The 144,179-nt window shown below is 46.7% G+C and overlaps 2 protein-coding genes and 1 pseudogene across 2 annotated transcripts in view; 2 read left to right on the top strand and 1 right to left on the bottom strand.

The window, feature by feature from the left end:
- Positions 1 to 29,187: 29,187 nt before the first annotated feature.
- On the top strand, positions 29,188 to 66,840 carry LOC102811027 (annotated as a pseudogene).
- Positions 66,841 to 67,053: 213 nt separating this feature from the next.
- AFAP1L2 (actin filament associated protein 1-like 2) lies at positions 67,054 to 117,341 on the top strand. The gene is made up of 19 exons (XM_006831489.1): positions 67,054 to 67,063; positions 68,712 to 68,840; positions 78,379 to 78,453; positions 79,690 to 79,784; positions 87,809 to 87,893; positions 93,697 to 93,902; positions 95,455 to 95,634; positions 104,180 to 104,269; positions 105,408 to 105,492; positions 106,343 to 106,447; positions 108,294 to 108,505; positions 110,227 to 110,372; positions 110,948 to 111,059; positions 111,857 to 112,096; positions 112,190 to 112,337; positions 112,546 to 112,701; positions 115,269 to 115,462; positions 115,560 to 115,682; positions 117,315 to 117,341. Exons 1-19 carry the CDS (start codon positions 67,054 to 67,056, stop codon positions 117,339 to 117,341), a joined length of 2,418 nt encoding a protein of 805 aa, XP_006831552.1.
- Positions 117,342 to 122,583: 5,242 nt separating this feature from the next.
- VWA2 (von Willebrand factor A domain containing 2) overlaps positions 122,584 to 144,179 on the bottom strand; it is a 40,212-nt gene continuing 18,616 nt past the window's right edge. Inside the window, exons 5-13 of the mRNA XM_006831488.1 lie at positions 138,189 to 138,383; positions 137,066 to 137,199; positions 136,388 to 136,524; positions 134,248 to 134,299; positions 128,955 to 129,062; positions 126,508 to 127,080; positions 124,906 to 125,457; positions 124,143 to 124,268; positions 122,584 to 122,684 (exon numbers count right to left, since the gene is read on the bottom strand). Of these exons, the coding sequence (XP_006831551.1) occupies positions 122,584 to 122,684; positions 124,143 to 124,268; positions 124,906 to 125,457; positions 126,508 to 127,080; positions 128,955 to 129,062; positions 134,248 to 134,299; positions 136,388 to 136,524; positions 137,066 to 137,199; positions 138,189 to 138,383 (1,978 nt within the window). The remainder of the gene's footprint in view (positions 122,685 to 124,142; positions 124,269 to 124,905; positions 125,458 to 126,507; positions 127,081 to 128,954; positions 129,063 to 134,247; positions 134,300 to 136,387; positions 136,525 to 137,065; positions 137,200 to 138,188; positions 138,384 to 144,179) is intronic.

Genomic DNA, 144,179 nt, shown 5'->3' with positions numbered 1-144,179 from the left:
ATGAACGTAAAACTAATGTTCTCCCATGTAAACTATCACATAATTCACAACAAAACATTAAAAAAAAAAAGGGGGGGGGGTTCAGGGTAGGTTCAGCTGTACTGAATTCCTAACTTGGGTTCCCGTGGATGTTGGGAGGCAGAAGCCCCTTGTCATAGGAGGCCTGAAGACAGTGTAGCTGGCTTTGGTAGCTGGTTATGACTCTTGAGGAAACAGTTCATTCCGCTAGCTGTAGAGTTGGAAACCATCTAAGCCCAAAGTGGTCAGAGAGATGTTGGAAAACACCTCTGGTAGGTGGAGCCCCAGGGTAGTGCAGATGCTTAAAGGGCTCTGCTACTGAGTGGAAAGGCTGGCAGTTCAAACCCACCCAGAGGTGCCTCTGAAGACTGGAAGCAGTTCTACTGTGACCCAAACCGAGTCACCCTAAGTTGGCATTGAGTCAGCATCATCGACCAAGTAAGAGGGGTGTGGGGAGTATCTGTCTCAGGTCCCCGACTCCTCCTCCCCTCTGTGCAGTCCTAAGCGTATCCAGCTGGTGGGGCTACTGTGAAGAGGGAGAAGTCAAAGGTAATCCTCTCACAGACTTGCAGGTGTGACTAGGACATAAAGAGACTATTGCAAGAAAGACTATCGCATAACATGACAAGTTTGGTTTCCCAGTGGAAAGCAAAGTACAGAAAGGTATACTAACATGACATTGTTGGCTATTCAGTGCGTAATAGCATTATGATCAAGTGTGCAGTCTTGTGAGAATGACCCAAATGTGACACAGAGACATGCTCACTTGGAAAAATGGGGGCAATAGACTCTCTTCCTTTATGACACAGGACTTCCACCACCTTTCAGTTTGTAAAATACACAAAATCTGTGAAGTGCAATAATTAGAGGTGTGTTGTTGTTAAGTGTGGTCAAGTCGGTTCTGACTCATAGCAACCCTGTATAGGGTTTCCAAGGAGAAGTTGGTGAGTTTGTACTGCCAACCTTGTTGTTCAAACCAACCTTGCAGTCCAGTGCTTTATCCCACAGAGCCACACCAGGACTCCAAATGAGAGGTATACCTGTATAGGTTTCTGTTCCAGCTGGAAAAGAAGAGTATCAGAGTTGTCATGTGGCTGGAAGTGAAATTACTCTCTGTAAATGGTGCCTTTTTTTTTTTTTTTTTTTTTTTACCTTTTCTCTTGAAAATGACCACTATTGATTGTGAGAATGGTTTGGATTCAGGAGGAAACAGATGGCTAGCAGAGATCCTGATGGAGTCTTGGGTAAGGCGCCATGATGCCACTACTGACTTTATTTGCACCATTTCTGACACAAGTACAATTGGCAGAAGAGGAATTTTGTGGCTGAGAACGTTCATCCAGGAAAGAGCAGAAGTAATCTCCAGATGAGGCTGAGAACAGAAAGACTTCACTTCCTTCCAGGCAAGCCAGCCCTGTCCACGAGATGCTTTGATCTCCCTTGAGGGTTACACTTGGATGCCTGAGCCCGTCTTTCTAGGATCTTCTGTCTGTAGGTTTCTCAGACTTCACTACATCTGTAGACTCTCTTCCTTGAGTGCAGACACCTTGTTAGTGTGGGGGGAGCAAGGAAGAGTGAGGACCTCTATTACTACTCATGAGACCCATTCTCAGCCATACTGGGCTCCTTGGAGCTTCCCACATTGGGCTTTCACACCTATTCTGTTTGCTTGGAATGTACTCCCACCTCTCTTCAGGGGCTGCCTGGCAAAGCTCTACCTAAGTTTGGTTCAGCCGTGGAACCTTAACCACCACCTACTTGAAACCTCCTTAACCCCTGGCCCTGGTTACTATGTCTGTGTTATCGTTGACAGAAAATCTATACCTCAATAGACTTTAAGATGCTCAAAGATTCAAACACATTCTTCTTCTTTGGTTTTGCATCACCGAATTCAAGGTGTGGGCCGCTGCGTGCTGAAGAAAGAGGGATTGAATAATTGAGAAATGGTTACTGTTGTGAAAACATGGAGCCAACCACCCCTTCCACAGCACTGAACTTCTCACCTGGGTTCCAGAATTCATTGCATAGGGCACACCATTCCACCAAAAGCCTCAGCCTGAAGGCACTTGTCTCAACTGGGTTAGCATACTTTCGTCTTGTTAAGTGCTGTCAAGTCAATTCCGGCCCATAGCGACCTTGTATGGGGTTTCCGAGGAGCATTGGTGAGCTTGAACTACCAACTTTGCAGTTCAAACCCACTTAGCAGTCCAGTGCATTAACCCACAGTGCCACACCAAGGCTGCCCCCAATTAGTGCCTGGAGGCACTCCCCTCTGGAAGCAAGCCTCCTGCCGGAAATCATCCCGTTTCCTTTGCTCTGGGGGCTGGGAAGCCAGCTGCGCTGTCTCACGTTCTGGCTCTTGATTCTGCTGCTGCTGTGTGATTGCTACTTCCCTGGTGTCCCAGTTCCCTGGGTCAAGAGGTTCGGTGTGTAGGGATCTTGGGGTGCAAAGGAGGCGCTCCATTCCTGGCTCTTTTTGTTGCTAGTGAGATCCCCTATTCTTGCTTTGGAGATGGTGCATTTTACATCCACATTTGAGTTCCAAGTTTTTAGAATCACCAGCTAACAACCACGCACAATCGCATCGTATCATCCTATCATTCTCTTCTCCCACCTTCTCTTACCCAGACCCATGTGGAAAGTCATCGTTTGGTGGGAGTTACAAAGACTATAGGGATCAGAGCCATATGAAGTAATTCAATGCACTGCTCTCAGATTTTCTTAGATTTGGGTCACATCAAAGTTAAGGTTTTCCCCAGGGATACCTGGGACATAGTTAAATGGGCATGGGGTCTGAACAAGAAGCCTCCAACTCTGAAGAGATGCTCCAGCTCATTTGTCATCCAGAGACATGCCAACCAGCCAGTGCCCCATGGCCTGGCCAGAGTGAGGAAGACCCATGCTGCCAAGTGTTTGTAGGGAGGCTGGAATCGACAGAGGACTGAGGGCTAGCCCAGAAAGCTTAGTGAGTCACCAGACTTTCTTCATCACACTGACTACATACTTACCCAATGAATTGTACCCAATTCCCAAAGAATTGTTTGCACAGGTCCATGATGCATTATTTGTGATGGAGAGGTAGAAGCAGTCTAGACGTCAACTAGGAAAATGTCCAGGTCAACTGTCAGGTCACATCCTAGGGCATCGCTTAGCAGCAGAAGCAGTAGATTAGGTGCCCATCCAAAACACAGATGGATCTGTAAAACATCCTGCTGACCAAAAGGTAGGAAGCACATGAGGCTATTTAAACTATTGCATTTATATCCATTAAACATTCAGAGTCCTGGAGCCCTGATGTGGCACTCTGGGTTAATGTGCTGGCCTGCAAAGTCCGTTTGCACTGCAAGGTCGGTGGTTCAGGCTCACCAGAGCCTGAAACCCTATACAGGGTCTCTATGGGTCGGAACCAACTTGACTGATTTTAAGAACAACGACAAGAATTCAGGAAGCATTGGAGGCAGTTTCACTTAATGGAATAAAACAACTAAAAGAAACAAGAATGTTGACGCAGTGTGGAGAACGTGATGGGGGCCGCTAATCATTAGGTCTAGAAACTGGGAAGGCATTGGCTTCGCTGTGTGTATTTTCACCAAAAGTAAAGTATTAACATTTTTAAATGTTAAGGTACACATTAAGCAGGAACACATACATCTTTGTGGAGGGAGCACAGAGTAGAGGAGTGCAAGTGGTTTGCTTGTAGCCTGTTGTTAGAATTCTAAGAGCAAACCTGTTGCTATGGAGCTGACTCCAACCCATGGTGTGTTGGAGTAGAACTGCCCTCCATTGAGTTTTCAGTGGCCAGTTGTTCAGAAGCAGATCACCAGAACTTTCTTCCAAGTTGACTTTGGGTGGATTCGAAACTCTAATCTTTCAGTTAGCAGCTGAGCACCTTACACAGGGCCTCAGTTGTTCATACCAGAATCCTATACAACATTCTAGTACCAAGCAGAATTTGGTGTAGTGGGACAGCATGGGAAGCTCAGGCTGAGTACTGTGGGAAAGTGGGGAGAAGGAGTCCAGGGTTCTTCTCCATTGTCAACTGGGTCTTTCTCATGGTGAATGCCTCTTTCTTCTAGCTGTTCGTCATGGGACCATCCCTTTTACTGGCAATGCCCACTTTCTGCCCACTTCCGTAAACTGTCTCCTCAACTCCTGGCCCCACTGGTTGTTGCTAACTCAAGTGGTACCTCAACTCAGGTCTTCATTGTGATGTTTTCAAGTTCAAGCACCAGCGCTTCTAGTTCAAAGGATCTGACTGGAATTAACTTGCTGATGATATTCCCTCTACATGGGGGGATATTCATGTAGTTACATAGCAGACACTTCTTGAGCTTTACTCTGTGCCAGGCATTGTCTTGGTGCTGAGGTAAAGCTAAAGCCAGGTTGATGAGACCCTCTGTCTTTCTGGGATTTACTTCCTAGTGGAGGAAAGCAGATAATGACTAAGCAAGCATAGCCTCAAACCAAATAATTTCCAATAGTGGTAAGATGAGAAAAACCATGAGAGCAGTGGGCGGGGGTGAGGGTGGGGGCAGGCTGACAGTAGTCAGATAGTCAGGGAGGGTCTCGCAGAGGTTGGTGACATCTGGGTTAAGATTTAATTGAAGAGGAAGAGCCAGCCACGTGAGAACCAAGGGGAGAGGCTTCCAGGCAGAGGGAACAGGCGGTGCAAAGTTCTGAGGCCATCACACTAGGATGTTGTGTGTGTGGAGGGGTGAAGCCTAGACATCAAGTGGGGGGACCTGCTGTGGGAGAACTGGTTCATACCAGATAGCTCAGATCTTATTCTGGGAGCATTTCATAAGCTTGAAATTAAGCTTCCCAGCCACCCAGTCCAATGGTCACTGCCTCTCACAAATGAATAAGGCACCACCAGATGGGATATCATAGGTTCTAAACAGTTCTTTTTCAACCCAGAAGATTCCAAGCTTGACATCCAAGAATAGCCTCCTCCAGACTTTTCTGAAAAGGTAGAGGCATGGCAGACCTGTTGCCATTTTCCACATTTTGCTGAAGGTGGCAGGGCAAGAGCTTGGCACTTAAGAGTCAAGAGACGGCACTGGGCAAACTCATTGGTGGCAGATCTGAGATTCCCAAACCCTGGCCCCATGTTATTCCCACCAGCAAATCTGGGGAAGGAGAGCCGCTCTTTGAATTCTGAACCATTCAGTGTTTCCTAATTGCTTCTCCCTTGAAAAGGCATCAGATGCTTTTTTCTCCACTGTTCGGAGTATCCAAGGTGTGTGTATAGCTGTAGGGAAGGCACAACAGTGGAAAGTTGTGGGGTTTGGCTTGATGCAAAGGTGATTTCACATCTTACTTATCCAGCTGGGACACATGTGACCTTGAGAAATCCCTTCTTAGCCTTTCTTCATCTGAGAGGAGCTGATGCCTTTTCCTGGGGGGTTTGTAGGATTGAGTGAAGCCTTGTACTTAAAGGGTTTGGCTGCAGGCTCCACATATGAGCAGAGCCTGGCATACTAATCTATTGGTGGTGGTGGTGGTTGTGGGGCTGATGGTGAGACTTGATGCTGGGCTAAACGTGCCATGGATTCCCCATGTTTCTTTCTATTAACTAAAACCTTTGCTTCTGGAGCCCTGGTGTGGCACTAAGAGTTAATGCACTGGACTGAAAAGTTGGTTTGAACCTCAAGGTCTACGGTTCAAGCTCACCAGCCGCTCCTCGGAAACCCTATACAGCGTCGCTATGGGTCAGAACGGACTCAACAGCACTTAACAACAACAACCTTCTAGCAATGCTGCCACTTACACCACGTGTGAGAGCAGGAAATGCTGATCTGGTCGTAAGAGCTGTCTTCTGTGGACCTTCAGTACTAAGAGTTGTGCTTTGTATCCCACAAGCCTGGGTTTCCCTATGTATAATCATCACTGCTCTACTCATGTCCTAGGTTTGATGCGAAGATGAATGAAAAACTCTGTATAAAAATGCTTTGAAAACTACAAGGCACTAAGCAAATAGAAAATTAAAACCAGTTGCTGTCAAGTTGTTGTCAACTCATGGTAACACTGAGCTGTACTCAATAGAGCTGTACTCGGGAGGGTTTTCAATGGCTGGGTGTTGTTGTTGTTTTTGATCACCAGGCCTTTCTTCCAAGGTACCTCTGGGTGGACTTAAACCTCCAGCCTTTTAGTTAGCAGCCAACTCAAAAAGGGTGACGTCAGCTGTTCGCACGCCCTGTGGGACCCAGTTAGCTCTTCCCTGCCCTGGTGTCTCTGCTCTGGGTTCCTTGTGTCCCTATCTTGTCCCCATGGCTAGTTGTTGTTGTTGTTTTTTAATTTTTGATAGAATATATAAGAAAACATTTGCCTTGTTTAGCATGTTTTATGTGTGTAATTCGGTGCCATTCTGTTCACCTTCCCCATTATCCATTCCCAAAGTTTTCCATCACCCTTAACAGAAAAGTCTCCATTTCTCCCTTTCACTCACTCCTGCCAACCACAAATACACATCTGCGTATCTTGATTTCCCATGTAGTATGTGTTCTTGTGTATCTGAGTTACCTTACTCAACGTTTGCAAGATTCCTCCTTATGGTAGCATGTCTCAGAACTTTCTTTACGTGACGGAAAATGTTGTGTCTCATACTGACCCTGTAGAGGGTTTCCAAGGAGCAAATGGTGGGTTTGAACTGCCGACCTTGTGGTTAGCCGTCCAGTGCTGATCCTACAACGTCATGGCTGAATATGCATGTACACATTTTGTTTATTCGTCTGTTGTGGACACAGGTTGTTTTCAGCCATTGGCTGTTTTGAACAGAGTTGCCATGAATGTTGATATGCAAGTATCAATTTGTGTCCCTGCTTTCAGGTCTTTAGGGTGTCTGCCTAGAAGTGGAAGGAGCTCTGGTAGGTTACAAATTGGGCTGTGAACCTCAAGGTCAGCAGTTCGAAACTGCCAGCTGTTCCACGGGACAAAGATGAGGCTTTCTGCTCCTTTACAGATTTACAGCCTCGGAAACCCTGTACAGGGTCACTATGAGTTGGAACCGATTCCATGGCACATCACAACAACAACAAACCTGGAAGTGGAACTGCTGGGCCAACACTAAATTTATGTGTGGAATCCCTGTGTGCTGTGAATGGTTAACATGCTTGTCTGTTAACTGAGAGGCTGGCAGTTCACATCTACCCAGGGCACTGGCGGCCTACATCAGAAGAATTAGCCATTGTAAACTCTGTGGAGCACAGTTCTCCTCTGACACACACAGGTTGCCGTGAGTTGGATTAGACTCAGCCGCAACTGTGTGTTGTTGTTTGAGTGTTTGGAAGTCCCTGCTGACTGGGGGGCTCAGCACAACCCAGGCACTTGGGGAGGGCCCTGGCAGCACAGCACACAGGCAGCTGTGAGTTTGGACACTGGGCATCTTTCTCTGTGGGGTCAGCATGGCCTGGAGATGGTGGGGATTCTTTGAGGACATTCCCCGTCTCTCCCAGTGGGGAAGATAAGATATGTGAGGGTGTTCCACTTGGTTCTCACACAGCCACACGCCCATCAAACCCAACAGCTGTCTTTCGTTTGTTGGCAACGATCCTGGTGATGAATGTCTCGTCTCCGTCCAGCCTCGCAGCCATCCCTAAATGGAGGTTTTGGACAAGTGTGGGGGGAACAATAGCCCCTCTGAGAGAGCCCTCTGCAGACGCGCCAAATGGAGTTGCTTCATCAAATGGACCACAGACAAGATGCCATTGATTCCGTAGGGGAGGCCCCAAGCAGCCATGGTGAGATGCAAAGAGATGGGATGGATGGCTACTGAGAGAGGCCTGCGTAGTCGGAATGAATCACTCCATCTCTCAAAGACTGCCCTCCACACGTTTCCTTATGGGCCAGTGGTCCATTGTCCTAACATTCCTGGGTGAGGGTTTTGACTGTGGTGGTTCAGTGGTAGAATGTTCACCTTTGATGCATGAGAGACCCAGGTTCGATTCCCCGTCGTTGCACGCCCTCCTGTCTGTCAGTGTGTGGCCATGACATTGAACAGGTTTCATCAGAGCTTCCAGAAGAAAGGTTTGGAGATCTTCTTCCAAAAACCAGTCGGTGAAAACCCTGTGGGTCACAGTTGGTAGCTCCACAGCTGATCAGAGAGATGATGCGGGACTGGGAAGCTTTTGTTCCTTGTACATGGGGTTCCTTGTAGGATTGGGGACCTACTTGACACCAGCCAACAGGGACACAACCTTTCTTGAGCAGAGCATGTTGCTGTTTCCATACAGCAGTAACGAGGCCATGGGGTCCCTGCTTCATCCTCTGAGGTCAGCATGGAGAAGAGTATGGTGAGCTGGGGAGCCAGGAAGAGCCAGGGGAGGCTCTGGTCTCTGAGCTGAGGTGGATACTCTGCAAATCCTTATCCATAGATTTCTGGAACCCCAACCCTACCATGTTCTGCTGTGGTTCCCCCTCTGGTTGTGTCTCAAATTTTCTTTCTCATTTCTCTTTTTCAAATGGAATTATTTTAGAGCATTTAAAATTGCGTAAAAAACAAACAAAAACAGCTGCACATTTCAAATTGCTATGTCGCTTGGTAAGGAGTTCGGTGTAGTAATTCAGCATCTCTATTTTTTGTAGCAAAAGTCATACTGCGTATGATAAAATGTGCATATGTAGCAGAAATGTTTGTCAGGGAGTGTGAATTCTCTAGAATTCCACCCCCAGTGATAGTATCTGACAGGGACGTATTTATCCAGATATTTCCCTTCCTCTCTGCAGTAATTCTTTCCTCTCTTCAACCTTTCCTCCTTCCTTCTCTCCCTTCTGCCTACTTTCTTCCCTCTTCCCCTTCCCCAGTTTCTGCCCCTTCCCCCTTTCCTCTCCTATCCAAACCCCAGGGCACCAAGTTTGAAAAAGCAAAACTGTAGAGTTATAAGAAAGCCTCTTGCTTCTCTTCTCACTTCAGCGCCTGAGGAAAGCACTACTCTAATTGATTACAATGTATCCTTCGTGTAAACCACTGCCATCAAGTCGATTTTGACTCTCAGTGAGTGACCCCTCTGGGGTTGCAGAGACTGTAGATCTTTGTGGGAGCAAGCAGCCTCCTCTTTCTCTCTAGGAGTGACTGGCAGGATTGAACTGACCAGAAGACCAACAGTGCCCACTTGCTGTCGTTGAATCCATTCTAACCCGGATGGTCCCTGCATTACAGAGCAGGACTGCTCCACAGGGTTTTCGTGGCTGTCATCTTTAGGGAAGCGGACTCTCTTCCATGTTTCTGCTGGGTGGTTTTGAACCAGCAACTTTTAGGTGGTGGTGGTGGTTCTTAAGGGTCGTCAAGTCTATTCTGACTCATAGCGACCCTGTCTAGGGTTTCTGGGGCTATAAATTTTTGTGGGAGCAGAAAGTTTCATCTTTCTCCCATAGCAGCTGGGGAGCTTGAACTGCCAACCTTGTGGTTCACAGTCCAATGATTATCCTACAGAACCACCATAGTCCCACCTTTAGGCTAGCTTGTTGCTGTTGTTAGTTGTCGTCTAGCCGATTCTTCTCAAAAAGGGCTGATTCTGACAATTGCTCTGTATGGTCTTCAAAGCCATGACTTTTTAGAAGCAAATACACCTTTCTTCCAAAGTGCCTGTGGGTAGGTTCGAACTGACGACCTGTCAGCTAGTAGTCAAGCATTTGTACTATATAGCCAATTGCAAACCACTTGCACCAGTTAGGGACTAAGTAAGGATGAGTATGGTGCCAATGATTAATGTCCTCTTCATTCCTAACCTCTGAAGGGCTGACAGTTCAAATCTACCAGAGGCACCTTGTAAGAAAGACCTGGTGATTCTGAAAAATCAGCCATTAAAAACCCTATGGAAGTGACTGGCTTACAAGGTTTCAAGGGGGAGTTTAGTTTAATAGTGTGTGGGGGAAGAAAGAGTCCCCACTGAATAGTTTTCATCTTGTCTAGATGGGTCTGGTTAAACGAGATGGGGATAAAATTCTTATGATTCAGTAGTGAGTAATTGTTATCATGACTAATTGCGACTATCACAATGATAAAGGTAGAAGTTTTGTAACAAAAATGGGGGAGAAAAGCACAAGTGGAATGTGAGACCTTATCCAGAGAAGCAGCAACACCAGAGATGAAGGCATAAATGGGGACATGGAGAGAGGGAGCAGCTGGGGACTCTAGATTCATGGAAAGAGAGGAACTGAGAGCTGGCAGCCAGGAGGCAGGCTTGCAGAATGTGCCCTTTAATGGTGTAAATTATTATATATGCCTGAGTGTTTTAAAAAAAAAGAGCTAAAATGAATAGAGACAAATACTGTTATCTGATAGTACATGGAGGGGATTATAATCATTGTAATGAAACAAGGTGTATGATTTGTTGAATGTAAAACTGATGTCTGCCCTGAAAACTTTCACTCAATTCACAATAAAAACCTTAAAAACAAAACAAAACAAAAAACCCCATGGAACACATGGGGTCACCCTGAGTCAGAGTCAAGAGCAATTGACTTGGGTTTTTTGCTTTTGTTTTAAATCCACATATAAACAGCCATAGTGTCAAATATACCCCCTCCCCACCCATGGTTTGCATTCTCAAGTTAACAACTTATCTGTTGTGGAGGTCATTCCTCACGGAGCTCCTGTGTTCTTTGAGATGCTGTTGCTTGTCATTAGGTGCCTTGTGTCGAGTTGATTCTGATTCATAGTGATCCTGAGCCTGGGCACAACACAAGAAAATACCGCCCCATCCTGCCCCATGCTCACAATTGTTGTCACGTTTCAGCCCACCGTTGCAATTTCTGTGTCCATCGATTTCCTTGGGGGCCCCTGGGGGTCTTCCTCTTTTTTGCTGACCCTATTCTTTGCCAAGCATGATGGCCTTTTCCAAGGACTGGTCCCTCCTAACAGCATGTTTGAAGTAAGAGAGATGAAGTCTCACCCTCCTGGCTTCCAAGGAGTATTCTGACTACTTCTTCCTATACAGATTGGTTTGTTCCTTTGGCAGGTCACGATACTTTTCAGTATTGTTTGCCAACACCATAATTCCAATGCATCTATTCTTTTCTGGTCCAGTATTTCCTTCACATGGAGATTGTGCAATTGCTATTGTCATTGTGCACTTAACGTTTCCACCCATCTATTGCTATAATACGGTGCCAACATGAACTTCCTATGTGTAGACTTCAGCAAACACTTGGGACTTGGTGGTCATGGGACTAGGAGAGCATCATGTGACTGCCCTGCAAAGGTTCATTTGTAGGAATGTGGGGTAACTGTGTGTCGAACAAAAACTCTCAAATGGATTTTGCCTAGAAATGACAATAGAAAGTCAATCCAAGTTGCCTCCATATTTTAAAACTTCTGCAAAAGGAGAAAATGCTTCTCTCCCCTTCTCTCACTCCCCAAGGCCTTGTGTTTCATGGGATGACTTTCCCCAGAGTTTAGCTCTTCCACTGGGTGTTGGGTGACTTGTTGATTCATTTATTATTTTTTTTTATCATGGAGAAAATAGGATATTTAGACCAGGTGAGTGTGACATGGTGTGGACGAGCCCAGTTCTGCTGACTTGTCTCAAACATTGCCGTCCAGGAGGAGTTGGCTCTGTAATCCCTTTACTATCTTGCCTGAGGCCATGCCAGGGCCTGGTGCTTTGTCACAGTTGGTGGACTTGATGGTCCAGACTCCTCAGTGATCCCCAATGAGTGATGTGTCCTCGGTTCTTGTGGTGGCCAATATATACTTGAAAGCCTGTGGATCAAGCATCTTCCTCCATGAGTTTTTTTGGGAGAGGCTGTATACCAGAGTGTCTTGGGAAGCTGGAAAATGAGGATCATTTCTTCAAGCCCTTATCTTAGCTTTTTTTTTTTTTTTTTTTCGGGCACACAAATCAGTCTTAAATACAACCAGAGTTGAAGCAAGGATGATGAGACTGTGACTCACTTCAGACACATTTTCAGGAAAGATCAATTGCTAGAAAGGGACTTTATGTTGACAAAGAGTCATTGAAAACCAGGGAGCCCTTAATGAGATGGGTTGACACAAAGGTTGCCGCAATTCTGTCCATGTAGTGTTGCTCTAACAGATACATCACAAGTGGATGTCTTTAACAAATAGAAATGCATTCTCTCACAGTTTAGAAGACTAGCCATCTAAATTCAGTGGGCGGGCTCCAGGGGCAGGCATTCTTTCTCTCTCTGTCGGCTCCAATCTTCCCTTGGGTCTAGGAGTTTCTCAGCCCAGGGACTCCCGACGCACTCTCTCCTGGCTCCTGTTTCATGGTATGGTAATAGTACCCCCTCTCTGCTGAGTCTCCTTTTTTGTTTTGCTAGATAAAAGGTGATGGATGCCTGGGGAAACTCCCTTTACATTGGATCAGGGTGGAGACCAAAGCAAGAGTGTCACATCCCACACCATGCGCAGCAGAACCAAACACTGCCTGGTCCTGCGCTATCCTCACCACTGTTAAGTCTGAGCTCATTGTTGCTCAAACCGGACAGTTGTGCATAGGGTTGTGATGAGTCAGAACCTCCTCAACTGCACTTAACAGCATCCCACAAGGATCCTCTTACAATTGATTGGCTGATGACACATTACATAACTGCCAATGAAAACCATAGCTTGGCCAAGTTGACACACTTCTTTTCGGGGTAGATGGGGCACAATTCAATGCATGACAAATGGACTCACACATACCAACCATCATGAAGATGGTCCAACACCAGACCCCATTTTGTTCTGATATGTGTAAGGCCATTGTGCACCACCTGCTTGAAGACAGCTGGGACTAACAAGCAACTTTACTTCAGGATATGGCTCTGAGACACTCTGGATGGTGACATTTGAAGGAGAAATCAGACAACACTCCTTAATGGAGAGAGGTGGTTTCTCATGTAAAAGTTTGCAGTCCACCCTGTTGTTAAGTGCTGCTGAGTTGGTTCCAACTTGTAGAGGGTTCCAAGGAGTGGCTGGTGGGTTTGAACTACCGGCCTTGTAGTTAGTAGTCCAATGCTTTTCTTACAGTGCTATACCAGACATTCATTTATGCTCCAAATCTCTTGGCCTCTAGGAGTAGAATGAAGACACTAGTGACCCTTTTAGTATTTGTTGATGGAAAGCTGGTTAGCTTGCCCTGGAAAACGCTCTGATTTGGTTTGTGTTCCAGGCTTTTCTGGCAAGCACTCAGGAGTGTACAAGAGTGTTGACTGGGGAGATTTAATAGCATCGTTGGTGTAAGCTTCAGTAAAATGAGATGGTTTTGCACCTGATTGAAAATTCCCAGCTAGTGTGTCATGTCAATACAAAGCTATTTCTTCCTTAAAAACGTGTTTGGTATTGAAACAAGAAAGAATTATAAGTGGCTGTCTTGGGAATCCCATGAATAATGAAGAAGAACATTTCTTCATCTTCTTTGCAAGCAAAGCAAGTGAGCCATTGGCTTTTGGGAGGCTGGGAGATTGTGGTGGTGTGTACCCACTTTTGAAGCCCTTGACTTGGCTCTGTTCTTGCTGCGGCAGAATTCCTTGTCTGAGGGGCTTCCTGAAGTAAAGGGGCCCAGCGTGTGGGTGTCTTTCCTTACTAGATACATTCTGTTTCTTAGTTAATGACTGCCGAGAAAGCTGCAGGAAGCCCATGTGAACTCTTTAAAGGATCGCTCAGAATATGGCAGACTCTCAAAGTCCCTTTTAAAACCTTGGAATGGAGTTGTCCTCTGGTGGTTCTAGTAGGAGCCCTGGTTGCGCAGTGGAAGAAGCACTTTTCTGTTAACTGAAAGGTTGTCGATTTGAACCCACTAGCTGCTCTGGGGAAGGAATATGAGGCTGTCTAGTCTTGGAGTCCTAGTGTGGCACTGTGGGCTAATGTGTCAGACTGCAAAGCTTTTTGAACTGCAAGGTTGGTGGTTCAAGCTCACCAGCTGCTCCTTGGAAACCATATACAGGTTCGCTATGAGAGGAAGACCCCCAACAAAATGGATTGGCAAAGTGGCAGCATCGATGTACTTAAATCTGGCAGCAATACTGAGTTTGGCCCAGGATTGGGCAATGTTTCATTCTGCTGTGCATTGGGTTGCTATGAGTCCGTACCGACTCGATGGCACCTAAAAACAACAACAACAACAACAACAGGGTCGGAATCGACTCGACTGCACTTAACAACAACAACATTCTTGGGCTCCTGCTGTAGTGCAGTTGGATCAGCACTCGGCTGCAAGCCACAGGGTTGGCAGTTCAAACCCACCAGCTGCTCCTTGGAAACCCTCTACAGTGTCGTATGAGTGAGCGCACTTTTCCTAGCACTTAACGGCAACGTTCTGATTGACAGTCTCAGCAACCCTAGAGAGAGGTTCTACTCTGTCTTATAGGTTTCATTTTGGGGGGGATGGTGATTCAGGAAGGAGCCCTGGTTGCACAGTGGTTAAGTGCTCACTTACTAACTGGAGGAATGGTGGTTTCAGCTCATCAGTCCTAAGGGAGAATGATGCGACAGAGTTCTAACGGAGGGAGAGCCTTGGAATCCCGCAGGGGGCAGTTCTGTCCTGTAGGGTGTTAAGACTCAGGATGGACTCACTGGCAGTGGCGCTGTGTACTGCGGTAGAATTTTCGCCTTTCACGTGAGAGACTGGGTTAGAGTCCTGACCAATACATTTCAAGTGCAGCCACTGTCGCTGGAGGCTTGCATATTACTAAGATGAAAGGAAATCAGCCAATGAAAACCCTATCCCTGTGGCCCCTCTGTAACTGACCACAGGGATGATGCAGGCCTGGATGGTGCACAGGTTGCCTTGACTTGGGCATTAATGGGAACTAATAAGACCAGGGGACATGTCTTATCTGTGTATTATAACCTTGCCATGCATCTCATGCCTCCTACTGACGTTGGACTATGCCAGTCGATCCCTCTGGCCTTGGTGTGTTGAGCAGGCAGGTGAAGGGTCTGCTGCTGAACCAACCATCCCCCTCCCATCCCTCATGGCTGTCTGGGTGGTTACTTCCAGGGAGGCCTGGAGCTCCAATGGTTTCTCAGTCTCTGGCAGCTTCTGCCTGGGTGGCCTATGTTTCTCAGTTCTGAGTCTTCTCTATTACTATCCCTTGGATAGTGTTGAAGTTGTATGTGTGTTTTAATTGAGTGCCAATACTTCTGGATATAACACATCCAGCAAGTGAGTTATCAGGCTCTGAATTTACACTGTTGTTTCAGCCCATGTGGTTGTTTCAAAACACTTTTCCTTGTGGTTTTGAACTAAGTAATGGTTTTAATCCTTTTCCAAGGGGAGCAACAATTATATAGATACTAGAGTTCTGAGTAAGAGAAATCAAATACTCTATCCCAGGTTTTAAAAACCCCATTTATGGGATCCAGTGAGGACTGGTGATGTGCTGCTCAGATGCTGATGTAGCCTCTGGTACCTAAAGGTGGCATTTACTACGCTTCCCTTCTGGGTTGGAAAGGGCTTAAGTGGGCTACTATTTCCTATTTCTTGTACTGCACTCAGTCCCCACCCCACTCCCAAACCAGACCCTAACACAAGGCCTATTTCATAGTGTGTATTGGAGTCCTGGTGTGGCACTATAGGATAAGAAGTGGGCCGCAAGGATGGTTTGAACCACAAGGGCAGAGGTTCAAACTCACCCATCGCTCCTCAGAAACCCTATGCAGGGATGTTATGAGTTAGAACCGACTTGATGGCACTTAACAACAACAACAATGTGTAATATTGGAATACTGTGGCACTGTAGGGTAAGCACTGGACTGCTAACTGCAAGGTCAGCGGTTTGAGCCCACTAGTTACTCTGGAGGCAAAAGAGAAGGCTTTCTGTTGCCATAAAGATATATGGCTTCAGAAATTGTACACAGGATTGCTATGAGTTGGAACCGACTCATCGGCACTTAACAACAACAACATTAGTATGCACAACAGAACAAAAACACTGCCCGGTCCTGCTCCAACCTCACAGTTTGTTGCTATGTTTGAGCCCATTGCTGCTGCCACTGTGCCGATCCATCTTGTTGGGGCTCTTTATCTTTTCTCTGACCCTCTACTTTATCAATCATGCTATCTTTCTCCTGATAATATGTCCAAAGTATGAGAGATGAAGTCTGGCCATCCTGGCTTCCAAGGAACATTGTGTCTGTACTTTTTCCAACACAGATCTGTTTGTTCTTTTGGCAGCCCATGGTATTTTTAATGTTTTCTTCAAACACCATAACTCAAATGTATCAATTCTTCTATGGTCTTTCTTATTCACTGTATAGCTTTCGCATGTATATGAGGTTACTGAAAATACCATGACTTGGTTTAGGCGCACCTTAGTTCTCAAACTGACGTCATTGCTCTTCAACATTTTGAAGAGGTCTTATGCAGCAGATTTGCCTAATGCAATATGTCATTTGATTTCTTCACTGCTGCTTCCATGAGTGTTGATGGTTGATCTGAGCAAAGTGAAGTCTTTGACAACTTTTCTCCATTTATATGAACGTTGTTTATTGGTCCAGTGGTGAGGATTTTTGTTTTCTTTAGACTGAGGTGCAATCCATATTGAAGGCTGTGGTCTTTGATCTTCATCAGTAAATATTTTAAGTCCTCTTCTTTCTTCCAGGAAGCAATCATTTACACATTGCAGATTGTTAATGAGTTTTCTTCATATAATTCAACTTCTTGGATTATTTGCTCAGCTCATAGATTGATTAAGTATGGTGAAAGGATACAACCCTGGCACACATCTTTTTTAATTTGAAGCCATTTGGTGTTCCCATGTTCTGTTTGAACAACAGCCTTTGGGTCCATGTACAGATTCCTCAGGAGCACAATTAAGTGTTCCGGAATACTCACATTTCACAATGTTGTCCGTAGCTTGTCATGATCCACACAATCGAAAGCCTTTGTGTAGTCAATAAAGCACAGGTAAACGTCTTTCTGGTAGTCTCTGCTTTTAGCTAAGATCCATCCGATGTCATCAATGCTATCCCTCATCCCACATCTTCTGAATCTGGCTTGAGCCTCTGTCAGTTCTCGGTCAATGTATGGTTGACACCATTTTGTATTATCTTTAGCAAAATTTTACTGCATGTATGTTTGCAATCATAATGAACTCTAGTTATCCACTCACCACTAAATTATATAATCCTACCAGCATCTTCACCCACCTTCTCTTACCAAGACCCATCAGGGCAGAAATGTTTGGTGGAAGTTACAAAGACTATGGGTAGAAGTGTCATATGAAGTAATTCATTACAGTGTAACTTATATATACATAGGTGCGTGGCTATATGTATGTATACATGTGAGAGTGCTGTGGTTCTGTTAAGCACTGGACTGCTAACCAGGAGCCCACCAACCACTCTGCAGGAAATGAGACTTTCTGCTCGTATAAAGATTTACAGCACTGGTAACCCTGTACGGTGTAGCTGTCAGTCAGAAACAACTGAACAACACTTACCAACAGCAACATGTGTCTCGTTATTGTTCTTAAGTGCCGTTGAGTTGGTTCCAACCCATAGCGACCCTGTATGAGGTTTCCTAGCAGCAGTGAACTGCCAACTTTGCAGTTCACACCGACTTTTCAGTCCAACTCATGAACCCACAGTGCCACACCAGGAGCATTATTTAGAGTTGATGTTGTTAGGTACTGTTGAGTTGATTCTCATGGAGCTGCTGGCTGGGTCTGAACCTCCAGCCTTTTGGTTTGCAGCTGAGTGCATCACTGCTGTACCAGCAAAGCTTGTGTGTGTGTTTATTTCAGAAGCCGGAGTGTTTATGTGGCGGTCAATCAACATGACCCCACTTCCGGCAGATCTTACTGTCTCACCAACACAGTTTTGTGTGTGTGGTTCCTCACAGGGTTGCCTTTTTTTGTGGGGCAACGCACTATACAATTGGCCTTGTAATATTTTGTGATCCCAAATCCAATTCAAAATGCTTCTGTTGTTCCCAGTTAACCTTGTATGAGACAAAAACATGACATTAGAACATCAAAACCTCCTTCCTGAGCAGGTTGACAAACCACTATCTACTGGCTAACTCCAGCCTACTTTTTGTGTGCCATTCAAACTGGGAATGCTTTTTACATATGAACAATTGATGAGTGGAAACATAACTTTTAACCCCAATTACATGAAATGTCCCACACCCCAAGAGCGTCTTCTTCTCACTATTATACCTTTATTATACACACACAAATTGTACTCAAATCTGTCTTGGAAGAAGTACAGCCAGAATGCTCGTTAGAAGCCAGGATGGCGAGATTTCATCTCTGTTCCTTTGGACATATTATCCAGAGGGACCAGTTCCTGGAGAAGAACATCATGCTTGGTAAAGTAGCAGGTATACAAGAAAGAGGAAGACCCCTAATGAGATGGAGTACAGAGTGGATGGGGTTACAGAGAGGATGGGGTACAGAGAGGATGGAGTACAGAGTGGATGGGGTATAGAGTGGGTGGAGTATAGAGTGGATGGGGTATAGAGTGGATGGGGTATAGAGTGGATGGGGTATAGAGTGGATGGAGTATAGAGTAGATGGGGTACAGAGTGGATGGAGTATAGAGTGGATGGGGTATAGAGTGGATGGAGTACAGAGTGGATGGAGTACAGAGAGGTTGGGGTATAGAGTGGATGGAGTATAGAGTGGATGGGGTACAGAGAGGATGGGGTATAGAGTGGATAGAGTACAGAGAGGATGGACTACAGAGAGGATGGGGTATAGAGTGGCAGCAACAGGGTCCAAATAACAATAGGGAGGGTGGCACAGGAACAGACAGTGTATCCTTCCATTGTACATGTTGTTGGTGTTGTGAACTGCCTCCCAGTTGGTTCCAATCCACAGCATCCCTGTACAGGGTTTCCTAGGAGTGGCTGATGACCTTGAACCGCCAACCTTGCAGTTCAAACCAACACTGCAGCCCAGTGCATTAACCTGCAGTGCCACACCAGCACTCGGTTGTATATAGGGTTACTGCAAGTAACAACAGCTCGTTATAGTTTGGATTCCATCGACAAAACATTGCTTCCATTTGTGTTGTCTGGTGTGGCGCTGTAGGATCAGCACTGGCCTGTGAACCTCAATGTCGGTAGTTCAAACCCATCAGCACTTCCTCAGAAACCCTATACAGGGTTGCTGTGAGTTGGAACTGCCTTGATGGCACTTAACAAAACAACAATAACACGTAATAATAGCCTCAAGGTTATCTTCTAGATTTCCTTAAGAATAAGGACTGGCAAGCCCCCCAAAACAAAGCAAACCATTGCCATCAAGTTCTTACTGATTCCTAGTGACCCTGTAGAGTAGAACTGCCCCACAGGGTTTCCAGAGGTGTCATCTTGAAGGATGCAGACTGTCTGCACAGCTTTCTCCTAGCAATCCCGTGCCTGACCCACATCACCACCAGCACTCCTTGAGAGGATGAGGCTGTTTTTAAGTGCAGCGGAGTCAGTTCGGACACATAGCAACCCTGGATGTTTCAGAGGAGTGGCTGGTGGATTTGAACCACCAGCCTTGTGGTTAACAATCCAGTGCTCATCCCACAGTGCTGCCCCAGGACTCCAGTCCCTAAATACTGCCATGTTCAAGTGCATGAACTTAGACACTCAGGGAACCTGGACAAGATGCAGATGATGTGTGGCAAAGTGACAAACACCCTTCTCACCACAGCCACGAGGCCTAACCCACAAGGCTCACCCACCCGCTCCACTGTCACTGTGTCCCACAGGCCTCCTTCCCTGAAATCTGTCTAGGAAAGCGTTTCTTCAGGATGCAACCTCAGCCCTGGGCTCCTTCCAGCTCCTAGTTGGAAGTCTTTTTCCAAGAATAGAGAAGCTGAAACAGCTGCCTTATTTTTTCCCTGGAATCATCCAGCTGAAGGGTGAGTTCAGGACTCTGGCAACTTCTCTGTGGATGCTGAGCAGCTAAAGGCTGGGAACAAAACTAGAGCTAACAGTGCTGCCCCCCTTCCCCACCCCTCACTCCCACCCCCGCCCTGCCAGGGAACATGGCCTCACCTAAGTCAGGGCTTGAAGCATCTGCCTTCCTTCTGAGGCCAGACCAGAGGGAAGGGAATCTCGCTGAGAGCCAGGGTATGTGTGCCTGAGTCTCCATGAAGTCACCCCTGGGACGAGGGCACATCTGCAGCTCCTTAAATGAGACCACTGTCCTGATCTGCAGTCCTGTGCCTCAGGCATCGGATCTGTGCCAGAGATTCAGCCAGCTGTGATGTGTGTCATGGAGAAAATTTCCAGAAACACTTTTTCCCCTTTCTGCTTGAATGACCAAGTTTCAGAAAAATTCAATGATCATGTGCAGACGTTTTAGATCTCTCATTTTAACTGGGATGTTTGGGACCTCATTGCCTAAGAGATTCAAGGGGTGGCTGTGTTGGAAACAAAACCACACCATTGCCCTCTAATCAGTTCTGGCCAGCGTCAGTGTAGACCTGCTCCATGGAGTTTTCTTGGCTGCCGTCTTCATGGAAGCAGATCATGGCATCGTTAGGTGAGTCTGAACCACTGACTTTTTGGTTAGTAGCCGAGAGCAAACCATTTGTAACACCCAGGGACCTGTGGACATGTGAAATACCCCAATCAAATGTTCTCCTAAACAGAAAATGATAAAGTAACAGAGAAGGAACATGAGTGGATTTTGAGGGTGGAATTTGTGTAACCTGTTTAAGTTGTTATTGTGAATTTGTAAAATGAGTGATAGCTTACATGGGAGAACATTGGTTTTATGCTCACTGTTTCATTGCCATGATTACAATCGCCTCTGGGCATCATCATTCAACAATATTTGCTTCTATTCATTTGTTTTGTTTTGGTATGTACACAAAAATTCTCAGGACTGTATAATCATTTAAACAACCCAAGGGCACATTCTGAAATGCAAGCCTGCCTCCTGGCCTCCAGCACACAGTCTTTCTCTTTCCATGAGTCCAGAGTCCTCAGCTGCTCCCTCTCTCCATGTCTTCGTCTCTGCCTCCATCTCTGGTGTTGCTGCTTCTCTGACTAGGGTCCCACATTCCACTGTGCCCTCCTCCCTTGATGGTCTTAGGGTCCCCCCGTTTCTGGACTGTGAGATTAACTCCTCCCCCCTTTTTGTGCAGCCTGGTTTTGTGTAGTGGGACTGTGTTGTTATTCTGGCAGTGTCTAGGCTCTGTGAGATCGGGGTTCCTAGCTCTTCTATCCTCCACAACACTAGTGTAGTCTTGAGGACTGCAGTCCCAGTTCAGCATCTCATCTCTGTTGTAAGCTCTGGTTTGCTAATTCACCAGAGGAGAAGGGGCAGGATTAGCCTGCTGCTTGCTGGAGAGTGAGGGGCCTGAGGTGGTGGTAGCAGGTTCCTGTGGTGACACTTCCTCGAGAGGGTGGAGGGGCTCTGAGAGTGTGTGCTTGACCTTCCCAGCCCCTGTCCTCTCTACTGGCCCTTGAGCGTGTGCTCCAGTGGTTATCATCTGGGGGCAGCTTGGGGGTCAGGGAGATCTTGAAAGTTTTGAAAAGGGATTGGGTAGAGGGGGAGTAAGAGTTAATGAGACATTTGCAGTAGCATACATTTCTGTAATACAGGTTTTACACAATAATAATTGTGTCAATAAAAAAATATGTATTTTAGAGTCACAGAAAATTAAAGTACAGAACATTTTTGTATACTGTCTTCCTGCTCCCTCAATCCTCAGTTTCCCCCCATTATTAACATCTTACATTGTTGTTGTTGTCATTAAGTGCAGTTGAGTTGGTTCCTACCCATTGCAACCCTGTGTAGGATTTCCTAGGAGCAGCGTGTGAACTTGAATCACCAACTTGTGGTTCAAACTGACTTTGCATTAGTGTGGTACATTTGTTAGAGTCAATAAGCCAGTATTCATACAAAATTTATACATATTCATACATTGCTCACTAAAATCCATAGCCCTGTGGGTTCTGACAAATGTATGATGTCTTGTACCGACCATGACATGGTCATACACAGTAGATTCACTGCCCTCAAAATGCCCTGTACACCACCTCTCCTCTCCCTCAAATCTGTAATATTTATAAACAAAGAACAGCCCTAGTGGCACAATAGTTAAGTATTTCTAACCTAAAGGGTTTGTGGTTCGAACCCACCCAGCGTCTCCTCAGGAGAAAGCTCTGACAGTCTATTGTGTTGATAGCAGCCTAGATAACGCACTGGGGTGTTTCAGCTCTGTCACATGGGGTGGTTCTGAGTCAAAGTCAACTAGACAGTACCCAACAATAACATAAACAAGAAGATAAATGTGAGGGGGGGCTTCCAAAAGTCCATGGGGAACCCCATTATCTTTTTTTAATGTTTTATTATGAATTATGTGATAGTTTACATGGGAGAACATTAGTTTTACATTCATCCTATCGTATATCATTTCATTGCCATGATTACAATCCCCTCCATGCATCATCAACCAACCAAAGGGTATACCCTGCAAGCCTATCCCCCAGTCGTCAGCACACAGCCCCTCTCCCTCTCTGGATCTAAAGTCCCCAGCTGCTCCATCTCTCCACGTCATCGTCTCTGCCACCGTCTCTGGCGTCACTGCTTCTCTGGGTAGGGTCCCGCCCGCTCTCTGCTCTTCTCCCTTGATGGTCCCAGGGACCTCCACTCCTAGACTGAAAACTTAATTACTCCCCTCCGTCCTACAAAACATCTACCTTTACATTTCCAACCCTCACAAGCAGTCCTGATAACAATTATTCACTATTGTATCACAAGAGACCTATCCGCATCTCCTTTCATCAGCCCCACCCAGACAGATAGGATACTACTCAGGGGAGATTCTTTCTTCCTTCACGCCCTCTGGATCTAGGTTCCCTCTTGAAAGCTTGTAAGCCAGTCACTTCTTGCCTTTGTAGCTCCTCCATTTTGGGTCGCCAATGTCCCAGTTGCCCATCCCTGTCTATTCTGTGTATGGAGAGGTTGGGAATGATCCTTGCTGTAAAGATTTGGGGGAACCCCATTATCTTGAATTCCATTTTCTCACAAATATTTTGAAGCCCTCTCATTTTTAAATGTTTAGGGCATGTATTCAAATGAGTACCATTCAGTTGCTGAAAAAAAATGAGGCATATACATGTGCTTCCAAAAATGGACCACCCAGGGGCAGTTGTTGTTGTTGTTGTTGTGATGTGCCGTAGAGTCGGTTCCGACTCATAGTGACCCTGTACAGGGTTTCCGAGGCTGTAAATCTTGACAAGAGCAGAAAGCCTCATATTTCTCCCATGAAACCACTGGTAGTTCGAACTGTTGACCTTGAGGTTCGCAGCCCAATTTGTAACCACTACACTACCAGGGCTAGCAAGTGAAAATAGCTACATGTCCTATTTGTGCATAAAAGTTTTATCAGGACATTTCTCTATATCTTTTATAAAGACTATTATGCACAGGAAAAGCTATTAAAAATAGTTAGTTGCCAGGGAGAGGGGGCTGATGCTGAGACTGATGATTGCCTTTGTATACTGCTGCTTGATTTTAAGTAAAAGCAAAACTAAAAACATGTGTATGCATACATTTTCTGATGAACACATTTACTAATATAGGGAAAAATACAAGAAATAAGTAATTGAGAAGGTATTTGGCATCCTGAAAACTTCCGGAGCTGGTCACCCTTGGCTTGTTTTGGACATTGAGATACAGAGAAAAAAGAAACAGAAAATACTGGGTTATTTCACTCCTGGCAACCCTACTCCACCCACCCCACCCAGCTCTGTGCAGCTTTCCTTATCTGAACCATAAATTCTGGAACAAACAATGGTGAGTCAGTGTGTTTAGTGAAAGAGAACCAAGGGACCTGTTGGAAGAATGGTACCCAAAACTTCTGGGCTCTCCAGGGCAGCCTTGGAGGTGCTCAGTTGACTGTCCAGGGACTTACCAAGGCACCAGGCCACCTCTCTTTGCTGTGCTCGATAAAGCTTAAAACTTGGAACAAATTTGTCCAGGATTTTGCCCTTTCATGCAAGCGAAAGGGGAGGCAGCCTTTGCTGTTTCTGTCTCCACGGGATGTGATTCCCTAGTGATGTAAAAGCTGGGTCCCTGTGGGGACAGGTGCTCCATTTCACCAACTTCTCCTTGATGAACACAGTAGGATTCGCCCATATCACCTCCACATGGAGTCATCTCTTCTTCAGTAGGGTTGTTAGCTGTGAAATGGCCTTTTTCCCCTTCACTAAAAAAAAAAAAAAAAATCTTCCCTTTGCTCTTGTACTGTTTAAAAAAGAGAGAAAGAAACAAACATTAGGAATTTTCCACGGTCTAAATTTTGACCTTGGGAAATCATTTTCTCTGGCCTGAGGAGGGGCCTTGCCCTGCTGTTTGCTGTCTTCAGAGTCAAGATTTACAACTGCCCATGGCAGAAACTCTATTCCACGAGCTCCTTGTTCCCAGATGAACTGGATTTCTTCCTAAGACGATGGCCAAATCCCAGACCGTCTCCTCCCATTCCTTTCATCAGCACCAACCCTCCTGGCTTTCTACTCTGATAACTGAGCATACCAACAACAGTGTTTGAACTACTGCCGCTTTCCCAACAGCTGGTGGAGACAGATGCTGGGGAAGGAACTTAATTTAAGTGGCCCCCACCAACCAATGGTAGGAGTCCTGGTGTGGCGCTGTGGGCTAATGCGTCAGACTGTAAAGTTGTTTGAACTGCAAGATCGGTGGTTTCAGCTCACCAGTTGCTCCTTGGAAACCCTATACAGGGTCGCTATGGTTTGGAATCGATTGGATGGCACTTAACAACAACCACCAATGGTGGTGTCTACTTCATGGGCCTGTAGCAACCCCACAGACACCAGTTGGCCACAGTGAGGGTCTCACAGCATTCCTGCCAGCCCCATATACACCCGCTTCTCACTTACTGACATTATTAGATTCCAAAGACCAAGTGAAAATCGAAGTCATGAGAAAAATGAAGGGTGATCACGTAGGAGCAGAGTGGAGGATGATACCGTTAGCAGAACTGCCGGACTACATCATATAACTTCCAGACCACTGAGAGTCATGGATGGCCCAGCCAGGGTAACAATATGACCTTAACCACCCCAATCTTTAGTTAGTCATTACAGTCAGACGTGTGTCGTTAATGTGAAAAATAGTTGGATGATAATGTTTTGGTTTGTTTTTAACCATTGTCATCAATGAGAATTGTCAGGTAATGAGACAGTCAATAATGAAGAAGTCGGTGTGTGTATCGTAGTCCTGGGAAATGCAAAAACCACTTCAACATTGCCTTGCTCTGCTACCTAAGTCCCAATGGTAGAACGCTTTTTGGAGGAAGCAGGACTTTAACTTTGAAGGGTGGAGAAGATTTATGTAGAAAGGGAAAAAAGAAATTGCAGATGGAGAAAAATTATGCCAGCGAAGTTGAACGGTAGGAAGATAACCATAGTGTGGGTGCTTTGGGTGATCTTCCATGGTTGACAGAGAAGAGGCATAGGGCCCCTCCCCACCGTGCCACTCCCAGTGGGTTTGTTAACATGAAAACAAGTCTGTTATAAGCAGTCATACTGTGTGTGTTCTATGGGCTTGAAGTCTTGGCTCCTCCAGCATGTAGCTGTTGTGACCAGTAAGCACCTCCTCACTCAAGGTGAGTGCAGCGAATTCTACTGGTACGATTTAGCCAACCTGGGTGGTGCAAATGGCCAGTGTGGTCAGCTGTAAACCAAAACAGTGGAGATTCAAGTCTACCAGAGGTCACTCAGAATAAAGACTTGGGGATGTATTTTCAAGAAGTCTGCATAATTCTACTCTGACACACATGGATCCCCGTGAGGCAGAACCAATTCAATGGCAACTGGTTGTGGATCAATCAACAGAATCTTCTAGTAACTGTACTGCATAGTGTCTTGGGTCTAGGGTGCAGTTCTGAATAGTATAGGCTCTGAGTTTACCCAGATTCCTATTTCCTGTTTATGTGAGAGTGGAAATGCTAGGAAAATATTTCCTGCCACTCCACTTAACCTGAACACCTCTCATTTCAGCAAGGAAACATTTTTAGCATCTGTAAAAATAGCTGAAGTCTTGTGGTAGCTGTCACAAGGGCACTTTCTCTGAGTTCTAAGTGGAGTCATGTGTGTGATCTGATTGTTGGTACAGAAAGAAACATTGCTTGCACCATTTTCATAATCTTTGGTACGCTTGGACCTGGTGGTTCTACCATGGGATGAGTGCTTTCGAACACAGGGAGTTCATCTTCCAGCACTGTATTGGGCAATATTCTCTTTTAACCCATAGCATCTCCATTGACTAATTTTTGGAAGTAGATGCCAGACCTTTCTTCCTAGTCTGTCATAGTCTGGAAGCTCTGCTTAAACATGTCTACCACGGGCACAAGACTGCTGATATTTGAGATACCAGTGGTATCGTTTCCAGCATCATAGCAACACACAAACTGAAATACAAGTGTTGTGTAATCTGATTGCTGTTGTGTGCCGTCGAGTTGGTTCTGACTCCTAGGCACACTGTTTAGGGTTTCTGAGAGCGGTTGTTGGATTTGAACTGTCAACCTTGTAGTTACCAGTCCAGTGTTTATCCTACTGTGCCCCACCAAGACGCATAGCTTCCAGCACCATAAACCACCACAGTATGACAAACTTACGTACAGTGTTGTGATTTTTTAAGTGCTGTCGAATGATTCTGACTCACAGTGACCCTGAATAAGGTTCCCAAGGCTTTGTATCTTTGTGGGAGCAGAAATCCTCACTTTTTTCCCGCAGAACAGCTGGTGGGCTCAACCACCACTTGTGGTTCATAGTCTAGTGCTTACCCTACAGAGCCAGTGCGTTCCCTGTAATCTGATTGTTGTTGTTGTTGTTTAGTGCCATCGAGTCGATTCTGACTCATAGCGGCCCTTTATAGGGTTTCCAAGGAGCTTATGGTGGATTTGAACCACTGACATTGCAGTTCAAACCTACCTTATGGTCCAGTGCTTATCCTGCAGTGCTATACCAGGACTCCTGATCCGATTAGGGTAGTTTCACTATTACCTCCCCCTTGTGAGATGGGAGCTAGTTTAAGCTGATGTATCTGTACATGTATATTGCATGGCTCAACGACAAGGATGTAAGTGACCTATAGGCAGTGTTAGGAGTCTTGGTGTGAAACTAACTACAAGGTCAGTGGTTCAAGCACTGCAAGGACCTTGGAGGCCTGAGAGTAGCTGTATCTTAAATATCTGGAATAAGAATAAGACTTGAGACCAACCCCTCTGATTTTCTCTGAGTGGTGAGGAAACACTTGTCCAGAAGCCCTCCTTAGTGGAGTTAGAGTAGGATTGGATATCTCAACTCCCAGAGAGAAGTTCCGTCCACATCTGGGCAGAGACGGGGCAGAAAATATTCAAGCATTTCATTTTGCTGAGTATGATCATAGGTGTTGAATTAATGTTAAAAGGTCTCATGTGATAGAGACAAACTACTTACACATATTGCAGTATTTATTCTATATTTTAAATATTCCTGGTGTGGCATTGTAGGATAAACACTGGATCACAAGGGCAGCTGCTCCTTGGAAACCCTCTACAGGGTCGCTATGAGTTAGAACCGACATGATGGCAGTTGAACAACCTATTTTAAAGATAGTCCTGATGGTGCAGAAGTTCAGTGCTTACCTGCTAACTGAAAGGTTGGTGTGTTCAAACTCACAAGCCACTCCGTGGGAGTAAGATGTGGCAGCCTGCTTCTGTAAAAATCCCCCAAACAACACCAAAGCCATTGCCAGCCAATAGACCCAGACTCAGTGCATTGGGAACCTGCGCTGATCTGTGGTGTTGCTATGAATGAAAATCAACTCATCAGCTGCGGGGTTTTTATGATTTAAATGGGTTTGTTTAAAATATTTGGCAAAAGGGACAGGGATGACATAACAATGGCAAAGTATTTATAAATGATAACACTCACTACTGGGCTTATTTTACTATGTATCTTGTGTATTTGAAAATTTTCACAGTGAGTTTATAAAACATTCGCAGTGATTTTTCACACCAAACCACATGCTTTAGAGTGTCTAAACCAAAACCAAACCCAAACCCTAACCCTTTGTCACTGAGTCTCTTTTGACTCCTAACAACCCTACAGGAAAGAGGGGGACTGACTCAGGATCTCCAAGGCGGTCACCTGTATGGAAGCAGACTGCCGCCTCTTTCTCCCGCTGAGGATGGTGGGCTGCAACCACAGACCTTCCCATTTGTTGCTGACTTTTTTTTTTTTTTTAATGTTTTATTGTGAATTAGTTGTTGTTTTCCTTGGAGAACATTCGTTTTACAATCATCCTATCGTATATCGTTTCATTGTCATGGTTAAAATCCCCTCCATACATCATCAACCAACCAAAGGATACACTCTACAAGTCTGCTCCCCAGTGGTCAGCACTGCTGCTGAGTTTTAAACCAATGCACCACCAGGACTCCAGTGAACATGGCTTTGTTGTGGTTGGTGTTGGATGCCGTTGAGTTGATTCCAACTCATAGCGCCTCTGGGCACAACAGAATGAACCACTGCCCAGTTCTGCGCCATCTTCAGAGTTGTTAACATTTCCATTGCCACTTCCGCTGTGTCAGGCCATCTCATTTGGGGGGGAGGGGTCTTCCTCTTTTTAGCTGACCCTTCACTTTATCAAGCATGATGTCCTTCTCCAGGGACTGGAGAAAGCTAGTTGTGGTTAATTACTGCAAAGCATGCTTTAGCCCAACTGCAAGGGTGGGAAGAATAAGTAAGTCTTCTGTTTTTATTAAATTATGTGCATTCCCAGAATCATCAGCTGCTGCTGTTAATGTTGCAGAACATTACCCACAGAGACAGGGCAGAGAACAGTCCTTTCTTGCACCCCACCCCGCATCCGCCTCTGCCCCTTGCCAAGGAGCTGGGAGACCTTGAAATAAATAACCCTACATAAACTTGCAAGTTTGAGCGCCTTCATTCTACTTTCTGGCAATCACCAGTGACTTACTGGGGGTTGCATTCTAACCTGGCCTCTGGCCTTCTGTTATCAGCTGCTTGGAGGGCAGACCTCATTATTGGTCAGTTTCTTGCTGCTCTGCAAACAGCCCTTGTCACATTGAGCTCCTGCCCACAATCCCTTTAGCATTGTTCACAATGGGTCCACTAGTACCGCTGTGGAAGGGTGGGAGTGTGCAATGACAGACAGACTAGATCATGAAATCATTTTTCCCTCTTGCAGTTTGGGGATGGAAGGAAGCAGTACACCCCAAGATCTGCTCCATGTAACATGACCCCGGGAGACTTCAGGTTGGCCTGAAATGAGTGTAAGCCCTAGCGTGTCCATCTGTAAACAGCTGGCGAGACTCTGCTTTGCCACTGACAGATGGGCGTTTCCAGAAGGCTATTTGTCTTCTCGCCTTCTGTCAAGGAGGCCCCTGTTACAGAAAAGTTATGGGAAGTCACCCAAAGTTCTGTTTTCTTTTGGCTCAACCAGTAAGCGATGTGTGGGCTCTTACCGCCTACACATTCAAGGTCTGCCCATGGACAGCATGTGTCCCAGCCATCTTAACCAACTGTCTTGGCCTTGACCGTAAATGCTAAGATGGGAAATACTGGAGGAACCTTGACCGGTCACATGTGAGGAAGTCCTCCTCCAACTCAGTACCAGGAAAAAGCTTGTCTCTCCTCAAGAACTGGTGTGTTTCCTTTTATTGGATAAAATCATAGTCTGTCTCTCTTTCTTTAACTTCCTCTTTAAACTACCTTGAAAGGCAGAGCTCAAGTTCATCATCTTTGCATATTTAGCTTAGTTTGGGGTATCTTTTATTTTCTCATATGGTTTGTACTCAACTACTAACCTAGTAGTTAGCAGCACCACGGAAGAAAGACCTGGAAATCTTCTATAAAGATTAAAGCCAAGATAACCCTATAGAGCAGTTCTCTATTACACAGGGTTGCCATGAGTTGAAATCAACCCATCAGCAACGGGATTGGTTTGGTTTGATTTTCATCTTGCATTTTGACTTTGTGTCCATTTTCGGAAATCCTTTAGAAGAAGGGTAATTATTGTTGTTCAGTGCTGTCAAGTCTGTTCTGACCCATAGCCACCCTGCATAGGGTTTCCAAGGAGCGTCTGGTGAGCTTAAACCACCAACCTTGTGGTTCAAACGAACCTTGCATTAACCCACAGTACCACACCAGGACTCCTTAGAAGCAGGGCACAGGGTACAAATGAGAGGTCTGTTAAAGGCAGTTAGTCTTGCTTTCTTCCCCTTCTGTTGGTCATGGCTTTGCCCTGTGAGGGAGAGGACTCTGCCTCCCTGACGGAGTCCTTGTGTGAGGCTTCCTCTTGCCCAGGCCTGCCTCAACAGTGTATTTCATCCACGTGCAACTTTTCTGTTGCTGCTCCTGTTGTCATTGGCTGTTGTCACGCTGATTCTGGCTCTCACCAGAACTCAGGTCTTATAGTAGAACCACCCCATAGGTTTCCTTGGCTGTAATCTGTACTATGGAAACAGAGCACCAGACTGTCTTCCTTGGAGGGTCTGGATGGATTCAAGCCACTAACCTTTTGGTTAGCAGCCCAGCACAAAACCGTTGTACCACCAGGTTCTTTTATGCTAAGAGATGGCATATTGTTGCTGGGAACTGAGACCCCAGGTCTTCATGGTAACCAGTGAATCTACTCATTGGCTATCCCTGCCAGTAACAGTTATCTCTGCAATCACAGTGACAGGAGAGAGGTCATACATCTGCAAAATCAGGGGGGATGGTCCAGAAAGGATGCCTGCCCCTCAGACTGACCATGCTAACTGGCTTTGCATGGACTTTGCTGGAAAGGCGCTTGTGGAAGGTGTTGAGCCTTGAGGGGAACAGGGGCTAATTCACCAGCAGCTGCTGTTGAACTGGTTCATTCTGGTTCAACCCCTTGCTGAGAATTTACATTTCCACCCTAGATGTATGGACTAGGAATCTACAAGATTTTAACAAAGCCCCAGGTCATTCTTAACACATGTGTATCTGGGGATCTAGAAACATCACTTGGGGGTCTTGCTAAAATGCAGAATCTGATTCCATATACCTGGGGGTGGAGATGCAAAGTCTCAGGAAGGGTTCCACTGGAAGGTACTGGTTCTACATGAGATCCCTAGTTTTCCCTGAAAGTTTTACTGCTGGCACAGGGGCCTTCAGAAAAAAGCCTGTGGGTAAATGGAATTAAAGACAATGGAGAGGCCTCAGTACTTGCCTTGGGGTGGGCTAGCTGCTGACTTGGCGCCCTGCAGGATTCTCGTGGTTTCCCTGATAATCCAGGGGGTATTGTTTATGGGGTTCCCCGGACCACAGGCGGCGGAGCCATGTGTGCATCATCATGGATAAAAACTGGGAAGAGTTGCTGGAAGGAGAGTGGATGATAAAATTTTAGGCTCCATGGTGTCCTAGCTTGTCAAAATCTTCACCCAGGATGCGACAGTGTTGCTGAATTGCAGAGAAGATCTTGAAGTTAATGTTGCATAAGTAGACATCAAAGAGCAGCCCGGGCTGAGTGGACTCTTTGTAATAACTGTTCTTCCTACTATTTATCATTGTAAAGATGGTGAATTTAAGCATGACCAGGGCCCAAGGACTGAGAAGGACTTCATACACTTTATAAGTGAACAAGAGTGGAAGAGCATTGAGCCTTCTTCATCATGATTTGCTCCAAGTTCCACACTTTTTCAGCCATCTGTGTGGATTACAACTTGCCATAACTATTTTGTTGAAGACCTTGGGTTACCTGTAGGGATCATCTGCAGATTTTGTTTTAGCAACTCTGCTTTCAGGACTGACTTTAGGGCTATGTATGATATTTGTGGCAGATTGCCTTTGTCCTGCAAAAAGGCGCAGACCACAACCATACCCTTCAAAAAATTATGACCAGAATCTTCTCAACCTTTGAACAAAGTGGAGGAGGAACAAGAATCGGATGAAGAAGACATTTCAGAAGAGGAAGCTGAAAGTAAAGAAGGAACATTCTGTGGGTACTTCTCTGACCATGGAACAATCACAGTTTGTTTTTATACCTATTTTAATATTGTGATTTTTCACAAACACAGAAGATTGACCCTTTCTTTTGGTTTGGAGTGAATTGGAATCTTCTCGTACATTGTAGTGTTCAGTCTAGATTGCCATTAGACTGAGTAATCTTCAGAAAATAGAAGTAGTACCAGGTATGTTGTTGTTGTGAAGAGCCATCAAGTTGGTTCTGACCCATAGTGACCCTGTGTAGGGTTTCCAAGGAGCAGCTGGTGAGCTTGAACTGCCGACTTTGTAGTTCAAATGGCTTTGCAGTCTGGCGCATTAACCCACAGTACCACACCAGGTCTCCAGTACTAAGTATAAGCATTTGAAATATGATTTATGAACAGTATGGTGGTTTAAACAACAATTCTTTGAAAAATCTGGTGTCAAGCAGTAAAATTGGGTATGTTGGTTGGTTTAATAACTTGTTTTAATTAAGTCTGAGATGAGAATTTACATTTTCCAAGTCTTGCATTTTGAGTTAGTTAAGAAGTACTAACAAATTTAGTTTAGAGAAAAAGATTTCTCATTGGATACAATTTTTCTTTGTTTCACTGTGTGAAAACAAACAAACATATTTCCTATAAGTGGGAGTTTTGCCCATTGTCTCAAGAAATATATATTTCAGTGACAACTCTGTGGTCTTTTTATAGATATAGTTCCAAATGTCCTCATTTTTATGTTATGCAGCTAATAAAAACTACGTTAACTCTAATTACAGTTTTCTACATAAGTCAGGATATGGTTTAGGCAGCTTTTATAAGTATAGGATGTTATAGGGATTTTGATAAAGGGTGTTGATTACCTCCTTTTCCCTCTGTTGAGTCTCTTGTTAGTATTTTTCTTATTTGTCATGGTTTACTTTCTTAATTTCCAAAATTTAGATGAAAATTGTCTGGAAATTTTTCCATGCTTTTGTTATTGTTGTTGTTGTTGTTAGGTGCCATCAATTCGGTACCGACTCATAGTGACCCTTTGCACAACAGAAGGAAACACTGCCTGATCCTGGGCCAACCTCACAGTTGTTGCCACGCTTGAGCCCATCGATGCTGCCACTTGGCCAATCTATCTCACTGGGAGTCTTCCTCTTATTCTCTGACCCTCCACCTTACCCAACATGGTATCCTTCTCCAGCGACTGATCCCTCCTGACAATATGTCCAAAGTATGAGAGACAAAGTTTGGTCATTCTGGCCTCCAAGGATACTTTAGTAGAGTACTTTTTTGTATCTTAAACAAATAAAATTTACCGAGGGATCCTTAAAAACACACACCAAAAGACGATGGCATATTTCCATGAACTTTTGAAGCAACTTTCTATTGGCAATTGTTGTCTGTGAGGGTTTAAAAAGTCTGTGTTTCCATTTTATTAGTGACTTTAGAAATAAATGTAATTCTGGACCATCTGAATGGCTGGAAGCTGGGAGCCTGGTTTCTGTCTGGATTCTCGGAGTAGGCAGGAATGTGAGCTCACCTAAACCCCCTTGGCACAACTTGCTTTATGATGCTGCGGTGTAACCTAACTGAGGGCCAGGCGGGGATTGGGGACGTCACTAGGTTCTCTGACAAAGTGATCGCAGTGATTTCGTACCTCTATGAAGGTGTATGTGGAGAAAGGGGGCCATGGAAGGGAATTCCTTCCTATCAAAACATGATTCCAGGCTGTTGTGCTTAAGAAATACGTCTTGCTGGGGGTCCCTGCATAATGTTTAGGGCTCACCAGACAGTTGGAGTACTGGTGCGTCACTATAGGATAAACACGGAACTGTTAACTGCAAGATTGGCAGTTCAAACCAACCAGCTGCTCCCTGAAAATCCTATACAAGGATGGCTAAGAGTTGGAACCGACTCAAGCGTACTAACTAAACAGTAACTGTTGGCTGCCCACTCTGTCAGAGCTAAGAACATGAAATTGCAGCTGGGCTGGAACAGAGAGGGTTCCGGGTTGCTGATCTCCAGCTTTCTGTTTCATCACATGCGTCATGGCCAGCTAACTCTTCTACAATTCTGTTTTCTTTGTCACCCTTCTGCTCTAAGTCATCCGTAACTCTCCATTACCAACTGACTGGTGTCCTACACCTTTTCCTGGTGGCCAAGCCCTCTCCAGGCCTCATGGCTTACCATTGTTGAGGTCACATCTCCTTAACCAACCCCATTTTACCACCTGCCTGAACACCCTGTCTCCACTTCCTGAATCCAACCAAAGTCCAGCCCACATACCAATTCGCCTTCTCTGATCGATCACCCTTGCACACACGCCACTCTCCTCTCTTCATATGGGGTTAACCTGTTATTTCTTGGATTCTAGAAATAGCAAATTGGATGGGTTGAGCCCACCTTCTAAGCCTTGGTGGTGGTGGTGGTGTGTCGTGAGTTGGTTCCAACTCATAGCGACTATGTATAGGGTTTCCAAGGCTGTAAATTTTTCTGGTAGCAGAAAGCCATAGACACTTAAAAATCAGGATTTCACTCACAGAGCTTTGTCTTCTCCTAAAATGCCCTTCACAAGGAGCTCTGGTAGTTACGAATCCGGCTGCTAACCTCAAGGTCAGCAGTTTGAAACTACCAGTGGTTCCATGGGAGGAAGATGAGGCTTTCTGCTTCCATGAAGATTTACTGCCTCAGAAACCCTATGCAGGGTCGCTATGAGTCGGGACTCACTCCACGGCACATCGGGCTATGCACCTCATTAGCTGCATGGCTTTAATGTGGCTACAATGCCTGGGCATAGCAGGCCACTTGCTATATGACCATGCTGACCTTCCCGTGGCATGAATAGCAGCATGTGGGAGGACCAACACCTCCTGAGCAGGCCTTGGCTGACCCGCCTCCTTCAGGTGGACACTGGACACCAGGCCAAGGACTTGGGCTTTCTTTCAGCTCTGCCACTTGTTACCTCTGTAACCTTAGCAAAGTTGCTTAACTCTGGCTCCTCACCTTGAAACTGGGTTAATGAAATCTGACTGACAGCTGAAGCACTCGATGAAGTTGTGCTCATGCGCAGCCTGGTTAATGGTGATTGGATAAGAGCCATGAACGAACTTGAGAACAGAACATGGAGCAGGAGTCAGGACCAGAGACCAGGGCACTTCTCCTAGCTCCTCCCGCTTGCTGCTGGCAGAGGCTTGAGGCTGAGGAATGGAATTGAGCACGAGCAGCTCGCCTGATTCTGGGCCAGCGAACCCTGCCCTGTGGTGTGTGGCTTGCAGGCTGTGGATAGACGCAGTAGGAGAAGACCTTCCAAGAGGCACAGTGTAGAATTTCTGAGTTCTGTCTATATTCCAAGAGTTGTGACTCCCAGAAGCTCTAGCTATCCCAGTTTGCTCCTCGGTGTCCAGAACTGACTCCTACCTACTAAGTGGTTCCCAGTGCATGCAAGGCTCAGACCCAAATGTCACCAAGTGAGTGCCAGCTGGTGCCCATCATCGTGAGGGCTCCCTGCAGCTGTCCTGCCGCACCTGTCTGGCTCACACCTGTCTGGTCTGCACCTGTTGGGTTCGCTTCCTAGGAATTTTTGTCAAAGTTGTTTATAACCATGACAACATCGAGGACTCTGTTTGGCCAGAATGAATGTTTGCAAATGCAAAAGATTGAAAATACAAAAACAAACCTAAGAACCCATAGGGCTTTTCATGAGTCAAGTAAATTATGACCTCAATTCTTAAGTCAGATCTTTGGTTATGTAATTCAGTTTCTTGTGAGTGATTGTGCGCCTTGAAAACATTATGAACTAGCACAGCCCGGCTAGTTCATAAATGTGTCAGCATTATGTCCTCTCTTGCTGTCCTCCTAGTATGACATGCCGAAGCAAAGATGATCAATTATTTTAATCTAACAGGATATTTAAATTTGATTATTTAAACACCTAGAAATTAATTGAAATTTTGACGGTATGCTTTTTTGTGTTTCTCATATTATCCAGTTCAGAGGTTTTTGTTCTGACTGCTTTTAAATCTAATGAGATTTTTATAATCCAGTGGAAAATCAGGCCTTTTCCAACCAGGTTAATCTTTTGCAAGTCTGCTCCTCATACTGCCCCTTTGTTTTCTAACTCAGGCTGTGTCGGAATATTCTGTCCTACCTCTGTCTTAGGGTGGGTTCTGTAGAGACGCCAGGCCAGTGCAGCACGTATAAAGAGAGGAATGGCTCACATGGACACGGAGGCTGGCAAGTCCCCAGTCCATGGGCCAGATGTCAGACTGGAGACTTCGCCCAACTCTCCTAGCCGCAGGGCCTGATGGATCCAAGACCAGCAGGACTGTTGGCACACAGGCTGAGGAACCCCAAGAACCAGAGGTCAGATGATGACGAGCTGGATGCAGGACCCAGAGCAGGCGAGCAAGCTTTGCCAGAGCATTTTATGTATATTGGATGCAGGCCACAATCCTGAGGAAATTCCCTTTATAGTTGATTGGCTGAGTCCATCAGATCACGTCATGGGAGGTGGGGAGGAGGGGAGGATGATTACATCATTACATATGTGCCAAAATACATCATTAGATACTTGCCAAGCCTCTGAGAATCCTGGTCCAGTCAAGTTGCCATATCTCAGTCCACCTCTTGTCAACTTGGCACCTGCACTCATATCAGACAGTCAACAACTACAAAGTCATATTGTGCCTGTTGTTGACAAGTGCCGTCGAGTCAGTTCCAACCCAAAGTGACGAGTTTCCAAGGAGCAGCTGGTGAGCTTGAACTGCTGACCTGGCAGTTCAAAGTGACTTTGCAGTCTAGGGCGTTAACCTACAGCACCACACCAGGACTTCCATATTGTACCTTACATGGTACAACTCACATAGACAAAACCAAACACACACTGGCTCTATTTACATGTTCTGTTTTATGAGGAAGGGAAGAAAGCAAAAATAATTGCACTCACACATACACAGAGTAAAGGAAGACCTATTCCACAATGGCAGTCTTTGTCTCTGTGGCTAGTATATAGAATACCTTCTTAGAGCATTTATTCTGTTTTCCCTTTATACTCAGCAGGTCCCTAGGCTGATCCTGGTTCTTCCTGGTGCTTTGACCTAAGCCTTCATTCCTGAAAGGTCTGGGCCATTAGTGATCCTGTAGGAATTATAATGGACTTTAATCACAGGGCATGTCGTACTTAGAGAAGCCCTAAGGCGTTTCCTGTGTTCCAGACATACTCTCTTTTACCTCCATCTGCAACATCAGTCTGGTTTCTCCTGGTCAGTCACGCCAGCCAATACAGTAATTCCTTTTTTTGCCTATTGATCCAGAGGCATGAGAAACCCAAAATGACCCGGTGCCATTTTTTTTTTTTTTTTAAGGTTTTTTTTTGTGAATTGAGTAATAGTTTACATGGGAGAACATTGGTTTTGCACTCATCCTATTGTATTTCGTTTCATTGCAATGATTACAATCCCCTCCATGCATCATCATTTAACAGTATTTGCTTCTCTTCCCGGTTTTTTTTCTTTCCTGATGTACCTGAAAACAGGAATATATAATCATTTAAACAACTAAAGGATGCATTCCGGCCTCCAACACACAGTCTTTTTCTTTCCATGAGTCTAGAGTCCTCAGCTGCGCTGTCTCTCCATGCCATACCCTCAGCCTCCATCTCTGGTGTTGCTGCTTCTCTGGTTAGGGTCCCACGTTCCGCTCATGCTCTTCTCACTTTATGGTCCTAGGGTCCTCTGTTCCTGGAATGTAAGATTACCTACTCCTTTTATATTACAAAACTTCTACCTTTACAGTTGTGACAATCGCAGTTAGTCATGATAACAATTACTCACTATTGAATCAGAAGAATCCTATCCCTAGCTCCTTTCCCAGGTGACATTCTTAACTTCTAGTTCAATAGAATCCTTATTCTATCTCTAGGTGGGAGCATTTGTTTCTTTGGAACTAAGACTTCTGACCTGGTAGCACAGGGTTGTGGGGACAGGAAGCAAAAGTGTCATGAATGAGTCTTTAGGAGTGGTACCACCACCTCCACCCCTTGATTCCTGGAACCATGAATCCTGGGCTGTGGGAGAAGCAGCACCATATATTGGGCGCTGGTTTAGAGAATGCCCAGCCTCTTAGGGATCATTGCCCCAGCCCTGCAAGAGCCTGCCACTTAGTTGGCTCCATGGTTGTGTGTTTAGAAGGCCATCCCATCATTTTATCAGGTCAGCTCCTTCAGTATGTTGGGGAATGTGGTAATACCAGTGATTTCCCCTTGGTAGCCCCAGTCAGTCACACCAACCAATAGGATAACACCTTTCTTTGTCTGTTGCTTCAAAGGCATGAGGAACCCAAGGTGGCTGGGTGGCAATTTTAACTTCCAGTTCAGTGAAGTAAGCGTTGCTGTGGCATGAGCTCGTTGATCCAAGGTGATGTTGTGCGGGTACCATCACAGTGGCTAAGACATTCTGCGAGCCCACAGTTTTGGCAGAGGCCTTGCATGCGGGGAAGACAAATCCACAGCCAATGTAAAGGTCTATTCTATTAAGAGCAAAATGATGCCCTTTCATGATGGACCAGAGTTCCGTGTGGTCACCCTGCCACCAGGCTGCTGGTTGCTTGGCTCGAAGATTGGTCCCTATCAGGGACTGATCACTGGTCTCTGCTGCTGGCAGTTTGGGCATCCGGCAGTGAGTGTGATCTAGTCAGCGCGGGTGAGTGAAAGCCATGTGCCGAGCCCATGCATAGCTCCCATCCCTGTCACCGCTCAGAACTAGGGAAAGACAATGACTGGTTTCTACAGAACACATCTTCCTATCCCCTTGATTTTTAAAATCCTCCTCTGCCGAGGTCATCCTTTGGTGAGCATCCACATGAGACACAAATATTGTCACTTGCCCCATTCAGAGAGGTTTATCCTATTTCTTCCCCAAGCCTTCCTGTCAACAGTTTTTCTAATTATGGTCCTTCGAAGTCTCTGACCATCCAACCAAACCATGTCCATTGGAATAACTTTGGGACAGATGACTAGCCAGGAGGTTTTAGGGTTTTGAACAAAAGTGGTAAATGTTTTAATTCCCAACCAGGTAAAACACTCCTTTTGTTATAATGAAAATATACACACCGCAACGTTCTTCAGAACAGCTACTTCCACATATTCAATTCAGTGACACTGATTATATTTTTATGTAATCTACCACCACTGTTGCTGTCTTCTTCCAAAATATTCTAGCACCATTGATATTAGGGGTCTGGGGTGGCGCCATAGGATAAGCACTCGACCGCAAGGTTGGTGGTTCAAACTCATCAGCCACTCCTTGGAAATCCTATACAGGGTCGCTATGAGTCGGCACTTAACAACAACATTGATATAAACTTAATTCCCCGCCGAACAAAAACTCTTCCTTTCCCCCTCCCTCTCACTCTCACTTTAATAATCTTTGGTTTCTATGGTGGTGATGTGCCGTGAAGTTGATTCAGACTCACAGTGACCCTGTATATGGTTTCTGAGTCTGTAAATCTTTACAGGAGCAGAAAGCCTCATCTTTCTCCCACAGTAGAAAGTTTCGAACTGCTGACCTTAAGGTTAGCAGCTGGACTTGTAACCACTATTTCTTATAAGTGTGATCATACAGTATTTGTCCTTTTGTAACTTACTGTGCACAACATGATATTTTCAAGATTCATTTATGTTGTGGCTTGCACCAAGGCTTCATTCTCTTTATGACTGTGTAATACGGGGTTGCTGTGATCGGAACCAACTTGACGGCACTTTGCAATATCCCACTGTATGCATGTACCAGATGTTGGTGGACACTGGTTGTTTCTGCCTTTTGGCTGTTGTGAAAAGGGCTGCAGTGAACATTGGGGTGCAGGTTTCTGTCTACATTCATGCCTTCACTTCTACAGGTTATGTATCTAGAATTGAGATTGCTAGATCATATGGTCATTCTGGAGTCCTGGTTTGGCACTGTAGGATAAGCACTTGATCACAAGGTCTATTTGAATCACGAGGTCGATAATTCAAACTCACCAGCTGCTCTTGGAAACCCTATACAGTGTTGCTATGAGTCGGAACCGACTCAACGGCACTTAGCAACAACATGGTCCATTCTACGTTCAACTTTTTGAGGAAATACCAAAGTATTTTCCACAGTGGCTACACCATTTTCAATTCCTACTAAAAATGGATCAGAATTCCAGTTTCTCCACAAGCTTGCACACATTTGTTTTCCTTTCTTTGTCCTGATCATTGCTATTTTAATGGGGTGAGGTGATGTGTCCCTAATGAGTAATGGTGAGGAGCATCTTTTCATGTACTTCTTGGCCATTGGAATATCCCCTTTGGTGAACTATCTGTTCAAGTCCTTTGCCTATTTTTGTATTGGATCGCTTGCCTTTTTGCCAGTAAATTGTAGAAGTCTCTCTCTCTATATTTAAAATAGTAGACCCTATACACAGCCTCTCTATGGGTCAGAACCAACTCCATGGCACTTAACAACAACTATAATCATCTGTATGTTGTCTTTTCACTAAGTTGATCTAGTTCTCTGATGTAACTTCTTACCTTTAAAAAAAAAAGTCTTCCAACTTGCTCAAAACATCTCCTTGATTTTCAAAATCTCTGTGTTATTTGTTGGTGCTCAACTCTCGAAGGGTATTAGTGTCATATAGGACCCTTTTTGGTGTCCCTGGCAAAGATATATTGAAAGGAAAGAGTGAATGGGTTAGGACAGAAATCTCAAACAGGGACTCGTGATAGGATGTTTGGTTTGCCTTCTGAATTTCTGGTGGTTTTTTTTTTTTTTTTTGCCTTTTGCCCTAACCATGTTGGTACTCTTCTTTAAATTAAGAGTAAAAATGGACAAACACATTCTTAACAGTGTAGGAAGAGTTGTCTGCATTTCTTTGGTCATATCTACAGTAAGCCAACAGACTGCTTGATTGAAAGTTGTTTCTAATAGCCAGAGGAAAACTGATTAAAACATGATTTGCCAGCCAACACCATTCCTCTACCTTTCCATTAACAGACATAACTCTCCCCATGAGCCTCCCTGGAGAGACTCCAGTTGACTTGGATGGATACCATTTGTGGCATTGTCCATGGCTGCCCATCCCACCTCCTTCCTACTTTCTGTGTTTAGCACAAGTCGTGTTTCTGCGAGTGGCTCGCAAAATACAATGAACAGAATGGCATATTATAATTATTATTAACTCAGTTTATTAGAAGGCATTTTGTCTTTTACAAACCCAAAGTCATTTGAAACCCAATAATAAAGTTGATAACATTTTGAAATTTGGCCGCTTATGCCTAACACTGCATTCATGTAAAAAACAATCCCCAAACCGTTCTTCCCACAGCACTGACTATGCAACTGAGTGTGACCATTCATCGCAATGACCACACAGAACTCAGACACCATACTGATAGTCATCGGGCTTATTAGGGAAGTTGTTGTTGTTAAGTGCCATCGACTCAATTGTGATCCATAGCGACCTGGTATAGGGTTTCCAAAGAGCCGCTGGTGAGTTTGAATCACCAACTTTGCAGTTCAAACGAATTTGCAGTCTGACGCATTAGCCCACAGCGTCACACCAGGACTCCATTAGGGAAGTTAACAGGTTACGATTCAGGGTCAGAAATGTTCAGAGCACAGTTCTTCCAGTCAGGATGACCTCTCCTCATCTGTGCCCACAGGCAGGCTTCTCTTTGCTTGGTCAGTGTTACAAAGCTCTTTTAGGGCTGCTGATACATGCTTGTAGAGCACTCCATTCCACTGTAAGCCTCAGCCTGGAGGCACTTGGCTCTAGTTCTCTAAGCCAGCAAACCTAGTTCCCCTAATTAAGCACCTGGAATCTCCCAATTCTGCAAGCAACCCTCCTGCCCAAAGTCTCTGCTTTACTTGCTCCGTGGGCTTTTCTTGGTTCTGGTGCTGTGGGATCCTCTTTAACTCCTCCAGTTTCACAATTTTCTGTCCCTGGGTTGAGGTGGTTCAATGTGCAGAAATCTCAGGGTCCAAAGGACATACTGCACTCATGGGTCCTCTTCTTTGATGTTAGTGAGCTATCTCCCCTCCTGCAGCTGAGCTAGCTCAATTTATAACCATGCTGGAGTTTCAGGTTTTTACAATCACAGTGACCTCTGTTAGCACCCACAGCTGAATCATATCATCTGTCAGTATCTTCTCTTAACTTCTCTTACCCAGACCCAGCAGAAAAAGAGTCGTTTTGCGGCAGTTACAAAGACTAAGGCTCAAAGAGACATTAAATCATCCACCATATCACAATTAACAAAATAATCATTGTGCCAGATTTACTGGCAAACTTGACAAGGTTTTAAACCACTCAGTGCCACACACCAGAGACCTTCATTACAGTGATCTCTGCCCCTGCTGTAAGTTTCAGTGTGTTCCCTGAGCCTTTACTGATTTACTGGTTTTCTGTTCTCAGGATATGACCTGGTCACTGGCAACTTGGCTTAATAAGCAGGTCAAAGTGGACTATAGAGTCAGCAAAAATATCCCCTAATGTATGCCTTCCCTAATAGATGCCTTCCCTGCTAGATTCTGGAGGCCTGGTGTGGCACTGTACGATAAGCACTTGACCACAAGGACAGTTTGAATCACAAGGTCAAAGGTTCAAAGTCACCAGTCATTCCTCGGAAACTCTATACAGGGTTGCTATGAGTCAGAACCAACCCAGTGGCACTTAACAACAACAAACCACTAGGTACTATCTTCAAGTGACCATGGATTCCTTTTGTAATTTTATTTTAAGTTTTACTATTTGTTCTTGAAAAAAAGAGATTGCAAGGAACCCCATTAGAGCTGGAAATGGGAGGCGTCAGAGTGACTTGAATTCGGATCTGGACATACTTGCTGTGCAACCTTAAGCCAAGTGACTTAACTTCCCTGAGTCTGTTTCTTCATCTCTAAACATGGATGATCTTTGTAGGGTTTATTGTACGAGCTCAGTGAAATAACCTTTGTCAGATGGACTTAATTATTAATAAAAACAGTTTCCTTCGTTTGGGTTGTACTCTTTCTGTTTTACTGGTTTATTATTAATAGCATTTTGTGTTCTTTACTTTAACTGTAGTTTTGTCTTCATAGTTTAAATTTCAGTAGAAAATCACTCACGATATCTACCAATCCTTGTTGAATCTGGAGTTCCCTGAGTTTTTACTTTACACGTAGCTTCATTCAAAATAATGGTAAGACAAAAGAAAGTCTTCATTCTTGAAGTTTTCTGATTCAGTCCCACTTTTGCAGAAGCAACTCTCAAACCAAGTTGGGGCTCCACACTAGGATTGTTTTGGGGGTGTTGCTTGGGCTACTAAATGACCAATTTTGAGTGGAAGGGACAGAGATTTACAGAGCTCTGAGCTAGAAGAAAGGAACCCTAGTGGTGCAGTGGTTAAGCACTCAGCTGCTAACCAAAAGTCACTAACTTGAAACCACCAGCTGTTCTGTGGGAGAAAGAGGTGGCAGTTTTCTCCTGTAAAGATTTACAGCCGTGGGCACCTTATGGGGCCATTGTGTTCTGTCTTACATGGTCGCTATTAGTCTGATTTGATGATGACAGTGAGTTTGGTTTGGTTTGGGGGCTGGAAGAGGCAGGTTCATCACACCCAGTTCGCTAAGCTCCATGAATGCCTGAGCAGGTACAGGAGGGGAGGTACTGGGCATTTGGTCACTTCCAGGTGACTTGGATGGACACCACCAGTAGCTCAGTTCATGAGCAGCTCCAATGATCACACTGGTTTGGGGCTTGAGACAGAGCAGCTTTCACATCTAAGGAACTTGAGAAGGACTTATAAGGCAACCTATTGTTCATTGAAACTTTGCACATGCCCTCTAATGCTGAGGGCATGGACAGTGGACAACATGGCTGAAAGGAGAGAAGCCAATTGAAAAATAGTGTCTCAGATCTCAAAGAGATGAAGAACCATCCTCCATTTTTAGTAGAATCTCTTTGATGTGGGGGTGGGGGGTGCGCTGGGAAGGGTGGGTAAAATGAACACTGCTACGTTATGTGCATGCAAGCAGAATTGCAACATGACTTCTGATTTCATGGTTGCAGAGAATACATGCAAATTAGACACAGGAAAATGGAGATTGACTTGTCTTCCATATTGCTTTGTCTCACATGGCCCTGGCAGACCAGAGGTGCTCACTAGTCTTTAAATGAATGACTGGGAGTGCAAACAGTTTGTGCTCAAATACTAACCTAGAGGTTGATGGTTCAAACCCACCAAGTGGCAATTGGCTTCCATAAAGTTTACAGCCAAGAAAACCCTATGGAACAAGTTCTACTCTAACTGTGGAGACGCCTGTTTAGAATCCACTGAAAGGCAGCACATTTGGTTTATTTGGTTTGTATTTGCATGTATAGTCAGCACCCAGGAAAAAAATTGAACAATTATGAGGGTAGACGAGACTGCAGTGAGATTTGGGCTGGTATGTTGGTGGGCTGGAATGATGACCATGCCTTGAGGTGCTGTTAAAATCTGGGTTGACGGCCAAGAGTATGGGTGTGCCTGGGTGTTGATCAGAGACCTTGGTTATGCAAAGAAGCAGCTGAAGACGGTCTTGGAGTGTTTGAGGCTAGAAGAGACAAACTAGGAAAATGGAGGGGGCAGAGCTGGAAGATGACATGCTAAGGGGTTAGTTTGAGAAAGGCCAGGGACATCAAGGGAGGAATAAAGGGCCAAATGCAAACTTAGAATGTTCCCCCACCAAGGAAACCCATTAGAATAGTCTGAAATTGTAAATCAGCAGTCTCTATTAAAATTTTTGGCTGAAACATTAAGCAAAAGCAACGTGCCAGCTCAAAGATTTGTGATACCTTCGTATTGTTTATATAAATGAGCTTCAAAGGTTTAATTTAAAATATTTCTGTGATAAATATCAGGCGCCCATCCATGAAAACAAAATGTAGCCTGCACTCAGAGCCAACTCTTTGGGGTCGTCCAGGTCTTGGGTGTTTTCCTGAGGAAAGAACATTTCCTTCTTAGCAGCCCCCTCTCCCTTCCCACCTTGGAAAATGGGACCCCAACACATTTGAAAGTCTCATCCTTGCCTGCCCTTCTCTCTGCACCTGAGGAACTCTTTATTCAAGAATTTCCCTTGTTCTTTTCTTCTCTTAGTTCTCCAGGACACAAAACAACTTGAACTTAGATATCAAAAGCCTTGGGCAGGGAATTAGGGCATTTGGGTTTTCCACAACCTGGTAAGTTTGGCCAAGTCCTCATCTTTCTCTGAATATTGCTTTGTTTTAGTGAGAGGGATGTTTTTTTTCTTGCTGTTGAAAAAGCTCTGAGTCGATGACATGTCTTACGTGTGTGTGCTGCCCAATAGAATCATAATGCTAACCACATATACACGGGGACTTCAAAACCTTTCTAGAAAGATGGAATTAAAAGATAATGGAATTTTCCCACGAACGTTTAGTGTGCCCCCCCCATCACTTTAACTCACACTATGTTTTTAATAAATATATATTTCTTATTGTTGAGAATATACAACAGATACACCAGTTCAACAATTTCTCTGTGTACAACGTGGTGACATTGATTACGTTTTTCTTGTTGACCACTCTTACCCGCCTTTTCTGAGTTGTTCCTTCCGTGTTAACGTAAATTCACCGCCCCTTAACTTTCCTTTGAGTTGTTACTATGTATGAGTTTGATCTCATCTAGATGTTTCTTAAAAGAGGACAATACTCAAGGCAGACATTCTTTACTCATGAAATCACATTAACATTTTTTAAACTTAACAGAAAACAGGTGCGATTTATTTTAGATCATATACTTGAACTCAATACCTTATTTCAACATGTAATCGTATAAAAATTACTGATTTTTTTTCTAATTTTTTGAGCATACATTACTATTCACCTCTGTCCCATTTAGTCCATGCAAACCTGCCTCAGTGTACCCCTGTCTACCTTGTTTTTCCATGCCCCTCCCCTATGTCTCTAGAGAAACAAAGCCGGTGAGAGGGACAGGCGCAGACAAGGGGCCTTCAGAAAGTTCAATGCAAAACATCGTTATCTTTCAATTCCATTTTTCCATGAACATTTTGAAGCCCCCTCATATATATATTGTTTGCTGTTGTTAAACACCTTTGAGTCAGCTCTGAATCTTAGTGCCTGTGGTGGTGGTTGGTGGTCATGTGCTGCGGAGTTGGTTCCGAATCATTGCCAACGGAGAAAAAGCTGAAGTTTCAAGGACTTCATTTTTCTTGGATCAACCATAGACACTCATGAAGCAGCAGTAAAGAAATCAAATGACGTATTGCATTAGGTAAATCTGCTACACAAGACCTTTTTAAAGTATTGAAGAGCAAAGATGTTAGCTTGAGGACTAAGGTAACCTCATATGGATGCAAAAGCTGGACAGTGAATAAGGAAGATCGTAGAAGAATTGATGCCTTTGAGTTGTGGTGTTGGAGGAGAATACTGAAAGTGCCATGGATTGCCAAAAGAACCAATAGATCTGTTTTGGAAGAAGTGCAACCAGAGTGCACCTTGGAGGCCAAGATGGCTAGGCTTCGTCTCTCATACTTTGGACACATTGTCCGGAGAGAACAGTCGCTGGGGAAGGATGTCATGCTGGGTAAGGTGGAAGGTCAGAGAAAAAGAGGAAGACCCCCAACGAGATGGATCAGCCAGGTGGCATCATTGATGGTGTCAAGTGTGGTGGCGGTAGTGAGGTTGGCCCAGGATTGGACATTGTTTCGTTCTGCTGTGCATGGGGTCGCTATGAGTCGGTTCCGACTCGATGGCACCTGACAACAACAACAAAATCTTTACAGGAGCAGAAAGTCTCATCTTGCTATCACAGAATAGCTGTTAGTTTTGAACTGTTGACTTTAAGGTTCTCCTAGTGCCTGTACGCACAACAAAATGAAAATTTTTCCCTTCCTGTGCCATCTCACAATTTTGTGTGAGCCCATGTTTCAGCCATTGTGTCAGTCCCCCCTTGTTTGGGCTCATATTCTTTTTCATTCTCCCTCACTTTACCAAGTATGATATCCTTTTCCAGGGACTGGTCCCTCCTGATAACATGTCCAAAATACAACATCCTCCCTTCTAAGGGAGCATTCTGGCTGAACTTCTTCCAAGACAGATTTCCTTGTTTTTCAGGCATTCCATGGTACTTTCAATATTCTGCACCAGTACCATAACTTAAATACATCAGTTGTTTTCTGCTTCTCCTTGTTCATTGCCCAGTTTTCATGTGCATGTAAGGCAGTTTAAAATACCATGGCTTGGGTCAGGTGCACCTTAGTCTTCAGAGTGATCTATTTGCTTCTTACTACTTTAAAGAGGTCATTTGCAGCAGATTTGTCCAGTGAAATACATTGTTTGCTTTCTTGACTGCTGCTTCAAATGAGCATTGATTGTGGGCCCAACTAAATTGCAATCATTGACAGCTTCAATCTCGACAACATCTTTTCATGTTGTGAGGTTTTTTTTGTTTTTTTTTTACATTGCAGTGCAATCTATACTGAGAACTGTGGTCTTTGATCTTTATCATCAAGTACTCAAGTTCCCTATGCATTTAGCAAGCAAGGTTGTGTCATCTGTATATAGCAGGTTTGCTAATGATTTTTCCTCCCATTCTGACGCCACATTCTTCTAGATATAGTCCAGTTTCTTGGAATAGTTGCTCAGCATGCAGATTGAATAATATGGCAAAAGGATGCAACCCTGGTGCACAGCTTTCTTGATTTTACACCATGCAGTAGCCATGTTTTGTTTAGAACAACGGCCTCTTGGTGTATGTGTAGCTTCCACATGAGTACAATTAAGGATTCTGAAATTCCCATTCCTCATAATGTTATTCATAGTTTATGGTCCACACAGTCGAATGCATATGTGTTGTCACTAAAGTACAAGGAAACATCTTTCTGATATTCTCTGCTTTCAACCAAGATCCTTTGATTTCGGCAGTAATAATCCCTTGTTCCACATCCTCTTCTAAATCCATTTTGAATTGCTGGCAGTTCCCTGTCTATATGTTGCTACAACCATTTTTTAATTATCTTTAGCAAAATTTTACTTGTGTGTGATATTAATGATATTGTCCAATGTTTTTCAGGTTTCATTGGGTCACCTTTCTTTGGAATGGTCACAAAATATGGATCTCTTCCAATTGGTTGGTTAGGTGCCTGCCTTCCAAAATTCTTGGCATAGATGAGTGAGCGCGTCCAGTGCTGCATCAGTTTGTTGAAACATTTCAGTGAGTTTTCCATCAATTCCTGGAGTCTTGTTTTCACCAATGCCTTCAGTGCTATCAGTTCATGATCATGGGCTTCCTGAAATGGTTGAATGTCAACCAATTGTTTTTGGTCCGTGACTGTGTATTCGTTCCATCTTCTTAACACTTACTGCATTGTTCAGTGTTTTGCCCAGAGAGTCCTTTGATATTGTAAATCAAGATTTGAATGCTTTTTTTTTTTTTTTCAGTTCTTTCACCTTGAGAAATGCTGGCTGTACTCTTCATTTTTGGTTTTCTAACTGCAGGTCTTTGCACATTTATTATGATGCTTTGTCTTCTTGAGCTGCCCTTTGAACATTTTCTGTTCAGCTTTTGAACATCATAATTTCTTCATTCGTTTTAGCTGCTCTGTGTTCAAGAGCAAATTTTAGAGTTTCTTCTGACATTCACTTTGGTATTTTCTTTCTTTCCTGTCTTTTTCTACTCTCTTCGTGTATGATGTCATCCTCTATCTCCTCAGGTCTTTGGTCATAGTGTTCAATGTGTCAGGTCTGTTCTTGAGATGGTCTCTTACGTTCTGGCAGGACATACTCATGGACTTGTCATTTTCTTCAACTTCTGCTTGAACTTGCATAGGAACCATGGTTTCTTTTACAGTCAGTCCCTGCCTTTGTTTCTAGAGATGTCTCTTTCTATAGATGTGATCAATTTAATTCCTATGTATTCCATCTGGCAAAATCTACTTGTATAGTCTCTGTTTATGTTATTGCAATGAATCAGTCTTACAAAATTCTATCATGTGATTTCTAGCTTTGTTTCTATCACCAAGGCCATATTTCCCAACTACTGATCCTTCCTCTTTGTTTCCAGGTTTTGCATTCCAGTCGCCAGTAATTATCAGTGAATCTTGATTGCATGTTTCAAACCTGAGAAGTTGGTGGAATTCTTCAATTTCTTCATCACTGTCTTTGGTGGTTGGTGCATAAATTTGGATGATAGTTGTAGTAATTGGTTTTCCTTGAAAGTGTTTAGATATTATCCTATCACAGACAGCATTCTGTTTCAAGCTAGATCTTGCATTGTTCTTCTTGTTCAACTTGTCATTCCCAGCATAGTAAACCATAGGATTGTCTGATTCAAAATGGCCAATACCAGTCCATTTCAGCTCACTAATGCCTAGGATGTTAATCTTTATGTGTTTGTATATGTCGTTGTTAAGTGCAGTGGAGTCTGTTCTGACTTGGCAACCCTGTACAGGGTTTCTGAAAAGTGGCTGGTGAGTTTGAACCACTAATCTTGTAGTTCAAACCAACCTTGTTGTCCAGTGATTGTCTTTCAGCACCACACCTGTGTGTATGAATACAGAGTTCCCCTCCAAGGAGTCCTAGCATAGTGGTTTAAGTGTTGGGCTGCTAATAATAAGGTTGATCTGTGGAAGAAACATGAGGCTTGTCTGCTCCTGGAAAAATGTAGAGTCGCAGAAGCCCTAAGGAGTGGTTCTACTCTGCCCCCATAGGGTCTCTTTACGTGTCAGATTCAGCTCGTTAGCAGTGGGTTTGCTTTAGGGTATGTGTTGAGGAATGGGGAAGAGTATAAAGAAGGAAAGAAAAAATTCCCATAACCTTCCATTTCTGTTAACATTTTCCAGCCACTTTTTTCCTATCAGACACAGTATTTCCCAAACTTCCAGTGTGAACTTGAGTGACCCCCAGCAGCCTCTTGTACTGAGATTGAAATTGTTTGTGCCACTTGTGTGATTTGCCACGCAGAGCCACCAGCTGTGCCTCCTACCCGAATAGCTGGCCTCTGTTAACTATGAATGAAGTCACTCTTCTGGTAGATTGCATTTAAGGAATGTCATCAGTGAGCCCCCAAAGCCTCTTTGTCTGGCCGGGACTCTGGTGGAGCTCTGATTCCTACCCTCATTCTCATCCTGACTGCAGGAGTATGCTCTAGGGTCCAGTGGGTTTCTGATATCTGAGAGAACAGCTACCATGCCCTGCCCATCTTCGCCTTTGAGAATGTTCTCCACTAGAATGCCTTCTAGGAATAAAATGTCCCCCACACTAGCTGTCAACAGGACATCCTAAGATGTTAACTGACCCAGGTGGGGACTGGAATCCTAAGCAGGGGCTGGTGACCCTTTTGCTTGGCTTGACACTTTTAATAAGATGCACTCAGGCAGAACTTTCCGTAGGCCGTGTGTGTATGCGTGTGTTTGTGTGTGTCTCTGTCTAGAAGCCAACGTCCAGCAAATGTTTCCCAAGCATTTCCTACTTTGTGCAAAGCGCTATGTTGGCACAGTGGTTGAAAATGAAGCAGAGGGTGTGGTTCCTACCTGCCCTTGTTGTGTTGTTAGCTCCACCCATGATGTTTGATGACCTCATGAGCAATGGAACAAAATGATTCCCTGTTTGCACCAATCCATGACAGGTTGTGGCTCAGACCATTGTGATCTGTCGGGCTTCCACTGTCTGGTTTCTGGAGTCAATTGCCAGGCCGCCTTCCTACTCTGTCCTAGTCTGGAAACTTACTGAACCCTGCTCAGTATCATTAACAACCCACAAGCCTCCAGTGACAGAAGGTGGCTGTACATGATGTGCATTGGGCGGGAATTAAACTCAGGTCTCTTGTATGGAAAGTGAGGATTCTCCCGTGGAATCTCTGCCCTTACCTACACAGAACTTTTAGTGTAATTGGGCATAAAGGACATGCATTTGGTGGGACAAATAAAGGACATTACAGTGTGAAAATGGTCATGTTACAGCTCTGGTTTGCTGGGTGGGTGAACAGTGCTCTGGGTAATAAGAGGCCGAGTATGGGCAGCGGCGGCCTTGGAGGGCCTGGCCCTTTTCTGCCTAACTGGGCTTGGTTTGATGTCTTCAGCTGTTGCTGTGTGAATTTCCAGAGGGCCCCCATCTGCAGCGCTGGTTCCAGCTGGCTCTTTAGCAAGGGGGTCGGGATTCTGCTATTGGAGGGCAGCAGTGAACAACACAAGCTGTTTTTCTAACATTGCCAAGTACATCCATCCCATCAACACAGCTCTACAGCTTTATCTGGGGGTGCAGAGGGGCGGGTTGTTCTTGGGGAAAGTGTGTTAAGTGATAAGACTCAAAGGCAGGTGAGAAATAAGTGATGGCAAGAGAGCCTTGCAGGACAGGCTTAGCAGGGAGCAGAGAGCTAACAGCGCTGGTAACTGAAAGCTAACCCTGCTCCCCTCCCTGTGTCTCAGAGATGGAGATAAAGACCAACTCCTGGAGGGTTTATGCTGGAGAGCGTGATTTGTGTCTCTGGTGCAGTCCCCTGGGGTCCAAGCAGACAGGCCCCACTACAGTCTGCAAGAGGAGGTCTCTGTGCTACAGCGTTGACTACTTTCAGTGGAATGATGCGTTGAGCCAGTGACCTAGAACTCTGAAGACATCTTGGTCTGGCCTTTCACACCCTCACTGCTCAGAAGACAAAGTACGCACTCCACTTTGGTGGAGGGTCTTTTCAAGGGTATCTAAATTTATGTAACAAGTATGAAATGAAAAGATTCTCTGAGAAAAATCAGAATTGTGTCCTATAGAAACACTATGGAAACCTATTTCTTTTTATAAAACCTTTTATTGTGAATCATCTCAAGGTTTATAGACAAGATCATCAGCTTTATATTCAACAAATCATATACTTGGTTTCATATCAGTGAAATCCTTAGAGGATTACAATCCTCTCCATGCAAACAACAGCTATCCTACTTCATCTCTGTGGTTCCCCATTTACTAACTTTAAATGAGAATGCTCCCAGTAATGACTAGTAGACGACCTTGGAAGGAGACTGTGACCTTGTAATACCCAGTGGACAGGGGTTGGGCCGGGGTGAGACTGGAGGAGGGGTTTTCTGGGACAGGGGAATAAAACTTTTTGTGGGCTGGCCATGTGGCAGGTCTGCCCATGTCTATGGGTTGATTTTGCAAGATTGAATAGAGAAAACCTCACTTTTGCGAAAATGAGTACAGATTGGATTACTTGAGCGTTTGTTGTTATTGACAATGTTTCTCACAGTAGCAAATCCAATCAATTATAGGCTGAAGGCAGGCATGCAAGCTTTCTGTAATTATAATTCCCAGTATTCATTTCCATCACACACATATGTCTATTTTACACTAATAGGCAAGAGAAACCAATAGCAAGAAGGCAGTCAAAAACACAAACTTTTTTTTTCCTCCATTACCCATTTAGCCTATGAATCAATCCATGTATCTATCCACAAAACACTGTTATTCCAAGGTTGTGTGTATATCACTGTTGACCTCTGGCCCCTTTAGCCCATGCATACCTCCCTGTGTTTTCCTCTAGCTTCATCATTCTTCTGCCAGCCTCCCTCTTCTTGTGCACTGAGCTCTCTCTTCTTGTATATTGCCCTCTCTGCCACCAAGCTTACTTGTATCTATCCTCGAACTAGTGAATTACTCTTGGGACGTTTGTTTCTAAAGGACTCATACAAATAACTTTATATAGCAAGAAGACCCCATAAAACACATGATCATAGCTTTCCTTTTTTTGTTAGTTCTGAAGTGTGAGGGTATATCGGAATCACCTGGGATGCTTTAAAAACTCTCTGTGTTCAGAGCACAGTGCAAAGCAATTACAAAGAATCCCTGGGGAAGGACGGAGACATCAGTGCTTTCTTCTCCGCCTCTCCACCAGCATTTATTTCTGCTCTTGGTGAAAATTGAACCACAAGAACCACCGTTCAAACTCACTGGCCGCAACTTTGAAATGCTATACAGGGTCACTGTGAGTCAGAACCCCAATGACTCAATGGCACTTAACAACAGCAGTTGGAAATTTACAAAGCAAATGGGTTTCCCCTTGAACCATTCATGTACAAATTGTTGTCTGGTGCTGGCTTCATACTGATGTGTCAACTTTGTCCCCATTCCACTTTGTCTTCTCCATATTCATCCCTCCAGTTTCCTCGCCATTCATCTTTGCTTTGGGGCACTGTTTTTCTTGCTTAGCTGATTGTTCTAAGGAGCACATTGCTAATGGGGGCTAGTGTTTATATGCCACCGATTAGATTATTGGGCTGAAAGGGGGCCTCTGGGAGTTCTTTCAGTCACAGGTTGAAAGGGTGTCTCAAGTTTGTAGTTTCAGTGACTCCTCCAGTCTCCACTCTACTCTATTTGAAACTCAGTTTGAGTTTTGTTGTATTTTTTTCTTCGATTCTGTCTTCGTTCTCTCTCGTGCTGCTATAACAGAAATGCCACAGGTGAATGATATTAACAACCAGCAATTCATTCTCTCACAGTTGAGGAGGCTTGAAGCTGGAATTCAGGACAATGGCTCTGGAGAAAGATCCTGGTCTCCTTTCAGTATCTGCAGGCCTGGCATTCCTTAGAGATCGCCAAGTGTCTTGACATCAGTCGTTCCCTGGGTCTAAGCTTCACAGTGCGGAGACCTCAGGATCAAAGGACACACTCCACTCCCGGCTCTTGTTTCTTGGTGATAGTGGGTACCTCTCTGCTCGCTTCGCTTTCCTTTTATCTCTTGTAAGATAAAAGGTATTGCATCCCACACCCTTGGGAATCTCCCATACATCTAATCAGGGTCCTAGTGGGATTAAGGTAGTAGTTCTGACTCATAGCAACTCTATAAAGGATTTCCAAGGAGTGGCTGGTGGTTTTGAACTGCTAATCTCGCAGTTAGTAGTCCAGTGTTTATCCTACTGTGCCACACCAGGACTCTGTGAATCTGCTTTTTGGTTTATCACTTCAGTTCAAGTCATTGCAGGATCATCACATAACTGTCAAAACCTCTGAGAATCATGGGCCAGTCATGCTGATACATGTTGGGGTGGGAGTGGGGGCACAATTCAATGAATGATGCATTCTGAGGTCTTCTGTTATGTCACTGTGGTTGGTGGTGGTGTTGTTAAGTGCCATCTAGTCAGTCTGAGCTGCCAACCTTGTGGTTAGAAGTCCAGTGCTTATCATTTATCATTTATTCTTGTGTACCTCTCAGTGCCTTCATTTGCCTTGGTCACTTTGTGCTGACTTCCCCCATAGTGGTGTGTGTGTGTGTGTGCATATATATACATATATATATGTTTTTTGTGTTTTTTTTCCCCCTTTACCAGAATTAACATGTGTTTCCTGTCTATTAAGTGATTATCCTTCCCTCCTTCCCTCTCCCTCACATCTCTGGTAACCATCACAGAGTGTTGTTGTCTGTGCGTAAACCCTAACTTTTTATAAAGTAGCATCATACAGTATTTGTCCATATTTGTCTATTTGTGATTGCCTTATTTCATTCAGCAAAATGTCTTCCAGAGTCTTCCCACTTACCTTTTCACAGACTCATCTTTTTTTTCCCCGTCATTGCGTAGTATTCCATTGTATATAGATGCATACATCTACACCACATTTTGTTTATTAATCTGGTGATGAACAATTAGATTGTTTCTGCTGTTCTGAGCAATGCTGCAATGAATGTGGGTGTGCAGAGGGGTTTTGGATGCTACTGCTCATATTTCTCTAGAATAAATACCTACTAGTGGGATTGCAGAGTCCTGGTGTGGCTCTGTGGGTTAATGCGCCAGACTGCAAAGCCGTTTAAACTGCAAGGTCGGCAGTTCAGGCTCACCAGTTGCTCCTTGGAAACCCTATACAGGGTCGCTATGGGTCGGAATCAACTCGACCGCACTTAACAACAACAACAAAATGGGATTGCTAGATGATTTTTGTTAGGTGCCATCGAGTTAGCTCTGACTCATAGAGACCCATGTACAGCAGAATGAAACACCGTGCTGTCTTGCACCATGCTCACAGTCATGGCTGTGTTGGAATCCAGTGTTGCAGCCACTGTGTCGATCATGATCATCTCATTAAGGGTCTTCCTCTTTTTCATTGACCCTCTAATTTATCAAGCATGATGTTCTTCTCCAGGGACTGGCCCCTCCCTGTAATATCCAAAGTACTGGAGATGAAGTCTCACCATACTCGCTTCTAAGGAACAGTCTGACTAAACTTCTTAGACAGATTTGATCAAGTTCCTGGAAGTCCACAGTATTATTTGCCAATACCCTAATTCAAAGGCATCATGATATCATATGCTGGATCATATAGTATTCCTAGTTCTAGCTGTTGAGTGATTGTACCAATTTACAGCCCTACCAGCAACTTCGGTACTTTTTAAAGCTCCTAGTTGATGCCAATGGTGGCCAAGAATGCCAACCATGGTTTCATCCTTGGTACGCATACCTCAGATTTACTTAAAGCCAGGCCGGCCTTTTAAATTCGGCAGCAAGATGTTCAAGAAGGTTGGCGTCAGGACCCAGGAGCCTGCTGTGTCTTTGGTGGAGTGACCTGCCGAGGAGATACAGCAATACTTCCTCATCAGTGATAAATGGATCGACAAAATGTGGTGTTTACATTCAGTGAATGCTAGTCAGCCATAAATGGGAATGGAATTTTGACACATGCTGTAACATGGAAGGGCCTTGACTACATTATGCTGAGTGAAAGAAACCAGATACAAAAAGCCACCTATTGTCTGCTTCCATTCATGTGAGAGTCCAGAAGGAGCAGACCCATAGAGACAGGAAGTAGATTTGTGGTTGCCAGAGACTGGGGAGAATTAGCAGCGGGAGGGTGGAGAAGAACTGCTTTAATGGGTTCTGTTGGGGTGGTGATGAAAAAATTCTGAAGGGAGTCAGTCATGATTGCTGTGCAAGATGGTAGATGTATTTAAATGACACTGAGCTGGCACTTCAAAATAGTTCAGATGATACATTTACGTGTATTTTGCCACTCCCCTGTCCCCACCCCTCCAAAAAAACAAACACAACCAGTCTCTGAAGAAGGATATCATGTTTGGTAAGGTGGAGGGTCAGAGATGGATTGGCAAAGTGGCAGCATCAATGGGCTCAAGTGTGGCAACAATTGTGAGGTTGGCCCAGGACCGGACAGTGTTTCCTTCTGTTGTGCATGGTGTTACTATGAGTTGGTACTGACTTGATGGCACCTAACAACAACAAAAACCCCACACAAAAGAATAAAAAAAACCCTCAGTTCCTACTAACATGCCAGGCACACAGTTGTTATTAAGTACTGTTGAGTTGATTTCAACTTATAGCGACCCTGTATAAGATTTCCAAGGAGCAGCTGGTGGGTTTGAACTGCCGACCTTGTAGTCAGCGGCCCAGTGCTGATCCTGCCAGGACTCCAGGTACATAGTAGGTGCGTGATAGAGCCTAGTCCCGCATTCGGGCTCCTTTCTTAGGTGGAGTGTGATCAGTTCTCATGGAATCCATTCCAATACGTGGCAACCCCGTGTGTGTGTGAGAGTAGAACATGCTCTGTAGCGTTTTCAGTGACTGAGTTTTCAGGAGTAAATTTCCAAGCCTTTTTCTTCCAAGATGCCATCTGCTGGACTCGAACTGCCAACCTTTCAGTGAACAGCTGAGTGTGTTCACTCACCGTTTGCCCCATCAGTAACTCCAGGTGGAGTGAAGGAACATGTTTGTTGACGTTTTAAAAAAACAACAACACCTTTTTCTTGTGAATTGGGTGAAGGTTTGCAAAGCAGAGTATTAGTTTGCATTCAGCAAGTCCTCTCTTTACTGCATTTTGCGTCCTCTCTCTACTACATTTTGCGTCCTCTCTCTACTGCATTTTGCGTCCTTTCTTTACTGCAATGCCCACGGTGTCCCACCACTTCTCTCCCTCCCTTGTGTTTCCATGCTCCTCCTCTCCTAGCACTTCTGAACTTTGTCCTTGGGGAAATGCTTCCCTGTTGGTGTCAGGTGGTTGATCATTCCAGAGTGTGTTATTATTCCCCTTGTAGGTCTGTCCAGACTGGAAGTGTGACCAAGGGCCATTCTCTCAGGGTGCTACCAGTCTCTTTCTGATCAGTAAACCTGGCCTTTTTATGATTTTGAGTTTTATTCCACATTGTTTCTCCCACTCTATCTGGGACCTTCTAATGTGTTCCCTTTCAGAGCAACCAGTACTGTTAGCCGGACACTATCTAATTCTTCTGGTCTTGGCATCATGGAAACTGATGGTCACATAGCCCATTAGTCTGCTGGACTAATTGTTTCCACGTGTCTTCAGTTTTGATCACGCTTATTTCTCTGGACAGGGAGAAACCAACAGTTGAATCTTCGATGGTCACTCACAAACTTTGAAAGACCAGTCATCACTTAGCAAAGTAGGATGTAGAACATTGTCTTTGTGGTCTATGCTGTGCCAACTGACCGTGGTGTCCCCTGAGACTATGGTCCTCAGTCCCCAGGTCCACTGGTTTATTCCCTCAAGGCATTTGGTTGTGTTTAAGAAGCTTTCTTAACTTTGTCCCCTGTAGAAGGAGCATGTTTTCCACAAGTGTTTTCTTGTGAATTTGAGGATTCCCTCTAGTTAGGAGGTATCTAGTCGGTACGTTTCTCCCCTCCATTAAATCCAAGTGGTCCTGTTGCTTTTCGTAGAAATGTTCACTTGGCTCAGATTCTAACAACACGAGTCTTGCTCCCAGAATCAGGCTTAGGAGCTCAATATGACTAGTGGCTTGGTCTTGGGAACTTTAGGGGGTATGCATGTCTTTATGCATAAAGAACAGGTCTGCTCAGTTTGATGTTTGGAAGGAAAATCCTGCTCTGGTCATGGGCCTTCAACAGATGCAGCTGAGTAAATAAAAACGTGTTTACAAAACAGCATGGGACAGAAAAGAGCAGCCTTTTTGGTCTGTTAGGAAGACATTTATGGTTGGGAACTTAGTGACCAAAAAGCAAGACCTCTTCAAGATGAGAAAAGCCGGGGGAGGAGGTCGCTTGGAGGCGGAGCCTTGGCATGGCCAAGGGCAATGAATGGTGCAGTTGAACCTCCCTGCTCTGTGTGGGCCCTGGAAGTCTGAAACAAGAATCTTATTGATGATTTCTGAGACTATGAGCAAAGAACTCTGAACTTTAACAGAGGCAGGATGGAAAGCCTGCACAAGGGCCTTCAGTTTCCAGAATGAACAACGCACTTATTTTTCCCTCCCTCCCCTGGAGGATGAGGAAGAGACCGAACTGAAATGTGGGGGCTGGTGAGGGAAGAGCAAAATGTGAGTTCCAGACCCTCAATGGAATAGGCACATTCCTCCGAGGGGGACTGTCCAGCCCTCTGAGCTCTGAGGGTTGAAAAATGTCACGGAGGTTGATGCAGTTGGGGCCCTTGTCTTTGTTTATTGTTAGCTTTGAGAGCCTGTAGCTGGCTCACGAATGAACCACTCTGCCGGAGAATCACTGAGCATCTGCCTGGGGCCCAGCACCTTGTCAGAGACCAAAATCTACAGGCTGATGTTGACCAGAAGGAGCTGAATCCCGACAGAGGTGACACAGATGACAGCTAGGAGTCCAGGGGGCAGTTGTAGCAGTAGTGCCCAGTGCCGCTGTCATGGATGACATAGATCCAGCTGTTGGTACTTGTTGAGTTGGCTTTGATTCATGGTCACCTCATGTACAGCAGAAGGGGACACTGCCCAGTCCTGGGCCATCATCATGTATGCTGGTCTCTTAGAGTCCAGGACTGTTGTGGCTCTTGCGTCAGTCCATCTCATTGAAGGTTTCCTTGTTTGCACTGACCCTCTGCTTTACCAAACATCAGAGAGGAAAGGAAGTGATCCCAACGCATTAGGGCTCTCTCTGGACCCCGGTTCTGTGGTTCTTCAACTTGGGCTGATGCTTCCCCTAGCACAGGTGTTTGAGGGGAAAGAAAGTAACATCACGTGTCTTCCACAGACAGCCCCTGGAGAACTCCCCTCCCCAGCCTCCTGCCTGGACCAGCTCCCTGTGGGCAGGGGCCATAGCGATTTCCCCAACACTTAGCCTGGGAATGGCAGGAAGCGGGATCCACTCAGCGTGCGTTGGGAGAGGTGTTCCAGTGAGTCTCTCTCAACTACTGCTGACCTTTGTTTTCTTGTGTCATGTCCTGACGCCTCTTTCTTTTTTGACTCCTCTCTTTTAAAACTAACAGATACCATTCTTGTGATTGCGGAATTTAGTGGCTTTTGATATATTGTGCAACCATCACCACTATCTAATTCCAGAACGCTTCCATCAACCTGAGAAAGGAACTCTGTACCTGTTAAGAGTCACTCCCAACTGCCCCTCCCTGCCAGCCCTGGCAACCGTGAATCTCATTTCTGTTTCTGAAGTTCTCAATCCTGGCCATTTCAGGTGAATGGCGTCTTCCAATATGGGGCCTTTAGTGACTGATTTCTTTATTTAGATGATTGTTTTCAAGTAAGTTCATCCATGTTGTAACACGTATCAATACTTTATCCTTTTTATTGCCAAATAATATTCCATTGTATGGCTGTACCATATATTTTTATGCATTCACCATCCATTTTTACTATTATTCACTATTATGAATATTCCTGCAATAAACTTCCATTTACAAGTTTTTATGTCCGCACGTTTTCACTTCTCTTGGGTATGTTGTTTTAACAGCCATTGAGTCAGTTCTGACTCATAGTGACCCTGTATAGGGTTTTCTAGACTTTTCATCTTCATGGAAGCAGAAAGCCTCGTCGTCCTCCTGCAGAGTGACTGGTGGGCTTGAACTGCAGACCTTGCGGCTCCCAGTCTTGTTCTTATCGTATGAATGAAGTGGTTGAATGATATAGTTAATACCTTATTTAATTCTTCGAGGACCTGCCCAGCTGTTTTCTTTTCCTTTTTCTTTTTTTTTTTTTTAAGTTGTCAAAGACTTTATTTTGCTTGTGTCCACTCCAGCTGTTTTCCATAGTTGTTGTTGTTAAGTGCTGTCGATTCAGTTCAGACTCATAGCAATGCTATATAGGCTTTCCAAGGAACAGCTGATAGATTTGAACTGCTGACCTTGTGGCTCACAGTCCAGTGCTGATCCTACAGCGTCACTCCAGAAGTCTTTTCCCATGGTGGTGGTGGTGTGCCATGGAGTCGGTTCTCACTCATAGCGACTCTGTACAGGGTTTCTGAGGCCATACATCTTTACGGGAGCAGAAAGCCTCGTCTTTCTCCCGTGGAACAGCTGATAGTTTAGAGCTTTTGACCATGAGGTTAGTAGCCCGACCCGTAACCACTTGCTTATGCTTTCTGGATCTAATTTTATTCATAAAGGCAAACCTGCCTCATCCATGGCTTATGCCATAGGTCTGATGGGAATCAGAACTCACCTTTGAAAACTGAAATGCAAGTGGTGTTAGCAGGAAGAATAGGCAATTGCTGCCCAGCTTCTGAATTCCCTATTCCTGGCTTCTGTTCAAGGTGAACCACTATTCCAAAGATAGGTCAGCGTGGGAGGGAGGAAGGGAGGCTCTTGATCTCTGTGGTCCTTTTCAGTCATGGCAAGCATCAAAGCAGGGCAGGGCTGTTCAGCTGTTGCCAAGTTTGGAGTGGATGGTAGGTGTCTGTCTCTGGAGATTTTGAAAACGAGAGTCTAGGAAGTTCTATGAGGACTGATTTCTGCAGATTCCAGCCCCACCCCATCCCACTCCATCCCATGGCTTAAAACCATGGTTCTGGAAATGTCCATTTTTCCTTCCTGGTTCTTGTTTGAGAATGGTATCAAGAGAAGGCTTAGGAGTTAGGAGGAGCCAGAAAGACATGACTATCCTTGTAAACAGGTCCCTGTTGGCCACATTGGCCCCTGGAGCAGTAGAGGCCTGGAGCTTCCTAGGTCCCAAGTATCTGCATCCTGGGGCCACATGGGGTGCCACGTTCTCCAACCACCCAGGGACATCTTCTCTGAAGTTCCCACCAGGTTCTATGTGTTCCATACCTCAACCCATCCCTTCTACCCTCCACCTATCAGCCTTGCAGAATATGGTGGAATGGGAGACAAAGATGGTCTAGATATCCATCCCCCTGGTGTTCAGGGAATGGCTACTGCCAATGGACTTTGGACTTGGACATATGTGGGTTTGAACCATAGTCGTCACCACCTGGGCATGTGATTCAGTCTCGATAGCCTGTCTCCAGTAGAGGGTCTGCAACAAGAAAGAAAGACCCTCAAGGCGATGGATCAACACTGTGGCTGCAACAATGGGTACAAACAGCAACAATTGTGAGAATGGTGCAGGCCCAGACAGTGTTTCGTTCTCTTGTACACAGGGTTGTTCTGAGTGTGGACAGACTTGACGGCACCTACCCACAGCCTTCCTCCACTCCTTTGCACTGGCAGGGCTTGGGAGGATTCCAGGTGGAACTACAGTGCTTTGTATGGTGTAGGCGCCGTGAGTGGATCACACTCTCGTCAAATCAGCTGAACTCCTGTGGTCTTCTCCCTTCCACCCACCCATCCCCCTTGCCCTCTTCAAGAACAGCTTTGAGTGTCGGAGGCCCTGCAGGATAAGCACTGAGGCCTTGTGTTGTTGTCAGCGGTCATCGAGGTAGAACCGACTCACAATGTCACAAACACCAGAAGGAAATGCTGCCGGGTTCTCAGCCATCCGCATGACTGGTTCCTGATTGGACAGTGTTCCATTGTGCGTCATAAGGTTTTCACGGACTGATTTTAGAAGTCCATCTTAGGCTACAAGCTCGGCTGAAACCTGGTCAGAGTCTTAGCAACACGCAAACCTCCCCTGATGGATGGTGGTAACAGTGCATGTGGTTTGGTGGCCAGAAATCAAGCCTCGGCCTACTGTGTGGAAGGCACGAATCCTACCATTGAATCTAAAGAAGTCATACTAGCACGGCACATTATGATCCACCGCCGCCAATTCCATACTTCAGGTCCCAGAGCCCACCTCCTCCTCTTTGAGGGCCACCCCCACCCTGCCTCTGCTCTGCTTGCCTTTGGCACACAGCTTCTCGTATGCTTTCAGCTCTTGAATCTTCAGAGCATCTCATTCCTTCTTTCTTGAAATCTCTTAGTCTTCATTCCTCAGTGACCAGCATATACATTCCACTCTGACCTTCCCAGGGATGATCTTGTTCCTCTGTGCATTCTTGACCCTTACAGACATTCCTACCTCACTTCTGTTATTATCCTGTGTATTGACCAGATACTGGATGGGGTGGACTTGGGACCCCATCTGGGCCACCTTTGTCTGCCTAGTGCCAGGCTCAGCCCTTCCTCCCTTCTACTTAGTACTTAGTTGGTCGTGTGAAAATCAACCAGGCTGTCTTCCAGGAACTGGGCAGTTTTGGGAAAGAGCTGAAGCTATGAAAGTGAAGAGGCACTTTCATTTTTACATGCTTTGTCTTTGTTTTGTTGTTTTCAAGCAGCAGCTTCACATCCCCCATTTCCTTTCCAGATCCTTTCTCCTGTGCCCACACACTGCAATGGAGTGCCAGGCTTGGTGGTGTTTTCCCGTATTTAGCTGATGTTTTTCCCTGGTTTCATGTCTTTAAGTTCACTACTTTCCAGCCTGTTGAGTTCCTGCAGCCAACAGGAAACTCATGAATAGCCATAAGAAAAGAAAAGAAAACAAAAACACAGCCAAGACTTTGCCCTACTGCATCTCTTCCCAGAAGCCCTTCAGGCATAAGACTACTCTGCTCCAGCCTCCTACCACACTTGAAGTTGGTACCACACCACCGGACAGGACTCGGTTTTTGGGTAGTGTTCCTTGGCCTGTAATTGCTTTATAGGTGTTGATCTTGTCTTGCCAACGAGCTTGTAGTTAAGGCCAGAACAGCCCACCCTGTCCCCCATTTAAGTTCAAGCTTTGGAATAAGTAGAGCACCAGGAGCGGGCTTATACTGAGAGGTGTACTTTGGGAGTCTTTGCTGGTGTCCTCTTGAGACAAGCTTAGTTAAGTATCTAGTCCAGGGGCAGATTACCCAATAAGCCAAGTACGCACAAATTACTTATCTGTAAGCAAATGGATTCACATGAGTTTCATCAATGTTGTGAAAAACGTGAAACAGTTCACTACAGCTTAGTAAGTAAGTCTGTGCTTACCTGATCTACTGGGTTCTTTGTACCTGTAGCGTGGTGGTTACGAATTGGGCTGCGAACTGCAAGGTCAGCAGTTCGAAACTACCAGCTGTTCCGTGGGAGAAAGATGAGGCTTTCTGCTCCCGTAAAGATTTACAGTCTCGGAAACCCTGTACAGGGTCGCGATGAGTTGGAACCGACTCCACGGCACATAACAACAACAACAACAACTGTACCTGTCAGGGATTGTAAATTTGAAAAGGCACTGTGAGATTGGGAGAGAGACAGGTAGCAGCCAGATCTAGGAGCAGGATCTGTGATGTGGTGAAAAATGTGAAATTGTTCACTACAGATGATAAGTAAGCAGAAGTCAGCTTGTGCTTACCCTGCTCATGGGGTAAGACGATAACCTCACCTGCTCATGAAATAAACTCCTTGCAGAGCCCTGTAGTACTCTTCCTGTTAACAACCCAGACCAGGGCCAGAGGCAGTGTAATTGGCCCCGGCTCTTTCCCCACAGAACCACCCAAACAGAGCTGAGAGCTTGCCTTGCCTTTGTTGTCCTTTAGCATCTGCTCAAGGAGCCCTGCGGGTTAGGCATTGGACTGCTAACCATGAGGTTAGCAGTTCAAATCCACCAGCTACTCCGCAGGACGAAGATGAGGCTGTCTGCTCCCAGAAGGATTTATGCCCTATAAAGGGTGGCTAGGATTTGGAATCGACTCGATGCAGTGGCTTTGGTTTGGGTTTGGCCGCATCTGCTCATCTGCCACCTTCCACCCCAGGGAGCCTTTGGGCATTTGGTTGCATTGTACTTGGCTTCCAGCAAGCCAGACTCTGCTGGTTCTTCAGAATTCACCCAGGACGGCGAAGAGGGAGAGGAAGGCTCTCTATTTCCTGTCCACTGAGCCAGGCTGCCCCAGTATTCGCTGGCAATTTTCTCCCAGCTTCCTTCTGAAGCAGACATACCCCCTACCTTTCATTCCAGGGAGTTAGTTTTTTTGCAAATGTGAGGTTCAGAGGTCCCCATTCCACCATGTTTGAGCAGAAACAGGCCACTGGGCTCTCTTTTAGGAAGAGGAAAGGATGGGGCTCTCTTCTTAATAAGGGGAGCTAAGAGAGAATCTGGGCTCCAGCTCTGTGCTGGGGAGGGGACCTTTGTGGGATGCTGGAAGAAGGCTCTACATGGGGGCACTGGGTCAGAGGTTCTAGGAGCTGAACCTTAGGCTTGACAGCAAACCCAACTCTCTGCCACAAGGAATATAGGAGCCACCAGATCCTCATTGACAAAATGGGGTCAGTAATGCCCACCCCATAGAATGCCCAGACCACTCATTCTTTTCTTTGTGTGTGTGGGAAAATGCCATTTTATATATAAAACTCATTTTTATTGTGAATTGAGTGATAGTTGTGATAGTTTACATGGGAGAACATCAGTTTTACACTCATCGTTTCATGGCAATGATTATAATCTCCTCCGTGCATCATCATTCAACAGTATTTGCTTCTATTCCCTGTTTTTTGTTTGTTTGCCTTGGGGAGGGATATACACAAAAACACTCAGGAATATATAATTTAAACAACCCAGGGGCACATTCTGCAAGCCTGCCTCCTGGACACCAGCACACAGCCTTTCTCTTTCCATGAGTCTACAGTCCTCAGCTACTCCTTCTCTCCATATCCTCATCTCTGCCTCCATCTCTGGCGTTGCTGCTTCTCTGGGTAGGGTCCCTTATTCAACTTGTGCTTTTCTCCCTTGATGGTCCTTAATGTTACCTGCACATTGGAATCACCTGAGGAGGTTTCAGGGCCATTGACAACTGGGTTCCATCCTCCGAACTTCTGTCTTATCAATCTGGTGGGTGACCTGGGTCTCCAGATCTTTCAGAGCTTGACAGGTGATTCCAGGTGCAACCAAGATAGCAAACAGTTCAGAGTCTCCAGAAGCTAGCTGCTATCAATGAGCATGTCCACATATTCTGAACAAGCAGCTGAGTAGATGGTCCCCAGGTGATTGGCAATGCAGTGTCCTATTCTTCTTAATATATATTTGGGTCATTAACAACAACAGTGACTACTTCCTGAATCTTCGGCTGCTGCCTTCTGAACTGCCACTTCTGCAAGGCAGTCCCAGGTACTTGCTCATTACTGTAAGTGACATGTAGTCCCTATATCTTATGTGGCCCTTGAGAATCCATGGTTGACATCTGGATTTGTTGAACCAACACCCTTAACCTGTTTGGAAATGATGCTGGACTGGATGGCAGCTGAGATAGTTCAATTATCAAAGAAGCTCACAGTACGGGTTTTTTGTTTTTTGTTTTTTGTTTTTGCCAAAATGTGGATTTTAATGGGTTGTCAGTATTTCTGCAGGCACAGAAGGACAGAGTGTCATCTGCAGCATGTCCCCTAGTGAGTCTGTCTGGTCGGAGCAATGTGCTGGCCTGAGTCTTCAGCTTCAGCACAGAAGTTCTACTGGGTCAGATGATAGGAACTCACCATCCATTAAGGTTAACACAGGCATCTTTCCTTTGGTGCTACCCTTAGTCCATACTGCATGGTGCCTGGGTCCAGAGAGTTCCTGTGGCCCATCCACTCTGGGTCAACGTTTGACCATCTGGAAGACCTTAGTCTCTGCCCTTTATTCTGGGGATGCATTGTGCCATCTCCGCTCTCCACTTCTGATTATTTACAAATCTGGTTAAATATAAAGTGTGATTGAAGGTGCTTTCGATCCGTGGAGCCAGGGAGACGAATGGCAGGACGATGGGGCAGTGAATGAGCCCAAACTTCCTGGCTGTGCCTGGTTCTCGCTTGCCATTGCTGTGCTCCTGGTCTGACACCGGATGGAGGAGTTCAGGCTGCTCTGAAGCGGAGGAGGAGTCACTAGTAAAGCTGGAGCCTCCAAGGGTTCCAGAAGGCGGTCAGGTGACTGGGTTCCAAGTTTGGGAGCAGCTAATTCGTCCATATGGTAGACTTTAAGAGTTGGCTTCATTCGGACCATTTGGGGGGAAGAATTGTTTTGCGTTTCCAGTGTTGATACTGTATTATGTAAACTAGAAGAGTGGAGAGGGATTCTGTTAAAAGAGACAAACAAAGTGATACAGTCTAATATTTTACCTAGATAGGACCTTCCAGACCACCTGGGTTTTCAATTGAGTTTTTTTATTCAGTCCTGGTCCAGACCAGCCGTTTATTTTTCTTGTCGATTCTGATGTGCCTTGGTGTGGGTGGATTTGCTTTGTTTTAATTCATTCATTTAGTCAACAGATATTGATTGAACATTGTGCCTTGGCCCTGGAAATATGTGCTAGACATAGCCTGTCTTCTTGGCACTTAGACTCCGATAACAGACACAGACAGCGTGTACTGGGCGGTCAGGGCTGCTCTGGACTGGAGTAGTTTCCTGATGCTGCTGTAACGTATGTGCCACAAACTTAGTGATTTATACTGTTGTTATTAAGTGCTCTCAAGTTGGTTCTGACTTATAGCAATCCTGTATAGGGTTTCCGAGGAGTGGCTGGTTAGCTTGAACCACTGACCTTGCCATTCAAACCGACCTTGAAGTCCAGTGCATTTAACCCACAGTGCCACACCATGACTCCTAGTGATTTGTAGCAACACAGACTTATTCCCTCACAGTCCTAGAGGTTAGATGCCTAAAATGGGTATGCAGAGCTGTGTTCTTTGTGGAACTTTTGAGGGAGAATCCATCCCTTTGCCTTTTGTAGCGTCTAGAGCCTGCCAGCATCCCATGACTTGTGGCCCCTTCTTCCAGCTTCAAAGCCGACAACAACGCGCCTCCTCTCCTCTCTGACCTCTGCTTCCATCTTTATACCTTCTAATTGTACCTTTATAACCTTCCTTTTATAAGGGCCCTGTGCTTACACTGGTCCCCCCACTCCCCATACTCCAGGAGACTCCCCCCCAGCTCAAGAGCCTTAACAATCTTCTATACAGAGTCCCCTTTGTCATGCAAAGAGACATATTCAAGGTTGTGGGAATTAGGGTGCAGGCATCTCTGGGAGAGACAAGATGACTAGGACTGCAGTGTGAAGATGAGCGCAGGTGGGTGGCAATGCAGTGGTCTACAGCACCTTGGCAGGAGCTCTGGTAGTGTAGTGGTTATGAATCGGGCTGCTAGTCTCAAGGTCAGAAGTTCGAAACTACTAGCGGTTCCATGGAAGAAAGATGATGTTACACTCCCCTAAAGATTTACAGTCTCGGAAACCCCTATACATGGTCACCATGAGTTGGAACCAACTCCGTGGCACATAACCACCATCATCACCACCACCACAGACCTTGGAGGCCAGCGAGGGGCTTCTTGAGAACAGACTAGCTTCTTCTATTTTGCTTTCCAATTGTCTTATTGTAGTAAAAATATATATAACAAAGCATTTGCAATTTAGTATTTTTTTACATGTGCAGTTGAGTGACGTTACTTACATTCATCATGTTGTGTAACCATTACATTTATCTTTTCCCAAAGTATTCTCCCACCATTCACAGAAACTCAGTGTTCCGCAAGCACTGACTTACTTCCCCTTAACCCCTACCTCCCACCCACCCACCCACTTCTGGTAACCACTGGTAAACTTTGATCTCAACTACTTGCCTATTGTAGATCTTTCAGATGAGTGAGATTTTTGAGTCTTTGTCCTTTTGTGGCTTGTTTCACTCAGAGTGATGTTTTCAAGGTTCATGCACTTTGTGGCAGGTATCAGAACTCTGTTTCTCTTTGTTGTTGTTGTTGTTGTTAGTTGCCATCAAGTCAATCCTAACTCATAGTGCCCCCACGTGTGCCAAGTAGAACTGCCCTTTAGGATTTTCAAGGCTCCGACCTTTCAGAAGCCTTATGAGACGTCTCTGGGTGGGTTCGAACCACCAACCTTTAGGTCAGTAGTCCAGCACTTAACTGTTTGTACCACCCAGGAACTTAGTTCTCTATGGCTGAGTGGTATGTTCACCACATTTCGTTTAGCCATTCATCTGTTGATGGACATTTTGGTTTCCTCCTTTTGGTTATTGTGAACAGTGAGGGCTGCAGTAAACATTGGTGTACAGATTTCTGTGTGGGTCCTTGCTTTCAACTCTTTGGGTCATAGACAAAGTATGGGATTGCTGGGTCACACGGTAGGTTCCATGAGTGACTTGCAATCCTGGTTGCACCATAGTCAGATTTGTGTTTTAGAAAGTCATGTTACCAGCCAGGATCAGGCTTAGAATGAGAAATTTCAGAGCTGGAAGGAGTTTTCTAGAGCACTAGCTCTAAAGCTAACATTTTACAGATGAGAGAACTAAGGAGATTAAGTAACAGTTCAGGGTCACCCAGAGAGAATCTGGGTGAGAACAGAGCCAGCAGCCGGGTTCAGCAGCCCATTGAGCACTTGGAAGGTTGGAGTTTCTCCTTTGTCTGCCCACAATCACCCTGGCCTCCCAGGCTTAGCAAGAGAGGAGATGCATTTAGAAGGCCAGGCCACTTGACCATGGTCACACCTCCAGCAAATGCTAGACCAGCAACCGGAGGTGAAGACATCCATCTCAGATCCAAGGGGCCTGTTTCCCTCACCCTGAGACCCAGAAAACGGGGCTCTAGCCTCCTGACTGGGGTCCCCTTGTGTTACCAGCACCCAGCCAAGTCCACTGTGGGCTGCTGCCGGGTTCAGCTGGCAGTGGTAGCTATATAATGGCTTTGTCTGCTTTCTGTCTCTAGCCCTGGAGCAACTGCTGACGGAGCTGGAGGACTTCCTGAAGATTCTTGAGCAGGAGAACCTAAGCAGCACAGCCGTGGTGAAGAAGAGCTGTGTGGCCGAGCTCCTCCGTCTCTACACCAAGACCAGCAGTAAGTTGGCCCAGGGCCTCAGAATAGTCCCCAGAGGGATGGAAAGATGGCACCAGGAGGACTTGTCTTGCGGGGGAACCCTGCGTGTCTCCCACTCAGCACACCAGCTCACCAGAGAGTTGCTAAGACACCGTGTTTCCAAAGCATTTTTCCTCACTGATTAAAAGTAGAGAAGGGCGCATAAGCTGCTATAATAATCACTAGCACCTCAGGAACACTTCCTACGGACACAAGCGTCAACTTGTATCTTCGGGAAATCCCTGCTGTAATTACAGGTGTGCAAACCGAGGCCCAGATTGCCTGAAATACTACCCTAATGTTATACAGCCCAAAGGGAAACAGGAAAACATAGCGTTAAGTCTTTATAAATCATAGAACCCTGAATTCACACTTTATTCTATCCTTTTTTCCCCCCTTGTTATTGTGAGTTGAGTGAAGGTTTACAGAACAGATTATCAGTTTTACATTCAACCAATCCTATACTTTGTTTTACATTCAACCAATCCTGTACTTTGTTTCATCTCAGTGATTACAATCCCTTCAGTGTAACATTAGTCATCACACTTCCTCCCTATGTTCCCTGTTTCCATTCCTCCTCCTCTCCCAATCCTTCTGAACTTTGTTCTTGGGCAGATGCTGCCCTTTTGATCTCAAATAGTTGACCATTCAATGGTGTACATACCTCACTAAGTTTTTGTTGTTCTACCCTTTTTATTGAAGTAGCGTTTACAAGTAAAAGAGTTGGACAGTTTCAAAGAATAGCTCAGGGAAAACCAAGTAAAATATTATAATGAAACATGCAAAGACCTGGGTTTAGAAAACCAAAAGAAAAGAATATGCTCAACAGTTTTCAAACTGAAAGAACTGAGGAAAAAAATCAAGGTTTATCTTGTAATATTGAGGGAATCTAGGGGCAAAATAGTGAATGATGCAGAAAGCCTCATTGGATGGGAGGAATACAGTCACCGACCAAAAAGAATTGGTTGATATTCATCCCTTTCAGGAGGTAGCACATGATCAATAACTGAGGTTATTGATGGAAGAAATCTAAGCTGCATTGAAGGCATTAGTGAGAAGCAAGGCTTCAGGAATTGATTAAATACCAATGGAGATATTGCGATACACTGATGCAGTATTGGAAGCACTCAGTAGTCTATGCCGAGAAATTTGGAAGATAGCTCCTTGGCCGTCTGACTTGAAGAGATCCATATTTGTGCCTATTTCAAAGAAAGGTGACCCAACGGAATGTAGAAATTATCGAACAATATTATTAATATTATATGCATATAAAATTTTTTTGAAAATAATTCAAAAATGGTTGGAGCAGCATATTGGCAGGGAGCTGCCAGAAATTCAAGCTGGATTCAGAAGAGGACGTGGAGTGAGGGATATTATTGCTGACGTCAGATGGATCTTAACTGAAAGCAGAGAATACCAGAGAGATGTTGACTTGTACCTCATTGACTATGCAAAGGCATTGGGTTATGTGGATCACAACAAACTCTGGATAACATTGTGAAGAATGGGAATTCCAGAGAATATGATTGTGCTCATGAGGAACCTGTGCATAGACCAAGAGGCAGTCATTGAAATAGAACAAGAAGATACTGTGTGATTTACAATGAGGAACGGTGTTGAAGTACGTGCTGATGAAGATCCAAAAAAAAAAAAAGCAGCCTTCAGTATGGATTACAACTCAAAGTGAAGTAAACAGAAATCCTCACAATTGGACCAATAAACAACACTATGATAAATGGAGAAAAGACCGAAGTTGTCAAAGATTTTTATTTTACTTGGATCCACAATCAGTGTTCATGGAAGCAGCAGTCAACAAATCAAATGATATACTTCTTTGGACACATCTGCTGCAAAAGACCTCTTTACATTGTTCAAGAGTAAAAGATACCAGTTTGAGGATGAAGGTGCATCTGACCCAAGCCCTGGTGTTTTCAACAGCCTCATATGCATGTGAAAGACAGTCACTGAATGTGTAATACTGGGGAAAAAGTGATGCATTGGAACTGTGGTGTTGGTGAAGAATATTGGAAGGTCCATGGGCTGCCAGAAGAAAAACCAAATCTATTTTAGAAGAAGTATAGCTTGAATGCTCCTTTGATGTTGGGATGGCATACTTTGAAAATGTTAGCAGGAGGTACCCTTCCCTTGAAAAGGACATTATGCTTGGTAAAGTAGAGGGTCAGCTAAATAAAAGGAAGACCTCCAACTAGAAATTGACAGTGGCCACAATCAAGGGCTCAAACATAACAATGACTGTAAGGGTGGAGGAGGACCAAAAACCCAGTCATGTTTGATTCTGTTGTGCTTAGGGTCACTGTGAGTCAGAGGTGACACGAAGGCACTAGTAGCTACAGACTTTGCATATATAAAAATTCCGTGGATCTGAAGTGTACTATGAGTGGGGGCAACTGTATACTCCTGGTGTGGTGCTGTAGGATAAGCATTAGATTTCTAACCTCAAGATCAGCAGTTCAAACCCACCAGCTGCTCCTTGGAAATCTTACACAGGGTTGCTATGAGTCAGAACTGACTCCATGGCACTTAACAACAACAACATGCACATTGGTAACTACCACCCTAAACAAAAGATGAGCATGGTGGCTCTGTAGGAGGAGCGCTGGACTATGAACCAAAAGGTCAATGGTTTGAGCCTACCAGCTGCTCTGTGGGAGAAAAAGGAGGCTTTCTGCTCCTGCAAAGATTTACAGACTCAGAAATGCCATACACGGTCACTGCGAGTTAGAACTGACCGGATAACACTTAACAACAATAAACAAAAATATAGACTCGTTCTCTTAGCCCAGAAAATTCTGTCTTACTCCTTTCTGGTTAATTTCCTTCTCTTTCCCCATTGTACTGATTTCTCTCACCACACATAATATTGCCCATCCTAGAACTGCTTTTAAGTTGGATCAAATGGGGGACATCAAAAAGTTCATGGACAAATGGAATGAAAAGACAATGGAATTTCCCAGGAACTTTTTGAAGCTCCTCAAACAGTGCATACTTTATGTCAGCTTCCTTGGCTCAGGATTTTCCTTGTGGCTCTTAGCTATGTCAGTTTGTCCCTTTCTATTGCTGTGCTTTATTCCAGTCTATAAATCTACCACATTTTCTTCATCCATCCACTTGTTGCTGGACATTTAGCTAATATAGATAAGGTGTTGGTGAGTGTGAATAAGGCTGCTAAGAACAGTCTTGGATAAGTCTTCTCCTGGTCATATGTTTTCATTTCGAGCAAAACAGCTTAGTTTGGTTGATTTTACATCTGCTGTCTGAGAATGGGAAGTGGTGCCTGAGGATATCCAGCATACCTGCCGGCCAGCCATCAGGAACAGCAGAATTCCCTGGCCAAGCAGAGCCTCTCCCTGGAAGAAAGGAAGTCTTCATCTGCCTTAGCTCCACAGTCAGGAAAGCCTTCCTCGCAGCCAACCTGCATCTGCCGGCTGCCTTTCAAGATCGCTCTTCTCTTCTTTGTTCTCAGTGGAATTAGTATCCTGTCTGAATCACAGAGTGGTTGTAAAGCTGAAGCATGTTGCTGTCTGCCCATCGGCCTTTTCTTCTGGCGCATCATCCCAGGCCTTGTAACCCTTCATCAGAGGTGTTTTTCTCGAGCCCCAATGATGCCTTTGCAGTTCCCCAGGCGGCCCCTGGTTCCCAGGCTCCTCTGGGCTTTGTAGTGGGTGCCTGCAGGCACTGCTGAGTGCTGGTCAGCACAGCCATCAAAAAAAGCCCATGGTGGGAGTGGTGGGTGGGAAATCCCCATTACAAAGCAGGTACGCTTGAGAGGGGTGACTCACCACATGGGAGACTTTCAAGTTCACTGCCAAGCTTAGCACCCAGACCATTCACTGTGTTGGGGACTTTCAGTGAAGAAGAGTACCTCTGGGGAGATGGATGAGGTCTGAAGCCCTGTATCAGAGCACCTATCTTGGTCCCTCCTTGGTTTGATGCACCATCGAGCTGCCTATAGGAGACCTTTGTACCAGCCCTGACCTTTGTATGTCCCCATCCCTCATTTCTCTGCAAGCTGAAGAGATATGGGGGGATGGGGTACCTAAAACGGCTTCAGGAGCTCCCTAGTGTGAGTCACTTCTAGAGCACCATCGAGACACAAATAAATATGTGTCATCACTCTGAGGCCTGTGGCTACCACTTCCTTTTCCCAGTTGCAGTATCCGCTTCTTAATAGCCACTGTTTGACAGCAAACTTTCTGGCCCCAGCACCCAGCTGCTGGCATTTATTATGTATCATCGTTTATTATAGGGGCTTTGGTGGTTGAGTGGTGGAATTCTCGCCTTCCAGGCAGGGGACCTGACTTAGATTTCCAGCCAGTGTGCACATCAAGCACAGTCCCCACCCCCATTGTCAGGGAGGCTTGCATGTTGCCATGATACTGAACAGGTGTCAACAGAGTTTCCATCACAAACTAAAGGTAGACAAGGAAGAAAGGTCTGGCTATCTACTCCCCAAATATCAATTGATGAAAACCCTGTCAGGGGCGGACTTGGTGGGAATAGACTACTACAATTGTTGTTAAATGCCATTGAGCCGGTTCCAACCCTGGGTAGGGTTTCTGAGAAGTGGCTGGGGAGCTAGAACTGCTGACTGTGTGGTTCAAATGGATCTCACAGTCCAGTGCATTAACCCGCAGTTACTGCACACTCACTGAGTTACTGCACACTCACTTAGATCCAGCATCTTGCTTAGCATATTGAATGGCATGCACTACGTCATTGAATCCTCAGTCCAGGTCTGTGAGGGAATTGTTGTTAGCCTGTTTCACCAAGGAGGGAAGCAAGGTGAGTAACAGAGCCAGGGCTGCATCTAGGCAGGTGGACTTGACCATCATTCCCATGTTCCACTGTGCAGGTTAGCTGTTGTGTTGCAAGCACAGAATGCCAAGCTTCCCTCACTCGGCCCTCCCAGGCCTCCTCACTAAGTGTCTTCCAGAACATCCGCTCAGCCTGATGGGACTTGTAGATGCAGTCAGCCTGCTGGCTCTGTGCCAGCCGGTGGTCCTCTGATCAGAGCAGTTGCTCATGCCGATGTATTCGGGCAGAGCGAACAGTGGCGAGTGAGTGTCTGCGTCTGTTTGGCTGTCTACTTTTCTTACTATAAAAAATGGATGTTCTACATTCTTTGCTCTTCTTTGGTCCGAATGTTGAGACACAAGCTGAGGCCTGTTCTTTGGGGGCTTGGTCACCTGCTGTGCATTTATGCCCTGACCTGTGTGTGCTCTAACACTTGATCCCCTGTTCAGATCCTCTGGGGATGTTTGGGTGGCTGCCCTGTGATGCTACTGTTTGGGTCCAACTACAGCTCTTTTCAGAGGGCACGTGTCTCTCCTTTGCACCCCAGTTCTCTAGGGGGGCCCCCTGCAGACCAGGCCAGATCCTCAGAGCACCCCCCACCCCTCTCTCCTTCCCAGCAACATCTATGGCCCCTGTCCTTTCACACACCTGACTCCCCACCAAAACCACAAACGTTTCTTCAAGTCTGTTCTAACTCATGGCAACCCTGTATGTCACAGGGTAGACCTGCTCCGTGGGGTTTGCTTGACACAAGCACATTGCTAAGCAGATTCCCACACTGCTTGGTGGGTTTGAACTGCCAACTTTTCAGTTAGCTGAGCACAAACCGTTTGTACCACCCAAGGACCTGTCTCCCCCACCAGATGGTTGGTTTCATAAAGGCAAAGACAGTGTCGGTTTTGTTGGCTGTTACATTTCAGCACTTGGCTCAGTGCCTGGTACAGAGCTGGTGGTGCTCAGTTGGACAGTGAGTGAGTGGACAATAGGACGTTCTCAGGCCCGAGTTTGCGTCCTCCTGGTTGTGGGATTCTCAGCAGCCTCCCCTTGCAGCTCCGTGTGCTTTTCTCACAGTTGCCGCAAGTCCTAGGAGAGTCCTACTTAGCAACCTTCTCTACTGCTAATCAAAAGGTTTGAATCCACCCATAGGCTCCATGGAGTAAAGACCGAATGATCTCCTCCCGTAAGAATTACAGTCAAGAAAACCCGACGGGGCTGTACAGCTCTGTCACATGGTTTCACGCTTGATGACACCTACCAGTGAATCCAAACCACTTAGAAACCAATTCACCATGGCCTGGAGAGTGTCCGAGGCAGGTGGACACAACCTGGCAAGGTGACCAATATGAGTTTTCTCTGTACCTTACACATGGGCGTTTTGTGGAAGAAGTACCTGCTCACAATCTCACAGTGAAAACCATGTAATAGTAGCTCACCTTTGTGTGTATGTGTGCAGGGAAGTGAAGCAAGACAAATCGGGAACCCCATCAGGAAGAGAGCATTCAAGACTATGTTCCTTCAGTGCCCTCTGGTCTCTAGGAATGCCAGGAGAATATTTGCGTGTGTTGTGACTTGGCTTGTTTCCCTCTACGTTTAGAATTGCTACCATGTGCACATTTCCATGCACAAACATTTTCTTTCTTTCTTTTTTTCTTTGCTATTTGAAAACTCAAGTCTTGGATATCCTTGTCATTTGCACAATTGTCTTATTCATTTGGGTGTTGTCTACTCTTATAGTTAGCCAACACCCTACAGGTGCATTCTTGCTCTTTATTTTCATTTTTTGAATACCATATGATATTGCTGAAGTGACTATCCTCAAGTGAAATGTTAGTTAAATGCTAGAGTTTGTTGGCACGATAATGGTGGGTCAAAGACTCTGAGCACTTGCATTATGCTTCAACATCCTTCTAAAGAAGCCGTCAAGGCAAGCAATATCAAGTCCCTTCCGGACAAACCCCCTCTAAGACTGAAACTCAAAGGGAACACCTGAGCAGGCCCATAAACTTGCTGACGACCACATTGGTCTACTGGTGAGTGGAAGAGGAGGGAAGGCAGCAATGAAGAAATGGGCTGAGTTCAACCACATTCCATAGACTCCTGTTGACCTAGAGATGAGAGAGAGAAGAGGTAGGGCTGGTTGGTCTGAATGTGGTGAGACCTGGGGACTCCCAAGCCCATGGACAAGAACATAGCCACAGAGGGCTAGAGCTGAGAGTGAAGCATCCAGCTGATATGAAGTGAGGGGAGATGCACAAGAACATCCAAACTTGGTAGATAGTACCCATTTGATCTAGCCTCGATGGCTTAATAATCAGAACTCAACTAGAGGAAGATAAAAAAAAAATTTTTGATAAAGGAAACGAGTGTAAACTGCTACAATTTGATGAACTTGACCTATACTTATGGATGTAGTACCTCAAAATACCAACAGAGAGGGAAGAAGTCTTCACATCCAAAATCAATCCTATCCCCTCTGTATATAGGGTAGATAAGGATGGCCAACTTAAACATTGGGTACGTAAAATGAGGGAGTGATAAAGACATGAAGTGACTGGCTTACAAGTTTTCAAGAGGGAGTTTAGTTTCAGAGTGTTTGGGGGAAGGCAGAGTCCCCACTGAATAGTTTTCATCTTGTCTGGAAGGGTCTGGTGAAAAGAGATGGGGATAAGATTCTTATGATACAATAGTGAGTAATTGTTATGACTAGTTGCGATTGTCACAACTGTAAAGGTAGAAGTTTTATAACAAAAATGGGAGAGTAGTTAATCTTACAGTCCAGAAACAGAGGACCCTAGGACCATAAAGGGAGAAGAGCACAAACAGAATGTGGAACCCTATCAAGAGAAGCAGCAACACAGAGATGGAGGCAGAGATGGGACATGGAGAGAGGGAGCAGCTGAGGACTCTGGATTCATGGAAAGAGAGGGACTGGGTGCTGGTTGCCAGGAGGCAGGCTTGCAGAATGTGCTTTTTGGTTATTTAAATTATTATATATTCCGGAGTGCTTTGTGTACACTCCCCTAACCCCTACCCCCCCACCCCCCAAGAAACTACTGTTGAATGATGATGCATGGAGGAGATTGTAATCATTGTAATGAAACAGTGGTGTAAAGCCAATGTTCTCCCATGTAAACTATCACTCAGATCACAATAAAAAATTTTTTAAAGCCCTTCTAAAATGGCTATGCCTTTGAGTTCATTCTCCAGTAAGTTATGGTTTTAAAAGGTGATTTGGTACTACATATGTCATTGTGTCTTGGTTTCATTTCACCATTTTCTTATGGTGAAGGAATTCTGGTGGCACTGGAGGATCAACCAGTAGACCAGTGGCTTAAACTCACCAGGTGCTCTGTGGGAAAAAGATGAGGCTTTCAGCTCCTGTAAAGATTTCCAGCCTCGGAAACCCTGTCGAAGGTTGTAATGAGTCACAATCAACAGGATGGCTGTGGGTTTAGTCTTCGGTCTCCTGCAAATGATTGTAACCCTTGGTATAGGGCTGACGTTGGCCCCGGTAGGACCGAGCACTGAGTTGGTGGTCCCTCAGGTTGATGACTGAAACCGATCCAGCCATATCCTCCTCCTGTTGACAGGTTGAGACCCACCCAGCAGTGCCGTGGAAGACAGGCCCAGGGCTCTGTTTCCATAACGATTGCAGCTGAGAAAATCCTAGGGAACTCAGTTCGTCTCTAACACACGGGGTCACCACGAGTTGTAATACACTTTTGTTTGTTTATTTGTTTGTTTGTTCCTCTTGGTACTCAGGCTTCATTTTGGCAAGCCTGTGGGCTGGAGTCCAGTTGGTCTGTGGCCTTGGAAGAGACGGATGCTGAACTACCTCTTTTACCAGGGGTTTGAATTGGGTCCATTGGCTCAGGATCAAGTTCTCCAACCACCGGAATTTATCAGCCGCAAGTTTCTAGGAAATGCAAATTAAGGACCACAAGAGAATTATGGGAGAATTTCTAAAAGGAACAACACTAGGGTGAACTTCCTCTGAAACTTGAGGAGAAAAACTGCTTGGGGAATTAAAATCAGAGCAAGTGTTACATTATTTTCCATGTCAACAGGCACCACAACTTTGTCTCACCTGCTTAGAAATTAATTGAAGGGTGGGTGGTGTTGCTGTGGCGTTCAGGTGAGAGCTCGTACTCCCGATTCCCAGTACACCCATCTCTCCAAAGCCAGCGCATGAGTCCACTGTCTCTGGCTCCTAGAGCCACCCCTACCAAGAGTCCTGGGAGCTACTTCCCCATCCTCCCTGGGAGTCTTCTACCTATCCAGCACTCAGATTTAATGAAATCAGGTAATTCAGACTAAGATAAGAATGACTAATATTGAACATTTGTAATTTAAATGACATGGTGGGACATCCAAAGAAATCTTTGCTTTCAGATCATGAGGTAGACTTTTATTTTGAGGTGTGGATGACTCTACTTAAGATGTTTTGTTGTTTTTGACACTGTACTTCGGAACCCCACCCTTTTCCCGTAGGCTAGAAAACTAGCAGTCAGCAATTTAATGCTTTGTTTTTGTTGTATTTTTAATGTGTCACCTCTTTTATAGATGGTTTCAATCAACTCGAAAGGTTGTGTGCTCTTACTGGAACTTAAATCCAGTGAAAACACGCAGTTGGCTTGAGGGGGATACTGAGTGTCTCTGGAAGCCCTTTCCCTTCATGAAGCCCCATGTCTTTATCTTCCTCCAGATTCAGATGAGGAGTACATTTATATGAACAAAGTGACAGACTACAAGAAGCAGAATGCTGAGTCCCAGGACAAAGGTACAAGGCTGGGATTGCTGATGAGCTGGTTGGCTCCTGGGACAGACAAAAGGACAAGACTTGGTCCCACCCCCACTCACCCTTCCAGCCTAGCCCACAGACAGGCATAGCCCAGTGAAATTGGTTTTGGAAGCCACATTTTGGTGGATATTTTGGGATGATGTATTTTGGGATGTTTCAATGGGCCACCTCCCGTCCCTTTCACGGATAAGGAATCTGTCTATAAAACCTCTTAGCTTTTCCTAGCACTGTCCCTGGAATAGCAAGTCATGATCCAGATGTTCTGATCAGACAGCTGTCTGGTACCAATCCTACGGTTCCCACATATGTTTTCCTGTGGACATCTGGGTTTGGGGGATGGAGACATGCAGGGAAGATAAATGATGTCAATGACTGCCTTGAGAATCAAACACAGAGTCCAAAGGTGGTCTCATGAGCAGAGAACACCTCCGCTTCCATTAGAAGGACGGTGTGTCTTCCATGGCACATCCACCTCTGCTCTGTTAAACCTCCTGCTGTAGGCCCAAAGGGTTCCAGGGAGGCCTGGAGGCTTGCAGGGGAGTGGAGGATGAGAATCCCTGTCTTCCAGCTCCCAGACCTGAGACTCAAACACTCAGGTTTAGCCAAAGGTGGGAACACAACACCTCAAATGCTTGGCCCTAAGGAGAATCGTGGGTGCTCTGTTTGGGCCTCTTAGAGACTCAGCCACCAAAGCCATGAGCCATCCTGCCTGAGCTGGTCTGCCCCAGCTTCAGAAGACCCTCTGGTGCCCTTTTCTGTACAAGTACAGGAACAGTAGGCATTTCTCCACGGCCAAGCCAAGGTTCTGCAGAACTCATTCATATGTTAGACAGCCATGGCATTTGCCTTCTGGGTAAACTGCGGGCTGGACAGAGCTATAATCACAGGGTTAGCGCTGAGCGTGTCTCAATATAGTGCCCACCAGGCAGTTCCTCAGAGGGCAAACACCCTGTGGCTGGGCTAGTTGTGATGAGAGGTGAATGGGGGCGAGGAAGCGTGCCAGAAACCCAAACAGGTTCCTTCCAAAGCGAAGGCTTTAGTGCTGCCTATTCTTGGAGGAAAAACACCAGTGTCTCTAGGGGCTGCCTGCCTAGGTAATTAACACCTGCTCAACTAGAAATCTCTGTACATGTGACCAGACATTCCTGGCTAGTGAGACCTCACTGGGAGGAATGATACCCCCATTATAATCCTTATCCTGATTCCTGCTCACAGTGCCCAAGGAGAAGAGCCCGCTGACCAATGGGGAGCCCAGCCCGCACTCCACGCCCCCCCAGAAGAGCCTGCCTGACCTGCCTCCACCCAAGATTGTAAGTGTTGGCTCCAGGGTCCTTGCTTCTTCTGACTTCCTTCCAGTTGTTCTCACAGGTGTTGATACATTGAATGGCAGCATTTTCTGAGCACCTACTGTGTGTGGAACTTGAGGCTAGGCACTGGAAGAGACAGAGCAAAAACTGACCTACCCCTGCCCTCAGCAATGTGGCATTCTCTCAGGGCCCCACGACACAAGATGCTAAAGATCATGGGCAGTGGAGGGAGATCCTCTCCCTCCAATGCCACTGTGTGTAGTGATGCTGTGGCGGGCTCCTGCCCCAGAACCACAGGATGGGGCCCTGCAGGGCTAGTGTGTTTGGGTAGGCCATGGTGCCAATGAAAGCTGAAACAGAGTACTTACGTGTTGTGAAGGAGGAATGGTTGTCACTGGGGAGTTTACCTAACAACTTGAATGGGAGAGGATTATGCTCTGTGTATATTTTCACCAAAAATATAATGTTAATATCCAAAACTTATTTCTATAAATCATACCACACTGCAAGTGGTTCCCATTGCCTTTAGGGAAGCAGCCATGGTCCTTAACTCCAGCTCTAGTACATTCCTCTCTGAACCCCGCTGCTGATTCTGACCCTTGTACCTTAGTCTGCTGAGCCCCCCAGCTCAGCACCTGGGATGGCAGTCTCCAGCCAGCGTGTTCTGTAACTGAGCGCTGAGTGGAGCCTGGTGGTGAACTAAGCTCAGATGTGGAATGGGTTTGGAGTGACACATTTAGGTCATAGGGCAGGCAAGGGGATGCCACTTCCTTACTCATGAGTTCCCACAACCCTGGATTCTGGCCTTGGACTTCACTGCTCCTTTGTCATTCTCCTCGGCACCAAGGACCCTAGGGTTCTGGGTGTGAAAGATGACCTCTGAGCAAGACAAGATGTGGGGAAGAGGAAGGAGAAATCCGTGGTCTTCCTCTAGAGCAGGCTTCCTGTGTTGTTGGTGACTGTGAACTGCTCAGATCCAGGAATAACAGGACTCTGGGTGGGCTTTCTGACACGTGGTAACTTTCCTACTGACAGACTCCAGGCCCCACGGAGACATCCCACGAAGGAGCTAACTGTAGGTTTAAGCCAGTTCCCCCCTTGTGGAATTTCTCACTGAGAAGTATGAATTGTCTTGGCTCCCTTTCTAGGCCTTTCCTGGCTCTGTCTTTGCATCCAACCATGCCCCAGGGGCCTCTGGGATGTGGAGTTAGGCTGTGGGGTGTGAGCCAGGGATTCCCCGTCCCTGTCCGTGTGCACACACGTTTCCTCCTCCCTGAAGTCCAAGCTGAAGCGGCCATAAGCCTCAGTCCAAGGCCTCCAGAGGGGCGGTGTCAGGGTGAGGGAACAGCTGTACGTTTGGCCTGAGGGACGAGGAAGAGCAGGGATTCAGAGTGAGTGTCACAGCTCTGCCAGCCAGGCCTGGGATGACCAGTGACCCTACAGCTTCTCTTCCTCAGATAGAGAAAGCTCTGTCCCTCTCCACCCAGACCCAAAGCTTAGGGCTCCATGGTGGCAGTCCTACCTGGATGTCTGGCCCAGGACTCATCGGTCCCCTCAGGATGCTGGCCTGCATGAGCCCTCAGTTCCCACTGCTGTGTCTTGGGTCCCCACTCCACCCCCACAGAGTCAGTGAGGAACAGGCCACTCCAGCAAGGGAAGGAGCAGCCAGGGGTCCCTCATGGGTTTAGACAGTGACTCGAGCAGCTGTGTGTCTCCCGGCCACTGCCTGTACTGCCAGGTGCTGTCATCAATGCGGGAGAAACAGATGTCAGCTGGCCACGGGGGATCCTCCATCAGCCTCCCCATTGACACGCCTGCACACGCGCTGGGTTAAGTCTTATGGGAACTGCTCTGTGAGAGGAGCAGTGGATTCCACAAAAGGATGTAGCCATGGTTAACTGGGACACTGGGGCTGGCCTCGTCCACTAACCCCCACACACACACCTGGGAAATGCCCACAGTGCACTATGGGGCAGTGAATGCCTTGGATCATCAGACTGAGTGTCTAAATCACGGATCAGCAAACTGCAGCCCAAATGCCAAATCTGGCCCACTGCCTGTTTTTGTAAATAAAACTTTATTGGAACACGGCCACATTTACTTGGCTGCCTTTGTGCTACAACAGCAGGGTTGAGTGGCCGTGACCAAGACCACATGGCTTACTAAGTCCTAAAATATGAGGAGGCTTTAAAAAGTTCATGGAAAAATGCATTATCTTTTCTTTCCATTTTTGTCATGAACTTTTTGAAGCTCCTCTGGTACTTATTCTCTGGCCCTTTTCTTCTGGGTCATCTGTGGGTACCAAGACCATGTGGCCTTATTCCCTGGTGTTTTCCCTGAGATCCATCGGAAACTTCTTTATGTTTTGAAGTCAAAATATTCACAATCATGCTGATGATTCTCTTGATAATTAAACTAGTCGTCCTTATCTTTAACCCTCGAGAAGAGGATTTCTTTCTCCTTTGGACTCTGGTAACAGACCCTTGTGTCTATGGTTATGGGACTGACTCCCTTCTGAATTGCTTTGAAAAGAAATCATTGCACCTGTCATGGGCCCTGTCTTCTTCTTCTTTATTAAGATGGGCACGCACGTGGCATAAACTAGGTCAAACCCAAGAGTCTCCTGAATTCCTCCAAAGTACATCTTTTCTTCCGCCAACATGTACACGCAGCATTTCTCCTTTTGATTTTCACACTTTATTTTTTTAGGTTTACAAAAACTAGTATTTATTCAGTATTGCATAGTGCTGAGCACAGTTGATCCCAAACAACAACCTCATATGTTAGCTATTTCTACTCTTCCCATTTTACAACTGAGAAAACTGAAGTTAAGGAACTTCCCTGGAGTTCACACAACTAGAATGTTTCAGGTTTCAAATCCTGTCCTTGAGGCTGGATTCCTCAGTACTTGCCCTGCCTCGAGATATAAAATTTTATATTTGCATTTAAAATCATATCTTATTGTGCTTAAGGTGAAACTGTACATAGCAACTTGGGTTCCTGTTCATCAATTTCTGTACAGATTTTCTGGTGAGATCGGTTACAGTTCTTTACAATGCATCACCATTCTGCTTTGGTTGAACCATTTTCAGTACACTAGTTTCCCTGCCCCCTTGCCTTCTCATCTTTGCTTTTGAGTAATTTTGGCCCAGTGGGTCACATAAAGGTGATTTTCTAAAGGACCTCAGTACTCACAGGTGATTGTTGTTGTTGTTGTTAAGTGCCGTTGAGTCGGTTTACTCACAGCTGATATAATTCATTAATTTTTGGCACAATCAATTATTAGTTAAAAGGTGGCCTCGAGGGATAATCTTGGTTAGGGTTTAAAGAGTAGCTCAAGATGATAGTCTCCTGGATTTCTCTAGTCTCAGTAGGTTCAGTAAGTCTGAAGTTTTTAGGGATCTGAGTTCTCCATATTTTTCTCCCATTCTATTGGGACCCATCTTCTGTAGCCCTGATCAAACCAGTCAGTAGTGGTGGTCAGACACCATCTAGTTCTTCTGGTCTCAGAGTAGATGAGGCTGTGGTTCGTGTCGACTGTTAATCTTGCAGGCTGAGTCTTTGATGGCAAATCTGGCCCGCTGCCTGTTTATGTAAATAAAACTTTATTGGAACGCAGGCTTGCAGGCTGAGTGTTTCTTTTCTGAGTCTTTGATTTCCTTCTTTTTCTTTTGTTCTGTACAAATAGAGACCAATAGTTTTATCTTAGATACCTTCTGGCAAGTTTTTAAGACCCCTAACACTGCTTACCTCACTGGGGTATAGGGCACACACTTTGTAAACTATATTTATGTGCTATTAACTGGAGGTGTCCCACAAGACTATTGTCCAAACAAATCCTTCAAACCCAGAAAACCAGTCTTACGAGGGTGCTTGGTTATATCTAATAAGACTCTGTAATTCTTCTCCCATGTGGCTTATCATGCATGTGAATATACATATACATATATGTACATATGCTTATTACAGTATGCATATATGTACCTATGCCTACAGATACATCTATCTGTGCACATATCTTCATACACATATATGGCTATATACCTATTTGTGTAACCACACATTTTTTAGTGGTGATTAGACAGTTATATATTTTTTTAAATCATTTTAAATGTACAGATCACTGGAATTACATTCACAGTGATGTGCAACCATTACTACGACTCCAAAATGTTTTCTTTACACGTTGGATTTCAGGCCTGGTAAAATCACAGAACATTCCTTGATGCTTCAGCCCTAGACAGAATGGCCCCTGGGAACAGCCCCTGTGTTGTTAATGACTCATGGGGAGCTCTGAAGAAGGGTTTGTACCCTCGTTCCTATTCTCCTTGTAAAAGTCCTGGACTCCCTGGGTGGTATAAACTGTGCTCAGCTGCTAACTGAAACGTTGGAGGTTCGAGTCCATCCAGATGCACCTTTGGAAGAAAGGCCATTAAAAATCCCGCAGAGCACAGCGCTCCTCTGACGCAGCTATGGACTGGATGTGACTCTGGGCTCCTGGTCTTCGGGGATCAGCCCCGAAAGCACGGCTGTATCCTGGGAGAAGCTGGGAGAAGACAGTGAAGCATACTGTGCTGAGTTCATTCCCACAGGGGGCTGAGTCCAGGCAGCTTGGCCAGACGGAAGGTCGGGGGTGGGGGCGCTCTGTCAGTCATTGTTGGGAGGTAGCACTGAGTCTATTTTGACTCATTGGGACCCCATCTGGTAGAGTAGAACTGCTCCCTTGGCATTTCTAGGCTGGTGGTGTAGAGGGTTATATGTTGGGCTGCTAACAGCATGATCAGCAACTTGATTTCAGAGGAAGAAAGCGGCTTTCTGCTCCCGCGAAGATTTACAGCCTTGCGATGGCAATGGGGTTTTCTTTGCTTTTTTTGTTTTTCAGTCTTTGTGTAAGCAGGTGGTTAGCCCTTTGTCCTATGAGCCACTGGTGGGGTTCAGACCTCCAACCTTTGGGTTATCAACCGAGCACTTAACCATGCAGCACAATGGCTCCTCTCTGAGTCACAGATCCCCCAAAAGAAGCCCATTCTTCAAGGTGGGAGCTTCTGAATCCCCACACTCGGCCAGCAGGGCCATGGGCTCCTTCTGTTGGCCGACACCCCCATGATCTTCCTCCATCCCTACTGTTGCTTTTACTGTTGCTTCCTGGGGCTACCCCACCATGTGGAAAGCCCAGTGCAAGAACCTCTTCAACCCCACAGTAGATGCGCATATCAGGCATTGTTGTCCTTTCTTTTCTCCACTCTGGATGCCCACTGGGCTCTCCTCAGTGGCTTTGTGATTCAGAAAAGCACGAATCACAGGAGTATGGATGTTTACAATTCCGGGACCTGCTTGTAAATAACGTCCACACCCAATGGAAATCTTCTTTCTGCCCTGCAAATGCTTCTTACCACCACCCACCTATCGGTGTGTCATACTGAGGTGACTTGTGTGTGGCTGTGATGCTGGAAGCCATGCCACTGGTATTGTAAATACCAGCAGGGCCACCCGTGATAGACAGGTTTAAACTGAGCTCCCAGAGTAGCAAGAACGGTTTGGTGATTTACTGCTGAAAATTCACCAATGAAAACCTTGTGGATCGCAGTAGCAGATCGCCCCACTGGCTTGCTTTGGACATATTATCAGAAGGGATCAATCACGACAAAAGGACAGTATATGTTGTAAAAGTAAAGGGCCAGTGAGGGCGAGGGAGACCCAATGGTGGGCTCAGACATGCTGGAACTGTGAGAATAAAGTGGGGTCAAACAGCATTTTGTTGTGTTGTGCATGGGGGCCACCATAAGTCAAGAGTCAAGTCAATGACAAGTCTTCAGGTCTGCTTCATGGACTAGTGCCCATTTTACAGGTGGGATAACAGGAGGCCAGAGAACACATTCACATAGTCTATGCTTTTCAACAGCAACAGAATTTATTGAAAAAATTTGCTATAAAAATACACCAATTCAATAATTTCTACTTGTACCATTCCATGACTTTGATTACATTCTTCAGATGGTGCAATTGTTGTCACCCTTCGTTTCTGACTTGTCCCTCCCTGTCCCTGAAGCTTCCTACCTAATTTCTTGTTACCAGTCTGATGCCATGTGCATAGTTCTTAGAAAACATGATGTGCAAAGTAGACCTCTTTTACTGGTTCAGCTAAACTGTTGTTTGGTTTTAAGACTTCATATTTTTGGTTTTAGGTTTAAAATTTATCTCAGGGCAGTAGCTGTGGGGCTTCATCCAACTTTCATGGGTCTAGGAAGTCTGAAGTCCATGAGAATTTTGAGATTCTCTTCTGAATTTCCTCCCTTTTGATCAGGATTTATCTGTAGACTCTTTGATTAAAATGTTCAGTAATAGTAACCGGGCACCATCCAATTCTTCTGGTCCCATGGTAAAGGAGGCAGTTGTTCTTGGAGGCAGTTAGCCCCACTTTCTATGTTGTTGTTAAGTACCATCGAGTCAGTTCTGACTCATAGTGACCGTGTATAGGGTTTCCAAAGAGCAGCTGGTGAGCTTGAACTGCCGACCGTGTAGTTCAAATTGACTTTATGGTCCAGCACATTAACCCACAGTGCCAAGAACTCCATACTTTCCGTAACCCCCTCCTATTCCTGACTCTCCTCCTTCCTCTGTTGTTCTGGGTAATTGTCATGTCTTGGGCACATATGCTCCATTGTGTTCAGATTGTGCTCACTCTCACTCCCCCCATTCTGTGTAAACAGGGGGTCGTCTTTGAGACTTGGCCATCTCCTGCCTTGGTCCTAAATGCTCCTCATCCTCCTCTGGTTTCCACGCAACTGTGACCTTGTCTTTTTTAGTTCATTACTCACAATGTCCTGGTTTTTAGCTGCTAAACGTTTACCAACGAGTCAAGTCTTCCTTACTACTGATTCCTGATGGTTAGGGTGTACCCCTCATAAGTAGTATGCAAGACCAGCCAGACTTGCTGAGTGAGTGATTGATATGTATGGTGGTAAAAGTGGGAAACCTGGTCATCTTCCTCAACATGCCATTGACAAAGCCTTGTCTTTCTAGAAAATCTACGGTACCTGAAAATCACAGTAGCTTCCAAAACAGTAGGTCACTTGGACTGTGTGTTGTCTGCAATAGAGTCTTGTGTATTACAGGGAGGTGCGAATGTTAAAACGCTTGTCTGCTCGCCAAACGGTTACTGGTTAGAACTCACATAAAGGTGTTTCTGAACAAAGCCTAACGATCTGTTTCTGAAAAGATCCCTACCTTAAAGATCCTACGGAGCACAGTTGTACTCTAACACACATGGGTGTGCCATGAGTTGGCTCTGATTTGATGGCAATGTTTTTCTTGTAGTGTAGGGGTCCTGGTGTGGCACTGTGGGCTAATGCATCAGACTACAAAGTCATTTAAACTGCAAGGTCGGTGGTTCAAGCTCACTAGCTGCTCTTTGGAAACCCTATACAGGGTCCAGTTGCTATGGATTGGAATTGACTAGACAGCACTTAACAACAACAGGGGGTCTTTTGTCTAGAGGAGAAAAAGAACACTGCGGTTACATACTCAAGCTATCCAAAAGGCCGGAGTCCTGGTATGGCGCTGTGGTTTAATGCGCTGAACTGCAAAGTCCTTAAACTGTAAAGTCGGTGGCTCAAGCTCACCAGTTGCTCCTTGGACACCCTATACAGGGTCGCTACGGGTCGGAACTGACTCGACAGCACTTAACAACAACATCCAAAAGTTCAGTGGTTCAAACCCATCATCACTACTGGAGAGAAAGATTGCAGCATTAGAAACCCTATAGGGCAGTTCTCTGTGCTACAGCGTCTCTGTGAGCTGGGATCTACTCGACCGTAGAGGCTTAAGGAGAAGAGCTCTGAGGCTTGACCCACAGCCACAACTGGCTGCAGACCAGACGGTGGGAATCATGTGCTTCTCCCTCTCTACTTGTTTGAAGTCCACACAAGCATTTTTTTCTTCTGCTCTTCCTCCTCTTCCTCCTATCTGAGGGGTTGGTTCCAAGATGTTCCTGTGTTTCCTATCTGAAATGTTTGTTCATTCCACAGATTCCAGAGCAGAAACAGCTCCCAAAGACCGAGTCTCCAGAGAGCTACTACGAGGAGGCTGAGCCCTATGACACATCTCTAAACGGTACAGCCAGCGGCTGGGGCTGGGAGGGGGCGCTCCGCTGGCTTCGTGCTGGCGCTCTCTAATCCCATGGACCAGTATGCACATCCTGGGATGAACAGAGCTGCTGGTACAAGCAGCATTAAGAACCAGCCTCTGATCTGAATGAGGAGCTGAGACTCATGGCAGACAGTGGGGCTGGGGGTGGGCTATAGGATGGTTCTCTGGATGTTGCTGAACAGAAACATGACTGAGGAGGGTATGTTGGGAGGCACACAAAAGACAAGGTGGTCAGGCTGGTCACAGTCCAGGTTCCAGGTTCCTACAGGCACTGTCCTTGTATATGCAGTGGTCCCAATAGGAGAGCCTGCACTTAGGTTCTAGTGAGCGAAGCCAGGCAACAAACATAAAACGTATAAAGTGCTGAGTGGTTACATCTTAGGGCCAAGGGAGCAGGGCCTGGGACAGGGAGCTGTTTAGACAGGCTTGGACAGAGTCCTGGCTGCAGTGGGGACAGGGCATGCAGTCCTCTGTGAGACAGCCAGGGCAGCACACAAAAGCCCTGCATTCCCGGCACATTTGAGGAATGGGAAGAGACCAGCATGCCTGGAGCAGGGGACTGGCAGGAGATGGAGCCTCGGGAGGACTTGGCTTCTCTCCAAGAGGGTCACCTGGACAGTACAGGTGGACCTGGATGCTGGGTGGAGAGCAGACTGTGGGGCAGGACTCAGGCCTGAGCCTCTTCCCTTGGCCAGCGGTGCTCAGCCTGAGGATGTCCAATCACAGTAGGGCTTCTGTTACACAGAAAGGTCCAGAAGGTACCAGAAGGGGTGGTGTGGCCAGCACCTCTCACTTGCCCATCTTTTACCTCCTTCTTTTTCCTTCTTTCAGAAATGAAGGGACTTAGAAAGTTTAAAGCAATTTGCAAATGCCAGCAGTGAATGCCTCTGGGCCTGGGAATGAACTTGGCTGAAGCTGGAGGGGGTAGAGAGTTCACTGGGCCCATAGAAAAAAGGGCCAAGGACTAGACGGGACCAGTGGCTTGGGGCCACACCAGGATGTTCCCTTTTTTCACAGTTTACCTACTGATCCCAGGAGTCGTGTGGGAGGCTGGGGCCTGTTTTGACTGAGGTTATGGTTAGAGGCTGGTTTTGTGGGCAGACGTCACTTTGTTTTCTCTTGCTGAACGTGAGAGGCGTACCAGTCTGGCTGTGATTTGAGACCAGCCCCAAGGGTGTGGTGCTGGTGTCGGGGTGCATCTTGAAGGTGGAGGCAGTGACTCACCTTGGTAACACGCCTGCACTTTCAGGTGTGTCTCTCCAGGTGTGGGCTGGACCAGTTGGGACCTGCCTCCCAGACGCCTCCAGGGGGCCTGGTTGTAGGGCAGACACCTCATCCTGCACTTTCTGTGAGAGAGATACAAACTGCTTGCTGGAAAGGCCAAGCACCTTGGTGTTTGTCCCTCAGTTGTGAATTCATGTTGGCTGGAGCTAGGATAGAGTCTCTAGGTAGGGTAAGCAGTTGCTAGCCAAAAGGTTGGTGGTTCAAGTCCACCCACAGATGTCTTGGGAGAAGTCTGTTGGTTTGCTGCTGAAAAACCAACCATTGGAAAGCGTGTGGAGGCCCACTGTTCTCTAACACACATGGCCCACCACGATTCCCAGTTGATTGGATGTCACCTGGTTTGGTTTGGGTTTTGGTAGTCAGGGTTGGGATCATCACAAGGACAGCTTGTGCTCACCATCAGGGCGGAGGTCAGTAGAGCTCAGAGGTAAGAGTAATCCCATGTGGGATACAGAGCGAGGTGGGAGGAGAAATGCCAGGTGCCCTGCCTTCCTCTGCAGGGTGAGGACTGAGGAAGGCTTGGGGAGATGTGGCCACACTCATTAAAAAGGGAAGGCTTCACTTGAGCTATAAGCTGGCCTCCTGCCTATTGTCCCCATGCTTCATGGAACTGTGTGACATGCAGGTGACAACAGCAAGAGCAGAACCCAGGTCATTGCTTTAGTTGGTTGACCAACAGCCACGTCTGCTGACTTCTACAAGAGACAGCAGCTTGGATTCCTGTCCTGCTCTGTCAGCTGCTCACTGGGTCGGGCTCCTCTCTGTGTAAAATCTGTGTTGGAGACATTAGGGTCTGCCCTGCTGGCCCAGGGCATCCACTTCTTCATTTATGGGGTAAAGCTAGCTGCTGTTTATAGCAACACAATGAAAATCTGTTTCTCATTCACTTAACAGCTCACTGGGGGTCTAAGTAGTCAGTAGGTAGCTTACAGAAGGAGGTATCATGGGTCAATGGTAGAGTTCAGTCCTCCTACGTGGGAGCTCAGGTTCCGTTTCGATCCAGTCTTCCTCACCTACAGCCATACCTGTCTGTCAGTGGAGACTTGTGCATTGCTAGGATGCTCAGCAGGCTCTATCGGAGCTTCCACACTAACATGGACTAAGAACGAAGGCAGTTTACTTCCAAAACCCCTTATGGATCACAAAAGTCCAGTCTCTCATGGGGTAGCCATGAGCGGGGGCCGTCTCCGTGGCAGGTAACAACAGGTAGATGCCCAAATTTCTTCCAGTGTGGGGTTTGGCCATGTAGAATCCTCTGCAAAGAGTAAATGGCCCCTCTCCGTTTTGAAGAGAGCCAGGCACACATTACTGCTGCCCACATCCCACTGGTAACCTGCAATCAGGCCGTCATCTCTGAACACAACAGGGCTGGGAAGTGAGGCCCTGGCTGGGTTGCAATTACTCCTCACAAGCCCTCAGCTCCCACTCCGATGGCAAGCGCTCATGCCCGCGTCTCTGCACTTGAGTCTGTTGTCTTGTCATCTTGTCATCTTGTCTCTCTCCATCTTGCTTCTGTTTGTGCCTCTGGATGTCACACAGGTCAGTCTGTCAGGATTTCCCCGACCAGAGTCCCCAGATGGGTGCAGGTACCTGAAAGAGTCGTTTATGCCACCATCGCCCGGGGGACTGCTGTGCACACAGCTGGCTGCCTGGTGGGGTACACATTCCCATCCTCATGCCTGAGTCCTGCATGACCATCCCTGTGTGCCATCCTTCCAGCAGGAATGACTTAGACTCCCCCACACGCCCAGACCCCTGCCCACAACAAGCACCTGAGCTCATGGTTGAAAGGCTCAGTGCCGAATGGCTTCTCTGGCTCTGTCCTGTGGACTTCCCATGGGACATCGTGGGGTGCAGTCCACCCAGTGACAGCAGAAATGAGCACCCTGCCTTCCATGCTTGTCTCCCCCTAGGCCCTGGAAGCCAGCTCCATTTTCAAGATTCTACATTTAGGGCCAAAGGAGTCCCTGCTTGATACATATAGTTAAGCACTCAGGTTACTAACTGAGGACTGGGGGTTTGATTCCATCCAGAGGCACTTTAGACGACAGGGCTGATGATCTGCTTCCCAAAGATCATAGCCTTGAACTCCCTCCTGAGTGCAGTTCTACTTGGACACACATGTGGTTGCCATGAACCAGTGTCAACTCAATGACAGTTGGTGTGATGGTGAGTCTTTGTTGTTGTTAATGCTATCTAGTCAGTTCTGCCTACTAGCGACCCTGTATAAGGCTTCCGAGGGGCAGCTGATGGGTTTGAACTGCCAACCTTGTGGTTCGCAGTCTAGTGCTGGGCCTAGAAATCTACACCAGAAGGGTAAATAAAATTGTTCATAGACTTGCTCTAAGCTTCCTCCAGTCTACTCTGGGTACTGTGATTTGCTGCTGTTTCTTCTCCGTTCACTTTCTTAGACTCCTGTGGAGCAGGTATTAAAATTCTCCATGAAACAGATGGAAAATCAGAAGCACCAAGCTGTGAGGGGCTTGGCCCAGCTCTTTCACACTCAGTTCTGTGGCCTCCCACCATTCATTTTTATATGAGGTAGCCCACTGATCATTCATATTTACTAAACAGATACAAAACCCTAATAATGAAGACAGTTTAGGAAGTCACCCTGATCCTACCCGCCTATCCTTCAATCACTTTCATTTCTTCCTGCTGTCTTCTGGGATGCATGGCTTTATCAGCAGATATCATTTCAGTTGTGCTTTTTTACCTACCATTCAAGATTTAGGAGTTTTTGAGGTTGCAAACATGTTTTCAGAGTTTTCGTTGATGATGGTTGTGTGGTTCGCTCCTTACTTACCAAGTTCTGCTCCACTGGCTGTTAAAATACCACTCATCTATCTTAATACATGTTAATACATGTAACCTTCCCTGTCCTGCATTTAAAAAAAAAAAAAAAAAAAAGTAGTTCCCTAGGATAAATTGCCAGTACTGGGAATACTGGGTCAGAAGGCATGAGTGTTGTTATGGCTCTGGGCACAGCGGGCTACCACATTGCTTTCTGTTAATTGATGCTGCCAACAGCAATAGAATTCAGGGTCCCCACTGGGCAGTTAACATTGCCGCTTCGTGAATAGGCACGTAATTATAAATGGCAACTTTTTATTAAGTCACAAATGGGAGTCATACCATAATGCTTTTAAAGAAACGTGATGTTAAAATATTTCAAGTATTATTTTTAGAAATACTTAAACACATTTTGGCATGTAGCTAGAGGAACTATAATACTGGTCTCATTCAGGGTTTTTCTATTGTACTTCACATGTTGTTCTGTGTTCTTAGTAGGCAGAAACCTAGTCTTGCAGACTGAGAGGCCCTGAGAAAAGCAGATCAGGGGTCCATGGGAGTATCTTTCTCCATAGGGTCATGTGAAGGCCTGGGGTGCCTTATTCACCCTCATTTGAGGGGTCAGGACAAGAACTCCTGTGAAAAGGTCAGAAGCCAGGAGCTTGAGGACCCATGTTTTGCTAGGGTTGCCCCTAAGGAAAGGAAGCATCCAGCAATTGGGAGATAGCATCCTGTCCACAGGGAATCCCGGAGGTAGCACGTAGCTTGCTATCAGCTAGATCCCTGGTCTACACAGGTCCCGAGGTTCTCCTCACTGGGTCCTACTATTCCAGATTATTGGGTTTTTTAACCCCTTGGGTAGTTGTTGGTCTTGAATAAATAGTAGCAAGACCAGAAGCACAAAATTTTGGAATTCTCTCAAAACCAAACCAAACCCTGAGGTTGGCTCACTGCCACAGGTAGAGGGGGAGAGATGGAGCACCAAGAGCTAAGTTTGTGCTGGGAGGTGTTGAGTGATGGGGAGAGATGGAGACAGGTGCTATGGAGGATGGAGGAGTGGATTTTAATAAGGGATTTGACTATGACGACGTGTTTAGGGGCTGAGAGGTGGCTTCCTTGGAGAGCTCTATTTCTGAGGGGTCGCAGCCACGTCTCCCCTCGGTCTTACAGAACCAGGCCCCGCGGACTGGGCAGCTATAAGGACTGCCATGTTTGCAGATCAAAGCTCTGGTAGCATTCTCTTCCTCCCAGTGCCTCGGAATGACAGAATTCCTTGGAACAATCTAGAAAGATTCCCTACCCAACCTGCCTCATTCCTCAGTTGAGGAGACAGAGGTCCAGAGCAAGAGAACTGACCTTCTCAAGAGCAAATAGCCAGTTGGTGTGGCAGTCCCTTGTCAGAGTTTCTGTGGAGCATGCGAGGACAGGATGTGCTGAAGGAAAGGGGAGAGTTTCTTGGTTTGGGGTTATTTGTGTGTGTGGTCACAGGCAGCATAGGAGAGGTCCCTCTGAGGGCGCTGGGGCAGGGAGGCCTGGTGGACTCTGTGGTTGGTGGCTCTGGGCCTCCTTCCAGGCACAGGAGGTAGGTGGCTCGTGGCCTGAGGCCTGCTGGCTGTTGCCCTCCTGAATGAGTCCACTGAGAAATGTGCCAGCTGGCAGCACTGTGACAGTGAACTGGTCTTCCTTACAGAGGATGGAGAGGCTGTGAGCAGCTCTTATGAGTCCTATGATGAAGAGGAGAACAGCAAGGGCAAGTCGGCTCCCTACCAGTGGCCCTCGCCGGAGGCCAGCATCGAGCTCATGCGAGACACCCGCATCTGTGCCTTCCTGTGGAGAAAGAAGTGGCTGGGTCAGTGGGCCAAGCAGCTCTGCGTCATCAAGGACACTAGACTCCTGGTCAGTCCGAGTCGGGTTGTGTGGTCTTCAGTCTTTGGGCAGGGGTGGGGGAGAAGAGGGCCTGGCATGGGAAGGTTCCAGATGACAGCGATTTGGAACCTTTTATATCAGGATTAGGAGCTCTGGTAGCGTAGTGATTACGAATCGGGCTGCGAACCTTAAGGTCAGTGGTTCGAAACTACCAGCCGCTCCATGGGAGAAAGATGAGGCTTTCTACTCCCGTAAAGATTTACAGCCTCAGAAACCCTGTTCAGGGTCGCTATGGGTCGGAACCGACTCCACGGCACTTAACAACAACATATCAGGATTGGGAGTCCTGGTGTGTCCCTGTGGGTTAATGAGCTAGACTGCAAAGTCAGTATGAATCTAAGGTCAGTGGTTCAAGCTCACCAGCTGCTCCTTGGAAACTCTATACACGTCAGAACTGACTCAATGGCACTTAGCAACAACAACAGCAACAACTTATCAGAATTGATACAGAGCTGCAACCATGGGCTCAGCTGTGAAGATCAGATGATGCAGAACCGGGCAGTGTTTTTGTTCTGTTACACATGGGGTTACTGAGTCGAAACCAACTCAAAAACAAGATCCCAATGTCTTTTACCTTCATCGGAATTGTAAACAGAAATCTGTGGGTTTGGGTGAATGGGCTTTTCCTTTTCTCTGTGCTTTTTCTTAATTAGAAAATTCTAGTTGATCTTTGTCAGACTCTCAAAGGGGTTGTGGACCACCACCCCCCCATCTCACCCACATTAGATTTTTTTCCCCGTGTTGTCAATACATGTTAGAAAACAATTGTCATCTCAGCGTTTTTGCACGTGACATTCGACTACATTAATTGCATTCGTCAGGTGGTTTACTTGTCACTGGCATCTGCATCCAGTTTTTTCCTTCACCCTTAACAGAAGTCGGGTGCCCCCTAAGCCACGAACCTGCTCCCCTGCTCCGCCTCCCAGCCGTGACTCTGGCTCCTGCTTTTCATCTGTACGGCATGTGCCTTTTCCCGGAAGATGCAGTGTTTTCATAACTGACATAAAGACATGACCCAGAAAGGAATCAGGAGATCCTGCTCTGAAAACGCATCTACTCCCTGTTATTTTCAAGGAAGATTTTGAAGTTGGTGGAATTATTGTAAACACCGTTTCTTCTCTGTCCAGGGCAGATGCTCTCAGGTTACTGGTGAAGAATGTTCTTTGGTTGGGAGCAGAGTCCCTTCTTTGTCTCCTGACTAATGCTGTAGCTTTCATTCTCTAAGGAGCCTTCCCTAGGGAAGCCCAGTGAGAAACAAATGCTGAGAGGTAAGGGGAGCTGAGGGGAGCTCACATTTTCAGAACCACCCCAGGCCTGCAGCCAGATTTGAGCGGTTTGATCAAATGAGGATCTAGAGAGTCCCTGGCTGAAGCAGGTGGAAAGGAGGCTTGAAGGAGAGGGTACCATGTGCCTTGTCCCTCTGACGTTGAGGTCAAGGCTCTGGGCGTGCTGTTGGGAGAAGCTGGGCTCTTGCAGTCCCCAGTGACCCTGCCAACCTGGTGTCTCTTCTCTTTTGTTACAGTGCTACAAATCCTCCAAAGACCACAGCCCACAACTGGACGTGAACTTGTTGGGCAGCAGCGTTGTCCACAAGGAGAAGCAAGTGCGGAAGAAGGAACACAAGCTGAAAATCACACCGATGAATGCCGATGTGATTGTGCTGGGCCTGCAGAGCAAGGACCAGGCTGAACAGTGGCTCCGGGTGAGGAGGACGCCAGGCTAGGGGGAAGAAGGGGGATGCTCCCTTCTCAGGCTCTGAGTCTTTGGCTCTCCAGTTCTCATAAACCTACTTCCTGTGGAATTGATTCTGACTCACGGGGACTCTGCATGTGAAGAGCAGAGCTGTCCTCTTTGTGCGCAATGGCTGAGTTTTCAGATGTAGACATCCAGGTCTTTATTCCGAGGTACCTCTGGGTGGGTTTGGGGGCACCAACGTTTTGGTTAGCAGCCAAGCATCTGAACCAGTTGTACCATCCTCCACCAGCTCTAATAAATGTAGGCTGTAAAGTGGGAGGGCTGATCATGCTGAGGGCAGAGGTATAAGACCCTTTAAGTCCCATGGGCTTCCTGTGTTCTTACTGTTGTGATACAGCAAGGTGTCGTCGAATCAGTTCCAACTCATAGTGACCCTGAACACAAAGGAAGGAAACACTTCCGGGTCCTGTGCCACCCTCACAATTGTTATGTTTGAGCCATTGTTGCTGCCATGATGTCATTCCAGCTTGTTGAGAGTCTTCCTCTAATTTCCTCTCCCTCCACTCCACCAAGCATGATGCCCTTTTCCAAGGACTGATTCCCCCACTGAAAATCTGTCCAAAGAAGGAGACACAGAATCTTGTCATCCTCACTTCTAAGGAACATTCTAGCTTTACGTCTTCTAAGACAGATTTCTTTGTTCTTCCTGAAGGCTGTGGTACTTTCAATATTCTTTACCAACACCATGAGTCACATGTGTCCATTCTACTTTGGTCTTCTTTATTTGTTGTCCAACTTTCACATGCATAGAAGATGACTGAAAATATTATGGCTTGGGTCAGGTGCACCTTAGTCCTTAAACTGACCTCTTTGCTCTGGAACAAACACTTTAGTGTTAGTGGTCAGTTTCTCATGGAAATCGGTGACCACACTTTGCTGCTGCCTCTGCCTCGGTTGTCTGTATTTGTAATCTCCCTGAAGCTAATTGCCTTCCTTGCCTCTAACATCTTTCTCCTTATTAGAAAAGGAACAGATGCAGCTAAGAGCCATGGGCTTTTTTAGCAAATGTAGTAACTTAACCACAGAAATCGCCACTCGTCTGTCAGTTTGTCACACTGTAGTGGCTTGCGTGTTGCTGTGATGCTGGGAGCTATGCCCCCTGTACTGTAAATACCAGTAGGGTCACTCATGGTGGAGAGGTTTCAGTGGCGCTTCCTGACTAAGACTGCAAAAAAGAGCGGTGAACCACTTCTGAATGGTTAGCCACGGAAAACCTTATGAATAGCACCAGAACATTGTCAGATATAGAACCAGAAGATGAGCCCCTTACACTGGAAGGCATTCAAATTACAACTGGTAAAGAGCTGCCTCCTCAAAGTGGAGTTGCCCGTAATGACATGAATGAAGCAAAGCTTTCAGGACCTTCAGAATGAAAATAAATAGCTGCAAATATCCAGAATACGGAATGTACAAAGTATGGATCTAGGAAAATTGGAAGTCATCAAAAATGAAATGTATAAAGATCAATATCCTAAGCATTACTGAACTGAAGTGGTCATGTATTGGCCATTTTGAATGGACCCACCAGCTGCTCCTGGGAAAACCTCATATAGGGCCGTCATGAGTCAGAACTGAGTCTACTGCACTTTAACTACAACAACAACACGCTTTACTCTGCTGGGAATGACAAATTAGACAGGAGTGGCATTACATTCATTATAAAAAGACCATTTCAGCATCTGTTTGGAAGTACAGTACTGTCTGTGATAGAATAATATCCATACACCTCCAAGAATTGCTGGTATGGTGCTGTAGGAAACATTATGTAGAGTCGCTGTGAGTTGGAACTGACACCACGGCACACCACCGCCGCCGCCACTATGGAAAAAGACTTCTGGCGTGGTGCTGTAGGATCAGCACTGGACTGTGAATATAAGGTCGGCAGTTCAAATCCACCAACTGCTCCTTGGAAGCCCTGTACAGGGCTGCTATGAGTCTGAACCGACTTCGTGGCACTTAACAACAACAAAGAATAACACTACTACCATTATTCAAATTTATGCACCAACCACTAAAGCCAGTGATGATGAAATTGAAGAATTCTACCAACTTTTTCTGTCTGAAATTGATCAAACATGCAGTCAAGGTGCATTGATAACTACTGGTGATTGGAATGCCAAGGTTGGAAACAAAGAGGAAGGATCAGTAGTTAGAAAATAGGCCTTGGTGATAGAAGCAATGCTGGCGATCACATGATAGAATTTTGCAAGACCAAAATTTTATCCACTGCAAATATCCTTTATTCAACAACATAAAAGGGGGACCCCATTAGATGGAAAACACAGGAATCAAATTGACTACCTTTCTGGGAAGAGACAATGGAGAAACTCCATATCTTCAGCTTAAACAAAGTCAGTGGCTGAGTGTGCAAGTTCAGGAGGAAGTGGGAGAAAATTAAAACAAGTCAATGAGAACCAAAATGTGACCTTGACTATTTCCCACCTGAATTTAGAGACTATCTAAAGAACAGATTTTTTTTTTAATGTTTTATTGTGAATTATGTGATAGTTTACATGGGATAAAATTAGCTTTACATTCATCCAATCATATACCATTTCATTGCCTTGGTTACAATCCCCTCTATGGATCATCAACCAACCAGAGGGTATACCATGCAAGCCTGCTCCCCGATCGTCAGCACACAGCCCCTGTCCCTCTCTGTGTCTAAAGTCCCCAGCTGCTCCATCTCTCCACATCATCATCTCTGCCTCCATCTCTGGCATCACTGCTTCTCTGGGTAGGGTCCCGCTCTCCGTTCTTCTCCCCTGATGGTCCCAAGGACCTCCGCTCCTAGAGTGCAAAGTTAATCAGTCCCCATCTTTTGCTACAAAATGTCTACCTTTACATTTCCATCCCTCACAATCAGTCCTGATAACAGTTATTTGTACCACAAGAGACCTATCCGCATCTCCTTTCATCAGCCCCGCCTAGACATACTGGGTACTACTCAGTGGAGATTCTACCTTCCTCCACGCCCTCTGGATCTAGGTTCCCTCTTGAAAGCTTGTAAGCCAGTCACTTCTGGCCTTTGTATCCCCCTTTCCATTTGGGTAGCCAATGTCCAAGTTGCCCATCCCTGTCTACTCTGTATATGGAGTGGGTGGGAATGATCCTCGCTGTAAAGATTTGTTGCCTCTTTTGAGCTACTGCATCCATAAGTATAGGTCAGATTGTATCAGATGACTCTTTTTTTCCCCTCTTCTTTCTTCTTCTAGTTGAGCTCTGATCATCCAGTCATAGAAGCCAGGTCAAGTGGGTATTATCTGCAAGTGTGGGTGTTTAAAGAACAGAGTTTGATGCATTAGACACTAATGACTGAAAACTTGAAGAGTTGTGGAATGATATGAAGAATATCATACGTGAAGAAAGCAAACGATCACTAAGAAGATGAGGAAGGAAGAAAAGACCAAAAAGGACGTCAGAGAGACTCTGAAACTTGCAGTTGAGTGTAGAATGTAGAGAAGCTAAAACAAGTGGGAAAAATGAAGACATAAAGGAGCTGAAGAGAAAATTGCAATGGGGAACTCAAGACGAAATCAAGTATTATAATGAAATAAGCAAAGACCTGGAGTTAGAAAACCAAAACTGAAGAACATGATCAGCATCTCTCAAGTTAGAAGAACTGAAGACAAGATTTAAACCTCGAGTTGCAATACTGAAGGAGTCGATGGACAAAATATTGAATGATTCAGGAAGCATCAAAAAAAGATGGAAGGAATAAATACGTAGAGTCATTATACCAAAAAGAGTTGGTGGATAGTCAACCATTTCCACAGGTAGCATATGAAGAAGTCGAATCTGCACTGAAGGTACTGATGGAAAACAAGGCTCCAGGAATTGACGGGATACAAATTGAAATCTTTCAACAAACTGATGGAGCACTGCAGGTGCTCACTTTTCTGTCCTGAGAAATTTGGTAGATAGCTACCCAGCCAACAGATCGGAAAAGATCCATATTTGTTCCCATTCCAAAGAAAGGTGACCCAACAGAATAGGGAAATCATTGAACAGTATTATTAATATCTCACACAAGTAAAATTTTGCGGAAGATAATTCAAAATTAGTTGCAGTGGTATATCAACAAGGAGCAGTCAGAAATACAAGATGGACTTAGAAGAGGATGTGGAATAAGGGATATCATTCCTGAAGTCAGATAAGTTGTGGCTGAAAGCAGAGAATACCAGAAAGATGTTTGCTTGCACTTTGTTAACTATGCAAAGACTTTTGGTTGTGTGATCATAACCAACTTTGGATAATATTGCGAACAATGAATATTCCAGAACACTTAGTTGTACTCATGAGAAACCTGTACCTAGATCAAGAGGTAGTTTGTTCAGATAGAACAAGTGAGTATGGAATGGTTTAAAATCAGAAAAGGTGTGTGCAAGGGCTGTATCCTATCACTATATTTATTCAGTCTGTACGCTGAACAAATAACATGAGAAGCTGGATCATATGAAGAGGAACGTGGCATCATGATTGGAGGAAGACTCATTAACAACCTGCAACATGCAGATGACACACTCTTGCTTGCTGGAAGTGAAAGGACTTAAAATACTTCCTGATGAAGCTCAGAGACCACAACCTTCAGTATAGATTTCACCTCAATGTAAAGAAAACAAAAATCCTCACAACAGGGCCGATAAATAATACAATCATGATAAATGGATAAAAGATTGAAGTTGTCAAAGATTTCATTTTGGCGACTCCATAATCAACACTCATGGAAGTAGTAGTCAAAAAATCAAAGGACATATTGCATTGGGTGAACATGCTGCAAACTACCTCTTTCATGTGGTTTTTTTTTTTTAAAAAAAAGCAAATGTTATCTCTGTGAGGACTAGTGTGTGCCTGACCCAAGCCCTGGTATTCTCAATTGCCTCACATGCACATGAAATTTGAAAAATGAATAAGGAAGACCTTAGAAGAATCAATGCCTTTGAGTTATGGTGTTGGTGAAGAACATTGAAAATAACATGTGCTTCCAGACTAACCGGCAAATCCTTAGAAATGAGGATGGCCGGAATTCCTTTCTCTTTCTGAGGCCATGTTTTCAGGAGAGATGGGTCCCTGGAGGACATCATGGTCGGTAGCATGGTGGTTGTTGTTGTCAGGTGCCATCAAGTCGGAACCGACTCATAGAGACCCCATGCACAGCAGAACGAAACAATGTTCGATCCTGGGCCAATCTCACTACCGCTGCCACACTTGAGTCCATCAATGATGCCACCTGGCTGATCCATCTCATTGGGGATCTTCCTCTTTTTCTCCAACCCTCCATCTTACCCAGCATGACATCCTTCTCCAACGATTGTTTCTTCCGGACAATATGTCCAAAGTAGGAGAGACGAAGCTTAGCCATCCTGGCCTCCAAGGAGCACTCTGGCTGCACTTCTTCCAAAACAGATCTATTGGTTCTTTTGGCAGTCCATGGCACTTTCAGTATTCTCCTCCAACACCACAACTCAAAGGCATCAATTCTTCTACGATCTTCCTTATTCACTGTCCAGCTTTCACATCCATATGAGGCTATTGAAAATACCATGGCCTGGGTCAGGCACACCTTAGTCCTCAAGCTGACCTCTCTGCTTTTCAATACTTTAAAAAGTTCCTGTGCAGCAGATTTGCCCAATGCAATACGTCATCTGATCTCTTGACTAGCATGGAGGCAGCATGGAGGGCCAGTGAAAAAGAGGAAGGACCTCAGTGAAGTGGACTCACACAGTGCCAGCAACAGTGGGCTCAAACCTAACAGCAGCTGAGGGTGGTGCAGGACTGGACAGTGTTTCGTTCTGTTGTGCGTAGAATCACTGTGAGTCAGAAAACCAACTCAATGGCACCTAACAACACAACCACCACACTAGGGGTCAATGTCAGTGTCCCCTCTTACAGGAGTGCAGGTTAAGGCTCCAAGTCTTAAAGTCTCATGTGGAAAGTGAGGTCCAGTTTCAAATCCAGCACTGTCTGCCCACTAGTCCTGGGCTTTAACCTAAGTGCACAGGGTGACGAAGATGAAGTGTTGTCTGGGGAGAGAGCTGGTCTATTGCACATTGGAGATGAGCGCAACAGTCCAAGAAAATGTAGGGTTTGCACAAAGAACTTTCTGGAGAGCCCTCCATACCCAGTTGTGTGACCAGGGCCCCTGGTCTGGCCACAGAGGGACTTCTTCCCTTCTTCCACCGGCACTGCCGCATTGATGCGTTTCTGGTGAGGAGCCGCTATGTCCAGCCTCCACCCCCCTATGCCACTTTGGTTAAATTTAACCACCTTGGTGAGCCTGTCAGCTCTGCAAACGGATACACTTGCATGGTCTTAGAAAGGATGACTGAAAATAGTATCTGCCACCGTCCTGGCCGTCCCTTGATTTGGGGCTGGGGGCTGCTTCTGTGACCGCATGAATGCTTAGAGACTCCCTGGACAGACCTATGTCAGAGCCAAGCTGCCGGGGGCAGTTTAGGAAGATAGCTCGGTCTTTACTTGCCCATTTCCTAGGTGGCTGGCGATAGTGTAAAGAACAGGAAGGCTCACCCCACTGCATGTTGTGGTCTGCAGATCTCCTGGGGGAGCTTCCTGAGAGAATGTTGGTGCTAGAGGGCCCGTTGTTGTTGTTACTGGATGCTGAAGTGTTGATTCCCACTCACATAAAACCTGTATGACAAACTAGAATCACACCGTAGGTTTTTCTAGGCTGCTTTCTTTGTGGAAGCAGGTCATCAGGTCTTTGTCCTATAGCATCACTAGGTAGGTTGGAACCACTAAACTTTTGGTGCACAGCCAAGCGCTTAACCATTGTGCCACCAGGGCTGCCTTTCTGGAAGGCCTAATCTGGGCATTTAAGAACACGGGCTCAAGATTTGACTCCTGGTTCCCTCCTTTTTTCATTGAGTGGCCTTGTTGGATTCATAGTTATTGAGAAGTATTGAGGCGGTTGGAACTCACAGTGGTCCTAGATAGAGTTTCCAAGGTTGGTGTGCACCACTGACCTTGTGGCTAGCAGTCTAGTGCTTATCCTGCAGCACCACACCAGGACTCAGCTGGGCTTGGTACTTAATACTTCTAACAGTGTACTCCGACTGCGGTGAGGGCTGCATAAACTTCAGCACAGAGGCCTAGGAGAGTTAGGAGCTTGTCTGTAACTGCAGAGCTTATGAGAACCCAGGGTTCCGGGCTGCTGGTTTGGGTTTCAATTTCCTTCTCTTGCCCAGGTCCTCTGTCCTGGGTCCAGTCTCCATGCCAGCCCTTTCCTACTCCCATATCTCTCTCCCTCCCTCTCTCACATACACACACACACACACACACACACTCCCTCACTCCCCCGCAGCCCCCCACCAGCTTTGCACTCAGTTCCTGGTGCTTTCCTCCAACTGCTCAGGCCTCCTAACCCATCCCTGACCCCAGCTTCCCACGCCCCCTCCCTGGACCCCTTGCTGCCTCACACCCTGGTGGTTTTAAAGACAAGCAGCTTTTTTGCAGAGCTGGCGAGCTTGTTCTCCTGCGCCCATGCACTGCAGCAGGGAGCTTGCCTGTCTCCCTGCATGGTGAAGCTGCGCTCTGCTGTGGGTGGGGCTACTTGGCCTTTCACAAACCGACTTCCCGCCCCAATCTTCAAGGCTGAGGTCCAGGATGTGGCAGTGGACAGGAGATGCTTGAGACTAAAATAAATGCCCCAGAAAGGCTGGCAGAGGAATGGGTATCCCAGCCCGTGAGCCTGGACTGCTGGCTTAGCCCTGCTTCCCTGAGACGGGGCATGAACACCCTGTGCTCAGCACTGTCCATTAGTCTGTGTGTGTGGGTATTGTCCCAGCTCCCCGATGAGGGGACTGAGGCTGTGTTCTCTCCCCGTACTGTGTCCCCAACTCCAGGACTCGACACAGCCTTATAACCCTCACAACCTTCACCCATAGCCATTCTCCTGCTTTGAATCCCATTTCTAGGTGGAAACAGAGAGGAGGGTCTCTAAGTAGTGTCCAGTGGCTGCATCCACAGGGTCTCTGCTGGGGCAGTGTGTTGAGGCCACCCTCAGCGGGGGTCCTCTGGGGACACTAGGGTTGTCCTTGATGGCTGCTGTGTGGCCAGAGCCTCCTCTGACTACATCTGCCCTCGCCTATCCCCTGGGTGCACGTTAGCAGGCTGCTCCCCAGAGCAGATTTGGGGTTCCTGTGGCGGACATCTCGGGTATGCTTCTCAGATGAGGTGGTTTGCCAGCCAACAACATGGATACACATCATAGAGGGCCCCTGAGTGACCACCCAGGAAAGAAATGTGGTTGCTTATCATGGACACAGTGATACAGCTGCCCTGTCCAGTGATGGCTGACCTGGGAGAAGGGCTTCGTGAGGTGAGGCCAGGCCTCCTGAGCGGTGGCCCCCCTGGACTGAGGCTACATGTAGGTGGTTGTTCTCTCTCCCAGGGAATGAGGCATCTTCTCTCACCTCCAACCCCCTCCCTGACCTTAAAGCCTCGTCCCCCTGACATGTCCCCTCTCCCCTCAGGTCATCCAGGAGGTGAGTGGCCTAATCTCTGAGGCTGTGTCCGAGGGAAACCAGTGCCTTGCAGATGCCCAGCGCCTCACCTGTCCGAAAGTAAGCCGCATGCCTCCCAGGAGGAGACTGCAAATTTCTCTTAGAAATTAAAAGTATGAAATTGGGAGCTGTGTTTTACATTCAGCCCAGGAAATAAGAAGCAGGCAATGCTTGGATAAGGGCATTTGCTTGGCATGAAAATGGATGAAATGGATACAGCCTTAGCCATTTTCTTGCTTGAGGGGGAAGTTCCACTGGACCAAAGACTGCCTGGCATGCTGAAAAGCAGGAAGAAGTTCTGTGTGAAACTGGGCTCTCCTCTTACTCCCCAGTCCCGCCTCAGGGGGACAGTCTCAGTATTGACCCCAGCAGAAGGGTGCAAGTGCTCATTGGCCTGGAGCTTTGGGGCACTCGTCTGGAGGAAGTTGGGTTGGGTGCTGGCCTGGGGGCAGGCCATTCTGGCGGGCTCTCTGCAGGTCAGTCCCCTGCAGTCTGGGCAGCAGTCACTGGTCCTGGTCTCTGGATCCCCATCTCTGGCAGGAAGGAAAGCAGGACAGTTGGCAGCGGTCTTAGACAAGGAGCAGGTCATCTCCATGGAGGAAACCCAGTGGCCCCACCAGAGGGACTTAAAACAGGCCGGAGGTTATAGTTGTCTTGTTCAATTCCTTGATTACTGACAAGTCAGAAAGAACTTTGGGTTCCTTGTTGTTGGGTTGATAAGCAGGATACTTCCCCAAAGACAAGTGAGCAGGGCTTCCCCACTGGGCAGCTGCAGCCCCTGGTCCCTGCCCATGGCCAGGCCTGTGGGTTAGGATCCTATTGGCTGGTTTTTCCAGAAGTCTAGGGTAGGTGACTTTCTCTGGACATTTGATTACAATAATCCGGATGCTTCAAGTTGTAAGAGAAGCGGCTTCTGCTCTTCTCTAGGGACATGTGTGTCGTCCCCATAAGATCAGAAAGTTCCCACCAGGCCAAGCTGCCATTTTGAGGAGGGGGAAGGACCCTCAGAGCAGGTTACCTCAGGAGGAGGTGGGGAGGCTGCCAGAGGAGCTGGGCCAATGCCTCACCAGAGATTGGCACTTTTGCTTTCCAGATGACAGGGTTAGGGGTGGTCAGGTCCACACCCAAGATTTCCCCACTTTGTAGCTTTAGAGGTCACCATCCCAGCCAGTGATCCCCCCTCTCTCTTTATCTGCAGCTGGACATCGATGAGAAATACCTGTGTGCCTTCGAGCATGGCAGCTCCGTAGACGGACACCCCGAGATCCCAGAGACCAAAGATGGTAACAATACTTCTGCCTCAGCCTCACGGTCAGACAGAGGGGGCAATATCCCTGGGTGTTACTTGTCTGTGGCAGGGTTTAGCATCTGATTGGAGCATAGCCTTCCATTTGTAAACAACTTGGAAATGCGATACCATCAAGTTAGCTCTGACTCATGGTAACCCTGTGTGTGTCAGAGGACAACTCTGCTCCACCGGTTTTCAGTGTCGGATTTCCGGTAGATCGCCATGCCTTTCCTCTGAGGTGCCTCCGGGTGAACTTGAATCTCCAACTTTCCAGTTAACAGCTGAGAGCATTAACCATGTGTCCCATTCCAGAATCCCTATAGCGGATTTTGTTGTTAAGTCGAGTCAGTTCCAACCCATAGCGACCCAGTAAAAGGGTTTCTGAGGAGCAGCTGGTGAGATTGTACCACTGGCCTTGCAGTTCAAACCGACTTTGTAGTCCAGGGCATTAACCCACAGCACCACACAGGGCTCCCTGTAACTGATAGAACCAGGAAAAAGGGAGAAGTGGCCAAATTGAAATCACATGTCACAAAATGCTGGAGACAGAATATACTTTGATTTCTCATTTGCTACTCCCCTTTGGAATTGTTAACCAAGACAATTTGTAAAGATTCTTAGGTGCTTAAATATTCTGCAAAAGATATCTGTGCCTCTCGGGAGTGTGTGCTTGAGAGACAGCTGGCTCTGGCCCGTGGAACTTGGGTGAGACCTGCAGACAGACGCACACACACATGTAGGGGCAGGTAGTGTGAGAGGACGTTTGCTACCTTCATTAATTTCCCGGCAAGGACAGGTTGGTAGGCTGCATGCAATCAATGCTGACGGTATCTCCCCCTTGACAGTCAAGAAGAAATATTCTGCTGGCCTCAGACTGAGCAACCTAATGAGCCTGGGCAGGAAGAAGTCCACTTCGCTGGAACCTCAGGAGAGGCCCCTGGAGACGCTCAGTAAGGATTGGAGCTACCTGCTGGGAGGCGAGCTTTGGTAGTAGGGCAGAAGGTTTGGGTCTTGGTCTTGCTGTAAACCTCTCTAAGGACCCTCAGCCATGGCTTTCTTCCCTGCTGCTGGTTCTCAGAGCCTCAGCAGACCCTTCTGTGCTGCAGCGCTTCATCCTTGTGGAAGTTAAGAACCACTGACCAGTCCCCTCCTGATAGGTTTTGTAAAGTTGTGTTCATCTTGGGCAGTGTTGATGGAGAGCACAGTCTGAGAGCTCACAGCCTCCTAGAGCTGGTGCCTTTCTATCAGACCCACACCCTGTGCCTTCCTCATAGTGACAAGAACTCAGGGACAGAACGGGCGCTTTCCTGCTCTGCCGCCAGAGGCGGCTCTGTGGAGAAGGGTGGCTCTCTGCGCCTGAGTCTTGAAGCGCAAGCTGGGATGGTGCCATGGGCAGGAGAGAAGTTCTGAGATGGGGACAGGTGAGGCCAGTGAAAAGGGCCACGTTGCTAGTATCGAGGGGGCAGCCTTCGAGATATTCTTGAGGAAACAGAAGCCAGGAGAGGAGATGGACCTTTCCCAGAAAATGTTCTGGCATTAGGGGCTAACCCAGGTCCCGGCTCCCAGCTGGGCCTCCCTACTAGAGGCTGAAGACCATTACTGTCCACCTCCAGCCTCTTCTTCCTCATGGAATGCATGTCTCATCTCTGCTGGTTCCTGAATCCCACTTAGGTTGTTTTGTGAGGCTGGCAGGGTGGTCCTAAAGGCAGCAGTGGAGCCTCGTGTGTTTGCCAGCCCTGTGGCCTCAGAGGGCACTGTGCTTGGCATCAGGGCCTGGTCTCTGTTGGAGATCTGTGGCTGGGTTACTGCTGGATGTCTACTCAGCATGTTCCTGTCCCCTGTGGCATTGGGGTTGGCAAACAAACTCTCTGCTTCCCAGGACTCCATGCATGGGATCTGGGCTCCCAGTCTCTCTTGATGCAGAGTTCCCATGGGTCCTCAGAATGGTGATGGCGTGGAACCTGGAAGAGCCATCTCTGGGGCCTGGTCTCTCCCTTGTTCCACTTTGCTGCAGTGATGTGATGTCAAAGTGGCTCTGAGAACGTGGCCATCCCTGGGGGGGCGGAGGGGGGGTAGTGGCCGTGCGTGTTCAGCCTGTGGCCTGGGACTAGTTCATCCTGGCTGCAGATTCATGGGAACACTGCTGGTCCCTCGGGGTGGAGGATGTACCCACTCCCTAGGAGGATGAGGGGCCCACTGCACATGGGGTGGGGGCTCCAGGGACAAGTGCTGCACTGGGCACACGACACATCTACTAGAGACCACAACGTGTTTCCTGGGGAGATGACCCCTGAACCATCTGAGAGCAGTGACCGATGGTTAGGGGCAGCCCACTGCCGGCAGCCTGCACACAGACAAAGCAGGCTTCTGGGGGAGGGGTTCCAGGTGGAGACCCCGGGCCTGGAGAAGCTCCAGTCTCTCTTGGGGTGGCTGACATGGAGACAGGGCCAGGGAGACCCCCAGTCCAGCAGAGGCTGGAGGAGGAAGGAGGAAGAGTTGGAGTGGTAACCTGGAACAGACTTGGGGGCCGAGGAAACACCATGGAGCCTCGGACGCGGTGGCTTCCTCAGTGACCATGAGTTGCGGAGTCCCATCCTATATTCCCATGGGGGCCCACCTAATCAGAGCCCCACTCTTCTCTCTCTGGACACCCTTGTTCTAAAACCAGCAAAGCTGGGCAGCTGTCTTCCAAGGGTCCTGTAGCTGCCACGAGGAACACGTGCACTCTGAGATTCTTGGGGGTCTTCGGGAGGCACTGGAGTGTCAGCCTGGACATCGTCAGCCCCCTCTCTGCAGGTTACCTGAACGTTCTGGTCAACAGCCAGCGGAGACCACGCTGGTGCTCCATCAAGGACAGTCATCTGCACTTCTACCATGACCGCAACCGGAGCAAGGCCGCCCAGCAGCCCCTCTGTCTGGTGGGCTGTGAGGTGGTCCCAGACCCTAGCCCAGACCATCTCTATTCCTTCCGAATCCTCCACAACGGGGAAGAGCTGGTCAAACTGGAGGTACTGCCATCCTGGGGGACTTCTGGGTGGAACTGCAGGGGAGTGGGGGAACGGCTGACGCCCAGAGGACGGCCAAGGGCAACAGTGTAACTGGTTAACTTCTGCCGTTTACTTGCTTTGACCAGAGATTGTTTGCATTGAAAAGAATGTCTATCCCTTTCTAACCTCAGGTAGCTGGCTCTAGGGGAGGGACAGTGAACTTTCCTTCTGCATCTGGGGCTGGGGGTTGTTTCTAACTCCCTGAGAGAGGCTGATGGAGAAATTAGGGCCAGAAAGGACCCTCACTGCCCAGCAGATAGAAATGATGCCTGTGAGAGTTTGTCAGGTGGAATTAGGTTTGTGATACAATTGCATTTCTCCTGTTCCCCACCCATGTGATATGTGATGTTACACTGACAAAAATAAGAAATGGCATTGCCCTGCATGGACTTGTGGCAGATTGGAGCCTTGTGTGACACACTAACCCCTTACCCCGCCAGGTTAGCCAAGGGTCCTCATGTGAATTAATGCTTCAATGCTGCCCTCTGGCGGTGAGGAAAAAAAGGTTCATTGCAGTCACTTCAGGCCCTCAGCCCGCTTGTCTTTATCCATCCATTCAGTATTCAGTCTTCCTGAATGCAGCAGTATGTTAGAACAAAACAGATGCAACTCCTGCTTTCATGGAACTTACCTTCTAGTATGAAGGTGAGGGTAATTGAATCATTGGGTTACCCAGTTACTTAATTGCCATTGTTGGAAAGAAGTGGAGATGCTGTGAATCTGGAAGGTGTGGAGAAGGTTGGGGAGGGGAGAGTTAGGGCCTAGTCCTAAGAGCAAGGGGAGCACAGTGCTTCATGGGAGGGTGGCAAAAAGAGGCACATGAGTCCCACTAGGAAGCCATGAGTCTACCCAGGCCAGAGATGGTGGCAGTTAGAAGTAGACGTGCCCTATGGCAGCTGTGTTGAGAAATCTAGTTCAGAATAAGTTGGGAAAAGGAAGTCAGCTAAATGCCAGACTTGCCACCTATCACTCCGTTTGGTGGAAGCTCTTTCCTCACGACAATGGTCTTTCAGTATCTCTAGACTGTCCAGCCGTCCCTGGCAGATGATGTCATTTTAATACAAGTACTCAGTGCACTCTGGTAGCATAGTGGTTATGAATTGGGCTGTGAACCACAGGGTCAGCAATTCCAAACTACCATTTGTTCCGTGGGAGAAAGATGAGGCTTTCTACTCCCGTAAAGATTTACAGCCTCAGAAACCCTGTACAGGGTCGCTATGAGTCGGTTCCAACTCCACGGCACATAACCACCACCACCTAGTGCACTTACTGGTTTCTAATGCATTGATGCCTGGGGGATAAAACCAAGCACCAAATTCTTTGGGATTGAGTTCTGAGTTTGTCAGAGCTGGTTGATCTGGTATGGTATCAAAGACACTGTGACTTTATCAGAGCCATAAAAACGAAAGTACATTTGAATTGTTTTAACTGGGATCCCGGTAGCCTTGCATGTATGGATGGAGCAGGGTGGTCGCTCATAAAATAGAGGTGCCCACCCAGAAATGTGTGTGATTGTAACAGTTCCTAGCCTTCTGGACACATATTTATCAGTTGCTTGTGACACCCAGGACAAAGGTCCAGTGTCACTGAGGTGGCAGCTAGGGTCAGTGTAAAGAGTGGACCAGGTTGGTAAAATGAGAGCAGGGGAGGTGCAGGGACATACCTCTTGGTTCTCCCCGCAGGCCAAGTCTTCCGAGGAAATGGGTCACTGGCTGGGCCTCCTGCTCTCTGAGTCAGGCTCTAAGACCGACCCCGAAGAGTTCACCTACGACTACGTGGATGCCGACAGGGTCTCCTGTATTGTGACTGCAGCCAGAAAGTCTCTCCTGTAAGTGTCCAGGGGCTTCTGCTTTGTGCCCACTCATTCCCATTCTGACTGGTACCCACAGAAATGGGCAGCAGGGAGGCCCAGCTAGGAGCTGTCTTCACACCCCAGCACCCTCCAAGTTTTCCTGACCTCCCCAGGGACCCTCACACACTCCACCATAGGGAGACTGCTGTTTCTGCTTCCTCGGGGAGCAGTGTTCTAGGGTCAGGGTGGTGGAAGCTGGCCCTGCTGATGAAATGAAACCCATTTCCTCATACACAAACTGGGGAGAATACTGTGCCCCTTCTTACTGTGAGGATGGAATGAGAAGACACTATGTTTGTTGGGAGGAGTCCCCACACTGAGGGGGATCAGAAAAGAGTTTATTTTCTGGAGAGAAATCTGGAGCCAGGGGTTCTGCTACGAAGGCACGAGGGGAGGGTGGAGGTCCCCCCTGTAAACGAGCTGGCTTTACAACTGGATGTAGGTGTCAGTTCTGGGGTCTCCACTATAGCCACCAGCCTTTGTTGCAACCTCACTGTTCTCAGATACGGTTTCCCATCCTCTCCTAAATCCTTCACTCTTGGGTCTCACAGATTGATGCAGAGAAAGTTCTCCGAGCCCAACGCGTACATTGACGGTCTGCCTCGTCAGGACCAGCAGGAGGAGCTATACGACGACGTGGAGATGTCAGAGCTGACGGCAGCGGTAAGCGGGTGCCCCATCTTCCTCCTCACACCTACCTCAACACCAGACACCATTAGTTTGTCCCTAAGCTAGGTGGCTCTGAGCTTAACTTCAGGGGAGTCCTGAGTGGTGCTGTGGATTAATGCGCTGGACTGCAAGGTTGGTTTGATTTTGAACCACAAGGTCGATGGTTCAAGCTCACCAGCAGCTCCTCAGAAGCCCTATACAGGTCAGAACCAACTTGATGGTATATAACAGTAACAAGCTGAGTGGCTTTGAGTTCACCTTCAGAGCGATCATTGTAAAACTGTAGAGGGAATGTCTGTGTCATAGGCTGTGCTGTGCTGTGAGTTTGGGGAACAGAGATCATGCTGATAGTTGAAGTGGTATCTTCACACTGATGGTTGTTGTTAAGTGCTGTTGAGTTGGTTCTGACTCATAGCGACCCTGTATAGGGTTTCCTAGGGACAGCTGGTGGGTTTGAACTGCAGACCTTGAGGTTAGCAGACAAGTGTTTATCCTACAGTACCACACTGACTGTTGTTCCTACTCAGAGTGACCCTGTATATGATTTTCGAGGAGCTGGTGAGTTTGAACTGGTGACCTTGTGGATAGCAGTCCAGTGCTGACCGCAAATTGCTACTATCTCCATTCATCTGAAAAGCTACCTCAAAGGGAGGGCCTAGCCTTCTCCTCACAGATGACTTAGTTACCAGCTTGTGAACCTAGGCCTTCCAGCTCAGCATAGGGCCCCCAGGAGGAAGGCCGCTTTGGACTCCAGGATGGAGTGATGGGGAAGTCACATCTTGTCTCTGCAGGGAGACCCCGCTGAAGAAGACACTCTGGGCCCCGATGCTCCGAGTGCCAGCGAGCCTGACCGGGTGTACCTGGACCTCACACCCATCAAGTCCTTCCTTCACACACCCACGTGGGGCCACACCCAGGCCTTGTCCCCAACTGTGTCCAGTCTGGATGACCTGCCCCAGGCCGTCCCTGCAGACCCAGGGCCCACTCCAGATGAGCCCCCTGTAAAGGCAGAAGAGAGCCCTGCAGAGCAAGTATGGGCAGCCCCCTCCCCACCCCCCCAGGTACAGGCTGGGTCCGGCCTTCCGAGGTGCCGAGGCTGAGCTGTGTTCACTCTCTCCCCCCAGCAGAGGCAGGAGAGTCCAGAGCCCGAGGAGCCCTCCCTGAGAATCGCCACCATCAAAATCCAGACGGAACAGCGGCAGATCTCCTTCCCAGACACAGTGTCCCTGAGCTCCACCGGCAAGGACAGGCTGCGGGCGGCCACCAGTGCAGGTGCCTGTCAGCGACCAGGGGACGTCATTCTCACAGAGACGCACAGGGAGGCTCAGAGAGATGAAGGGACTGGCTCCAGGCCACTCAGCAGAGGTGGGGTCCAGCTTCCCTTCCTGTCTGTGGGCCAGGGCTGAGCCTGGGAGCTGGGGTGGGGACGGCCTTGGTGTACCAGCCTTGCTGACTTAGGGACTCTCTGCTGAGTCTACAGAGGTCAAACTCGGCAAGAATCGAACAGCAGCCGAGGTGAAGCGGTACACAGAGGAGAAGGAGAGGCTGGAAAAGGAGAGGGAGGAAATCCGGGGACACCTGGCGCAGCTTCGGAAAGACAAACGAGAGCTGAAAGAGACCCTCTTAAAGTGTACAGGTGAGGTCTCCCACCAGCCTCCCACAGGCCCTATTTGTGGGGTCATTCTCCTGTACTGAGAATCCCCAGACTGATGGCAACGGGGTCGGAGGTAGTGCAAATCAACAAAAAATCGCTGGTTAAAGAAGACGTTTTTAAAAATGTTTAGACTTTCACTGAATTTCACTGTTAAGTGCTGTTGAGTAGGTTCCGACTCATAACGACCCTGTATAAATAGGTTTCCAAGGAGCAGCTGGTGGGTTTGAACTGCCGACCTGTGGTTTGAGTCAGCCGACTGGAGTTGCCAGGCCCTTTCTTGTGTAAACCACACCCTACATTTCTAGTCTTTGCTGATTTATGCAAAGAAATCTTTCTAGATTCCCTTCCCAACACCACCCACCCCCGGCCCCCCCATCATGAGACAGCTGGTTCCTAGCATCTTCTCTTATAGAATATTCTGTAGCATTTAACTTCGTTTTGAGAGTCACCTGTCCTCCTCAGTTATAAGTAAACTGCAGAGTTGCAATAACAACAGGTGTAAGGAGTCAACCCAGCGGATTCGGGGTAAGCTTAGGACAGAGAAGGTGGTCAGGGGTACAGGTGTTCTTTTTCTGACTCATAATGTCCTTGTATTCAGTTTCCAAGGCAGTCAATCTTTACCTGAGCAGAAAGCCCTACCTTTCTCCTAAGGATCAGCTGGTGGATTCGAACTGCTGACCTTGCAGTTAGCAACCCAACAAGTAATCCATGACTCCAGCAGAGCTCCTTTATAACAGCAGAGTTGTTAAGTGCCTTGGAGTTGATTCTGACTCATAGCAATTCTGTTTCTGAGGAGCAGCTGGTAGGTTTGAACCCTCAAACTTGTTATCAGACCAGCGCTGATCCTACAGAACCATACCAGGACTCACCCACTTAACGTATATAAATTCAACTGATTTTAGATGATTCAAAGTCAAACAGTCATCACCCCACCATGATTTAAGAAGTTTCTTCACTATTCTGAAATTCCATAGCCATCCGTTCCACCTATCCCAACACAACCACTTTCTGTCTTGATGAATTTGTGCTGCTGCTTTTGAGAGGAGTCTTCCAGGTGGCACCGTGTTGAAAGAGCTTAGCTGTGAATCAAAAGGTCGGCCATTTAAATCAGCCAGCCCCTCTGCAGGTGAAAGATGAGGCTGTCTGCTCCCGGAAAGATTTATAGCTGTGGGAATCCTATGAGACAACTCTCCTCTGTGAGTCGGAATCAGCTTGTTGGTTTGAGGGTTCAGTGAGGTGTCTTGGATGTGCTTAGTCCTTGACCAGTGGTTAACGAGGTTACAGCTGCACTTCTTCCATCCAGCCAAGACGAGAGTGCTGCCGTATATGTGGCTGAGTTTGATCAAAGCTCATCTCGGCCCCAGAGCACTGAGCTGAGGCTGTGAGGAGGAGCCACAGGTTCTAGCCATCTCTCCTCTGTGGATCTGGGAAACAGAGCGAGCTTTCACTATATAGTTCATTCTCATAGGCTAGTAAGATCCTAAGAAAATGACTCTGCAGTATTGATTGTTGTTAAGTGCCATCAAGTTGTTTCCAACTCATAGCAACCTTGTACAGGGTTTCCAAGGAGTGGTCTACTACTAATATTGACTGTTAAATTTCAATTGTATCTTGGGTATTTTTGTGGTTTTTTTTTACTCCAATTCCCAAACACATCACTGGCACATTTTTTCCTCAGTGGACTCATGCTTAGAACTGTGTCCTATAGGACTTCATTTCTCCGTGCTTCTGTGGAATCCTGAGAAAACATTGCTGTCTTTGGCCTGAGGGTTCTGAGATTGAAGGATGTTTGGAGGGTGTGTTGGAACAGCCCAGTATCCTCCATCAATCATTAACATGTCTCTCTCCTCCTCCTGCATGTCTGTAAAAATAGCAGGTATCAAAACTGCGAAGAGCCTCTGAGAACTCTTCAGATCACAACTTCGAACCGGTTCTTTCAGGGTCAGTCATGGCTGACAAAGAGAAATCAGAATGGAACCTGAATTTGTAAAATGTGGGTGTACCAAATGATAACCAGAACAGGAAAACAGACAGGTTGATGTCTTAGAAAACAAGGGCAGTATGTTGTATAGTAACTGTATCTCGACCAGAAGAGTTGGAAACAATGCCCAAAGATGGCAGCCCACCTCACTGCTCTGAATGTATGTCACTCTCCACAGGCTTGGCAGAAATCCAGCTCCTGTGTCAGCTTCCTGACAGGGCTCATTATGCTGCTTCTGAGTCTCCCATGCCAGGGCTTCAACCATCCATTTTCCTGTTCCAGTTATCATTCTTTGTCACTCAATACTCAATCCTGGCATATTTAACAGATTTGGGTCTGTTCCAGTTTCACTCTGTTGGCTCTGGTTGAACTGGTTTGAAGCCCTGTTGCACACTGGTGCCTTCTTGTGAAAGGCAGACGTCTTTTCTTCGGAGATTTCCTCAGCCTTTGCAGAATGTGAACACAGGACTGGGGACTCGAGGCTGCCCTAACTCTGAGGGCCGGGGGGCCGTGCTCCCTCCTAGCAGAGTTTGCTGGCCGTCCTGCAGGGGCTGACTTCTCCCCACAGACAAGGGAGTCCTGGCCAGCCTGGAGCAGAAACTCAAGGAGATGGACGAGGAATGCAAGATGAGAGAGAGCCGGCGCGTGGACCTGGAGCTCACCATCGTGGAGGTGAAGGACAATCTCAAGAAGGCCGAGGCAGGGCCCGTGACCCTGGGCACTACCGTGGACACCACCCACCTGGAGTGTGCGAACCCCCGAGTGAGTGTGGGACCCAGGACCCTCTTGGGAGGGTTGGGGGAGGTGGGTGGTGTCTCCTTCAACCTCCTTTGACTCAACCTTCACTCTCCTGTGACAGCCCAAAGCTGCCGTCCCCACACCAGTCCCAGACTGTACTCCAGTCAACTCGGCCACAGCACTCAAGAACAGGCCTCTATCGGTCATGGTCACAGGCAAAGGCACTGTCCTCCAGAAAGCCAAGGTAAGCTGTCACTCTGGCGCGTGCCCTGAGGAACCCCCTCTCACCAAAACAGCCAGTGGCTCAGTCTTTGGTTCTGTCTTCAGCACCTGGTTCAAGTGTTCTTATGAGAACATGTCAACTTGACCACCAACCACTCCATCAGTAGACTCCTGGGGGTGGAAGTCCAGGGACAGGGCGGACTGTGACTGAGTAGTTTTCAAATCAAAGGTCAGTGGTTCTAAAGGACTTCTGCCACTAAAGAAAAACTCCGACAGGTGGCGTGATTTGCCCTAGGTCGCCCAGCCAGCTAGGAGTTGATCCAGGGATGGATGCTATTCATTAGGATTTTCCGTCAAGGGCCACACAACAAGTGTTATTAATCCATCACATGTATGAGAAAGAACACGCCCAGAACTGTCTGTGTTTTGCCAAACTCTGTTCCCTATGCCCTTTCTGATCACTAAAGTCTACAATGGAACTTGGCGCATAGGCCTAGCTAACTCCTTCACTGCGCCATAGCCTCCGAATCTCCTAACACGGGTTGTTCAGTGCCGTTGAGTCGGTTCTGACTCATGGTGACCCTGTATAGGGTCTCCAAGGAGTGGCTGTTGAGTTTGAACCACTGACCTTGTGATTCAAACTGACTTTGTAATTCAGTGCATGAATCCGTAGCCCCAATACAGCGGTTGTTAAGTACCGTGGAGTCATAGTGACCCTGTACAGGGTTTCCGAGGCTGCAAATCTTTACAGGAGCAGAAAGCCTCATCTTTCTCCCGCGGAACAGCTGATAGTTTCAAGATGCCGACCTTGAGGTTAGCAGCCCAATTCGTAACCACTACGCTACTAGAGCTCCTTAATACAGCGGTAGGGAACCTTTTTTTTCCTGCCAAGGGCCATTTGGATATTTGTAATATCACTGCATATAAATGTATGCTGCTATGAAAAACAGCTCCTAGCCTTACTGAATTTCAAGTCCTGCCTCCGGTTACCTTGGCAGGGCCAGACCACGTGAGTGGGAGGGCTTATATATGGCGAAATCCCCACCCCTGTCCTAGTAAGTGCTCTGCGCAGGGTTGGCCCAGGGATTGGGACGTATTTGCATCTCTATGCCTTGCTGCTTCTATGTCTGAAATGTCTATATATACAGGTATGTGTTTGCTTAACGGGCAACTTCCGACCACATGTATGTCTGAGGGTCAGGATGCTACAACACCCTTATCCTGCAGAGTAACCCACTGTCTTCCCAGAAGCCACAAACTCTGCGGTGATGGAGTCCCGGGCCCACACTCCCAGTCCCTCTCAGCTTCCACAGCACTCACAGGGTCTCTAGACCCCACATTAACCAGTTGTGGTGCTGTAGGGTACCGATGGAAAGGTATGGGGGCCCTGGCCTAGCAGAGAGGCCAGTGACAACTGGGTGGGACTTGGCCAACTGCTCACCTGAGGCATCTGGAGCCTGAGCTGCCTGGGCCATGTGTCCAAATCACAAAATGTCCAACTTCACAGTATGGATCGTGGGCGTTAAGCAACGCATACCTGTATATGCGGCATACCTGTGTGTGTACACTTTTTAAAATACATATAAAGGTTGCTACAGTGGAATAATTTTCTTTTTCTTTTGGGGGGGGGGTGATGGCATTTGAATGGTACCAGGAATGGGAGAAGAAAGGAGCAAGTTAGGAAATAACTTTCATCTAAGGACTATCACATCGTTATGGACCGTGGTGACAATCCTGCTTCCTCACAATCTTAAAGCAGCAACTCTCTGAAAACATGAGAACTGGGTACCATGAATGGAGAGCTTTGGCTCAGCGGAGGCTTGGTCCCTTCTTCAGAGACTCAGGTCTCCTGGATGGACACAGGAACACTGTTGTGCTGCTTCTGTGAACTTCTCATCAAGTGTTTTATCACGATCTTTAAGTTGTGGAAACTTTCTGACCTTGAGACTCCAGTGGAAGAGACATCAATCAAGGTCCTTGTGGCTTTCTCACTGAGAAGACAAAACTCCTGACATCATCTCTTACACCCAATTACTTAGCAACATTGAGGCTTAAACCACCCTTGACTTCCAGACCCAACAACCATCATCTACAACATTCTTTTTGGAACCACACTGAGGCACTGTCCCTGCCAGGGAAGGCCTGAATCAACTACTTCTAGATATATATATTATGTGATGTTGTATTGTATAGAATTTTTTAATTCTCTAATTTAGAGGAATGAAAAATGTCTAACTGACATTTGATGTTACCACAGAGTAAGCTGACCTGCATTGACCAGTTGCAGTCCCAAGGCCAGGCTGCCTGTAAGGAAAGAGTTATTAATAGATTGCTCTTGTTGCATGTTTAATACCCAGGCTCCTTCCAGAGAAAACGGGGTACAGTGTGATTAAGAGGATCTCCCTCCTCTTCACAGATGGCACTGATGCTGTTGTCTAGCACAGGTTGAAGCATTTTGCCTACCACCTCTGCCTCAATCAAAAGTCTCTGAGGTAAATTCTGAGTCTGTCTTTCTCATCCATTGCAGGGCATTTCTTTCTTTAGTCCTAAACATTCGATGCCTCTTTACCAAGTGGTGAGTTTGATTTTTTTTAATATATATATATAAATAAAATGTTCATTGTGTTTTTGGTTTTCCTCGTATTTCATGGAATATGTACAACTTCAATGTGTACAAAAATCTGGCAGAACTACAATGTGGAACCCTAGAGGCCCTGACTTCTAAGCTTCCTTCAGTCACAGGTAAGTAGCATCAATCAAACCCATTGCTGCCGGGCTGATTCGGACATGTAGTGACCCTGTAGGATAAAGCACAGCTGCCCTCCACCAGAGTGGCTGGGGGGTTCAAACTGCTGACCTTCTGCTCAGTAGTTCAACCACTACACCTTGGTAAGTTGCATGTTGTTGTTACTAAGATCTGACTCATAGAGACCCTGTATAGGGTTTCCAAGGAGCAGTTAGTGGGTCTGACCCACTGACCTGACCTCATGATTAGCTGTCCAGTACTAACAGCCCCACACCAGAACCCCAGTAAGTTGCATTATTTAAGTACTGTTGAGTCAGTTCCTACTCATGGCGACCCTGTATAGAGTTTCTGAGGAGCTGCTGGTGAGCTTGAACCGCCGACCTTGCAGTCCAGTGCATTAGCCCGCAGTACCATACTGGTAAGTTTTACAGACAGACTGAAAAGAGGATTTGAGAGTGGAATAATTAATGTATCAAACAAACAAGGAGACGTCTGCAAAAATTGATTATATACAAGCAATTGAAAATCAGTACTCAGGGAGCACATTGAACACACACTCCTGAATAATTCTTGGGCCAAAGAAAATCATCAGTGCTTAGAAGGCTGCCCAACAGTAACTAATGAAGTTACAGCATAAATGTATTTATTGTAAAAAACGTCAGAACCAAAAAGGAAGACTTGAGTACACAAGACTGTCTAAATTACAAGAAGATACTATGAATACAAGCTGTTTGAAGAATTAACATTCCATAGCTCTGAACCCCAAATCCAAATGTCATTTTAGACATAAAATATTAGCAAATCAAATCATTGTATCTAAAAAATAATGCATCATGACCAAATGAGAGTTTATGCAGAAAATGCAAAAGGTGGGTCAGCACCTAAAATATACATCCATGGGAATTTATCAGATTAATGGCGAAAAGTCAGCACCTATGAAGAAGGCAGAAAAAGCACCAAAAAGACCTCAACACTCACACTAAACAAGGAAGCATGAAGTAAACATTCTTAACTCAATGAAATAATCTACAGAAAACAACATGCAGGGATTGAAAAGTTCCTTTGAGTCGAGAAGCAGATCTGGACCCTTGCTATTTCCACTCTTAAGAACATTATTCTGGAAGTCCCAGACAATACAAAACAACGGGGGAAAGTATTAATAGAAAGCTTCAAAAGAAGAAATGAAATGGTCCTGCTTGTACCACTAACAGGAAAAGGGTTTGGGCTGATTGAGCAGCAAGCTAGGAACTTCCTCTGTCATAATTAGGACTCTAAAGAAAGGTTCAAGTACAAAGCAGAGCTGGCCTGGACCTCAGCTCTTACGAACTAGCTAAAACCTTTATGACATAAGCTATCAGATCCATAGGTTTTGTTGCTGATGTTTTTGCCTACACTATGTATTGGAAGAAGTGCAGCCAGAGTCTCTCATACTTCAGACATATTGTTAGGAGGGTCAGAGAAAAAGAGGAAGACCCCCAGCAAGATGGATTGGCCAAGTGGCAGCATCACTGGGCTCAAGTGTAGCAACAATTGTCAGGTTGGTCCAGGATCGGGCAGTGTTTCGTTCTGCTGTGCATAAGGTCAATATGAGTCAGTACTGACTCAATGGCACCTTAACAACAGCATGTAATGACTATTATTAAGTATCATCAAGTCAGTGGGACTCAGCAGCTGGTGAGTTTGATCCAACGACCTTGTGGTTCATTCCCGCAGTGCCACAGCAGGACTCCCTGATGTTATCTTCTGCTAAAGACAGTGTAATGCCGACCCTGCCTTGGGACTCCAGACTTTACCCACTGAAACAATTACAAAAGTGCTTCTTTAGACACTTTTCTTGCAGCGCCAGATCCTGGAGTTGCTTTAAGCTAAGTGGCATTTAAACCAAAGTAATCTTGAAGTCCCCATACAGAATTTCAAGAAGTTCCATGGGGAATATTCCAGCTATTGTTCTGGCGGGACATGCAACCTCTCTCCCAGGGAACAGATTAAAATCCTCAGCCATCAACATGGTTTTCTGCGGCTGAGTTCGCTGGGCAGGACAAACTCAAGGCAATCTATAAAAACCCAACAGAACAGGTCTCAACCATCCCAAGACTGGCGTTGAGCACATGCAGAAAACTGACAATCAGAGACAAAAAGAGCAGTCGATCTTTCTCTCATTAACCCCCCAATATATATCTGCCCACCTATATGGCAGTGGCTAGAGGAGAGGCCCGAAAGAGGGGGTCACCCCCACCCCTGCTGGAGGCTTCTATTTGCACACACACTGCTGGTATAGCACGGAAAAGTTGACCAAAGCCTCATGTCTGCTCCAAAGTGGTGATTTCTGCTTATGCATCTGCTTTTGGTTCTTTTGATCACACATCTTTTCCTGGAGGTGGGAGCTTTTCCTCCCTACCTCACCTAAGAAGAAGAAGCAGTCGTGGCTATATAGCCAAGCTATAAGCATAATACTCCACCACTTAGACAAGACCTAACAACACCTGGTACGCATTACAGACAATAAGGGAAGCCTATCTCCTGATCATATTAATTATAATACAATAACAATAACCATGACCAATAAGAAACAATTAACATTATCAAAACATGTCCAAAAACAGAAGAGAGCAGCTGATGCAAATGAGCTGGAGACAGACAAAAGCTTTATAGAGGAGGAGGAGCGGGTTCTAGATATGCCTGAGAGGGAATTCAGAAGAATGCTATGGAAACAAATTCAAATACTCCGAAAAGGGGTCAAGGAAAATAAGGAAGGAGTAAAGTTCTGCAGGAACAATCAAATAGGATTGACACAGCATTGGAAACAATTCAAAACCTGCAAAAAAAGATGCGCAAGTGATCAATAATAAGATATCAGAAATGGACAACAGGCAGAAAGGGGAAAGGAACAGACTAGAAGAGATGGAAGACAGAACTAGCGAACTGGAAGACAAATCTCTCAATACTGCCAAGATAGAAGAGCAAGCAGCTAAGAGGATAAAACAATCTGAAGAAAGTCTAAGATTCATGCTGGATAACATGAGGAGGAATAATGTAAGAATTATTGGCATTCTGGAACAAAGAAGTTCCATGGGAATTTTTCCATGTACTTTGCGAAACCCTCTCACATATAAAATGTTAAGTTATAAAAATAAAAACTAGGATTAAAGCCTCTGGCTTTACGTCTGAGTGCTACCAAGATTTCTCCTGAAAACACCCAACTCTAAATACCACAACCAATGGAGGGGAAGATTCAGTTCCTATACCCTGCAAAGATGACCACATGTCTGGGTAGCTAGAAAATCCTCCCCAGAGGCCCCCCTTTGCCATAGGAGGACACTTTGTGGCGTGTTCCTTTTCAAACAAAGCAAAGCAAAACTTCCACAGCCTAAGCTCTATACTTAGAAAAGCAAGAACCTGATAGATTGGGGGGGCGGCTATTTTTGATTGAGTTTCAGAATTCTAGTGCTCCTGGCCCCCATTAATAGGAGAGTAGAGGGAAACATTCGATAAATGCCCTACAAGTGACCTTTCCTAAGTGAACTCTACAAGGAGGCCTTACCAGAGAATGAATCCTGGATCCCACCCCTACTTCTTTATGTTCCTAGAAATACGAGATTAATAATAAAGTTGAACCTTAAGCTTTATGCAATTACCAGGCTCTGCCATCTTAACGAACCCTGTTCTAGGGCTGTGTTATTATTTTTAAAAATTAAGATTTCATAATTTATCGTTAAGGCTGGACTCCTGCCTGAGGCCTCATCCACACACAGACTGAGCCACCAGAATGTCACAAATGCCATTAAAGCCCCCTTTGCAACAAGAATAAAATACATCTGATAAAAAGAAAATAAGTCTCCACTTCCTCTTAGAATGCCTCCACGGCCCAATTGACATTCTAGTAAAGGCCCTCTGTTCAGCTTGACTGTCCCCATTACATCTGATTTAGCATCTGTGCAGTCTGTCCACCTTCCTTTTCTCTGAAGTCTCCAGGTTCTTTTGTTTCTCTTCAGAGGAAAGGTAGCCAATAACTTGGGGAAGTACAAAGTAGGTACAGAAAATAAATATTGACTTACATACACATTAGACTTTGGACAGCATCGTTGGCAGCTGTCTTGAGGTTAGAGTGTTTCTCCTTCGTTCTGCACAGAGCAGAGCCCCCTTCGAGACAGAATGCTCCATGAGGGCCAGCGTCTTCTCAGTGCTCAAGGTGCCCAGGTGGTGGGGACGGCAGCTGCTGCCTTTCTGCCTGTTCCTGGTGGGAGCCCCAGGTCCTGAGGGCATCGCCTCTCAAGAGTCCTGGAGAAAGAAGTGAAATTGTAAGACACACAATTTCTGTGTGGTCCCTGGTGGTGCAGTGGGTGAAATGTTGGGCTGGTAATTGAAAGGTCAGCGGTTTGAACCCATCAGCTGCTCCTTGGAAGAAAGATGAGGCTGTTTCCGTAAAGCCAGATAGCCTTGGAAATTTTATGGGGTAGTTTTACTCTGGCCTGTAGGATCATTGAGGCAAAATCCATTCAGTGGTTGGGTTTTGGTTTGGTCCTGCTCTTAGAATCCCTGCGTGGCACAAACAGTTAAGTGCTGGACTATTAACTAAAAGGTTGACGGTTCAAACCTACTCAGAGAGGCTTCAGAATATAAAAGGCCTGGTGATACAATGGTTAAGAGTTTTGCTGCTAACCAATAGGTTGGCAGTTCGAACACACCCAAGCACTTCCCAAGAGAATGATACAGCAGTCTGCTTGGAAGCCCTGCGGGGTTGCTAAGAGTTGGCAGGGCTCGACAGCAGTGGGCTTGCTGTTCGGCTTTAGATCTGCTTCACACAGCAGCACATGTAAGGCTGCCCTGACTCAATCGATTGGGTGCCAACTGCTTTGGTTTTAGTTTGGTCCTGCTCTTTCCCTAGACATCCTAATCCGCCCCCTGCTGGATCCAAGACTCTCGCTGGTACCCTTCAGGTCCCCGCTCTGGCCTTAGGAAGTTAGCCTCTGCCCACGGCTCCACCTGGAACCACCATCTGGTTCTATTCTAGAACCACAGCATGGCCCCTCCAGAAAGCTCAGCTATGCCCGCCTGGACAAGCAGTGGGGCCTCACCTCCAAAGCCTAGTCTCCGGTCACTTTTCCAGGTGCTCAGACCCAATACCTTTCCCCCGCAAGCCACATGCCATCGATCCATTGGGCCTCCTAAACAAAACCCCACTTCAGTCACATGTCACCAGCCTGACCCGTATTCCCAACGTGCTGACCCCGTGAAGAGCTAGTCAGTTCTCATCTCTAGTACTCCAAGGGCTCCCACTGGGCTCTGTGCCCAAATGCGGTTCTTACACGAGTCTCAAGGCCCTGCTTGACTGGCCAGTCACCTTTCTGACTTGGGCTCCTGTTTCCCGCAGCTACCTCCCCTCCAGCCACACACACAGGCAGCCTCCCCATGGGGGCTTGGCTCTTGCTCTTCCCTCCCACCCCATCTACTACCTGTAGTACTTACCTTGTTCATCATCTGGCTTCCCCACTAGAATGCTAGCTCCACGTAGGTAGAGCTCCTTACTGTTTGGTTAATTGCTGTGCCCCAGAAATGCCTAGGGTGTCTGAGGCACTCAGTAAATGTTTCATGAGTGGATGAATACACAACTTCCACTGAATAAATGCCCACAAACCTACCTTTGCTGAGGACTTGAGACCTGGCAGGACTCAGACCACCCACACACACACACACCGCCCCGCCAGCCCACTCAAGCAGAGCGAGAATCCCACTTACGGTTCCCACAGTGGGGGCCATCCCAGCCCTCATGGCACGCACAGCGATAGCTGCCATTCTGCAGGACGCAGGCACCCTCGTTCATACACGGGTTGGGCTTGCACAGGTTGACTGGCCGCTTGGCCTCTGCAACAGAGCAAATATCCATTGGGTCAGTCCCGAAGACCCTCGCTCTAACTAAGCCCAGACAGATGAAAGGTCACTGGACTAAGTGACTTGCATGCCTTAGTGTCTCCCTGGGCCCTAAAGCAACAATAGTTGGTGGTACAGATTACACACTTGGGCTACAAGACCCCACACCCCCAGGTGCCTTTCCCACAGGTGTATGGAGACGTATTCTCTTGGATGTATGTGAGGGACCATGCTCACTGTAGTCATGGCCTTTTTTTTTTTTTTAAAGGGAAGAAAGGAGGCCACCCATAAAAGCAGCCTTGGAGCTAGGCAGGCCGCTCTACATTTTGCACCCATCTGTCACTAACTCTCTGGGTCTACCACTTAACTCTTGAGCAATTTGTGGGTGTCCCAAGGGTAAATGTCTTCTGCTTAAGTGGAACACGTGAATCCTCAACTTGAGGAGACGTGTTTTACCCACATTCTCTGCACCTTCAACGTCAAACAGGAATGCCTTGGTCTGCACAGGAGGTCATGGGAGCACAGCATTGAGCAGAAACCTTGGCAGATGGGAACTGCCGCTGCCAAGAGGAAGAGCCGCTGTCCTGGTGAGGACAGAGGCAGCCCTGAAGGGCGTGGACCGTCTACTCACCTCCACAGATCCAGTCGATAAGCACGTCCTGATGGTATCGCAGGTCTCCGTAAGCCGCCACATGGATCAGGGCATCTCTGGGGCCAGCAAGCCTCCGCAAAGCCTCCCTCAGGACGGGCCCCACGCCCACCACCAACACGGAGACGCCGTTGTTCCTCAGCTTCTGGGCAGGGACGGCTGCATCCTCGGCACCCCGCCCACCGGTGAGCACCACCACGGCCTTGGGCACCCCTGGCCGGGCACCTCTCTGGATGGTCATCACCTTGTCATGGATGTGCAGCAGGGCCATGCCAGCCGAGCCCACCCCACCCAGGTAGGGGGCCTGGCTCACGGCCCGCAGCACAGCAGCACGGGTGGGATGCGTGTCCAGTCCGAAGGCTGTCTGGACCAAGCCGCCATACACCACCAGGCCAAGCTGTGTCACATCGGGGTTCACATCGAAGTGGAGGACGCTGTTTCTCACGAAGCTCTGCACCTGAGCGAAGTTCTCTGGCCCCACGGAGGCTGAAGCATCCAACATGAAAACCAGGTCCAACGACTGGGCCTGGCAGCCTGTAGGTCAGGCAGAGTGTGAACCTCCGTAGGCAGGGAATAGGGTGGACACAGCCCAGGTCACCTAATCGCCATCTGTCCAATGCAGTGGCCCTCCTCCTCACCATGGTCCCTTAGTCATAGTGCGCCACTCCCTAGAACACCAGCATGTGAGGGCCCAGCTAGATGACTTTTCCCAGCCTCCCTTGCAGCTAGCTGTAGCCCCATGTCTAAGATTGATCCAATGGAACATGATCTGAAATAGCTACAACTTCAAGTTACATCTTCAAAAAGGAAGCTGTGGTTCCTCAAAGGCCTAACCTTGGAATCACCACATGGCCCAGTAATTCCACTCCTACCTAGAATGCTGGGACTCAAAACAGATGCTTGTATACCAGTGTTTGTTACAGCATGACTCACGGTGGCCAATTAATAATCAACAGCAGCAGCTAAAGTCTTCAAAGACTTCTGATGTGGCTCTGGAGGATCAGCACAGGACTGCGAACCATACAAGGTCAGCAGTTCAAATCTACTAGTTGCTCCTCGGGAACCCCATATAGGGTCATGATGAGTCAAAACCAACTCGACAGCCCTTAACAACAGTCTTCTAAGTGCTTACTATGTGCATGCATGCTGCTGCTAAGGCTGTCGAGTCAGTTCCTACTCATAGTGATTCTTCATAAGGTTTCTGAAGCTTTAAAAATCTTCACGGGAGTAGAAAGCCTCATATGTCTCCCGTAGAGTGGGTGGCAGGCTCGAACCATAGACCTTGTACTTTGCAGTCCAGCACTTCTCCTATGGAGCCAGTGCGCGCCCACTATGCGCATAAGGTATACAAAGTTAGTTACTGTTTACCTTAATCCTCTCAAAGAACCTTTCAGGAGATGCTATTACTTGTCCCATTTCACAGACACGTAAACTACAAAGTCACTCATCATGTGACTAGTACCTAAAAGTCTGGGATTGGTTTTAGCCCCTGGCCCAGACCCTGGGAGAGAAGAATGGGTAAGGGCTTATGACTCACCCACCCACAGACCAGGCCGGGGTCAGGTCCTCTTGCCTGAACCTCACCTGGACGCTGTTGGCTGCAGAGCATCCTCTGCAGCTCGGGGATCTTCTGGAACAGGTCCTGGGGGTCAGCGTAGACCACCACGTGCTTCGGGCTGCCCGTGATTTCCTCCAGCTCCTCCCGCACAGCCTCGCTGCCCACGCCAAGCAGGAGTAGCTCTCGAGCCTGTGCCTGGAACGCCACACCGGCCACCTCATCCTGGGACCGTGCGTTGGTGAGCAGGACAACCACTCTGCGTGGACGGTCCTGGCCTGTCCTGGCCACACTCCCAAAACCATGCTCTGCCACCTGCCGCAAGGCGCTGCCTGTCAGGGTGGGGCCTCCACTGAAGGGGATGTCATCAAGCCTCCGCACCAGGTCAGGCACATCCTGGTACTCCCCCACGGGCACCGCCACCACCACCTCCCGGCTGTAGTGGGCCACACCCACGCGGGCCCGAGAGTCCTCGTCCAGCACAGTCTGCACAAACCGCCTGACGAAGGCTCTCGCCCGCAAAAAGCCTGTCCAAGTGGTGCCCGCCGAGGTGTCCAGCAGAAACAGGACATCGATTCTGCACTCCAGGCTGAGTTTCGGAGCTGTAAGAGACACATCAACCACCAGTGTCCTGCGCGTCCCTTAGAGCACCTGAGACATCCTACCCCTGCCCCTGCCACAAAGTGACAAAACTAGACACGGAGTCTCTCCTGGACCTCAAAGGTCTCCATCCAACCACCTTTCAGAAAGTTTATGTTTTTTGTTTCCTATATGGTTAAGTGATTTTTCGCACCTGTTTGAGAAACCTCTGTCCACCTCAAGATCGTGAGTCTATTCTACATTGTCTTCTACATGCTTCTTGGCTTTGCCTTTAGCACTATGTTCCAAGTAGAAGGGATTTTTGTGTGGGGTGTGAGGTAGAAGTTGGCGGTAACCCCATGCGGCAGAGGAGATTGCCTCCCAGGGATTTCCTAGCTGTAACCTTTACAGGAGCAGAGCATCAGATCTTTCTCCCCAGAACCACTGATGAGTCTGAACCAGCAACCTTTCAGTTAGCAGCCAAGCATTGAACCGTTATGCCACCAGGCTCCTTGACTTAAGGGGTGTGGTTTATTTTTTACCACTTGGAACAACGGACCCTGCCCCACATGTTAACAATATGCTGTCGTAAGCCCCTACTATTTTGCACCCTTGGTGTGGCACTGTGGGCTAATGCATCAGACTGCAAAGTCATTTGAACTACAAGGTCGGCGGTTCAAGCTCACCAGCTGTTCCTTGGAAACCCTATACAGGGTCCCTATGGGTCATAATTGACTCAACAGCACTTAACAACAACAACATCATGTTGCACCTCAGTGTCAAGAAAACAAGAATCCTCACCACTGGACCAATAACATCATGATAAATGGAGAAAAGTTGTCAAACTTCATTTTGCTTGGATCCACTACCAACATTCATGGAATGTAGCAGAAATCAAAAAATCAAATAATATATTGCAATAGGCAAATATACTGCACAGAACCACTTTAAAGTGTTGAAGGAGCTAACATGTCAGTCTGTGCCTGACCCAAGCTGTGGTATTTTCAACAGCCTCATAATGCCTATGAAAGCTGGACACTGAATAAGGAAGACTGTAGAAGAATTAATGCATCTGAGTTCTGGTGTTGGAGAAGTATATTAAAGTACCATGGACTGCCAGAAGAAACAAATCTGTGTTGGAAGAAGTACAGCCAGAATGTTCCTTAGAAGCCAGGATGGCAAGACTTTGTTTCTCATACTTCGGATATATTACCAAAGAGGGACCAGTCCTTGCAGAAGGACATCATGCTACACTGAGTAGAGGGTCAATGAAAAACAGGAAGACCCCAACAAGATGGATGGACAACAGCGCTGGGCTCAAGCTTTACAACTTGTGTGAGGCTGCGGCAGGACCAGGCAGTGTTGTGTTCTGTTGTGCAGAAACTTACAATGAGTCAGAACCAAGTCGATGGCATCCAACAACAACACAACATGTATCAAGAATTGTTCTAAGCATTTTATACACATGATCATATTTAAAACTCTCATGGCCCCATGGGGTAACACCTATTGTAATCTTCATCTCAGACCATTAGAACCAGTGGAGTTTGGGATTCCTTATTTCTCTTCCATGGAAGAACAGACAGAACATTGCCCAGGACTTGGCCCCAAAGCCGGAATTCCCACTGGGCTCAGTGATGCACAGACAGCAAGCAATGGTCAGTCTACAGCTGATGGCACCATCCTTCCCAGAGCCCTATCAACGACATTATTTACCTGGGGCACTTTGAGACCGCACCCTGTGGAAGTCCTATTAATGCTGTCTTTAGAAAGAAGGTGGCTCTAACATTCAGTGGCTGGTTTCTACCCAGTGACTTCAAGTGTGGGAGACAATAAGGGGGAGCCCAAGCTCTACCCATTCTCCAACGTTCTCTCTCAGCAGCCCCTGCGTACTTACCACAGTTGGCTTCTCCTACAAAGGCCAGCGGGCAGACGCAGTGGTACTCGTGAGGACCTTCCGGAACACACATGCCTCCGTTCTGGCAGGGCTCAGCATCACAGGGCCCTTCCGGAGGGAGAGAAGCTCATTAGTCCAGCAGGTCAGCACAGAGGAGGTGAAGGGCCTGCAGCTGGCCCTGCCAACCTCTGCCTCCCCTCTGCAGTCTGTCTGAAACACACCTAGAGCAAAGAGGGAAATAACTGACCAGCACATAAAGGAGGGGCTGAGCGTGCCTCTGCCAGAGGACACTGTTATGGGCTGAATTGTGCCCCTTGCCCCCAAATCTCTGTTGGAGTCCTAATCCGTATGCCCATAAGCGTGCTTTAATGTAATCTCTAAGGTAAACTCATCTGTCAAGTTTGTCATGCTGTGGTGGCTTTGTGTTGCTGTGATGCTGGGAGCTAAGACACCAGTATGTGAAATACCAGCAGGGTCACACATGGTGAAGAGCTTTCAGGTAAGCTTCCAGACTAAGACAGACTAGGAAGGAGAGGCCAACTACTTCTGAAGGTTTAGCCACTGAAAACCTTATGACTAGCAGCAAAACCTTGTCAGATACAGAATCAGACGATGAAAACCTGGTGAAGATCCCCAGAATATTGTCAGATACAGTGCCAGGTTGGAAGGCAGTCAAAATGCAACTGGGAAAGAGCTGCCTCCTCAAGGGAGAGCTGACAGTGATGATGTGAATGGAGTAAAGGGTTCCGGGACCTTCATTGGCTGATGGGGCACAACTCAAAATGAGGAGAAACAGCTGCAAACATCCATTAATAATCAGAACATGGAATGTACCAACTACGAATTAGGAACATTAGAATTTGTAAAAAAAATTAAATGGAGTGCACAAAGAATCATATTCTAGGTATTAGCTGACATGGACTGGTATTGACCATTATGAACCAGAAAGTCACGTGGTTTACTATGCTGGGAATGACAAGTTGTAAGGAATGGATCGCATGCATCGTCAAAAAGAACAAGATCTATCATCAGGTACAATGTTGTCTGTGATAGAACAATATCCTTATGCCTACAGGTTGTAGTTGTTAGGTACCATCAACCCAGTTTCGACTCACAGCGGCCCTATGCAAAACAGAACAAAACACTGCCCAGTCTTGCACCATCTTCACAATCATTGTTAAGCTTGAGCCTGCTGCTGGTGCCACTGGGCCAGTCCATCTTGTTGGGGTTCTTCCTCGTTTTCGCTGACCGACCCTCCACTTTACCCAGCATGATGTCCTTCTCCAGGGATTGGCCTTTCCTGATCCTATGTCTGAAGTATGAAAGACAATCTTGCCATCCTGGCTTTGAAGGAGCACTCTGGCTGTACTTCTTCCAACACAGATTGGTTTGTTCTTCTGGCAGTCCATGGGACTTTCAATATTCTCCTCTAACACCATAATTCAAATGTATCAATTATGGTCTTTTACAGACTTCCTTATTATTGTCCAACTTTCACAAGCTTATCAAGCTACAAGGAAGACCAGTTAATACCACTATTACTTAAATATATGCACCAACCACTAAAGCCAGTGATGATGAAACTGAAGGACTGTACCAACTTCTTCCATCTGAAATTGATCAAACATGCAATCAAGATGCATTGATAATAACTGGTGGTTAGAATGCTAAAGTTTCAAACAGAAGAGGAAGGATTAGTAGTTGGAAAATATGGCCTTGGTGATAGAAATGATGCTGGAGATCACATGATAGAATTTTGTAAGACCCATGACTTACTCATTGCAACTACCGTTTGTAAACAATATAAAGGGAGATTATGCACATGGACCTTGCCATATGGAATATACAAGAATCAAACTGATTACATCTTTGGGAAGAGACAGTGAAAAAGCTCAATATCGTTAGCCAAAACAAGGCCAGGTGCACACTCTGGAACGGAACACCAGTTGCTTATATGCAAATTCAGGCTGAAGCTGAAGAAAATTAAAACAAGTCCACCAGAGACAAAACATGACCTTGAATGTATCCCACCTGAATTTAGAAACCATGTCAAGAATATATTTCATGTATTAAACACTAATAACCGAAAACTAGAAGAGTTGTAGGAAGATATAAAGAGCATCATCATTCAGGAGGGAAGCAAAAGATCATTAAAGAGACAGAAATGAAAGAACCAAAAGAGATGTCAGAAAAAGCCTCTGCAACTTGCTCTTGAGCGCAGAGAAGCTAAAGTGAATGGGAGAAATGAGTATGTAAAAGAGCAGAACAGAAGTTTTCAAAGGGCAATTTGAGAAGACCAACCCAAGTATTATAATGAAACACACAAAAACCTGGAGTTAGAAAGTCAAAAGGGAAGAATATGCTCAGCATTTCCCAAGCTGAAAGAACTGAAGAAAAAATTCAAGTCTGATGTTGCAATATTATGGGCAAAACACTGAATGATGCAGAAAGTATCAAAAAAAAAAAAGATAGAAGGGATGAATATACAGAATCACTGTAATCAAAAGAAATAATGGTTAAATATTAAACCATTTCAAGAGATAACATATGATCAAGAAGCGATGGAGCTGAAGGAAGGTGTACAAGCTGCACTGAAGGCACTGGCAGAAAACTAGGCTCAGGAATTGACAGAATGCACACTGAAATCTGTCAACACACTGGTGTGGTATTGGAGGCGCTCACTCATCTAGGCCAGGATTTTGTAAGACAGCTTCGTGGCCAGCCAATTAGAAGAGATCCATTATTTGTACCCATTCCAAAGAGAGGTGACCCAACAGAATGCAGAAATCATTGAACCATATCATAAAATATCACATGCAAGTAAAACTTTGCTGGAGATAATTTTTAAATGGTTGCAACAGTACATCAACAGGGAACTTCCAGAAATCCAAACTGGATTCAGAAGAGGACGTGGAACTAGGGGATATCACTGCTGATGTCAGATGGATCTTGGCTGAAAACAGAAAGTATCAGAAAGAAATTCAGTTGCATTTATTGACTACAAAAAGGCTTTTGATTGTGTGGATCATGACAAACTATGGATAACATTATGAAGAATGGGTATTCCAGAACATTTCATTGTGTTCATGAGGAACCTGCTCATAGACCAAGAGGCCACTGTTAAAACTGTTAGATACTGAATGGTTTAAAATCAGGAAAGGTGTGCGACAGGGTTGTATCCTTTCACCATACTTATTCCATATGTATGCTGAGCAAATAACCCAAGAAGCTGGATAATATGAAGAAGAATGTGGCATCGTAATTGGAGGAAAACTCATTAACAATCTGCAACACGCAGATGAGACAATCTCACTTCCTGGAAGCAGAGGGCTTAAAACAGTTACTGATGAAGATCAGAGATGAATAGTCTTTTGTAAAGGATTGAACCTTGATGTAAAGAAAGCAAACATTCCCACAATTGGACCAATAAATAACATCGTGATAAACTGAAAAAATACTGATATTCTCAAAGACTTCATTTTGCTTGAGTCCACCATCAACACTCATGGACGCAGCAGTCAAGAAACCAAACGACACACTACATTAGGCAAATCGGCTGCACAAGACCTCTTTAAAAAAGTGTTCAAGAGCAAAGAAGTCAGTTTGAGAACTAAGGTGCACCTGACCCAAGTCATATTTTCAATCGCCTCATATGCATATGAAAGATGAACAATGAATAAGAAAGACTGTAGAAGAATACATGCATTTTAAATACGGTTTTGGAGGAGACTATTAAAAGTACCATGAAATGTCAAAAAGAATAAACAGATATGTGTTGGAAGAAGTACAGCCAGAGTGCTCATTAGAAGTTGGGATGGCCAGACTTCATCTCTATACTTCGGACCTGTTATCTGGAGGGACCAGTCCCTGGAGGACGTCGTGCAGGTGTTTACAACATGTATTTGGGGGGACACCAATCCATAACAAGTTCCTTAAGAGGTCATACGATATATGTTTTGGGTGGAAAGTGTAAATTATGGGTAATGTCTACTCAAAGTCATTTTATTGAGGAAATCACAGCCCTGTGAACTGTCAGTTCAACGCCAGCCTGCAGCCACAACTGGAGCTCCTTATCCATTTTCTCATCTACAAAAGACAGACAGACCCTGTGTCTCCTCTCTCACGGCTGCAGAGAGCAAGCGCGTCTTCCCGAGTTTATGTGTTATGTATTCAAGGGGCCTGACAGGCTGCCAAGTGTGAGGATGGCTGGAGCTGGCAGTTTCTGCTCTTTTTGCTTACAAATGCTAATCTAATGCTTGGTTGTGATGGACTGTGATTTAAGTGTGTGCTTCTCAAAGGAAGGCGCTACTGCAGCTGGCTCTGGGCCCCTGGAAATCAACCATGGGGTGGCACAGTAACTAGGCAGCTACTGCAGTCCCGGTAGGGCAAGCACTGGACTGTAAGGTCAGTTTGAACTCCAACCATTCCTTGGATACCCTATACAGGGTCGCTATGGGTCAGAAACGAACGACTCAATGGCACTAATATATGCCAGGTACAAGCTCATTTCACTGTGGTAACAGCCTAATCCAGTGTTCTATAAAAAGCTCATTTAGCAGATGAAGAAACAGAAACTCACTGAAAGAATTAACGTGCCAAAGGTCAGAGCCTGGACTCACAGGCAGACCACTCTGGCTCCCACACCACAAGTCCTCAAACTGAGCAGGAACAGGCTTCCTTTCAGTTTCTAGTATATTTCAGGGGCCAGTGATACTGAAGCTGTGGAAACAGACACCACATGCTAGACACCACCACCCTGGCTGCATGGGGAGCCCATCGGCTCTGCTTACAGCAGCAGCACAACACTGGACTGAGGCGGGTCAGTGGGCAGCACTGACCGAGGCATGGAGCAGGGAGGCCACAGTCACATACACAAGTCTCACGTGTGGAGGTTTAGTGCTGACAAGGCACTTTTGGAAGCCTCACTAAACTCCCATGTGTGAGACTTGCTATGATGGAAACCAGGAAACAGGATTCCGGACAGAGGGCACACATTATGCCCATTTCACAGAGGAGCAAACGAAAGCTCAGGTCGCTTGTCCCAAGTTCAGTGCTGGACTGAGGTTTTCTGCCTGCGGGACAGACAGCCTTCACTACCACTCAGCAATGCAAGGGGCATCATTCTGAAGTCCCCACTCCATGTTTAATGGGAAATACTGTGAAACAAGTGAGGTAACAGAGTGGTGTAAACACACTCCATTGCCATGGAGACAGAGTTAAATGCCCCGCCCTCGTTCCTGGCAGTCCTGGCCCATCTCTGCCCAGGACTTTGTGCCAAAGCCCCTTTACATACCTGGGCAGGTGGTCCTGTAGCAGGTGGCACGGTGGCTCAAGAACACTCTCCTCTTGCTATAATCAAAGGGAAGAACATGGGGGAGATCAGAGGCTTACAAGAAGGGCAGACACATGGAGATATTTTTTTAATCAACAGTAGCATCTGATACAAAATTCCAGTGCAGGAGAAGGTCAAGAGAAACCCCTTCAGAATGATATTCCTTCTTGACTCTACCCCCACTTCTGTCTTTACAGAGAATAGAGACTATTTCAAACTACTTAGAGACAATTAAAAAGTAAAAGCTAGGTCAGCTATCAAAGTGCTGACGTGCTCAGCTGCCAACCAGGCTTGGTGATCTACTCCCACGGAGCAGTTCTACTTGGTCCTATAGGATTGGGAATCGATTGGCAGGCAGGGGGATTATAATAATGGAGAAGTCTGTGCTCAAAACTCCAAATGGTGGGAACATCTTGCTTTCTGGGGCCAGCACAATGTGTCGGAGGGTAAAACACTAAGAATTAGATAAGTAGATTCTGGTTTTATCCCCCAAGGAAAATTAGTTCCCTCTCTTCTAAACAACTCTAGCTGTACTTTTCAGCAGCCTTCATGGGGGTTTGGGACCTAAGTGAAGGGAACCAAGTGGCCAGGACCCAGGCTTCCTCATCATCCCAAATGCTCCTATCTGGTCTGACCAGCAAGTGTCCCTATGAAGTTCCACTGCTCAAAGGGATTACAGACCGTTCAATTCACCTTCCCAGGTTTGTGTGCATGCTACCAGTCTGTAATTAACAGCCACCACTGATCCTGGGTGGTCTACATGTACCAGGTATCCCCCTTGTTACCTCAAATCCATAGCTACCTTCATCCTGTGGATGGAAAACAGCTTCAAAGGATGACTTAGGCTCCCCAAGTCACACTGCTACTAGAAGACTGTAGAGCTGGGATCCAGACACCTATTACCTGACCCCAAAGCCCCTACCCTCATGACAGGCCCTGTTGTCACTGGGAGGCCCCAGGTTCCTCTTGGTTAACAACAGCTCCAGGAATGGCCTCACCGAAGCAGACTCCTACCCTTGGACTAGAGCCAACAAAGTTCTCCCAAGAGGTTTCTACCTACCAGGTCCCACCTGCTGCTCTCCCAGGGTGTGGACTGGGCTCAGGGTCTTCCTGGGGTAAAACGTCCACTTGGCATAAAAGCCATGTCAAGTAAGAATTCAACTAGTTGCTGGAACAAAAGGTTTACCCATCTGTCAGCTCATTAAGGAGAAATCTTCCCTTGCTGTGTGTCACTGCAGGATAATGTACTGGGCTGCAAGGTCAGTTTGAACCTCAAGGTCAATGGTTCAAACTCACCAGCTGCTCCTCAGAAGCCCCATACAGGGTCCATATGAGCTGGAACAATTCCATAGCACTTAACAACAGCAGTAACTTTGAATCTTAATGAGCTCAGAAAAAAAACCCCAAGTCCCAGTAGAAAGCGCTCCCTTACCCACCCAGCCCTGAGCCTGGATGGGTGCTAAGGGTGGATGTTGCCTCCAGGCCACATTCTCTGCAAGGCCTTCCCTGGCCTCCAACCGCTCCCCTCTGCTGGGAGCACACTGCCCCCGCCCGCCCCCTGCCATGCATTCTTCACTCTCCATGCCGACCTGCTGTTCACTGCCTACCTCCCTGCCTGACCCCTCGGGGGTCAGCCCCAGAGCAAGTTTGTTCACTTAGATCCAAAACCTCTCAATCTCCAGGTCCTGGGACAGCATAAAGGACCCCTAAGTGAGAATTTCTTGAATGGGCATCTGATACGCAGGCATCGTTCTAGAAACCTGTAGGATAAGCACTGGACCTCAAGGTTGCTTTGAACTGAAAGGTCAGTAGGTTCTAATCCACCAGCTGCTCCTTGGAAACCTTATACAGGGTCACTAGGAATTAGAACCACTCAACAACATACCTTTACTCAGTGTTCACAGTGCCCCTATAAGGAGTTGTCTCCCTGAGCACCCAGGGTGGGTGCTGACAGCTGCTGACACTGAGGTGCTCAGATCCCTGCCTTTTCCCAGGTCTCCCCTGATCCCGGTCACATGATCTATAAGAGCTGTTCTCCCTGCAGAGCATGTCACGTTGGGGGCATCTTAGCTCCCCGCACTCCAGCCACAGCCTTGCAGACCCACCTGTGGAAGGGACAGCGCGAGGCCAGCACAGCATTGGTCCGGGGCCAGCCTCTCCAGCACAGAGCGTTGCTGTCATGCTCACTGACCGTCTCCAGCACCTTACGTTCACAGGGGTGGGGCTCCACCTGGCAGTCTGTGCAGGAGAAGATGGGGTCACACCTTGGTCTCTGCCAGCTCCCCTGGGGCAACACTCTACCTGCAGCTCTGCTATCTCGGCTCTTGGGGGGTGTGTGTGGGGTGGGGTGGGAGTGTGTGCGCACACACCTGCTCAGCCCATTCAGCTGGGGCTCCAGGCTCAGAGAAGCTGCTCTCCTTCAGCCACCTCCCACCCACCTTTCCCACCAGATGTGCAGCACATGTTCATTCTGTATAATGAGGGACCCTGACCAAGACACGAAGGCCCAAAGTCTCCTCACTCACCCAGGCCCTGTACTCACCAAGGGGAGTGTTTGGAGTCCTTTCCTCCGAGCTGGGCCCTATACCCCCACGGACACATATGGTCAAGACTCCCAGCTGAGAACCCACTGAGCCCAATATAAGGGGCAGGGGAAGGAATGAACAAATAGATACAAAAAAGCAGTCCTACCATCCTCCTCCCCTGTTTCTCTCCTGGGTGGGGGGGGTCCCTGCTCCCCCACATCCTAATTCCCACCCTCCAACTTAGAGGGTCTTACCTGGTAGAGCCACGGTGCATACAGCGGCACTGCCGAGGGTGCTGAGGAGGCCGTTGGTGGCGTCCTCCACCTGCTCTGCAAACAGCACATGCCGGTCCTGGGGCTCGCTGGCCAGCGTCTGCAGCTCCTCCCACCTGCCCCAGCCCCGCCCACCATAAGTTACAAAGCTGGAAGGCTCCACCCACCCTCCTCCCAGAACATGGGCTCCTTGTGCACCACCCACCACGTGGCCCAGAGGTCTCCTGGCTACAATGTGACCACTGAGGACACAGGTATGGACCAAAAGGGCCTCAAGGCAGCCCAGGGGTCCTGGGTGGTAACCTGTGCATACTGGAATGAGTCGACTCAACACCTCCGACTCTTCCTTGAGACCTGGTCCTAACACATTCACTTGTCTGGTTTTGTAGCCCATGAGGAAGAGGAACACATTCATCCGAAAGGACATGAAAGATAGGGACCTCCAAATGGCAGTTAAGAGCAAGCTAGGGCAGCTCACCACAGAGAAAAGGTGGACTGGTGTTGACCAAAACCCTGGGCACCATCCTCACTTCTCTGATACACCCTGCAACCAATTTGTCACTGCTCTGCCCTCACCACATACCTCAAGTCCAGCCTCTCCTCCCCGGCCATAAGCCACCACTCTCTCCCATGGGAGCTTCCCCAGAGCCTAACTGGTCTCTCCACTTCCCTTCTTGCCCTTACCCCTCGGCCCCACCATCAGTATGAGCTTCTAAAAGTATAAGTCAATTCACATCACCCTCTGGCTCCGAACCCTCCAAACTCTCCCCACCTGACCCCCAGAGACTCCAAGGTCTTTCCCATAATGCATACAGTGGCCATGATCTGGCTCCTGTCCACCCCCACCAAGCCACACATATTATGAGTTTCTAGTTTTGTCTAAACAACATTTAACTTTCTGACATTGCAACCAAATGGTCAGACAAAACCAAAGACAATACATTCTCATGACTTCAAAGGCCTGGGGGTCACGGTACACAGAAGCCAAAATGGCAGAGTGAAGAAAAGGCCAGATCCCCTCTCTTCCCTTGGTGTGGCCTCTCTTGGCTGTGCATAGTTCCCAGCACAGAATGCTGACTCAGAATGGCACAACAAAGCATCTTACCTGGGAAACTGGACGCCCACGGCAAACACAGTGATGCCCCTCTCCTTCAGCTGCTTGGCCGGCAGAGCAACGTGCCCCTGGGACTTCCCATCAGTGACTACGACAAGAAGCTGGGGCACTGACTCATTCCTGCCCCCTGGGAACCCTTTGCGCAGAAGGTGTTTCAAAGCCAGGCCCGTCTCTGTGCTTCCACCTCTGAGGGCACCGGAAAGAAGGAAGAAGAGTCAGTGGCCAGAGAGGTAGAGCTGGGAGGGGTGTCCACGAGGGTGAATAGTGACCACACAGAGGCTCACACTGTCCTCTGAACCTGTGAACATGACTTATTTGGAAAAAGTCTTTGGAGGTGTGACTCAGTGAAGGGTCTTGAGATCAAGAGCTGACCTGGGTTATCTGGGTGGGTCCTATTTCCAATGGCAAGTATCCTTAGAAGAGACACATGAAGAAGACACAAGAAGGAGACAACGGAAAGAGGCAGAGAGTGGAGGGACACAGCCACAAGCCCAGGAATGCTGGGGCAGCCAACAGAAGTTGGAAGAGGCAAAAAATCACTTTTCCTCTTTAGGAAGCATGTTGTTGTTGTTGTTAAGTGCCGCCGAGTCGAATCCAACCCATAGCAACCCTGTATAGGGTTTCCAAGGAGCAGCTGGTGAGTTTGAACCGCTGACCTTGCAGTTCAAATGGTTTCACAGTCTGGCGCATTAACCCACAGCACCACACCAGGATGATGATGATAAGTGCCGTCGAGTCGATTCCGACCCATAACAACTCTGTATAATAAGGCTTCCAAGGAGCAGCTGGTGAGCTTGAACCACCGACCCTGCAGTTCAAATGACTTTGCAGTCTGACGCATAAGCCCACAGCACCACACCCCCACACCAGGAAAGCCCTGCTCAATTTTGGATTTCTAACCCCCAGAGCCCTGAGACATTTCAGAACCCCAAGAGAACAATGAAGCCACCGTGTTTGTGATCACTGGTTAGGGCAGCCCTAGGAAACTTGGGTAGTGGTGGGGGGAGACATTGCCATCAATTCTGACTCACGGCAGCTCCATGTATATCAAAGTAGAACTGTGCCCCATAGAGTTTTCAATGGCCGGTTTTTCAGAAGTAGATCACCAGAACTTTCTTACGAGCCATCTCTGGGCAGACGTGAAATGACCACCTTTTAGATAGCAGCTGAGATCCTGGGACTCCCAGGTAACCAACCGGGTGAGTCTGAAATCACTGGGTCCTCCTTTACTTGAGAACAGCCCCCCTCTCTCAGCAGAGACTCCAAGTGACGCCATCTAAACCACAATGCTGAAGGATGTAAATTAACTTAGTCCATGAACTTGGCAGTGGCCCTCCACATCTCTCTTGTATCGCGTAACAACTTCCTCTTCCTCAGGATGACACACGCATCTCCCACCTCCTCATCCCCCACGTACCAGCCCTTCAGGTTACGACGTGGTATCTTCTTGGTCTGGGATAGTGGAAAACTGGGCCGACGAAAACTGCATGTTGTTAGAATCTGTCAGAACTCTGCTGCGAGGCTGGAGGTAGTCATGTCTGTGTGAGGGACTTCCTAGTTTAGGATTGAGTGCTGGGCAGCTGACGTGCTTCTAGGGCCTGTCATAGAAGTCCCATCTCATTGGGATGCTAAGACTCCCTTATCTGTTGCGGTCACTGTTCTCTGAACCTACAGAGAGTTACAGGGTGTGTCGCGTGGTCTGGATCATCAGGGCACCCCACTCCCCAGCATCAGGCAGCTCTGTTCATCTCCCCATTCATATGGAGCAGAACATGACTCAGCACAATGGCCTTCAAGTTACAGAACCTCTCAGTGGATGACGACGCATCCAGATCTGAGTGGAGGCTAGCGGAATTGCTACAGGTATTAACTGTGTGCACAGAGAAGGCCCTGGGATGCTGACTGCTCACAGAAGACAGAGGGCTGTGTGGACTGGGGGCACACTGATACTCACACTGTCCAACAAGTCCTGCCCTTAACGCCACACACGCAGATGAGCCCATACCCACTCTTCTGATAGACAAACATCCGGCTGACGAGGGACCTGGACATTTTCAGGGAATGTGTGAGTAAATGTGTGTGTATGTGTTAACGTCTGTGTGTATGAACATTGGTGTACATGGTGTGTGAATACGTGCGTGTATAAGCACATGTGTGCGAATGAAGATTTGTGTATGTGTGAATGATATATGTGGGGGCTTCAAACAGTTCATGGGAATATTCCATTATTTTTTCTATTTTTCCACAAACTTTTTAAAGCCCCCTCGTATATGAACGCACATGCGTGTGAGTGTGTATGGGCATTTTTAATCTAACACTAAAAAGTATTTCTCATGCAAGTCTCACATGGGTCTTCCAGTCCAGGTGTCTCTCTCCTGGGTGGCTCTCCTTGGGGTCCAAGCATCCTTTCCTGTTGTGGTTCCTCAGTCCTGCAAGTCCCCATTCAGCAGAGAGACGGGGAAAGAGCTTGGAAGCTTGTGCCTGAGAAGGATTTATGGACGAGTCCTAGAATAGTCATTTTTATGGCTTTTTGTCTGAGGACAGCTCTTAAAAGGCAATTTCCTTTGTGGAGTTCCACTGAGTTAATAAATGTCAGCAAGAGTTGGCAAGTACTAAAATTAAAATCCTGCAAATTTACACAGGCATCTACATCAGTTAACAACAACAACTTGCTTTTATCAACCCATCAGTATTCATTGTGAATCCACTGTACTAGAAGAGAGTGAATGGGAGGCTAGAAAGTGTAACATGAATGCACTCCCCCTCTAAAGAGCTCTTAGTCTAGTTAAAGAAACAGACCCACGGGGACAAAGGTATCAGACAAAGCAGCAAATCATCAGATCAACGCAATGCACTGCTGTAGGGTGGGTTCTGACTCATAGGACCCTATAGGACAGAACAGAACTGCCCCTAGAGGGCTTTAGGGTTTCCAAGGCTGAAATCTCTACAGAAACACTTCCACATCTGCCCACTACAGCAGGGCTGATGGGTTCAAATTGCTGACTTCTTGGTTAGCAGCCAAGTCCTTTAACTATTATACCACTATTGTTGTTCTCGTTGCTAGATTCTGGTGAGTCGGCTCCAAGGCTGTAAATCTTTTGGGAAAAGAAAGCCTCACCTTTCTCCCACAGAGCTGAAGGCTTTTAAATATCATAGACAGTAAGAGTCCTGCAGAGGGAGTTCATGATGGGGTGCATGTCAGGGACAGGCTCCCGCAGGGACGGGGTGTCTGAATGGAGTCTTGGGGAATCAGGTGACCAAGAAAGGAGGTCATCTGAATCGGAGGAAGGGCATGTCCAAAAGCACAAGTGAGCAAACACAAACTGGGATCTGAGCTTGGCGTGGGCAACGAGACACCAAAGAGGAGCGCAAGCATGCAATGTTGGTGATCTCAAAGGCACCTTCAGTTCCCACAAGCTGTGCTGGCTCTCCCATTAGACGCTGAAGAAGATTCTGATTCTGTAAATAACACTATCTTCATCTTTCTTTTGGAACCTGCAAAGACTCTTGGGAGACCGGACTGTCTTCTCATTCTAGAGGGAACATTTAGTGCCATGTGTCTGCTATGTGCCAGACACTTCACGTACCAAACTGACTGCCACCGATTCGGGCAGGTATCAGATAAGAGCTGTGTTCCTTAGGGTTTCTAGTGGCTGGCTTTTCAGAAGTAGATCATCGGAGCTCTCTTTTGAGGAGCTTCTGAGTGTACTAGAACCACCAACCTTCAGCTATCAGTGAGTGTGCTGTGTCCACCACCCAGGAACTCTACGTACGTGTTACTTAAAGCCATCTTACAATTACACTCAGGGAAGAGTACTTTTCAAGCACTTACCGTGTGGCAGGCAGACATGCTATGTACCTTTCTCATATACTTCTCACCACAGGGCCTCTGAGAGAGGGAAGTTGAGAGGCAGGGCCCATCTACGGTCACAGTTTGTGAGTGCTGGAGGCAGACTTGAACACTGCACCCTCTGCCTCCAGGGTCAAAGTTTGTAAGCACAACACTATATGGCCAGTCTTCAAATCACTTGCCTCTCATCCAGCTTAGGAGAGGTCAGAACTGGAGTTGAAACCCAGCCAGGCTGATTCCAAAGCCACTCTTTACTCTCCAGGGATAAGTAAAGTAGACCCCATGGGCCAAGTCTACTCTGCTATCTCTTTTGTCAATAGTTTTCTTGGGTCAAAGCCATACTCATTAATTTACGCATTACCTCTGCTTAGATATGATCATCAAGGTCTAAAATAGTTACTATCGAAGCTTTCACAGAAAACGTTTGCCCGTACCTGTTCTATACTATTGTGCTCAAAACACTCATGGAACTCATCTCAAAAAAGCTGGTGCCCCAGACCCAGAGTGGGCCCAGACCTCCCTATGTTACCACCCACCTGGCCGAGAGCCCCCCACTCTTGATTATAGTTGTTGTTTATTTCACAGTTGTTATGGCGCAAAGCCTTTAGAAGCTTTCTCTTGGCCTCTTTTAAACCATATTAACATATAAACATTGTTTTTAGAATGATTATATATATATATATATTCCCCCCACACACACACACACTTACTGCTGTTTGGTGTGCTCTATTACATAAAGTTGCATTATTTTTCAGGCTGGGCCTTTTTAGTGGACATATAATAATAATAATAATCCATTGGATTGCAAAACCCTGATGTATTTTCTCATTTCTCTAAAAGGAAACATTAGGGTTGATGGCTTGAAAGAAGCCAGAGAAAGCTTTTAAGAGGCTTTGTGCCAAGGTGAAGTGGTGAGTCTGTGCTGTTCTCTTAAGGGCAGTAAAACCTCTGCAAAGCTACTGATGGGGCCCAAAAATATGTAATCACCTAAAACTCATGGTTGTCTTACTGGGAGATTAACGAAATAAGCTGCAAGCCTGCACAGCCAGCCAGCCACAAGCCCCAGGCATTCAGGAGGCAACCGCTGACCGCATTTGATCTGATGTTAAGTTATCTTGGTGTGACGCTGTAGGTTAAGTGCAGGACCACAAGGTAGGTTTGAACCATGAAGTCGGAGGTTCAAATTCACCAGTTGCTCATCGTAAACATTATACTGGGTCACTATGAATCGGAACCACCTTGATGGCACTTAACAACGTTATCTTGGAGTTGCTTAGAAGGACCAGCCCCTGGAGAAGGACATCCTACTCGGTACAACTGAGGGTCAGCACAAAACAGGAAGCCCGGCCACAAGATGGCCTGACACAGTGGCTGCAATACTGGACTCAAACACAACTGTGAGGACAGTGCAGGACGGGCAGTGTTTCCTTGTTATATACAGGGTCACTAGGATTCAGAACGGACTCGAAGGTTCTGAATATTATTTAATAATAATATTAAAACTGGACACAAAGCAGTGTTGGCAGAGTGAGTCCTTAACCATCCATCTCAAAGCAGACTTTTCCGGGGCTAAGTGCTCTGGGTGTTGGGTGGAGCTGCCTGAACTCGGTCACCATTTCAAATTCACAGCAGAAAGAAGAGAACAAGCCAGTGGAGGTCGTCTCGGCCAACATTCCCCAGCTCTGACTTCCACTGACCTCAGCAACCCCACAACCACAGCCAAGAATCTGTTACTGTTTCCTTGGCTCATTTGTGGTTCTTTATTGTTGTCCTCTGAGGACCTGCAAGTGTTAACCCTACACATGCCCGAATCAACAGCTGGATGTGTTCAGATCCATCAAGAGACTTCTCCCTCTAGGTTTCATATGTCATGAATAATATGTGGGGGGCTTCAAAAGGCTGGTGGGAAAATTCCATGATCTTTTCATTATACTTTCCCACAAACTTTTTGACGCCCCCTCATCGGCTCATACCCTTAGTTATGACTTTCAACAAAGCAGTGAAGAGGCTCAACTGGTGATTTGGGGACTGGGGGAAGGGTGGGAAAGGAGACCTGTGGTCAGTTCACCAAAAGTCAGCAGGTCAACGAGTACTGCCTTGGAAACCCTAAGGAGCAGGTCTACTGTCCTACA

This window comes from Chrysochloris asiatica, unplaced genomic scaffold, assembly GCF_000296735.1.
Source record: "Chrysochloris asiatica unplaced genomic scaffold, ChrAsi1.0 scaffold00003, whole genome shotgun sequence".
Classification (NCBI taxonomy): Eukaryota; Metazoa; Chordata; class Mammalia; order Afrosoricida; family Chrysochloridae; genus Chrysochloris; species Chrysochloris asiatica.
This window is presented reverse-complemented; position numbering and strand designations above follow the sequence as displayed.

Coding starts and splice junctions, on each gene's coding strand:
- AFAP1L2 (XM_006831489.1), top strand. Junction 68,841..78,378: donor TCTCTACACCAAGACCAGCA/GTAAGTTGGCCC, acceptor ATCTTCCTCCAG/ATTCAGATGAGGAGTACATT. Junction 111,060..111,856: donor TGTCAGAGCTGACGGCAGCG/GTAAGCGGGTGC, acceptor TTGTCTCTGCAG/GGAGACCCCGCTGAAGAAGA.